The sequence below is a fragment of the Athene cunicularia genome (assembly GCF_003259725.1).
Source record: "Athene cunicularia isolate RWA chromosome 19 unlocalized genomic scaffold, athCun1 chr19_part1, whole genome shotgun sequence".
Lineage (NCBI taxonomy): Eukaryota > Metazoa > Chordata > Aves > Strigiformes > Strigidae > Athene > Athene cunicularia.
The window spans coordinates 9342672-9451219 of record NW_020799124.1 but is presented as its reverse complement, the minus strand read 5'-3'; the positions used below and the strand labels follow the sequence as shown (position 1 = coordinate 9451219).

At 45.1% G+C, this 108548-nt stretch overlaps 1 protein-coding gene across 1 annotated transcript; it reads left to right on the top strand.

Annotated features, from left to right (window-relative positions):
• The first annotated feature begins 38182 nt into the window (after positions 1-38182).
• CASTOR2 (cytosolic arginine sensor for mTORC1 subunit 2) lies at positions 38183-99115 on the top strand. Its single transcript, XM_026861869.1, has 9 exons — positions 38183-38272; positions 39215-39350; positions 85635-85828; positions 86582-86714; positions 88056-88179; positions 88757-88867; positions 90244-90326; positions 91765-91859; positions 95894-99115. The coding sequence occupies exons 1-9, from the start codon at positions 38183-38185 to the stop codon at positions 95957-95959; spliced, it is 1032 nt and encodes a 343-aa protein (XP_026717670.1). The 3' UTR covers positions 95960-99115.
• Positions 99116-108548: the final 9433 nt, after the last annotated feature.

The window sequence follows — 108548 nt, the reverse complement described above, 5'->3', positions numbered from 1 at the left end:
TATATATATATATATATATATATATTTTTTTTTTAAAATGTTTGATCTTGCATAATCACATTATTCTAGGTAGAGATTTGGAGAGAAGATACCTGCTTTCTTAACCATGTTGCAATGAGTGATGGCTCAGTATTATGCAGGAGGCTAAAAGAGGGGAGAGGTTTGCTCCAAAGCTGCAGTACCTCAGCAGTTCCCAACCTCTCTAGGTTTATGGAGATCCCATGTCTTCGCAGAAGAAGGTTCTCCCTTGTCTAGGACTGCATCCTACCCTCTTCCCCACTGCCCAGAATACCTTGATGTAAACTCTGGGTGTGAATATGTTTCTAAAGAAAACTGATATGGAGGCTTTGATACCAGAGAAGGATTGATTAATTGACTTTGAGATAGGAATAATGAACATGTGGCTCTCATGTGATAGAGTTTAAACTAAATACTCATGGCTGTATAAATAAATGATAGTGCTCGGAAGACTTATGTGACATCTGAACATGAAGAGCTTTTATTTCTTGTCTCGAGCCAAGTTTTAACAAAGCCTGGAATTTCCTGCACGGGAGACTGCAGGGATGTGGCCTCTTGGTATGGGATCAACGTGTTAAGCAGTAATTAGATTCAGTAATGAAGGGCATCTATTGGAAACTCTAGCTGGAAGAACAGTGCCAGACCCTGGTTGAAGAGCAGAAGGAAGTAAAACAAGGAAGTAAATGAAGGAAAAATTAGGCTTCTTTTTCCTTTTTTGCCTTTGAAATAGCCATCCTTGCAAGTATTGAGCCTGTGCAGTTGAAGGATAGTAACTGCTCCTGTTGTATTGTCTGGTGCTTGAAGTGGATAAATGGCTGCACACCTTTGGATTATGAAGGATCAGCAGTGCTCTCAGCAAGTCACTTCTATGAAATCCCTGCTTGAAGAGCCCCCGAGCCAAGCCTTGCAGACAAACTTTAAGCATGGTGGACAGGGCAGCCCAGTGCTGAGCTTCTCCAAGTGCCACGTGCTGGGCTGGCTCCTCTGCTTTTTTGACCAGCACCAGGATCTTGGCCAGCCAGTGGGCACATGCAGGTATGATACATGTGTGGATTTTTTTTTTTTCAGGGGGCCTTTGGAGCTGCTGGGGGAACCCATCTCCCTTCTGTAACACTTACTTTCTTCTTCCTGACCTTGATTGTCACATTTCCTTCTTCCAGGTTTCTTACTGCAGTCACAGGAGTCCTGCCTCAGTATAGGGAGACCATAATTTGCATCTCTTTGTAGCAGAGTGACTGATCTTGCCACCATGCCTTCCTCCTCCGAGCTGCCCTGCCGCTGTGTTACAGCCTTACGAAGCTTGTTTGCTAGGGGGTTGTGAGGAAATAGTGAGCAGGGGAAAAAATAGAACCAAAGAGCTGCAGGAGTCAGGGTGGTACTGAGATAAAATAAGCCATGTTATCTAACCTATTACTTGGTGGGAGGGGGGGAATGTGGGCCATCGTTGTGTGCCAGTAGTGTTTGATCATTCATGAGGCTTTACTTCATGGCCAAGTATTACTTGAACAGCCCCCCTGCAGCCAGCTAAAGCACAGAGTGTATCTCAGCATGAAGGCAGCTGATGGATGGCTGCGTGGCCAGGACAGGCAGGATGGTTGGTTGATGAAGGCATTTTGTTTTGCAGTTGTTTTCTGTGTGACAGGCATTTATTTTAAAGTAACACTCAATCCTTCTGGCAGCTTCTGCGTCACATCCCAGACTTGTTGGCCAGCCAGCACACAGGACTTGAGTCCTCTCCCTTGGACCTTGGGCTTGCTTGTTCCTGTTCCAGGTGGGAAGCTCAAGACCCTGACCCAGTATGAGTATAGGTCCCACATTTTCCTTGTGAGAAGCCTAGCTGAAACACAGTTCGGATATCAGAATGGCTCCCTGTCACAATTTCACACCCTGTAGGAGATATTTCAAATGCATTTGAATTTTTATTATGTTATTTGTGAGCATATAAAACAAGTATTTCTTTCCCACATCCTGCAGTATGCAAACTTCTTGTTGGCCTGTCTGAGGCAGCTTTGTGGTGATGCCAGGGGCTGAAAGTCCTTGTTTTCTGACATCAGGTATTTGTAGAATTCTGCATAGGTACAGAATGCAGCTCCCTTTTCTTAAAAATGGGCTGTTACGTACTTAGCAGTCAAACCCTATGGAAAGAAGCACTGGCTCAGTAGCAAAGAACTGGGCTGTTTACTGCACTGTTAGTGTTAATCAGCTTTCTATTTTGATGAATATCTAATTGGCTCATAAGATACCTTCCTTCCAGACACTTGCACTGGTGGTGTTTGTTGTACTGCCCTCAAGTGTGATAAGGAACTTCACAGACATGCGCTGGGAGAGATGGTCCTAGCCCTGAGGTGCTTACACAGATCGCCAAAGCTTGTCTTAGCATGCAGTATTGACGAGGAGATAAGTATAATTTGGAAAGCCACCTTCCAAGAAGGTTGCATTTCCCAGGAAGTGTATTTGGAATACTTTTATGACATGGGCCGATTTTGTAGAGAAGTTGTTATTCCTCAAGCTTATTCTGAGTCTTTGCTTTGTTAGCTTACAGGAACAGGCCAGTTCAGACAGAGGAATAAAATCATCAGTGTCCTTTATCTTGCTGAACTGAACTACAAAAAGGAGCTTAAAGAACTTTTTCACGTAGCTAATATTTTAGCTAAATTAAGCCCTCGGCTCCTGACACAGGCACTTTTGATTTCCTGGGTTTGCTTGAAAGGCTCCGCTTGGGGCCCGGGCAGCGCTGTGGGTGCAGGCGGGTACACGCACCCAGTGAGTCAGGGCAGCGGAGCTGCCTCCTGCTTTCCAGTGGCTTCCCAGGGGCTGTGCCCACTCCTTCAGCGGCACAAGTTTGCACTTGGAAAAAACTGCAGATAAACAGCTGTGGTTAAATCCAGCAAAACTGCAGGACATACACTGACAAGTGAGCTTAAACTTCTGTTTTGTTCTTGCTGTGAAAGGTGTACAAGACAGTTTCCTTCCAAAGCACTTCCCAGGGCGTGCTGTTTATGTAGATGCATCAAGTAAATCTCTGAAGTTCTCTGCATTTTTTAGAGTCACAGAACTCTGTTTTCAGATTTCAGCAAGTTGTCTTAGAGCTTGGGGTGCTGGCTTGGATGAGTCCTTCCCCATCCTGCGGCCCTGTGGTGATCGCTGCACTTGCAGCGTGATCCTCTGCTGCTTGGCTTCATCCCAAGTGGGGGATGTTACTCTCATGAGTTTATATTTGGGGCCCTAAGAAGTTCCTTCAAGCATCACTGCAGCAGAAGAGGTCTGGGGCTGTGGGAAAGGTGGTTGGTCGCCATCCCTGCCTCGAGTGGGTCAAGTCTCTGCTGTTAGAGATCGGGCCTGAGGCTCCATCGCTGGCTCTGGGAATCGGTGTGTTCAGCCTTTACAGTGATGTCTGTGCTGGTTTTTTGGGGGGAGATGGGGGAAAATTTGTCAATTCTTTTATTTGCTTCCACATTGTCAAATCAGAAGAGCTTTGACACCTGCAAACCTTTTGCAGAAAGAGTTTCTAATCAATAAACTTAACCATCTCTCCTCTCCAAAATAGATTTTGGTCAGGGAGTTTCCTGCCTACTGCAGTTTCATTGAAAGGGCTTTAAAAGGCCTGATGTCAGTGTGAGCCCTTACTCGTGGAGTCTGCAGTCAGGCAGCCTGTCCTTCAAAACTGCAGAACCAGGAGGGAAACTCTCCTGTTACCCAGTAGAGATAATCGATTAATTAGCAGGGGACGAAGTGCACCAAACAATCTGTTATGCCAGATGGATGCTTCGGTGTTAATTTGTGTTCTCAAAATAACTGGACAGAGATATGTTCAGCACTGTGGCCTAGATCCTGCTTTCGTTGTGAATTTCAGCGGTGAAAATTATGTTGGCTTTAGGGATCCAAGTGTATAATTCTTCAGGAAAAATGTATTTTGGCATCAAACAGTAACAGGAAAAATGAAATGAATAAAAGCTGTCCAGAGCAATGGACTTTACCTTCTTAAACAGGCATACATTACTGCAAAAACTGAGGGTTTGCTTTTATCTCCCTGGAGCATTCCTATTATTTGAATGCCAAGAAATGAGTAATTTGGTTTTTTCTTTTTCATTCTTATAAATAACTTTTGATGTATTTTCCTAAGGAAGTCTGAACTAAAGTATCATGCTGGAAAAGTTAAGATGTATGTTGCTTTCTCTTTGAAGGCACTGTGAAGGAGACTGAAAGCAAAAAGCAATTAAGTTATAAAAGTCATGGTGGTGGCTTATTCTACCACACTTAATTTTAAAAGAAGGAGACTTGCTGCAAGTTTCTTTCCATATTTTTCTTCCATTCTTTCTTTTGTATTTTTTTCCCCCTCCAGCTTTTCATAGCCAAAAGTTGCTGTGCCAGATCCATTTCTTATGAACTGCCTGTTGGAGAACCACAGAAATCACTGACAGTCTGTGGTCAGGCTTCAGGGGAAGCTGAAGGCTGTTGCTGCTCGCTGGAGGGAGAACATGGCCCACCACCTCTGGGACACTGGGGGGAGGTTGCAAGTTAGAGTTTAGAGGAGCTCTGTGTCGTATCAGTACTTCATCCACATTTTGTAAAAGGCAGTGGATTTTTCTGTCATGCTAATGCAAGGAGCCAGGTATTCACTTAGGATATTATTTGTAAAGCTGAAGAAGAGAAGGGCCCTGGAGGATGAAAAAAATTTGAATTTTTGTGGTTTTTGTTTTCTCATTGAAATTCAAAATATTGATGATGCATCATACAAGTTTTTAACACTGGAAAAAACCAGTCTTTCTATATTGACTGTTACCTGCATCCAGATGCTTTTTGATAGTTTATTTACAGGATAAATTGTGTGATAAAAAGCCAATTCAAATCACTTTTGCTCCATTAATATGCTTTAAAAATAAAGCACTATTTGGTACTCACAGACTGATCTCACAGGCTTCAGTCCTGTTTTCAGTGTTTAACCAAAACATTGAATTACTTTTGCCTTTGTGATACTGTTAGGATTATTTTAATTAAGTGAAGTGTTTTAACATGCTCTAATTTGTTTTTCAGCAAATGTGTCTAACGCTTGATAGAGAGGGGCTGGTTCTGGGAACAAGATGTGCTCTGTCTTGCCTCATTTACCTGAGAGTTGGGTAAATACTCCTTGAGGACCTAGGAAGGAGGTTATTGATGAATTACCTCCTGTTATAGCCATGTACAGATCCCAGAATACTTGTGTGTGGACTGGAGGGAGGAGACAACGTGTACAGGTTAAATGCTCAGATACTAGGTTGTGCTGTAGGAGCAGCTTATTCCCTCAGTAAACACTGCAGAAAGCAGAGGCTGAATCTGAGCAAGTCATTAGCTCAACTCATTCTTACTCCCTGATGGACACTCAGCCTACTTTTAAGGTTATAGTCAAACCTGAATATATATATTTCCCTGAAAAAAAATGCTATAAATAATAAACTATTTCATCACCCAGACAACATTGCACAAGAAGTTCTGTAGTTCTTAAAACACGATAACGGATTAATTGGGAGAGGTCAAACCCACTGCAGAAAAACCTGCACCTGGCTATTTCTGCATGGTACAGAAGACTTACAGGGGCTGCACAGTGACCAGCTACCCTGGATGGGGTGATGTTCCAATGTGAGGATGTCAGACCAGAGAAACAGTACTTGGCCCTTCCGTTACCAAGCATTTAATGAAGAATGTATGTGACTCGATAGTGCATTCATGAATCCTAACTTTTCTTAGCAAAATGCAGCTTTAGGGGACTTCAGGGGAGGATCCATGGCTCTTTACATGATCTTGGCCTGAGTGTAGAAGATGGGGTAAAACTGTCTGTGGAGAGGCTTAATCCAAGAAGGTTTGAAGATGCTGAAAAAAAAAGAGGCTATACAGCAATGGACAGAAGTGTGCCAAAATCTGGGAAACTGAAACTGAACATGTTGACCTAATCTGTGCCATTGCAATGCAATTTCCTTCCCTTTCAGAGTGAGCGTTAAGATTTACAGAGAATATGAAAGTCTGGAGCAGAACTGAGCCACAACAAGGCACTTTGTACTGAGACTTTACTCTTAGTCCCAAAAAGCACAGTTGGCTTTGGGTTAATCCTATCCCCCTATCTCCTGATTGCTACAGGGGTTTCGTTTTCTTCTGTCCTTGTTCCTGTTGGCTTTTAATCTGTCTCCAGGTCTGGTGGCAGTAAGGCATAGGGCTGAGATGTGCCTACCTTTCTTGTGTCCCGTGCATCACTACAAAGTGAGAATTGCTAAAATGGAGGGTGTATGATGATGGCATTTCTAAAATGGATGCCCTCAATTGTCTAGCTTACAAGCAACATTTCAGGAGAGGACGAGAAGAGGTAGGGAATCTGTCTGCAAACAAGAATTTGCCATGTTGTTCTACTCCTATTTTGGTTTCAAGTAGGAAGTTTACCCTTATTTAATTAAGCTGCATTCAGGTACCCCTGAATATGACTTCTCTCCCTTCATGTCAGCTCAAAGTTATTTAAGCAGCGTACACAACTAGGTGGCATCTTAATTTTATGCTTGGTAGCTTCCAAAAGCTCCAAAGGGGCTAAAGAAGGTTTGTGTTTGGTTTTTGTTTTGGAGGGCAGGGCGAAGGGTAAATGAGAGATGTTGACCTTGTAAGTAATATTTAGAGAGGTAGGGTTAGAATTCATGTTTATAGCTACTCAATGCCAACTTGCTCAATAAAAACCCTGTTAGGTTTCCAAGAGTATCAGGAAGCCCTAGGTAGTATTGGGAGAGGGAAGGGAAGCCAGCTGCTTTTTATAGATCAGGTTGCAAGAAAATTTGGGTTACTGTGCAGTTGTATTTATTACCAGGGGACAGTGGGGTGGTGTTAAATGTAAGCAGACACATGCGTTGCGGATAGCTGGAAGTCTATCCATGAATGAGTGACAGCTAGATCATTTTAAGAAATGATCATCTCCCTTTGCTATGGTGTTATGTTCTCTGTCTTCCAGCCCAAGCAGTCTATGGCAGTCAGCATGCACTTCTAGTAATGCTTAATGCCCAAACCTGCAAAACAGTGTGTAGCCGTCTGATCTGCTGCGGTGCGAGACCTGTGGGCTGTTCAGGGGGGAGAGCTGTCTCCGTCCATGGGATCACAGAATAGTTTATGGTATCCCTATCAGTGTATATTAGAGTGCAACTTTTGGAAGTGCACCAGTAAATACAAATACTGTATTTGAGCCATAATCACTGCAGTGTATCAACGCTGCTTAAATGTATAACAACACGTCTGTTGGGGGGAGTGTAGAATTACACAGTTCATTCACCACACAGGTAGGAAAAATTGTTCTCCTTGTGTCTCTCCTCTGTGGCTCAGCTGGGATTTATTGTCATAACTAAATAATTTTGTACCAACAAGTAGCCATTTTCTGCCATTTTAAATAGCGACTTGGAGGCGGAAAGGCAGCCCTGAGATCCCTGCAGCTGTGTCTTGCCTGCGTTTCCTTCCAGCCCAGCGGGCAGAGTCGCTGGTATAGTCTGGAGTGGTGCATCACCTCCGCTCCCAGGGGTGGTGGAAGCTGCCAGGGCTCATCTCCAAGACCTGCCCACCAGCAGAAAAGGATAAACTTTTAGTTTTTCCTGGGATGGGAACTTTGTCTCCTGCTATCTCCCTGTTTTCTTCATCTTTCCTTCCACAGTAGTAGATGTCCTTAGTGGAAACAAATCTGTGAGGGGTTGGAGGTGTCTCTGCAGCCTTCCTGGAGGGGACAGCCTTCTTGGCCAAAGTAGCACGTCAGGAATGAATGGAGACAGTGCTGGCAGGAGCTGGGCTTTGTCCTTGGGCTGTAAACAGGGACTGGAGGTGCTTCTGTAGGCTGTAAAGGGAAGGCTTGGGTTAGTCTTTGAGCTGGGACTTGGGCTCTTCTGTTCAGTTTCAGTGCTGCATCTGCTTCACAGCTTTCAAGAGCCACAGACCATCTTTGGGCAGCAGAAACCTTCTTGAAGCCAAGTATTGGCATTTCTGGCCCTAATTTTTCTCTTTTTCCCTATCTGCAAAGCAGGATAAATGTCTTTCTATCTTCATCTTTTCCTGCTGTGTCTGTCTAGATTAGATCGCTGTGGTATGGTCACAGCTTTGTACAGGGATATGTGGGACACATGTCCCATTTTGCCAGGTTTTCATCCTGCATCACAGCCTTAGGGCATCCAGAGCAAGCTAAGAATGCAGCTGACTTGAGGACAGGGTTTTTGCAGTGCTGCTGTTGTTGCCTGGTCGGTTAGATTTGTTTGTGTGTTTTCCCCTTCTTTCTAATTATGCTGATATTTACTACTCGACAGCTGTAGTCTGGGAAGGAAAATGGTGAGTGAGGGCTCTGCAGCTGACAACTGCCTTGTGCCTTGGCTGCTTGTCAGCACAGGACTGTTGCTGGCTGGGGTGAAGCTGTGTGGCCATTGCCTTCAGTGGACCAAAAGGTTGCTTGGTAGTCCCCCTGAAAGTACTCCAAAAAAAAGAAGGTGAAAAAAAATTAATTCCTGGTTTCTGTGGCCTGGCAGATGACTGAGAATTTCTGAGAAGGGTTTATCTGAGGAATGGGATCTCCTGGAGTGAAAATCTCCCCCAGAATGAACGCTTGGGCAGTTTTTGGGTGAATGATACTATCGTGATTCCTGGTCCCGGATTGCCTGTTGTGTGTCAGTCTGTGTGTCACTGATTTTACACATCTGCTTCTGATGATTTCTGGATGTGCTGGTTTCATAGCACCGTTCCTGCTATGTGCCCACTCTGAGGGAGCATTAGAAGAAAATGGTTCTGGAAACTTTTCTTGTCCAGATTTTTTCATCCTACACCTCCTGAAACCCAGCTTCATTGCGATGCTGGCACTAAAAGGGACCTGGATTGAGTCATGAAATGGTCTTTTGGGCCTTAAACTATAAATCTCAGAGTTTGCTTAAGGCTTTGCCACTCTTCTGATTCTGCAGTAAAGCCTGTTTTATCTTTTAAAGCAGATCCATACTCTCATGACTCTGTTTTCAGGGGTCACTGTCCTCATGCAGGAGCTCTTAAATTTGCTTGATAGCTGCTTCCAATTTCCATTTCCAGTAGTGGGAGTGCAGAGGCACAGCAGGAGCATTACACTCTCTGTGGAGCAGATATGGGAGAGAAGGGGTGGGATGTCTGAGCTGAGCTTAGACATGGCATCTAGATTAATGTTAAACTTGTCTCTGATCTGGGCCCTGGAAGTTGGTTTCACCCCTGCTTCCATGTGTGAAGATGAAGATGAAAGTGTTGAAGTTAATGACAATTTACACCTGTTTGATTCGGGGAGATGTGAAGATCTATTTGTAAAATACATTTGCAGACGATGCATGTCCTGAGTTGTTAAGTATCGGGCAGTAATGGGAAATAGGGTGTTGAAAAGCCTAGTGAGTGATGCTGGATGCTGCATCGTTCCTGTGTGGGTGTTTGAGGTGTCAGCCTTCAGAGCCCCATTCTTCCCTGGCAGCATTAGACACAAATTAGCCCCTGCTCTGGTGACTGCGGGATGTTTGCCAGCATAGAGCTTTGTACTGAAGTCTTTGGGCCGGCATACAGTGATTGGTTGCCTCTTAATTTTTTCCCCCTTTCTTTAAACAGGTCTTTAAATGCTACAGCTTTGCCATGGGGGTATAAATTACATAAGCAATGGAAATATACTTCAGTGACCAGTCAGATTACTTTGTTTTTGCCAGTAGTTTAAGCTTGCTGTTTATTAAGCTGTTGGAGGAATATAATTGAAATTCACTGGGGAATTTAATTTTATCAAGCCCTCTATAACTGTATGCTTTTGCTGTGTGTCTGTGTTCATTTGGGTTGCCTATAAATAGCTTGTTTGCTTTCATAAAGGAATTAGCACAAAAGTGCTGCTGTGTTAGGAAGCAACCTCTGATCCCTGCCCCATGCTGGTGAGGGTGCAAAGTATTGACATAAACATACAGAAGTTGTCTCTAAGTATTTCAGGTGGTAGAAGAATTTTATATATTTATTGATTTTGCTGCAGTCCTTTGCCTTATTCTATTTTTGAGCCTAAAAAGACACTGGAGATCTAATATAGTCAAGAAGGTTTTAATGGCTGCTCTGAGGATGCTCCTGCAGCACTGGGTGATGTCTGCTGCCCTGGAGCACTGTGCTACTGCCCTGTCAGGCCCTATGGTCAGCAGGAAACTCTCTTCCTCTGTCTCCCTTTAGGGTTTGTCAGCTCTGTGTTGCGCAGTTCCCGAATGGGGAGCTTGCCCGCTGGCTGTGCAGATGTCAGCTTGCTGGGGGTCTGCCACTGCTTGGTGCATGGGCCTCAGCAGGACAGTGCTCTGCACTGCAGGGAGTGCTCTGCAAACAGTGCCTGGTCCCCTGTTCTGTCCCCGTTTCCTGCACCATCCTCTGTGCTTGTCTGTGGCTGCCACAAGACCTTACACTGTGTGTCTCCAGCCAGCTCCTGTGTTCTGCTTTGTTCTTCCCACATGCAAGTTGTGAGGGCCAATGATGCTTTCTGCCACTCTGAAATTGGGAGGGAGGAGTTGTGGGACTTGCACTTCTTTAGATGTGGCAGGCCTCCTCCGCTGGGATTTCTATAACAAGCAAATCCGGGGAGGAGTTAAGGCATCACTTGTCTGATCTGAAGACATGAAATAGCAGGAACCTTCCTCCACCAGCTCCTGCTCCGTGGAAAATACTGCCTCGACATTAAAGCTTGAATGGAAATCCGCCGTTTGTCCTTTTGTGACTGTCCTGGTTTTTAGGTGTTGTGGCTGTTCTGCTGTCCAGGAAATTGGTGTGCTGGTCATGCATGCTGCCTTACCTTACTGCCGCTAAATATGTAATCACCGCTATCCCCATGGAAACGCATGAACCTTTTTTTTTTTCTGTGCATGATAGTGCCTAGTGTGGATTTTGATGCTTTGGCAGTGTTATTCCTTAAACCAGTGACTTTAGCTGTGAAAGGTGAGCATGTGGGCAAGTGCCTGGTTATGCAGATCTGGGCAGTAGCTCTGGCTTTGGGCTCAGGTACTCAGTTTTCACTCTGTTCCCTTGCAGGTGGGGAGGGAAGAAGGATGAACACTGGGGGTGGGTTCAGTACTGCTCCACAGTGTGAGTTGCAGGCTGGGGGAAGGGTTGCTGAATTACCACGCTAGGGTTTTGCTTAAATTGGACTTGAGCAATTACAAAGATTTTTCTCTGGTCTGACTGAATTGGTTCTTGCTGCTCTCCTCATTTGTCTGGCATCCTTACATTCACTTTACAAAAACGGGCTGAATAGGGGCTGTTAACGTGGGCTGAGCCCGGCAGTACATATGTGCTTCTTTGTAGTGTGGTCTCCCTGCCTTGTCTTTTAATCAAACTTCAGTGTCTTCTAATTGCTTTCTAGTGATTGTGCTCCACTCTGACTCCCATCCGTGAAAAGGGCTCAGCCTACTCAGTTTGCACCAGAGCTTCTGGACTTGTAAGGCCAGTCCTCAAATTTTTTTTCTGAGGTAGATGTGAAAGGGAAATAACAGATCAAAGAGACTGGCCTAAGATCACACAAGAAACCTAGAATGATAGTGCAGGCAGATTTGAATACTTAAATTTGATCTGTAAAACATTGGGGGTGGGGGGTGGAATTTCCTTCAGTCTTATAAGGGTAAGTGTACCGAGGACAGTTCAGAAAATAAGATACTGGAGTTCGGATGACCATATAAATACACTGTATTGCAGTCGTGGAGCTGCTACTGTAATACAAACAGAATCCCCAGACTCTTGTCACCTTAGAAGATCCAAATTTCCGTTGACTGTAGCTGCAGTTAGAGAGAGTAAGGTTGTTTTTTATGAATGTTTTGTTCAAGGATACTGCTATAAGCATACTAGCAAAGCTGTCTTCTGAGTCTGTGCAGAGAGGGAATTGGGGGGTTTATGATATACCTTGAAGTTTTCTGCTTACTTAGTAAATATAGCGTGATTTCCACATCGATATGTTGAAAAAGACTGAGTGAAATAACCCAGAGGTAATTGGGAATGGAGGGGAGGGCTTGTTTAAGGAGCATTTTTCTCTGTAAAGTAAGAGCATCACTTATGGGGTGATCTACTGCACTGTTTAGAACAGTGCTACAAGTAGATCATGCTTATAATCATCCCTTCCTTGGGAGGCCAGGAATGTGAACACAGTGAATTGTTCATCTGATCTGTGTACAGGCTTATTTGGGAACGGTGATAACCGAGGGGATCCCTGGCCACCCATGGCTGGTTTTGCAATGGCTACGTGTTGGTATGTTTAAAATCAGGAACAAAATTCCTGAACACATGGAAGTGTTCAAATGGCCACATCTGCACTGAAACACTGAGCAGGTTGTTCCCGGTAGAGGTGCTGAGCCACTGCAGCTCCAGCTGATGGCAATAGGAATTACCAGTAGCTCAGCACTTCAGAAGCTGCCGCAGGACTTGCAAGCAGATGTAGGTGCCTGCCTCTAGGCAGTGAAGTTGAAATGTTGGCCTGCATTTGTGTGGCAGAGGAGCGTGAATAAATATCAAGAAATTAAGCAGAGCAGGAAGAGGAAGATGTTCCTGATAGCTTCCTGATAGACATAAATTTGATGGGAAATTATCTCTTTCCCCATAGCTGTTCTTAGGGTAGCAAGTCAGCAGGTGTGTACTCCAGTGGCGTTAAACCAGTAATGGTGATTTGGTGCTTGAGGGTTAAGAGTGTGGCTGTCTCATAGCTGGGTATTGATCTTATTTGATAGGATTGTTCCAGCCCAGTGAATCACAAGCTTTACTTCTGATTTACCCCCACCTCCACAATAGCCTAATCCTCCTCTCATTCAAGTTGGTGACAAAATTCTTGTTTTCCATGTGCACAATAAAGTTTCTAAAGATGTACCCTTTCCTACTGTTGTGTCATCCTGCCAGAACTGTTCTGATTTGAATTCACAATAGAGGACAGGGAGAGACTCCAACTTTTGGTCCCCTGTGTCAGACAGGACTGTCCCTGTTGTATTCACCTGGAACACAATCTGTAGGAAAAAACCCTGTTGTTAACCAGGAATGGGACAATTAGAGTCTTGCAGGAGAGTGAGCCTTTCTCACTGTTGCATCAAATAAAATGCTGCATAAAAAGAAGCAGAGCTCCTTACACTGCGACTGCCTTGATATTGTCCTGCTGGGACTGTTGTGTAACAGCATGGTGTCAAATACTAGCAGGATGGGGCTACCAGGGAACCTGGAGTTTGAGAGAGCGCTGCCTGCACCTAGCGAGTCTGTCTTATCTGATAGCAGGAGGGAGCTCTGAGAGAGGAAGTGTATGGGTGAGCACTTGATAATACAATGGGTTTTGTACTGAAGCAGCAATATCCTCGGAAATGCCCTAGTATATATGCCTTAATTATTTTCCTCCTCTTTCATAAGCTAAAAGGTGAACAGCTGGATGTATTGGGAGCACAAGATGTTGATGTCTAGTGTGGAGGCTAAGTCTGGCACTACACTGAAGTACAATAGAACATTATTATTTCTATGCTAAAATATGCAGTTGTTAAATTTTAAAATCATAACTGAACGTACTTTGAAACCCTTATTCCATCTATTGCCTCTTACTCTTCTTCCCTTCTTATGTGCATAAAGGAGAGTAACCAGCAACAAATAAACAAGTGTTTAATTCTCTCTACAGGCTTTTTTGCAGCTGTGTGTCAGTCTGGACATCAGGCTTCTCTTACCTAGGGAAATACTTTGGCTCATGTAGATCTGTTGCTTTTATCAATATAGTCTGCCTCTTCAAAGATCTGCAGGTTGTTTAAAAGTACTTTTCCAAATCTCCACTGCTAACTGAATGCTTACTCAAGGAATTATTTGGTAAGTGGTAAAGCAGTGCTACGGACATGGGTGGTCAGGCACAGAGAATGGGTTCATTGTTCTGTGGGGACATGTTGGTGTGAGATGAGTTAGGACTGTTCAGCTACTGACTTGATTCTCGTCAACAAGAAGCAATTTCTGATGGAAGATGAACATTTTGGGGATACCAATGATACTGTTTCGCTGTAGTTGACCTCTACCTTCAGAGTCTAGTTTTGGATGTTACATGGATATTGGTCCAGTTATATGCCTTTTTTTTTTTTTAATCTGATATCCCAATTTCTACCTAGAAGTTTGTGAATTTATGCTAATGTCAACCTGCAGCATTCGAGGTTCATCAGATCTCCACATAGGCACATAATTTAGCATCCTGGTTTTGAGTTGTGGGTTAATGCTCCAGGACCTTTCCCCACACCTGTGAAGTCTAGCTTAGCTGCTACATTTAAAAAGGGCTTTTTTTAAAAAAAAAAAAAAAAAAAAAAAAAAGACATGCTATTACATGAAAGCTTCCTCTGTTTCTAGATACATCAGCAACAAGGCAGTTGTGAGATTTGACAAATCAAAAAAAAAACGTGCAAATTTGGTAGCATGGCTCAAGAACAGATTGCTGCAGTTTGGTAAAAGTGTGAGGAGCAGTGTTTTCCCTGATACTCCCTCACTTTTATGCCAGCATGTCAGCACTTTCTGAGTAGTTGGTACAAGATGGAGACTGTCTGGACACACAGGGACAATAAGGTCCTTCAGTCTCTGTGATTAACTGGATTTCTTTCTACTTGGTTCTCATTTAATAATACTCCAAGGCTTTGCTTCTTTTGCCTCCATGCTTGTTGAAATTGTCTGATACCTAAAATATGAGCCTTTATGTGTAGTCTTGCCTTTGGTTTTGTAACAGAGAGTTGACTTGGTGACAGTACTTGGTCCAAACTGTGGGCTTCTGACCTATGCCTCACCTTTTTATTTCTTTTTCTAGCAGCAAAAGCAGCTGATATCATTTAAGTTGGTAATAATATCTGAAGCATGCCTGGAAGTATCTGATAAGTTGCTTCATTCTTTTGATAAGGGAGCGAGGCAGCGGAAAACAGTGCTAAATGTAAAGTTTATTAAATGACAGAGCACGTTTAATCTTCTCACCCCACACGTTCAAGCCAGAATTCAGTATTTGTCATCAACAGTGTACCCGGCGGCATTACTAAAAACTGATTTGTCTTTGCCACAGCAGGTGGTTTTTTTCTTTCTGGGATGGACACAATGGGTTGTTTGTTCTTTTTCCTTGGGCAGCTGAATAATATGTGTGCAAACCCACCTACCTCTGCTTCAGAATCATGAAAATCAGCAAGTTGCACAGCTCCCCATTTTGACAGTATGGTAGCATGCTGTCAGTGCTAATATTCATTAATATGCATTGGCAACTGCTTGTGTTTTGAAATGAAGTATTCTACAAATCCCAGTAAAATGACAGATGAATGTAAAGAAGTTGCATCTTGAGTAACAGGTAAATGAATACTTAAAGCATGTACATAAGCTCTTACATGCCCACTGTTGAATACTTCTCTCCTTATCTCTTCATCATGCCTTGGCACTTCAGTGCACTTTATTTTAATGCATTTTAAGGATGATTGCAAACTTCATGAGAGCTAATTAAAGCCCTGAATAGATAGGTTGTCATAAACCCCTACCCAAGTTGTTGTAGTAGTAGCAGCAGAAGCCATAATGTGTTATTCCCAATTGCATACCTGTTATATTTTCTGACTTTTCTCCGTGATTTTAGTGTTTTACCACATCTACTGAACTGTCACATGAAAAGTAAAATAAATTGGCCCCTTTACTGATGTGGCTCAAAGACTTTTCTATGAAATACAGTGCTTCCACCATAGCTGGTAAGCTCCGAGAGATGCTGATGTGTATTTTTTTCTACTCGGATTTTCACTGGAAAAAAATATGTGGAAGAGGATTTTCAGCAGCGAGACCAAAAACTGCAGTGAATTCATGTTGAAGCCCTGAGCTGCACCTAAGAGCCCCGAGTCCCAGTGCTGCCACTTCCATTAGATTTCTTCCCTGTTACTTGCAGGTAAAGATCAAGGCTTGTTCTGGCAGTTCAAAAAACCATGTGCACTCACATACACATTTCTACTCATGTGGCCGTTTCAGTTTTCACTCTAGTTTTCTTGGACATGTTCTTTTTATCTAGGCATAAATTGAAGGTAGTAATTTGCCCGCTCCTGTGCTTGAGAGAAAAAAGCCTTTTCAATCAAAGACATAAAGCCGGGGAGGAATGCAGTAGTGAGCACTGCATTCTTATTTTGCAGGGACGTTTTCTTAGAGTAGAGGAGCTAGCCTTTTCCCAAGGGAATGAGGCTGCCCTGCGCATTTGCCTCTTGAGAACAAGAGCTCTCACACACTAAAACATCTTGAAATGGAAAAGTATATTTTTTTGGCTTTCTTTTCTTTGCTAAAACCACAGGACTTTGTTCCAGAGAACTCAGCACCTGTATGTGCAGTTGTTTTCCCACACTTGAGATTCTGCTTTATATGCAAGTTTTGGACTTGATGTCAAAATCTGTGGTATGTGCTAGGATGAAGATCAGTTAGGACAGTGTCTCCTTTTGGTCCTCAAAACTCATCTTTGGAGGGCTGGCATTCATGAAACTGCATTGTGAGACTGTTTCTGATTTTGAGATACGTAGCTTGAAAGATAAAGCCGCTCTCAGTGAAACCCAAAATAAATCTTCTTTGTCACTGCATCAGGTAGATGCTGGCCTGTGTTGACAAAGCAGATTAGTGTTGTAGCACCCGTGTGATACATGAGGTAAAGCGTGTCCCTTACTAAGCAAAAACATTTTCTGTTGTTCCTTTGAGTTGCCTTGTCTCTGAGTACTCCTTTTATTGTGGTGTTTTTCTATACAAATAGCTTTAAAAGGCATCTTTGTATGCCAAAACCAGCAGAGTAACAAGATAGCCAGATCAGCCTTGAAAGTTTGGTTTCTCATGATCAATTGAACAAGTAATTCCTACAGGCTCCAATGTGTAATACTGCCCATGAATGGGTCAGAGGAGAGTGCAATTTCTTGGGAATGGGGTTTTCTAGGTTTTACTACAGGGCTGATTGGATACAGTTTGTTAGATTAGTAAAACCCCAGAGGAAGATTATAAATAGTTTCTATATGCATTAGTATAGTATATTTATATTTACTGATGTAGATGTGAATTTATATTACAGGATGTAAATGGTGTTTAAAGACAGTCTCTTAGGAAGATGAGTGAAATTTCCCTTACCTCTCTTACCTGCTGTGGAGTGGAATTTCTCATGACGAACATGGGTGTTGAGAGAAAACTAGCTAGCAATACTAGATTCAGTCATGTCTTTAAATAAAAGACAAAAATAAAACTGTCAGTCAGCTCCATAGCTTATATTTAGCATGTCCATTTAAAGATCTGCAGCTTGAGTATATTTGAAACTGATGCAGAGGAATGAATAAGGAACCATCACACAAATTAGTGCAGGATGCCGTTCTGTTCCATGTGTAGCATGAAAGCGTTTGGCACCACGAGCTCATTTTGATCTCACTTGTTGTGTCTTCTGCCTCCTACCAGCCTGGAAGAGAGCTAGAGCTGTGCCTCAGCCAGATTAACTCAACATGAATGATCTCTGGTTTACTGAGAGTTTATCTAATTTATTTAACTTTTGTGACAGCGAGGATTGCTTCGATGGGGTTTCCCCCACCCAGATGCCAGTGCTCAGTGATTCACTGGGTCTAGCAATGATAACAGCTTGTAGTGGAGTCCCTTCTCATCTTTTTGGGAAAGAGATCCTATGGTGCAGCAGCACCTTGGGTGGGAAGCAGAAGTTCCCCACACTTACAGGGTGAGACTAGGCACCGGACATGCAAAGGGGTTTAGTTCATTTTGAGATGTGGTTTCTCATATGGGTTTTCAGAGGTATTGAAATGCCTGACTGCTTTTTCATTTTTATTGAAGGGGTGGATGCTTTGGAAACCTTATAGTCTGCGCTGTTAGCAACCCTGCCTACCTTTGAAAGTCTGGTCGTTGGGTTTTAGTTCGGAAGTTGGCTGGCTGACAAGTAACTGTGGAAAAGCGCTGCTGTCAGTGAGGCAGAAGCAGCTCTAAGTTGATTTTCCCCTTATATCAATGACTAAAACATACCTTCCCCCAGTCTAATTTCTGGGAGGTTCTCCTCAAGCCTTGTTTGTTCCGTGGCTTATAGCTAATAGGCAGTGCTGAAGCCTGAAATTACTTCAACCGTGTCAGGGTAAACAGATGGCCATTTCCAAGGAGAAGATACTAAGCACTCTCTACAGGTTTTGCAGCGTGGTGAAAATCCAGGTAATGGAAACAGCCAAAAGTGAAGGCTGAATTGTATTGGATTCCTGAGTCATCAGCTATTGATGCAGAAGATCCTGCTACCTGTGCTTTTGTGGTGATGCTGCTAAGTACCATTTCCAGCCCTCTGGGCAATGACATCAAAGGATAGTGAAGATAAAAACAGACCACTGTTGACTTTGAGGGAAATGTTGGATTTATACAGGCAGATGTTGAGGTAACTGAAAACTTTTAGACTGCTTCAGTGAAAGTTTGCGAGTCCTCAACCTTCAAAAACTCATATTCAGGCTTGCTTTCTCTCCTCCAAAATCAGAGAGCTGGCTTTGGGCGCCCCTGGCTTTTTAGCAGAGGAGAATTTCTTCCAAAATAGAAAAGGAGCTCCAGGAGGGAAGCAAGGACTGCTGTGACCTGGCAGGGCAGGAGGATTGTCTGAGCCCTGTCCTCTGCCAGAGATGCCCCTCAGTCATGACAGTCTCCCCAGAGCAAGCATGGGGACAGACCCTGTTTCTTACAGGGACACCCAGGTGCCTGTGTGTAGGCTGCTGGGTTTTGGTCAGGTCTGGTTCCCACCTGGGGTGGTGGCATTTAGTGTCTTTGTGTCCCCAACTCAGCACTGGAACAGCTGTCTCCCACCAGCACAGCAGTCCATATGCTCTTCCCTTGGCTAGAGACACTCACTACTGAGTTTTCCAGCCCCTTCAGGCAGTTGATATAAAGAAACACCACAGCTTTATGTGAGATTTCTAAAACAGCTAAGATTCTGCCTTGTAAAGCATGCCTGGGCTGCACTTCTCTGATGAAAACGAGCAGCCAAACTAGTACAGCTGGTTTCCTCTCACTTTCTCTTGCAGTGAGACTCAAGCTAGTGTGGTATGAGCTCTGAGGTTTCCTGTGGTCAGGATGGGCTCCTTATGGATTCTTTGCTGTCTGATAAGGTTTGTGCTTGCATTGTGGCCTTTCCCTGAGTGCAGCAGCAGGCAGGCTTTCTTCTGTCTAGCACCCGTTTTAATGCACCTTGCGTGAATTTAGTACCATTTAACAGATACTAGCCAACAGGTAAAAAACTTATAGAAGGGACAAGTGTGTTTGCATCTCTGAACAACTAGGCCCAACCCAGGGGATCTCTCCGTTCTTCTATCCCAAGTCTGCCCTGGCTTTGGGAAGAGAGCGATCATCTCTTCCATGTTCCACTTGTTGCTGAGCAACTGGACAGCAAGAAAAAAGCAGAACTTCTCATCTTAGTAAGATCTTAGTTCCTTCAGTAGGTCACTGTTCCTCTTCATGCCGGGCAGCTCCAGTGACTCACGGCTTTGCCCTGTCTACCTGCAGGGCACTCCCTGGCTCACAGCCAGTTCCCCGCTTTTGGCGCCTGACACGTAACTGGAAGAACATCTAGGTGTGTGACCCTGGGTCGTGCTTTATCTCCTAGAGTGCATGCACAGTTTTGCCAAACACCTCCTGGTCATCTCACCCTCTATTGAGATTAAACAGTGAAATATAGGGAAGACGGCAATTCAAAATTCGCATTCCCAAAACATTTCTGTTGCTGTGCCAGATCGGCAGGAGACAGCAGTGCATAAGACATTCCTACCAGCCGCCTTGCAGCTCCTTCATGGACTAGACTCTTGATCCCACACTCATGGTGAATAGCACCTAAATCCGTAGGTGAAATTGCTGCTTATGGGGCAAAATGCTGTTTGGATTCTTTGATGTGATAGGAATTGACTGCTTTCTGTCTCAGATCATTCTTCAATTCATGGAAGTACTCGTTTTAGTAGAGGAGCAAAAGGCAAAATGGCAAAACTTGCTAGCAAATAAATGAATGGTGACTTTCCTCTGTTGGATTTATTCAGTTCTTTGAGATATAAATGTGTTCTTGATGGCCAGAGAAATCAGTCAGTCTGCATTAGGATGCTTGATTGATGTCTTTGGCAGCCCTTTATGAAGGGCTGTGTGAGTGGATCTGGAAATAACCTACAGGAAAAAATACGTGGTGGTCTAGTTTGTGTTTAATACACGAGTACTCAATTATGTTTCTGTTAGTTTTGCTTTTGTTGCTACTTAAGGAAATTTTAATTCTACAGATACATGAAAAAAAGTTACTGCTCTAAAATGTCCCTTGTGTGACATTTATCACACCCAAACTACTGTCACTTGCACCATGTCTGAATTTTGACCATTGTCTTGTTATTGTTTCAAGTTGATATCTCTCTTACTGTGACAAGATCAGATGTGTTTAGTTACGGAACAGGATCCTGCTGAGGTTTACAGATAGTGCTTGCCCCAAGGATCTTACATCTGAAGTGTGTGGCTGCTCATCTTCCTTGGCAGTCTCCATCGTCTGTGTAGCTTCTCATCCCCACAGTGAAGGTGGTGGGGAGGGAAGGGCTGCTCGGCAGAGCTTAAGTGCTAGGAGAAAGTACTTCAAGGTGGGGCGGAATAGACCAGAATTGTGTATTGAGATATTCTGGATTGAGAATAACAGCAAATGCTCTAGATTTGGACGTAGTGGAGCCTGAGGTCTTGTCTCTGATAACGTACGTACATTAATGCAGTATCTTGAACTGGAATAACAAAGATGACTCTCAGCTTGGCGACTGGGCGCACGGTCACAGCCGTGGAGAAGGCTGTTTTGTTCCTGATGTTCCAGTGGGATTTCAGTCTTGGCACTGAGCGAAGAAAAGTTTGTGCAATAACCAGTGGGTTTCCTAGCACCTTCTCTGTTGCTCCCCCTCTTGATTTATAACAGCCTCTAAGATCAGAGGTTCATTTATGATTGTTTTCTGTTCTTTGAGCAGCTTCCACCCCCTCACTCTTTGTCTGATCAAAAACCCCATGGTGTTTACTTACTGACATAGGTCATCGACAGCAGGAAAAAAATGGTGACTAAGCCAATTAATTGCTGCCAGAACACAGCCTGCAGACTGTATCTCAAAGTGTGAGCTTGACAGTAAAGCCTTGGGCTCAGCAAAACAGAAGTTGTCTATACTGAGCGATACACACTTCCCGGCCTGTCCTGCACTCTCTGTTGCCCCCAGCAGTGATGAAGTCCTGGTTCCAGACAGTTGTTTTTTATAATTCCTCCAAGCACTATCTGGGATGGGAGCACAGGCAGCGTGTCTTCACAGAAACCTCCTGAAACTGCTGCTCAAGACATCTGGGTACTGGAGGCCAGATTCTGCTGGAGACCTGTGCACCAAATCAGGCCAAATTAAATGCAGATTCCTAGTCTCGCTTAAATAACTAAATAAATATATTCATTCATCCGCTTTACAGGACTCAGTTTTATTTTTCAGGTCTTTACTTCCTTTTCCAGCTTTTACGCCACTGCTTGGATTGATCTGTGGATGAGCATGTCAAGGTGCTTGTGGCTTGGGTCAGACCCTGCTGTCCTGTGGGACCATGCTGTTTTCTCGTCTCCTCGCTGTTTTCTCGTCTCCTCACTGGTTTCTCGCTGTGTAGAGCATGCAGACTGCAACACCTGGTGGTTTTGTTCCTGTTTCTTTCTGCTGTGAAAAAAAGTAAAGTCTTGGCTTGAAAGCAAAGTCTTGTATGTTGCCGAAGGCTGTACTCCCTTTATCCTCAGCATAGGTTAAAAATGTTCTTTAACTGTTATGAACTGTTCATTCTGCTAGACGACTGGCTGGAAGAGCACTAAACGTTCAGACCTGCCTGGGCTGTGCGAGGCCAGAGAGAATTACTACTTTTTGTGCTTTGTCCTGTGAAGCTGAGATGCAATAAAACCTGATATTGATACACACTTTCTTCAGAAGGTGCTTTGAGGTCTACTTGTGAAAAGCAACAAATAGGAGCCAGGTGGAATTTTTTTAAGACTCTTTTCTTCTTTTGTTCCTTGACAATAGTAATTTAGTGGTTCCCTATCAGGTCTACTCACAGCCTAGCAGTTCTCTAGTTCTTACTCCACCCGTGATGGTCTTAGTTCAACATTGTACTTAGTTTCGTATCTTCTTTGAGCATATTCAAGTGTTTTCTGTGGTTTAAATAGATTTTTGAGAGACCTTTCTGAGGGGGCTAATCACAGGTATTTGTTGGCTCTGGAGAAGGGAGACTTGTATTATCTGAGTCAGGCTATAAGCTTTCATCAGTATCTTTGCATCTTGCATTACTCAAAGTCCAGGGCTGCATCTCACATGAAGTTTTTGTCATTTATGCTGATTGTGGTTCCTCAGTAGAACAAACTTTTTACTGGACTCTTCAGGAAGTATTAAGCAAAATTTAGGCTATTCACCCAGATAAACCAATAAGTTTCTGTCTTATAATTGCACTTGGAAGCATTTTGAAATACTATTGGCAGGAAGGACTCATAACAGGCGATGAATGAGAATACTCATCTGTATCTCTAAAGTGTGTTTTAAATCCTGATTTGAGTGTAAACGGATCATTAATGTTCTTTCCTTTAGATCGAAAGATACTTTTGTTCTACACAGGTCTGTTATCCTGGAACCTTATATTGCTTAAGTACTTAACAACTAAGTACAGAACTTGGGTGACAGAAGAGCTTTTTATATTAAAAGCTCAATTTACTGGGGTTTTGACTTGTTTCCTTTGCAAGTTGGAAACTGTTGATGTTGCAGACTTGAGTTCTTGGGCACCAGAACTGGTTGCATTTTTCCACAGCAGGGGAACGATCCTTTTGGAGCTTTTCAGCCCAGCCGGTGTGGTATGAGCACACAGGTGTCACAGGGGCTTGGGGTGTCTCAGGACCTCTCTGGAGGGGTCTCATCTTCCCTTTTGGAGTCATCTGATGGTTTAAACTTCTCTGTTGATGAAAATTAAAAGCATTGTCCAACAGTGTATTTTCTGTTGTGTTTACCAGACTACCTACTTGTTGGAAGGAGAAATGAAGTCAGGAGTATTCCCTAGCAGCTGCCTAGGATGGAGGGGACATTGATTTTGCCCAGCGTTACTTGTTCCTTTGGTGGGCCTCAACACAACTGCACACACAGGAAGATCCAAGACTATTACTCATTAAGTTCTCATACTTTGGAGGTATCTTTTGATGATGCAGCCTTGTATTGTTCTGAGAGTATTTGTTCTTCCCCAGACCCTTGCAAGAGGAAGATGGTGTAGTTTTGTTATTTTTTTTTTTAATCCCAGCTAGTGATTTCACAATTTTAATTTTCTCTAAATCTTTGACAGCTGTTATTTTGCTGCTTTAATTTTTTCAATCTATTTTAATACATATCCTGCACAGCACTTGGTGAGGACAGGACACAAATAGATGATTACAGCCTGTTGGGTCTTCATGAGGCCTGGCCATTTTGCAATATTTGTCTGTTTCCAGAGAACATGTTTATGGACTCTTGTTGGTTACTGAAACATCTCGTCTTCCCTTTTCCTCTCCTTCTCTGTGGGGAAGCAGACAATGAACAATGCACTAAAACGTAAACTGAAATGGTGATTAGAATTTCATGCGAAGTAATATTTTAAATGGTTCTGCACTTGATTCATCTCCATTTTAAAGCAAGGAGGGTAGGGCAGGGGAAAATCTGTTACAAGTATTAAAAGCTGCCCGGGGCACAGCATTTCCTTTCACTTCCAAAATGTCTATCCAGTCCAAGACAATTGGAAATGGAAAGATGTTGTCTGTGCCCTCAGGCTCTCACTTAGAACTACCTTTTTGCTACCTCTGCTTGTGGAAAGCTTTTCCCAGCATGTTAAATGCATTGTATTTTTTCCCATAGACTTTAAATGCCTCTTTAAAACATAGACAGACCACTGCCATTTAGATGCTTTTTAATTTGACTAAGATGACAGCTAACACTGATCTCTGGTAGCTGAAACCTCTAAGGTGTTACTAAAATGCTGACTTCTTTCCTGGTGTGGTTCCATCCTAGCCCCCTTCCCCAGCACAGTTCATCTTGTCTAAAATCTTTACAAATTTAGTAACTGTGAGAGCTATCCCAGAAGAGATTATGTCTTGATAACAGGCTTTACCAGGCTTTTGGCTCACACTCCCCTTCTACCCATCCTGACATATGGGCTCGGACGTATGAATTTGAGAATCAGGGTTTGAAACATGGAATTCTCTGTGGTTGTATCTGAGGCAGTGGCCTCTGATTTACCTAAGACAGACAACCAACTCAGCTTGGTGCTGATAATTCTCTTTTCTCCACTCTGGGAAAGGACTGACAAATCTCTCCCAAGGTGGCAACTCAGCATGAAGAGTCCCTCTAGGATACAAGTCTAGAAGGACCAAGAGGGTGCAATGACACAGAGAGGGCTTTGCTCTGCGACTGCATGTGTTTGGGGCTGTTTGACCCTCAGACCAGTTACCCGAAGGGTAGTAAGTATCAGAGACTGCCAGAATTACACATGTACTTCCTAAAGAAAAAAACCCCTGCAGGTTTTTATTTCATGCTGTATCTTACTATCTTACTCTTGCTTTGAGCCTTCCTTTGGAATAGAAGGTTAGTATCTCACCCAGTGCTGCTCAGGGAGGTGAAATGGAGCCTGTGTGTGTACACTGGAGTGTCCTCCCAGAGCCAGAACTGTAGGAGGTGTCTTAAAGGGAAGATTTCATCAGGGTCACCATGTTCACCAGTGAACTATTCTTCCTTCAACCCATCTCTTCCCTGAGCATATTGGCTTTTGTGGTGTTACCAGCCCATCCCTCTCGTATATGTACACAATCTGGCAGGTTTTTAAATGGAAAACTTTATGCTGTCAGATCAATTCACTGTATGCCCCACATTCACACACTGAGTGACAGTGAATTATTCTTTTAATCACCTTGGCCATAATAACTTCTCCCACAATCCCACACTGAGCCGTTGTTTCTTGCAGTTGGACTGTTCTCGTCTGTTCAGTTTTCCACACCTTGAACCACCCTTGGCCCCTTCCTTGTGTTTCTTCGAACTGAATTCCAACCCATGTGGTAGCCTTACGATGGTTTGATCATGAAGTACTTGGCAGCTGGGTATATGCTGGGTTTGTACTTCAGGGTAATGAGATGTTCTTGCCTCCCTGCCCGGTTACTCCTGTTCTCTCAGCTTCTTTGAAAGCCTTGACCCTTTTGGAGAACAGCCCATGGTGACTCCAGAATCTCTTTCCTGAGTGGTAATAGCTCGTTTAGAGCCTGTCATTCTTCATTCAGAATTTAAATTATTTTCCCTCAGTATGCATTAATTTCCATTTATTGACTTTGTATTTCACCTGCCATCTTATTACTCAGTCACTAGGCATTATAAGATCTTTAGATATAAATTGAGTTTATGAATCCTTGGCTCTAAGCAGCTGTTTTCTCATCACCCAGCAAACTTAACAGCCTTACAGTACAGTGTTCCCAACACACACTTGTGTGTCACATGCTCTCTAGAAACGTCTGAGCCTCATTGTGCTGGGCGCTGTACAGGGAGCATGAGAGGGTTCTTGTGATGAAACTTCAGAAGGATCAGAAGCCAAATAAGAGGGCACTGCAGACACAGTGCAGCCAGTTAAAGTAGCCAGCAATCACATCCAAATAACCAGAACGCAGCGGAGTAACTCCATTAATTTCTGGAGGCTTTTGGAGCATTGATTTGAGGCCCTGATTTGAGCTGCCTTTGAGCTTGTCTGACACATCTGACACTGGTGGCCCTGCAGGGATCTGAGACAGGCCCAGCAAGGCTAAGCCCTGTGGGGTGGCTGTAATGTTCCTTCAGGTGACCAAGCAACAAGAAGTCTCTGTGGGATGGTGCTGGCCATGATGCTGTTTTTTACCCAAACAGGGACCTGCTCTGCATTATCAGTGGGCTTCACTTCTCCAGGAGCTCTGGCATTTTGGTTTGGGTGTTGATCCGGTACAGGAACAATATTCAGAAACTACAGAACTCAATCTGAGCCATGTAATGCTCACTTGCTGAATAATTTCTCATGGGTTTCCTGGGTCTGGTAGGCCTGCGAAGAAGTTTGATGATTCTGCCTTTGCTGTGGGCTCTTCCTTCACAGCCTGAACAGACTGATTTAGAAAGAGATTTTATGAAGAGCATTGTTAAAAATAATACTGGCTGGCATTTTCGAGGCTGAAAGTTCGTGGGTTGTCAGTACTAAATTATTTAAAAAAAAAAAAAAAGAAATTCTTGAAATGCATTTTCCACTTTGCTTATGTGTATAGGGAACTTTATCCAAAAAAGCGGAGAGAATTGGCATGAGAGCAGCTTCCTTTTGTTTCATTAGCAAAGGAAGCAAATGAAGCTTCCTTTCAGTCTGAGTGTGGTAGATTTGGTAAACACCTTAAATACAGGTTTATGGAAAGCTGGCTACGGGCATATCTACAACACTACTTTGCACATAATGTGAGCCAGCATATGCAGAAATACTGCTGTTGTTCATTGCTGGGCTAGTTCATACCCACGTTGGGTAGGACACAAAAGCAGAGTCTGGGAGAATGAGAGGAGTCAAAGGTAGCATTTCCTGTAAATGTGTCCTTAATTCATACAAAGAACTAAACCCACTCTCTGTGCTTAAGGAAAAGTTGATGAAACTATTATTTTTATTTTTTATTTGGACTCAACAGTGGCTCTTAAATTGTTAATGTGCGTTAAATTTGGGTTTGACGTGCAGACTCACAGACAGCGTTCCCCCTTGAATGGAGCTGTAATGTGGGGTTTTGGACCTGCTTGCAAATGGAAGCTCTTTGAAAATGAGAAGGACTGAAATGTGTTTCTTCTGCCGCTCTGTTTCGATGACTTGCTCTCTCTCCTCCTCCCCCTTCAATCCCCCTGCCACACATGTTCTCAATTACTGCCTGCATTGAAGCTGCAAACATTTCTTGTGCATCTAGCTTTCTATATTGAGCGCTGGAAATATATTTTAGTAATTTGTGGGAGAACTATTATGTCCCATGCTGGGAAAATTGTGTTTATGGTTCCTGCAGGGAAACAAGTTCATCAATTCCAGTCCACAACAGTTTTGCCGTTTCTTCCTTCTTTTGTATCTTGGAGCAATATCGTAAGAACCTCTTGCCCCCTTTGGGTCAAGCCTGGGTTTCTCCGATCTTTGAAATAAAAAGCATATGCTCTGCTTTATGTGTTTTTCAGTGCTGTCCACAAAATAATCTTTGGGTTTTGGCTGAACACAATAATAGCTACTATGTACCCCAAATATTTGGGTTTGGATGTGCAGCAGCACTGCACTTAAGAAAACTCAATTGTGTTTTATTGTTGGTAGGATTTCAAAGTCAATATTCTGCAGCAAAAGGGTATTAAAGGAGTAGCATAAGAGAGAATCAAACTTGCCAGTACTGATATATGTAGTGCCTGATTTGGAAGGGGAAAGGAAACAGGGCTTACTCTCTTTCTCAACATTTGCATTGTCCTCATAGGATAATCCTTCTGGATCCTGTTGGTAAAATGTATTCACAAGCTTTTGTTGTACTTTAAATCATGCTTTGTTTTCAACTGTAAACCTTAGGTCCCACACCCACATCTGTAATGTGTTTCTCAGCTCAGTTTCTGATTTGTAGAAGATAATTTTGTGGTTAAGGAAAATTCTGTGTTGTACTCCACCTCTCTTTCTTGTGCTGAAAGTAAATTCAGCTCAGACAGTGATCAGGGGATACTGTTACTGCTCTAAAGAAAAAAATTTTTAAAGCGCAGTTACCTTCTGTTTAAATAAATGATGGGCTATTTCAAATGGAAAAAATTACTTTTACATCTCTTGTGTGGACAGTTGGCTTGCAGCAGTGCTGGCAGGCTGGGATAGCAAAGAGAGATGAGGAAAAGGTGTGTCTGGATCAATTAGTTAATTGTTAGATAATAAATTAATCCTTTCCCAATGCACACAAACTAAGCTTCCTTTTCATCTACTCTTCAGCTTCCCCTTCAGAGATTTGATTACAGCATTCCCTCTCAAAGCAAAGAGCTATTGCCATTTTAATACAAACATTTGTTGACCCTCTATGAATATTTGAAAAATTATTTTCCTGTCATTAACAGTGATAAACTGTAAACGGTATTGTTAAAGATGCTTGGGGGGGGAATCAAACCAAAAGAAACAAACTAAAGGACTTGAATAAGAAGTGATGTGCACCTTCACCTTGGAGGAGGAAATTAGTATAGGCAGCACTGCACTATGCATCAGATGATAGTCTCATCTTTGCAAATTATTTTATGATTTTTACAAGTTTGGTGATTCAGACATTTTTGCTATTGTTCTGTTGCCTTGTTTCTGATGTATTGGTTCAAAAAAGAAAGCTGGAGGAAGAACAGCAATAAAACATGAAAAAAGTGATGCTAGAGATGCTCATTTAGTTCCCATTAGCACAATAAATGAGAACATGAGGTTTGGTTGGATTTTATGTTCCCATACTTTGGTTTTAGACCTGTATCACAAATGGAAACTGAGTCATAGGCCCCCAGGACCAGCATGGAGCAAGGTGCTACAGTCTCTGGAACTAGTGACGTAACTGGCAGTTTTGGTGTGGGTTGTTTCTTCTTGTTTTTGTTTTTTGTTTGTTTGGGGTTTTTTTAAGTGGATAAGAGTCTTGTCTCATTTTCCTATTTGTAAATCCAAAGACACTGCAATCCAAATCAGTAGACTAAAATAATTTCTGATGTAATTTGTGGGTTTTGCTTAAAGGGAAGAAAGCTTTCCTTGCTGCCATGTAGGCTTCAGTCAGTAGCAATGACCACAAGGTCCCTTGCTCACCTCCTCACCCACCTGCAGCCTTTGGGACTGGATCCTGTAATGCAGGAGGTGTGTTACCAGCTGCCTTTGCGCTGGGAAGGAGCTGCTCCCATCCCACCAGGCATGGAGGCTGGAAATGTAACCAGTCTAAGGGTGCTTTCACTCCTAAAACAGGATCTAGCTTAGTGATTCCAGCCTGTTTGGTGCCTGTACTCACATAGTTGATGGTAATGACTGGAGGAACGTGTTATCTAAGGCTACTTTATCTTTTGAATATTTCTGTTATTGGCTGCTCTCATGTGTCTTGGGTCTGAGGGCTGTGACACCATTCACGCTGCTAGGGTCTTAGTCCCTTCTCACAGTTGTCCCTAACAGAATTTTCTGGGAGGGGCAGAAGGGGGGAAAATCTGTTTAAATACAGGTTTTAGGTTAAGAGAGGAGAATCTACAGAAGGGGCAGTTTTCTCTTCTCCCTAAAGTGCTCTGGGCTGAGAGGAGGTGTCCTGGCTCTTTCTGCATGTTAATGGTGGTTATGGTTCCTGCTAATGGTTATAGCAGATCAGCACAGCATAGACAGCACCTCAGCAGTGCTTAATACATGGCTGGTCCACATTCAGGGCTCTTGATACCAGAGATGCTGGTTGTGTTGTGCTGCTTTAGTTGCCGCCTCCTCCAGACAGAGGTGTGGGTCTGGCATTTTCATTTGTGCTGTGGCTCACCTTCTCCCTTAGCTTGGCTTTCTTTCATTTCATCTAGTGCCAAGCCTCCAAGTATTTTATTTGGCATGAAGAGTGGCAAGTGATTTTTTTTGTTGTTTTTTTTCCCCTCTGGTCTCCTGGCTTTGTGGGCTGCACAACACCCTGGTAGTCCTCTGCACCTCTGCACTGCCCTCACAGGAGCTACAGAACATGCCCAGAGCCCACAGTGAAAAGCTGAGTACAGACAGTCCGAGACAATCCTAATTGGAGTCTTGTGTGATGTAGAGACACACTACTGCTGTTCTTTCAGATAATAGTGTTAAAGGCACATTTCCATGAAGAAAAATACCCTCTGCTTTTGTCCTTCGCCCATTTTGTTTTGAGTGAAGCTAGTGCTGGGATTGATGAAAATTGGAAGAGTTGGGAAGAGAGTCAATGCAAACCACTAACTGGGTTGTGTTCAGTGAATTTCATGGACTAAAACATGTTTCTATGGCTTCTTTTTAGAAAACCATGCTAATAAATCCTAGTCTCTTTTTAGTTATATTTTTGTGAACATTCTAAGTTTCTTGGTGTTTTTTTGTTCTGTTTTTCCTCCCAAATTCAAGTTTACATTAGATGGCTTTCCCTGAAAGTTCACTTTTTCAGGTTGAGTTTCTATAATATGATACAGGCCAACCAACAGTGTCAACTGGAGGAAGATTTACTCATCCATGTTTTCAGTGCTCAGAACAAAAATCTGCTTTCAAGCCATGACCTCGTGAAGACAGGATTCACTAAACCTCTTGGCTTAAATTCACTTACTTTGCTCTTATATTGCAAGTAGAACTCCTTAAGTTGCGAGCAGGGCTGTGGTCAAGCTGAGGGAGGCTCCTTCCAGTGAAAGCTCAACATCAGTCCTGACTTGTGTTAACAATTGAGGGGGAAAAAAGCAGATCCTGGAGCACTTGTGAGCTGGCAGAGTAGCCTGCTAGCTCAGGGATGGCACTGATGTGTTGTACCTGCCTCTGTTGCAAACACGCTTCAGTGCTTCTCCTGCAATGCAAACAGATTGTTGCTATCAGTGTTTACTTAGAGCTGTGTAAGACCATGTAAGTCAGTAGAAATTTATGCACCATTTGGTAAAAAGGGGCAGCGCAGGATGAATGCTGACTTGGGAAGAACTGAGTATCCGAGCTTGTCTCACACCTGGTGACTCTCTCAGTGTGTGCACGACATTGCTCCATGCCTGGCCCGTGCTGTGGGGCTCCTCAGCCCGGGGGGTTCTCTGGGCACACTGGCTCCCATGACTCTGCATGGCCTGTTTTCTTAAATACTCCTCAGAGGCTTGACAACAAGCCTTTTAAATCTGGTCAGGAAATACAGCTGTGCTCAGTTTGCCTTGAGCTCCATAGAACCAGAGCTGCAAAAAGGCTTTAACCCATACTGACCCCAGGCAGACGCCGAGTGCTCAGCACAGCTCCGGGTGCACACCAGGATGTTCTGCAGTGAACAGCAGGCGTCGCACCAAAGACCCTGCAGAGTTTGACTACTGTAGCCAGGCACACCGTTGCCACTGCCTTGTTCCGTGCACTGAGAAATCCCAAGGTGCAAGGGCAGCCGTGGCTTTACCTTTGCTTGCTGCTTGCCCTTATTGGATCAGCCTGGTGATTTTGACTGCTAGACAGATAGGCAAAATCAGCTACTATTTACTGTTCTCACAGAGCTTGAAGTTGCCAAATTTGTGTTACAAGAAAAATAGGGAATCGTTTTGAGTGAGAAGGAGCGCCTGTTACTGACTTTGTGGCTGTGTTTCCCTACAAACAAGCACGCTCATGTTTTCCATACAGTCGAGGAACAAAGATATATATAGTCCGCTCTGTTCATGTTCGCCCATATGCTGATGAATTTAGGCTCAGAATTATTGTATGATGACAGGAGAGAAACTAGTACCTCACAGGCAGTATTAAGCAACAGCTTTCAAAGTTTGTGAGAGTAACAGAAGATGAATGACCTTGAAATTCTCCTCTGTTTCCTGTCTCCAAAGGTTAGGGCATGGAGAGTTGTCTCTTTTCAAGCAGAGAAGCACCTAGTTCCATCAGCTGTCTGACACCTGATTTTTTTTTTTGCCCAGAATGAATGTGAAAAGTTCAAATAGTATTTACAAAAGTGAAACCTAACTGAATGTATCTTTTTCCTCTCATTTCTCCCCTCCTCCAGACTTCTTTCTTGCCTTAGTGTATTCCCTACTTAAGCAGATGATAAAAATTAGTTTTCCAAGATGGGAAAAGGCCAGCGCTGTGCTATGCAGCTCATCCATGGTTTCGGAAGAGGAAGGTGGGGTCTGTCATGGCTCACAGGACAGGATTGTTAAACGTGCTCCAGTGGCAGCGTTTGTAGTGCGTGTGACATGTGCAAGCCAGAGAGATAACCCTGTGGTTCCAGGTTAAGCACAAGCGAGGTGTATGTGGCAGTCATACGTGCTGTGAAACACAGTACAGTTTCAAAGCCCTGAGAAGAGAGTGTAGGAGTGGAAGCATGAGCATGCGCCTATCTAAATGTTGTTTTATTCTAATATTTTTTTACTTTTGAGATTAGTTGGAGGATCTTGTTCCTTTCTGCAGCTCTGAATCATGACTACTAGACTCATCTATCCCTCTTGTTGTTTGCTGCACCAAGATAAACATTTCCCAATCAGAAGGCATTAACCAGTGAAGATTCTTGCTGGAATTAAGATTTGAAGGGTTCAGTTATGTCAAAATGGAATAGTGCCTTCCATGAAGTGTGTGTTGCTGGCATGGAATTTTTTATTTCAATTAAAACTAAAAGGAAGTGTTTCAACTTGAAACTACAGTTTTCCGTTTACAGAAATCCTAGTTTTGATTTATCAAGGACTTGTTCTCTCAGCTTCTGCTGCCCCTTTTGGGGAAGTAAGATGGCAGAGAAGATAAAAGAAAATGATGACTGAAAAGTAGAGGTGAGGTAATTCCCTTTTATATTTTTAATTTTTTTTTTTTGTTACTTCAGGAAAATTGAAATTATTTTGCTATAACTGGTGGTTTTTTAGACCAAGAGCTGCTTCCTCTCTGAACACTAGACAGGCTTTCAGACGCGTTGTATCCACCAAATCCCTGTGGACACCAGTATCTGGTACTACTAAATATCCAGTAAGAATCCTAAAACCTGAAGAATGATTCCCTGTGGTTGTGTGAAACGAAGTGCAGCATAGGTGTAGGTCTGCTGCAGACTCCTGCCCTTGTGCTTTGCACCCTTGAGCACCCTTATCATTGAGGATGCTTACATGGTGCCTTGCAGACTGGAGTCCCAAAGTGCAAGGGAGCCATTTGGAGATAACTGAGTGGCTTTTCTCAGTGTGTGGATGGAAGGACTCCTGCCAAGCACCAGGCAGTTGCATCATCTGGGCACTGGCCAGAACAGTAAAGTTCAGATCCGGGTTTTTGGTTCAGCCCCATTCACTAATATAGGTGGTGAGTCGTGATGTTCCAAGTAAAAATTGCATAGCAGAGCTCACTTGAAATAATTTATGATCCAGGAAGAAAAATCTGTGCTAAGAATAACTTTTTAATTACGTCAGGTCAGTAAATTATTCTGCAGATTCATGCCCAGGACAAGTCTTGGGTATAGAAAATGTGTTAACTTCAGTATGTCCACATGTAAAGTCATTGGTTTATGTATTGTTCTCATCGAGTTCACAAAAAAAACCATCTCCGTATTTGGCTCCTTCAATGCACAAATTACAGATGAGCACAGTAACACTTTCATGGCCTTAAGCTTCATTTATATTTCCCACAGTACATCTCTGCTAAGCATCGCAGACTCTGCCTGTTGGTAGTTGTGCTGGGATGGGAAACCAGCATTGTTCACGTTCATTAGATAGAGTGACTTAATGAGGGAGCTGCCCTTAGGTGGACTCGGACCTTTTCATCTCCCTTATATAGTTTCCTTCGGTAAGCTGAACTTTCCGTTGCATTCCAACATGTAACATGCTTTAGTTTCTTCATGTGGTGTATTTTCTTACTACTATTCAGTGTAGTTTTGGCTTCTCTCTTCATATTTGGCAAGAATTTATTTCTACACGTAAGTGGAGATAAAACAGATTTTCTTACAGAATCGTCCTAAATATGATGGTGGAAGTCTGTTGAAGGCGGAAAAATAAACCAGCCAAGTTGCATGTTGCTTTATAATTGTTTTTTTAGGAAGTATTAAAAAAATGCTGTCATGACAAATGAAGGAAAGATTATGTTTTAGTATCCCAAGTAACAGTTTTAGAAAGCAATACTGCAAGCGCTGTGCGTTGACTAGTGAAAGCATCATGACTTGGGCTTTGCTAGTCATACAAAATAAACTCCAAGTGTGTTTAAAGAACCAAAAAAAAAAATCTCTTGTGGTTATGCTGCAGGATAACTCCTGAATGTTGTAGCTTTGTTTAATCTGCAGCTTTGGAAGTCTCACTGACCAAGTCTGTCTCCAGAAAAATTAGAAATCATATCAGAATTAGTAGTTGGTATTGTGTCAAGCTACTGCTAGTCTTTGATTTACAGCAGTAATTTGATTTGTATGGGCTCTTGTAGTTCAGACCACATGGAACTGTTTTGAGGAAGACTCGAACCACAGTTTGATACCAGTTTAATGAAGGCCAATACAGTAGGCACTCAGTTGACATTTTTTTGAATAATCCTTGTTTGTTTTTGCCATGTGTCCTGGCTCTATCAATAAGCTGTACTTAAGATCAGTATCTTCTTCAGCACATCCACATTTATTTATTTATTTATTTATTTATTTATTTTCCGTATGGCAGGTCATCCTTTTTGTGTTTTGATTTCTGTTCCTTCAGGGTGCTTATCATTTTTCTGTTATTTTGCTCCCATTGTCTCAAAGTCTAAATAAAGACTTAGATAACTTCTCCAGCTACACAAAGTAGCAAGGAGAGGGGTTGACTGACTATCCCCCCTTGTAACTTTACACAATGTAATCTGTGGTTTAAACTGTCACTCCTATTATTATGGATTAAACAAGACCATCATGTTTATCGTGTTGGAAGTTTTGGCATAGCACAGGCTGTAGGACTTCCCTGAATTTATGTCTCTTCATGAATACTTGCTTTTCTTGGCCACAAATTTGTTAGTTTTGTTCTCTGTTGTTTTTGAAAATGATTAACCTTCTGTAATGAACCAAACTCTGCTATCACAGTCACTCTTTAGGCGGTCCCTGATTGTATTTGCCAATGTCTCTGTCCCAGATCTGAGCACAAGTAATGACTGGAAGGAATGTTGCCACTGTCCTTTGACCGTTTCTAACAGTGCTGTGACATCTTTAGTGTTACCCTTGGTAGGGACGATAGTACAGTTTGTTTAAACAGCTCGCAGAAACAATAGTGCTCCTTTTAACAGGGTAGCAGCCTTCCAATATCAGGCTGCAGAATTAGGTTACTCTAAGAAAGGTGAACCCACCACTTTCTGGTCTGAGCATTGAGTAGAAAGTCAACTGACACCTATTGCAAGGGACTTCTTTTTGTCTTTGGAGTTCTGCTAAGCTGTGTTTTATCAATCTCACCAAAAAGATGGCAAAGTGTTTTGGCTAACAAACAAATACACTGTTTAGAAAACACCAACCATTTCACTGTTTGCAATTTTCAGTGCCATTTGACTGTGTAGTCTTGTAATTAGATGGTGTAAAGTACTTAACATGTTACACAAATATGTCAAAACGCATTAACAGCACAAGTGTTCTTTACTGCTTTCCTAAATGCATTTCACAATATGTCGTACTAGAATCCACCTCTTGTCATTATTTATAAACTGCAAAGAAGTTAAGATCACAAAGAATTAGATGATTAGCATGAGACTGTCTTTCTGTACTAAGAATATATATTGTCATGATAATGTACAGAGTGAAGCATACAAATCCCTTCTCATCTAAAATGAGAAGACAGCCTGGAATAAAACACAACAAATTATGTTTTTTGTATTCACTCAGATCAACTTTCTGCTGCTGCTTAATTCCCATTCAGTTCAACTCCTCCTTTGCAAACTTTTGGGTTACCTCCAGACTTTGCATTTGAATGCCTTTTAGGCATTATGTTACTTCTGAGTGGCATTTGGCCATGGTTTCTGACATGTGGGGAGGCCACCCGCCCACCTGCTTCTGGGAAGGATCCTTCCCACAGAACAAACAGCTTTGCAACACTTTACCCTGCCAAGGCAACAATTAACCAAGTAGTTCCCTTATAAATGAGAAGATAGGACTTGGTGCTTCCTTAAAGACCATCGTCTGAGCTGAACTTTGAGATGACCCCAGCAGTACTGCCACAAGCGTGCGCTTTGTGCGTGACCCAGAACCAATGGAAGTCACATTCGTTGCAGCGTTACCACCCTGGTGACCTCGGCAGGCCTGGGGACCACATGTCTTGAGGAGACCCTTCTGGTGCGGCTCCGCAAGTGAGGCCAGCCAGGACGTTGTATGCTTCCCTGCCCGGCTTTCTTCTCCCGTGGAAACTTGAGTGCTGTTTGCAAACTGAAATGATGCTGTTGCTGCATCCTACACACGCTTTCCTGCTCTGTGCAAGCTTGGGTATTACTTCCATACACAGTGTAAGCTTTGCAGTTTCAAAGATCTAATCTAATAATAGATTGGTCTACATTTGCTGCGTTGCCAGAAAAAGACATATGTTGTCAGGCAGTCGAAGTCAGCAACAGTGCTGAAGTGGAAATGTGCTGAAACATGAAGAAGGCAGAAATCCAGAAGAATCTATCTGAGGTTTGGCTATTAGGAAACTAAAAATATTGTTGTCTTACATATATGCTTTCCACACGTACTTAGAGAAATACTGTTTGCCTGATGTCTCAAAATTACTAAAGGGCAATTCTTTTCCTTTCTTGGCTTTGGTGTGATAATAGAAGATGCTGTTGGCATTCAGCTTATTGAGAACTTGTGTTAAGAGGAAAGATAAATGATTGGACTAACTTGAATGGAAAAAGCATGTATAGTGCAGGAGAGAGATATGACATTGAGTTCCTTCTGTCATTGATGATTCAAGACACAGTTTTTGAGTTGCATTTGCAGTGGAAGTAGATCTTTACATATCTAGGCTGAGGCACAGGTTTTAGGGTGAGGACTTGAATTTTGGCAGCATGTGATGGTAAGAAAATGTTCCACGCCATATTTTATCACTCAGTGTTTGCAATTCCAATTTTTCATTTTTAGATTTTTCCCTGGGAAAAATAATGCATCGTTGGCTTAAAGTGAATGTACACCACAAGAACCACTGGTCTTCTCTGGGTTGGTGAAAAGGCTTCACTTTTGAATTTAGATGGCTCTACGCTGCTGACCTTTTACAGAATTGCAGTGACGTGGGAATTGGGCTTTGAGATGGTATATGAAGATGTGAGCTTTTGATACGCACTCGGAGCCAGCAATTATGGGATTTCGTCTGTACATATCCCTTAAATATCATTGCTTTTAGATGTGTGCTAAGAGAATGGCATCTGTCACAATCACACTTTTTCTGCCGGGGTCAATGTGTGCACATAGACGTGTATTACTGTTCTGGAACAAATTCCTCCATAAATGCCATCATAGATCAGGATTTTTTTTTCTTTTTAATATTAACTTCTCCTTCTTTAAGACCATTAGCTTTTCCCTAGTCAGCATGTATGTGGCTCAGTTGGGTAGTAGTAGCAAAGAATTTTATTTCAATTACTTCTCCAGGGAATTAATCCACTAAATAATAAATACTTATACCTCCTGGGACTTACCTGAAGCACCATCCCAGAAGTCCTTTTTACCCAGCCTAGATCTCCCCTCACACAGGTAGCATCCTTGTTCAGTTAAGAAGTGAGAGTGAAAAATTTGGGTTGCTACTGTTTTCTGCTTGCTCTTGGCACTATTCCTGGAGAGAGTTGAGTTAGAAAATGTGGCTGTCACAGCAGTTATTACCAATGACATAAAATAATTAAGTTGTGGTTTCTGTTGTGGTGGGGCCACTTCTGTATTTTATAGTGATATGTCTCTGCTAGGAGGGAGAGTGTCATGCTTGATTGTTCTGACGGATGCTTCCAGGAAAACAGGACGGGTCTCTAAAGGCAGGTTGTCTAATACTTTTTATTTACATGAAATCCTGTTGGTCACATGGCAAATCACTAACAGAGCTACATGTTGTTTCTTCTAGTTTTTCTGATTCTGAGGGGGAGGGCAGCAGCCGTCTCATTTTCTCCCTGTTGTTTTTGGAAGGGATAGCTGCAATCTTTGTTCTTTTCAGCTGGACAAAAGAAAGCTCAAGCCAGTTTTTAGTCTGATTCTGTAATCAAGTGAATGCTTCAATTTTCTGATGCTTGAGCTGGTAGCATGGGGTTCCTGACTTTCAGAAGTCCTGAAGACTTTGCGACATCGGTGCTCAGCAGTGCTGAGAAGCCCTGGTAGTCCATGGTTGCTGGGTCCTGCTGAACTCTGCTCCATGCAGGAATTATACTGTGAACATGCTGCAAAATTCAGGGGCCTTAAGAACAATCTTTCTTTTTCCATCTATCATATTTTCTGTAGGTTGCCCCAGATAAATCTGATAGTATTACAGTGTAACTGCAAAATTCTGCTCTTTGGTCCTTACAGACACAGGCTCTTCCTGTTGCACCCGATTTGACTTCCTAGAGGGAAAAATTTCTCTTGTGGCTTGGGTGGCAAATACAGTCGGTGCAGTCTGGCATGCTCCTGGAGGGGCCAGGAGCCCTGCGTGGGTCGAGGAAGCTGGCCAAACACTGTGCTTATGCTCCACAAGTGCACGCTCTGCTGAAGGTGAACACGAGCTTGCAAAATTGTGCAAACCTCCCTGCTGTTGCTGGGGGTCAGCCGGACAGAAGCTGGAGAAAGGTTGTTTTAGGTTGGTTTTTTTTTTAGTAGATGTTGCTGTATGTATATACGTTGGTGTGGTGGAGGAAAACTTTTCAACTATATGTGGTGTTAAACCTTAAGGCTGAGGCTTTTTTTGTTTGCATGTCTATGGTGGAAGAATCCCATGTCACATTTGTTTTGTATCTCACGTTCGAGGTGACATTGTGCTCGGTGCTGAACGAGATGGAGAGGCTGTGCTGCACATGGCCTGCAGTGTGAAAAGATGAGCACGAAGCAGAACAGAGGCAACGAGAGATGGGGGCGGGCAGGGAAGTTCAACCTTGTGTTCATGTGTTCGATGGCTTCTAACACTTGTCTCTTCACCCGGAGCTCCCCAGGGAAGGGAGGCGTTTGCTGAGGGAAGGGGCAAGCACCAGCAAAGGGAACTGGGATGCTGTCTGCTGGGGGGAGCAGGAAGAGGCACTGGGGCTTGCTGAAGAGATCAGATGTCAAACCTTGACAAGGCAAGAAACTTCAGTGGGTAAATAGGGAAGACGGGTGCATGTATGAACCATGAGAAGGATTTTGGAGTCGTTGGAGTGATCATTTGGTGAGCAAAGCCTTTTGCTCTGTGTTAGTGCAGTACAGCAGGTCCTGGACTGTGACGGGAAGCCTTAAGGGATATAGTAATTAAGAAAAGTAACTAAGAACTAAGTCATAAAAATAATAAGTGTTTTACCAGCTCTTTTGTGCATAGGCAGGCAGCAGGGAATGTGGGTCATGCAGTGTGAGTGGCTGAGCCAGGAATAAAATCCAGGTCTGTTAATGCCTCGGGTTTCTCCATAAACACCAGACCATGACTCTTCCCTCCGGCACAGCTTGGGTGGGAAGGGACCTCCGATATAGGTGGAAGACCAGACTCCACTCAGTGCAGCAGCTAATCATGTTCTCTTGCTGTTTGCTTTTGCCAGGTGCAAGTTCTTCAGCCTCACGGAAACCCCAGAGGACTACACCATCATTGTGGATGAAGAGGGCTTCCTAGGTAAGTGTCGGCGTGTGCCAATTCGGCATCCAACCTGGGGCTGGAGGAGGAAAACATGTCATCTCTTGCTGAGATTATAAACCAGAGCGTTTGTAAAACAGGTCTGTTTGTCAGTGCTAGTAGTACAGCTATGAAAGGTGCTTTGATCACTTAAGCACGCTGTCTCTGCTACTGTGCTGTACAAGGTGTTTCACACATGGAATATGGATAGATTTTGATGCTGGGAGAAGAGCACATGCAAGTCTTAAAAAACAGCTTAAGCATATTTGAAAAAGCAAAACCATTTGCATTTCCTGATATTAAAATGAGCTGGCCTTTGTCCCTAAACCTCCACAAGCACACCACATCTTGTGTCTCTAGCTTGTTCATCCAACCTCTCTCTTAAAAAGGAGCACTTGAAGATCAGTAGTTCAAATCATCCCCACAACCATCACAATGCTGTAGTTATGAATTGGCTCCTTTGGCTCATCCACTGAAAGCTGTGATTTATCCCCCTTTCTTACACCCAGCTCTCTCCATACTGAATGTGCAGTCTGCCTCTGGTGTCTGAAGGTCTCTCTCAGCCTGTGTCAAAGGTGGAGTCGGCTGTGTGTCAAAAAAGGTAGTTGGCATGTGCTTGGGAGCTGCAGACACTTGGCGTTGGACGAGTGCTGATGGAGAGAATGGTTTGGCTTTGTGGATGGAAATAGTTAGTAATAACATTTATCATGTGGGGAGGTTTTGTTTGTAGCAGTGTTACTGAGGTGGTGGAATGAGGAAGTATTATGCAGCTATTATTATTTTTGTTCAGTCGCTGCTTTCTGTGGTTGGAATAAAAAGTCTACATGTTTTACCAGTTTGGAGAAAATTCATTAAAATATGAAAAAGAGGATTTTGTTCCTAAATAGGAATTAACTGTTGAGTAGCTACTTTGTGATGCTGTAATATTCAATGGGTTTGTAATATCCAAACCCTAAGGAGAAAATTAGGAATGATACCATCTTTATTTAGTACAGAGTCAAAAGTTTTATAAAATCAGTAGCATTACTGAATTATTCCCCTTTCTGTTTCAGGACTACTCATAATAGAATAAATTGTTATATTTTAGAACACTCGTGGCTAAACATTTTCATAAAATAATCACTAGATTGAGAAGAAGTGAATGGATCTTTACAGCTATTGCTGTTTGTCATTTGGGAGTTGCGGGGTTTGATTGAAAGTGTATGTCACGTGTTCTGCTTTTTACTCCCAAAAGAGGAGGTGATGTATGATTCTGCTGGCAGAATGTCCCTTGTTGCATTTGTTCATGGGGCATGTGTACAAAAATTTTATTCCTGTTATTATAGGTAGTACTAGCTTTTTTATTATCAGTGGCAGCTGGAGGAAATAGTCAAATTTGGTTTTGTCATAATAGTAGTATGCCAAGCCTCCCTACAAGAGCTTTATTTTAAGAGAGAAGTCACCAAAGGAGGAGAAGGGGTTTTTTTCCAAGGGCCACAGCACGTGGCAGAGCAAGAAACCTGGAGATTCCCATTCTCGGGGGGAGTCTGCGTCACTGAACCGTGCTGTCTCTGCAGATTTGGCATGCTCGTCTCCAGCATCACATCTGTGTCTGTGATGGCCACGGCACTCGTTTCTCTGCCCAGTTGGCACAAGGCAGATTCCTCAATTAAATCACTGGTGGCAAGTTTGGACTGCAACCACTCCTGTACAGCCTCTAGCAGCCACGCTGCTATTTATCTCCTTGGAAGTTATTCTGGCTTGAAACAAGGTTATTTCAAGCAGTGGTTTTGCCCGTCAGTAGTTGGGGACTGTGTTGCACTGTGTGTGCCACCAGTTGTATGTGGAACAAATCCCAGGTCTAGCCAGACCAGTGTCCTGGAGGAGCTGCATGTCCCACTGGTGCCCCAGGTAATCTCTGTGAACCAGACAGTGCTGCTGCACTTCGAAGCAGCAGTCCTCTCTGCTTGGACCCTTTCAACTGCGTTACCTTGGCTCTTGTAGGCATGTGAATTTACTGCTGTTGGTTACAGTACCCACGTAGCTTCTGTTGGGCTATGGTTTTGGCAGCCTATAACATCCCCTTTTTCAAATACACTGTGTGGAGTTGGGCTGTTAAAGCAGGATTTTTCAGGAGAAAAGATCACCTTCCAGGCCACACAGGGGAAGGAAGGAGCATGCTAAGCTGGATCCTCTACTGTGACGTGGAGTGGAAACCAGGTGCAAAACCCAGCATGGGTGGTAGCTGGCAGCTTCATCACCTTTTCTTTGCTTTTTGCTAGTAAGTGATGATCTGCTAGCAAGACCTGTATGCTCTGTGTCCTGCTAACTCTTCTAACACAACCCCCATCCCTTTAGGTTTGTATCCAGCCCATGTTCTTCTTTCTGAATTGGCACCACCACATCCAAAGCTTCCTCTCAGGGTTAGCCCTGACTGCAGTCTCCACTGTTGCTCCATTCCTGTTTCTCATTTCAATGTGCTGTAAGTTTTTCATAGTCTGGAGGAATTTAGGATCTACCATCTAGGATGCCTTGTAACAGTTTAAGGTCTCTGCTTCACTCCCTGCTTCCCCTTGCAGTCTGCTATAAATATCTTAGGAGGAGGAATCTCACTTGGCCTTTGTATAGTGTGTAATCAGCCCATAGGCTTGAACAGGATCAAAATCTGTAAGAACTGCCGCATCCCACCTTCTTGCAAAACAGCACCAATCATGTCTGCCTCAAGTGTATCAGCTGCTTCTTGACCTGACTAGCAAAGTGCCAGGTTCTGCTCCAGAATTACAGAGTAAGTTTTCACCTTTGAGCAGTTCAGGTAGCAAGTCCAGCAGCAATTGACTATTTTTTTCCTCTCTAGGTAACTTCTGTTCTTGCAGTGCTTGACAAACTCAATGTAAGTCTCTGAAGGGCAGGCTTTCCTGTGTGGAGAATTAGGACCTTTCTTTCGGAGGCACCTGTATTTTTTGCTGCAGCAGCAGTGAGAAGATTGTCCTGTGAGCTGGCATCTTTCACGTTAGCGAGGCCCCTTCTGCATATCACAAAGAGCACTGAAGGGAAAAGGCTGGAGAAATACTGGCACTTTCAGCAATCCTTGAAGCTAACACTTCAAACATACTGACATACAGTAATCATTCTTAACTGTTTTGTCAGAAAATAATCCTCAAGCTTGTTTCCCTGAGAGTAGCTAGTGAGTTGGGCTGGTAAAGAAGTCATTATTTCTTCTCCCCAGAAAACGTCTGCAGTGCAAAGCCATAACCTGCTTAAGCATTCATCGTGCTGGAAGGGAACAGCTACAGCCTAATTCTTTGCTTTAATTCCCCAGCGGTGAGGTGGGGATTATAGCTGCACAGAACCTTGTTTGTTCCAGTGGCTGTTTCTTGGGCTTTGGCCTCTTAATGAGGAAGAATTTTATTCAGCAAATAACGCAGGGGGGACAGTGCACAGAAAGCTCTTTTCCTGGCTGATACTGAGGTGAATAAGCAGAAGGAGTTTGGCCATGGGCCCTCCTGTGTTGAAGACAAGTGTCTCAGCTACTGGGGTGCTTGGACAGCCATGTAAAATCCTTCCATTTATCACCTGCTGTGCAGCCAGCGCGTGGCAGAGAAGTCTAGCAGCTGCTGCTCCCTGAAATATGGGAATATTTGTTTGAGTTTGGTTTCCTTTTTTCCCAAGGTTTGGCTGAAAGCAGGAGCTGCCTGTGCCTGGTGCAGATATGCCATAGCCCCTGTGCTGGCTGTGTAGTCTGTCCCTTTTTCAAAGGGCAACAAGGACTGGACTCCCTCCGTCTCTGGGCAGCTGCACCAGCAGAGCTTTTAGCCTGTGATCTCACTGGTCCCAGTAGCTCTGTTCACCAAAAGAGATGAAAGGAGACTTTCCATGAAAGGAAAGCACATGCCAACACACCTGGAGATAAGCCATGCTCTCAGAAACCCTGTTAATGTGCACTAGGAAGCAGTTGCTGACATTGCAATCCTGTTCTGCAGATGCCATCTGAATAAAACAATGGGCTTTGGGGGTAGCAGCGTTCCTCCACTGGCACTCCCAATAACTGGCACGTGGCAATTTCTGTACCATATATTCAGAGAGCCTTTTATTGGAGGTAGAGGGGTAGTTCGAGTGTTTGGTTTGTTGTGATTGTCCCTTTTCTGTTCCTCAGTTCTCTAGCTTGTTTGCCTGCAGTCCTGTTCATTCCTTTTTCTCTTGGAAAGTCCACGACTAGGTTTAGCAATAGCTTGAGTAGCTTTCAGTGAAATGCCATCCATCTAGCCTCCCCTTTTACAGCACTTCCTTTATTGCACAGCACAGTGTGAAATGAAGAACTAACACTCTCCCTCAAACACCTTTATTCTCTACAAGCCTAATGAAGGAAGAGCCCATCCAGTGTCATTTATATAAGTCAGTCCAGTTGCATGGAGGTGAGAGATGACTACAGTTTACCTGTAGGTATTTCTTAGTTTCAGATCTCTTGCACCCACTTGAAACCAAGCCAAACTGTTTGATAACGACCTTCCCAGAATCACAACTGCTAGGACCTGGCTATGTCCTAAGGGAAAAGGAGCTCCTCTGTACTGTCATTCCTATGGCAAGATAGTCTTTTTCACCTAGAAGGCAACAAGGTCTAGTTTTTGAGTTTCTGTCCTATTTATGATGGGAAGAGGAGTCTCCCTTTTTGGGGGAACAGCAGCCTCTAGCCTGTTGCTGCCCTGACCTAGCCTCCTCTATGACCGCAGCAGCTGCTGAGTAGCTCCATAAATATCTGCGTAAATGGGCTCTGTGACAGTCTGTCATCCAGGTGAAGCTGTCCTGAAGGTGGACAATTGTAAGGCGACATGTTGCTACCATTTTCAGGATGAGATCACTGCCTTCCCAGCCTTGGCACTTGGTTGGTGTCCCTTGCGTGCAATCTTTCTCTGTAGGCAGTGAACTTAAAAGGTGTCAGAGAAGAAGAAAAGATCAAATGCTGGGGTCAAGGGAGGAGTGAATGCTTGTGATTTCCAAGTTGGTAAACATGCGTATTCTAGTCTTGGGGAAATGTGGTGGTAAGGGGAGCACATGAGCTTCGTGTACTCTGATATTTCTCCTAGAACTGGCAAGTCCATTTCATGTAGGTCACTGCAGTCAGCAGACCTTAGGTTCTGAGTGACCTCTTCCCAGAAAGGAAAAGCAATTTGATTTCAGTACTGAAGCAGCAGTAAGAAACATCTTCTCTCATGCAGATTCCTTGTATGAACATAAAGCAAGACTCTCAGTCTCCCTACGCTGAGGCTCATCTGCAAGATGGAGGTCACAATTCTTCCTTTAACCTTCTTTGGCTGCCTAGTATGGTTAGTAACTTCTCTAAGACCAGAAATCTGAGCCTTTACACAGTTTGCAGAATGAGAAGGTCCCTAATCTCAGTTCATACCTCACAATAAATTGTTGAGTACACTAAGAATAATGGAACCGTTTGAAAAATCTCAAGTTAAGAGTGGCAAAGAGATTTTGTCAGAACTCATAAAATGTTGACCTCATTCTAACAAAAAGGGTTAAAAAAAAAGTTCTCTTGCCAGCAGTGTGTTGTTTTGATAACCATCATCCTCAGACAACCTGTTCCCTATCTGACCTTGGATTCAGGACCATTGTATGCTTTAGTACCACACTGAGTCCCTTTTTCAATAACATCAAAATGGTAAATTGCTTTCAGTATCCTCTCTCTCATCCTGTATATAAAATGGGCAAGATATTGGCTTATAAATAAGTGCAAGCACAGAACCCATCTAGCTGGGAGCAATCTGTAACTTTATTTAGATACAGAGGGAAGCAAGCTAATAGATGCATCTGTTTTTTTTGACTATTTCTTACTATAAGTATTTCTCCTTTAATTTTTTATTGCCCAGTGACTAGGCCTTTGTATCTCAGGCACAGTGGCTTAATTTGCTTGCTGACATTTATAGCGCTGAATTCCTTCCCCTGGACCGCCAGGAGAGCCTGCTGGTTGCTAGGCAGAAGATGTTTTTCTCTATTAAACACGTGCACTATCACTCTCTTTTGGATCCCTGTATTGGCCAGACTACACTGTGTCTGTGGTTTTTAGTTTTTTTAGGTAATGTGGTATTAATGACCTAAATTCAAATTAAAAACATGGGGATTTGATTACTGGCTAATTAGAAATAAGTGCTTGGTTGGGAAGGTTCTTCCTGCAATACATAGATGCTGATACAGATCAATAAATGTGTTGGGGGGCTGTGATTACATGGGATTTCTGCCTTCTGAGAGGTGGTAGGGGTTGGTAATTAAAGATTTTGGGGGAAGGGTGACAAATACCTGATATTCCAAGGTCTGGTTTGTATCACCTGGGGAAAGGAGCCTTAAAGCTCATATGTTGGTGAGTTTGCAAATCTTGATAGCACATGTTATTCCTTATGTTTATAACCATAAAGTCTTTTGGTCAGTTTTCTCTGCTTGCTCCTATTTAAAGAAATACTGCATAAATAATACATATTTTTCACCGTTTCCTCCAGCAGATGGGTGTGTATCGATACCTATTTTTGTTTTGCAGCCTGTGATGAGAAAGCCCAGACATCTTTTCCTGAACCACTTGACTGGCCATGATTTCCTCCTTTAAATTTATTACGTCTTGGCTGCTTCCTAGCACTTTCCAAAGTCTGAGATAGATGAGCAGATAGATACCATGCCTTACTCTTATCAAGCTTCTCTCATAAATGCAGGACCTAAAATAGCTTTTCTGGCTGAAATGATGGAACGATTCACTGAAATTTTAGGTTGGTCTCTAAAAGCAAGATGCAGCTCAGCAGAGAAGTAGCAGCCTTGTTTATTTGTTTCACTAGAGAGCATTTGACCATCTGCTTGCTGTTCCACTGGTGTGTTTCTGTTGGTTTTTTTCTTTCTTTCTTAAGGCAGGGCTTAAGGGGAGTTGGTGACTTTGATTGTCTGGAGGTAACCACAGGCTGCCAGCTTGGTGGAGACACGCCAGGGTAGCTAACTGTGCACCCGATGGCAAGGATGGGACAAAGCTGAACACACTCTGTAAGACCTTTTGAAGGATTTGTATATTGTAAGTGCTGGTAGGACTGTAATTTGTAATCTTTCCCTGCTCTTTAAGTGAATTTTGTATGGAGCACCATCTGAGAGATGGGGAAGTGGGGTTACCATCCATCACAGGGTGAGAACTGAAGCACAGAGAGCACTTGAGGGATCAGTGATACAGCAGAGAATTAAGCCCTTTTCCCAAGGCTGAAAGCATTCAACCCTCAGTTCTCAAACTTTGCTAGTTGTGAACCTACTTTAAGTTTCAAGCCATACTTTTCTCAAGTTCATGACCTGACAAGGAAGTGGTTTTCCTTCACCTTGGCATCTCATAAATCCTGTGACCTTAGTCTAGAAATGGTGAGACTGTTTCCAAAAAAACAGTCTGTCATCACCTGCAAACAGAGAAAACATTTTTCTCTTGTGGTAGTTCCTTGCAAAATGACAGTACGTGGCACTTCTGAGGGTTGATCTCTGAGCAGATTTGCTAGAAAATTCTCTTCGGTGCAGGAGATGGAGGCCTCCATGCCTCAGGTTTCCCAAGGATCAGCAGACATTTATCAAGGTGAGAAAATTCCTGTCCTTGGCAGGCTTGGAGTATCCTCCTGGTCAAGAGGAGGGAAAGCCAAATAAACTTAAAACCTGTCTGTACCTAGACAGAGGTTGTCAGGCAGAGGTAGCAAGTTTTGTGCCTGAAAACTTCACCAACTTTATTTTCTCCTGGTGCAGTGATCACTCTTTTCCATCTTTCTGCTAGCCTTGGTACGAAGTCTTCAGAGCTAGTGATGGATCAAGGGTAGCTCTCCTAATCCCAGTGCAGTGTGTCTACTTGTTTGGTTTTCACTAGAATCAGTTGAACTCCTTGTATCTAACTCTGGAAATGCAGAGTGATTGATATGTTTGACTCCAGACTAGCAGCTTTCTTTTGAGAGGAATGAGGGAAGGCTAGATGCTTTGAGCTAATTCATCTGCAGTTAAAATGAGGAGGGGATATTCTTTCCATGCAGTATTGAGCTTATGGTGATGCATTGGCCAGCCTTCATCTTCAGGCTTTTGGCCTGACAGTCACAGAAGGTCTCTTCTGGGTTTGTGGAAGGACTGGACTGCCTGTTGTGCAAATGAGCCTTTCTCAAGTAAGCAGCTTTGCTGCTGCAATAGCAAGGTGAAGGGACAGGGGGCCAGAGCAGCATGATGAAGTACCCAGGTCTGCTACAGGCTTTTCTGTTTGACCTTGGACAAGTCTCTCATTGTGTCTCAGTTTCCTCATCTGAAAAATAGGGATAATCCTATTAAATCACCTCATAACAGGCATTATAGAGATTAATTCGGAAACATGTGGAAATGCTTTGATAATGTAACAGGCAAGGGGCATGATAAATAATAATTGAGGTAGCTTCTGTCCCACAGGATTCACTTTTACAAAGAGTACACTTGCAGACCTACTGAATAAATCACCTCTACAGCAGAACAGATTGTAGATTATGGTGGAAAAAAAATACCCTTTTATGAGAAAAGTTGCATAATCTTTTTAAAATCTCCTATCTTAGTATTAATCTTGCACAGGATTAAGTCTCACAACCTCAGGGTTACAGTCATACAACAGTTAGGAGTTTAGTGGCTCCATCTTCAAGTCTCATTTGAAATGTAATTATTTGCTCTGCTCTGTCAGTCCGGTGAAATATTGTCTGAAATGTGATTTAAAAAATAAAAAATAAAAAACCAAAGAAGAAAAAAATTATTCCTTGTGCTATTTTGTTTGAAAATACAGAAAGAATTGGAAATGTCAGTCCAGCTAAATCAGATTGGGGTTGTTTAATCATCTTTTATTTCTGTGGTTTTCGTTTTTCAGTGAAACAGGCTGTTTGTGTCCCTTTGCAGGCAGTAACCTGAGCCATCAGCATTGCCTTCAGCTGTCTGGGCTAGGTCCTCCCCACCCGTCAGCTTGCAGATTCTGCAAGCAAAACCTTTGCCAAGAGTTTTTAAAACACAGGGAAAGTTTTGTCAGGAAGTGGGAAATCTGCCGATTTCTGCAATTCCTGTCCCTGATTACCAGAGACAAAATCCTGACTTCTGTGGGACTGGGGAGCCCATTCACTCGTGAAGCAGCAAGTGGGTGAGGAGCGCCCAGCTGTGAGCCGTGCTTTCCTGGCGGGAGCAAAAAGACGTGGTTGACAGGTTGGGAAGGACCCAGCTCTTGATCATGGCACAGGGAGGGCGTCAAAGTGAGAGCACTCAAGAGGGAATCCTGTGCGGAAGGACAGATAAACCTATATCCATGCTTTGAACACATCTTGAGCCAAACTTGTAATCTTTATTGCTTATCACTAAAGAAAAAAGCCGTTTTCTGCTCCCTTCTTCCTTCTCATGAGCAAACAGCAGCTTTTGGAGTTTGGATCTGGTTTTGATTTTCCAGGTTTGCTCATTATTAGTGGTGAGTTATCCCATGAAGAGGAAGGAAGAAAGAGAGCAGCCTGATTTCCTGAGAGCAGACTGGAGCCTAACCTGAATTTGTCTTCCTAACCCAGTTCTTCAGTGAGAGTGGACATAATGATTATTTTTGGAATCTACCTTAACTGTGTTCCACATTTTTAGCCAAACACAATAATGATGCTTTGTTTTTGGAGTGTATTCATACTTCCTGTCTTATGATACCCCTGTGAGGTAAGAATTTTTTTTCTCCCAGCATGAGGAATCTTGATAAAAAGGAGACCAAATGACTTGTTACAGGTCCCACACACGCTCTGTGGGATGGATCACCTCTTGCCTTAACTACAAGCCCAAACTGCCATCTACTTGTCTGCACTTCAAAATCGGACTTTATTTACCCCCATATTCCAGAGGTTTGAGTATTTTGTTCTAAGACATTTCTGTAAACCCACAGTTTTCTAGTGATCCTCCCGGTAGTCTGTAGTGAGTCACTTATCCCTCATGCTCATCGCCAGGTCGGAAGTCTGCTATTACATTATAACAACTTTACATTACAACTTCACTTTCTTGTGCAATGCTCTTTATTGCTAAATCACTGTCTGGCCTGGCAAGACCTCGCCTCCTTGCTCTTACATCAGTGCTGTTAGTCTGAGTTTTTTGTTTCTCACAGCAGAAATCACAAGTAGAAAGCTAAGAAAGCAGGGCACCATAAACATATTTTCTAACCGGACCTTTTGGTGCATTTCACATGACTGCACCAATCTCATTGGAAATGCACTCCTTTTTGTCTAATTTTTAAAAAGCTACTGTAAAAGCATAACCAGCTTGGTTTTTAGATTGCTGTCAAAGTTTAACATTAACAAGGATTGCAAGAGGAGCAATTGGTTGAAAATGAGACAAAAGCAGAGGGTTCTGTACAAGCGTTTCCTTTTATCAGTCCTTGATTGCTCATTAGTGGATGCTTATACTGAAGGTCTTTCCTCAGGAGGTGCTGATTATTTAAGTGGAGATTATTTAAGTGCCCTGCATGTATGGATTTGCAGGTTCCTGGTCTCTAAAGGACTATCCCATCAGCCCCTCAAGAAGGACCGGTATTGTGTTATCCTATGGCTTGAGAGAAAAGGATAGTTGCACGCCCAAGTTGGATGTTCAGTCCTTTGGAAAGCAGACGAGCTGCTTGTCAAAGTCAGGATTTCAGAGCTGGGCTGTGTGTTTGTACAGCTTCATTTAATTCCAAGTTACCCTTGGGTTATTTAATTTCCTGACAGCTGCAAAAACAGTGTTCTCAGATAACAATGGCCTCTAATTAGGCAATGTGCCTAAAATGGTAGAATGTTTTATTTGACCATGGCACTAATACTTTGTATGCAGCTTACAGATGAGAAAGTTGAGCGAGTTGCGTTTCCAGCTTCCCTTGGAAGAGATGTGTCTATCTTGTGATACTCGGTGCATAATGCTAAAGGCATGCCCGCTCTTCTGTCCCTGGGGTTAAAACGCTTCTCATCTTTTTTGGACAGTGTCATCAGTAAATCTGTCTTTTAGCTGTAACCACCTTCCAGAAATATGTTTTATCAGCACAGCAAGACTGACAGGATTTGCACAGCGTTTGAGACACGCAGGCAACAAAAAAGCGTATGAGATTTACCTGTAGTCGAGGGTTGTAGCTTCTTGGGGGTTATATTACACTGTGGAGTTGCCCATATGTTGCTTTTATGGCTCATGCACTTAGTACACAATCAGGCAGTGATAGAAATTAAACATACAAGTCAACTATTCTTCCAAATAATTTATTCAATTTGGAAAGGGTGTTAGCATCAGGTTATGCTAATTAGCGCCTGACTCATGATTTGTGCTTGTGGAAGCTTTATGCATTGGGCTGTACAGATTGATGATTTCTGAATTCCCTCCTGTGACAGCAGGAAGTGGTTGTTCAGAAGTCCTTCCCCTCCCTTTAATTCATAGACTTCCCTTGAAATATTGAATCTAAAGGAAAATAGATTTTTTTTTTTCTTTTTTCATTTTCATTGTTTTGGCCCCTATTTTAATTCCTTTCCAGAGCTCACAATTCTGACAATTGCCATACCAAGTCCTCATCATTGCAGAGCTTTAATCTCGTTCCTTAATGTCCTGTTTATGTAACCAGGATGCAAAATTGCAGTTCTGATGTATCGGATGCCTACTTAAAAGTCTTGCCACCTGAATTAGGTGTTTGCTAATCTGCAGTCAGTTTACCACTGCCTGTCAGTTGAGCAGTCTTTACAGGCACGTCCTGTACCACCGACCAGAGGGCTCTCTTGAAGGTTGCTGGTGTGGATTCTGTATATCCATTTGCTTTTAGGTGACTGATACTCTGCTCAGACATGGTAATACAATGAAAGAGAGATGACTGCATCAATTGCAATGTATAATAACAGTGAAAACCTATTGTCCGCATTAATCTGGATTTATCCAGTACTGTTGCAACACTGATCTGTTTGAAAAAAATGGGGATGTCAGCTCAGATGGGCTTGTGGCTACATGAGCAATGCCCATGGGTTGTCCTCTGTGTAAGATCTGCAAGGATGGGAGATGAGGGGAAGGTTTGCATTCTTCCTTCCCCACTACAGTTCCTTACCAGTCAAAAACCGAGGGATTCCTAAATTACAGGTTGAATCCACATTACCATATTTAATAGCTGTCAGTATTACCCATCCACTGCAAAGTTGCCTAAACCCCTTTGGAGGCTTTTTCATTCTTTCATTCTCCATGACACCCTCTGTCAGCACATGCAGTGGTGTGTGTGCACTGTGGATTTGTACTTCAGATCCTCTAAACCTGTTCCTGGATAATTTAATCAGGTTTCAGGTACTGTGTGTTTGTATTGTAGCATAATGATACCTGTTGTCTTATTCACAGTTCTCTTCCCAACAGTTCTTAGAAGATCTTTGAACATCGACTTGATGTTTCTTAAAGAACTATCCAGTGTCTCAAAGACTCTTGGCAAAGGGAATGAACAGACCCTTAATAAAAATGTAAAATAACAGGTCCTGTCAGAAGCCTCTGTTGGTTTATCCTGCACAAGTCCCTCCACTGAGAATTTACAGTTTACTGCTGTTTTTCTTAAAGGTCCATCAGAGGATCTTTGCTTTCATTCCATTCTACTAGGGAGGTAGTGAGACAGCTTGTAAGACAAATTCTGCCTTTTGATAAGCTGTTTCATAATACGTCTTTCTTAAAAATCCCATCTCTGAGAACTATATTATAGCTACAGCACCTTTTTTAAACTGAAAAATCCAGTTGATTTTCTCATGATAGAGAAGAATAAAATTCTAAAATAGGAACACTTCATCCTCAGAAGACAAATGGAGACAATCACAATGTATTTGGGTTCATACCTGCCTCTCTCTTTCCTGCCATTCCCCTCTCTGAATATACATATCTCTTTGAATCACATAAATTTTTAATCCTAAATCCTGACTGTAGGAACATAGTTTAGGTGTAAGACACAATTTACAGTGGTTAACTTTCTTCAGAGTAGCATAAAAACTGAAGTTTATTTTCTTTCTTAATCCCTCTCCAAGCTTTCTGCATACCATCTAGGCAAAAAGTGGTAAACATGTCCCCAGTTCTGCTTTGCATGAGTTTTGTCCATTTTCTTTTGGGTTTGCTCTTTCTGGGATTTACATTGTCATGTTCTACTGAAACATTCCTGTGTTTATTTTACAAGATTTACCAACCCCTCTTCAGTTCCAACTTCCCTACTTCCACATTTATTCAATTTTTGAAATTGGAATGAGCCATATCTCTGCAGTCAGTTTACATTTATTATTTGAGTTGGTTTTGGGAGTACATGAAATTCAGGAGCCTCATGAGAGGCAAGTTCTCGAGGGATGGAGGTGTCAGCAGCACTGGGCTTGTGGCTGACATGTCCTTGGAGGGACCCCAACAACCTGATTTCTTTATCTTTGTATCTTGCACATTGCTGAGCAGATTGTAAGCACTAAATAAATGGTAATCTCTGGAGTCCTGCTGAAGCAACTGTGTCTGCGAGGTATTTATTTCACAGTTGTTTTTCTCTTCTGCTTCTTTGGGCTTGGGTAAGTTGTTTATTTACCGAAACACTTTGAGATGAACTTGTGTAATTAAGAGTTGCCAATTTTATAGTGATATATATATAATGCCTGTGTGTACATATGTGTATATACCTATATTTGTATATGTATATATTTATTCAGGGATATAGAGAGGGATTAAGTGAAAGCGTTTTTAGCTGTTCTTTTTCAGAAACTTGCCCTTAAACTCTAGCTTAAAACTGGAAAGTATATTGGGTTTTCAAGCTGTGGTATATCTAGTGAGAGCATTTGCCAGGATTCAGTGGTCCAGGACCAAACTAAGGTTTTCTTTAGTTGTTGAATTAAATAGGCAGCTCACACACAGACGTGAATATCCATAACTGAGGGCAGTCCAACAGAGGAGGGTAGCCTCAGGAGCTCGATGGCAGGTTGTGTCCTGATCTCTGAGTACTGCTGTCACACAGCTGAAATCCTCAGAGATACCAGGTTTTAGGTTTGGTGACTTAGTTGTTGTGGTTTTTGTTGTTTTTTTTTTTTAAATAAATTTAATTGAGCCTTCGGAGATGTGGGGTGAGAATTCATGAGGGTCACCGTGTGGATAACCCTCTGGTGAATGTCTTGGCATTTCAACCAGTGAAGAAAAAAATAAAACAGCCTCTTGAACAAGCTCTGTGCTGTTTGCAGCAGACAGGAGTGCCTGCTCTGATGGATGTTTACCATGTCTCTTCATGCTCTAAACAGAGAAGAGATCATTTTCCCCCCAGACAAATTCATTTTTAGAATTTGTATAAACAAATTCTTGACCTAGATGAATACTCCAACATGCCACAATGTGCCTGGTTTTAGTGGCTTGTATGTACCTTTACAAGGAAATGTATTTATGTGTCCAAGAATCAAGGACAATCCATGCCAGCTTCTCAGATTGCCTCCCAGTTGGATGAAAGAAAACCACAAACTGAAACCAGTTTGCTTTCAAAAGTACAACCTGTGTCTCATAAACATGAATTTCAAAGGAACTGCAGAGTACACTTCACCAGCCCCAAAGAAAAACACTCTGGCGAACAGGAGGTTTAATAGCCATGCTCTTTGTGGAGCAGTGGCAGCACCTTTAAGGCATATGCACCTGCTTCATTTTAAGCATGTTGAGGTGGGGCTTAGAGAGCCACTCATGTGCTGAACATGGCTGAAATACCCCAAAATTCAGGACCCCTTCAGGGACCAGGGAGGGGGCGAAAGCAAGGTGGTTGGAGGGAGCCCGGCTCTTTACAGTGGGAAGGAGGGAGGGCACCAGCAGAGGTTTTACTCGTGTAAAAGCCTTGTTATGTGGATGTATCTGACTTGGGCTATGTGACATTGGGAGTTGATGGTCTGTTGGCAGCACAAAACAGCAGAGAAGGCGTGTGCTGAAGTGCTTGCTGCAGGGCAGCTCTGATGGGCACCGCAGTATTTCAGATGATGTTTGTCACCAATTCTTAGTCCTTCCCCAGCTGCTTTAAAAATTCTCTCCAGTTGAAAAGTTTCATGAGGGAAATTTAGTATGAAAAAAAAAAAAAGCGCCTGTTTGATAGAGATTCCTGTGGTTGAGTTTGGTATGTTTTTGATGGGTTGTTCTAGGTGGGGACACTTCTGTTGTTGTGGGTTTTGATTAGTTAAGGTACAGACGTAGGGTGTAGCCTGCTGCCTTGTTTGAAAATGAAAAGATGATGCTTAAAAAGCACTTGGTGGAAAATTGGGAAAAGGAAAAGAATTAGATGCTGCTTTTCATCTGCTGCTTTTCATGCTTTTGAATTTTTCTGGTGGTTTTTTTTTTGGTTTTTGGTGAGTTTTTTGGTTTGGTTTTTTTCCCCTCCAGTGAGCTCAAGGCTGCTGGGCTCTGGTCCATGACCAGGTTTCCTAGCCTCTGCTATGGCATAAATAATAATAGTAATGTGGTCCAGGAAGCAAAAAACTGCAAGACTCTTGTGTGTTTGGGAAATACTTTTTTCCAAGCAGCCATTGCAACTAAAAGGTTCTAGGTGGCAAGAAAGGTTTTAAATAAAGCGCAGAAGGTACTTGTTTCTAAAGTGAGCAGAAGGCAGAGAGGCTCAATGTGAACAATTTCCCATACACAAAAGGGCTGCTGTAATGAACTGTATGTTAGTAAGTGGACAGAGTCTCTGTTTCTGGACAGTGACAATACATATAATTTCTACAGTGCATAGATGTACAATAATCTATTGTTGTTTTTCTCCCAGCTTCTTTCTTCAGTTCTTTAACAATTTGGCTACCGAGACAGACTCGTGGATTAGACACTGAGATTGATGTGGCCTTTTTCCATTGAGGCAAGTTAAACAAGGCAGCCCCTTGTCAATATAAGTCTAATTTGACCTGATCTTCTCTGGTTTGGTGAAGTAGTGGAATATGAGCTGATTGCACGTTGGGTGGGTGGCTGGCGTGACTACCGAAAACACATAGTGCTTAGCGGGGTGGGGAGCACTTAATAAAGAGAAGGCCCTTGTATTCAGAAATGCCAGGGAGAAATTGTGTGGAAAATTCTTTCAACTAATGGTCTGAAAAATATTCTGCAAAGGCTATTTTCTACCCTTACTTCTAATTACATCTTAAACGTTAATAGCCTGAGCAACTGGAGAATCACACACACTAATGTCACAGTTCACTTGGAGCAATTTGTTTTGTAAGATAATGAACTGTGTCAGCAAAAGTTTAAAACTTGTTATAGGTGGGGCTGATAGTACAGCCTTCTGTTAACTTTGCCCAGTGTTTCCCAGTAAAATGCCCTAGGCCTTTGCCTGATTCTCTGGTAGGTTTGGTAACCTGGGGTGAGATTCTTTGTGCCAGGGGACCTGACTTACTCTTCTTTTTTTTTTTTTTAAATTTATTTATTTATTTATTTTATTTAAGCCATTCTCAGGAGACGCTTGGAAGGAAATACTGCAAAATACTGACAGCTTTTTATTTGAAGAGCTCTAGTTCTCTCATGCTTTGGCAGGAGAGGTGTCTTTGTAAGAGAAGTTACCCTTGTCTTATTAAAACCATTCAGCCCAGGTGTAGGTTTGTTGCACCCTGGAGTTTTTCAGCCAGTGTGTCAGAAGTGATCCCAAGTCTTGTGGTTTTTCAGAGTCCATAGCACAGCTCATGCTGACAGAGCATGCTGTACCCCCAGGTTTGTAGCTGCTTCAGTGCTGTAGTGGGGAGCAGGGACTTGGGGGTGTTCAGGAGCAAGGGAGGTTTCTGGCCCTGCTGGTTGCCAACAGAGTGCAGAGGAGGAAATAGAATAAAGGTATAAATAGTGAGTCTGAGATTGGGGAGATCTAGGAGTGAGAGCAGCAGTTATGGAGATGAGGACAGGCTGAGGGGGCAGGTGAGAGCTGGACCTAGTGTCAGGGGAAAGATGGGACACAGGACCAGTGGGGAGGTCAAGAGAAGACCAAAAAGAGTAAAGCTGGATGTATGAATAAGGAGAATGGGAGGAGGCAATGAGGATCCAGTGCTGTTGGTGAGGGCGGCTGAGGTGGGGAGGTGGGAGGAGGGAAGACAAAGAGGAATAGGCTGGTGGGTTTTGGGTTTTTGAATGAGCAGCAGTTGGCCACCCAGAGCGTTCTCTTCTCCCATGAGGACACCCATGGCAGCAGGTACCTGTCCCACCCACCAGCAATGGGTGTCTTTTATTCCACAGCAGCTCTGGGCAGTGTGAAAGGCCAGCTATAGTTGCGGAGAATACAGCAGCTGAATGGGCTGGCTCTAAAACAGGAGCATGTGCAGAACACAATGAAGCTATGATGCAGTTGCAGTTTTTCAGCAATTTTCAGTGCCCAGGCTGATGGTTTTGTTTCTGAGCATTTCATTTTAACTATTACTAAAAGTACCTGGGGTTATTAGAAAGGCTGATGCCAAAACTCAGTTTGTCTGTGATAATTTACCTCCTCTTGTGTCTGCTTCAAGGCATTCAGTTGCATCATTACAGGCTACTGCTTTGAGATCCATTACCTGAGTGCCCAAAGCTCTGCACTGGGGTGGCATCTGGCTTGGGTGGTAAATGCAGCTGGGGGCTGCAGACAGTTGCTGGAAGCTGGAGGATTAAAGGAAGCAAATGGCAGGAAAAGAAAGGTTGGTTTCATAATAATAGGATTGTGTCCCTTGTCTGTGATAACCTAAGTTTGGCAGCTTCCTACCTTCAGAGCACGCAATACTGCACCACTTCAAACAACATTTTTATGTGTAAGATAAACTCTCAGTAACTGCTGGAGTGGTTGGTGTAAAGCAGGCTCCAGGGTGATGGTTTGTGAGAAGTTGTCTGCAAAGAACCACTGTTGCCAGCTCCAGGTGCTAAAATGTCTGTTTAACCTCCACTGAGATCAGCGGGACTTGGGCACATGCATTCGTGCTTGATTTGATTTGCGGCATCATTGCAGGATGATCTGTCCTGCTCGGGACTGACCCGGACTGTGGGGCATGACCCCTGGCCATTGGTGAATGTATTGCTTACCAAGCACAGGAATTGCCAAATTCCAGTCCATCAACGGATCTGGAGTAAATTGTCCCTGTGAAGGAACTCTGCAAATAATGTCCAGCTATATTGAGAAGGATCACCCTTTCCATTAAGGGCACATGTACAGGGAAGTTACCAAAGCTTAATAAATGATAACCGAGTAGTTAATCAATGCTTAACTTGAGTCCAGCAGGTCAAGAGATTGCTTCCTGTTTGAAGGGCTGTCCATGCCACACCTGGGAGAGATGGGGCTGCAACTACCCAGTGTTTAGAGTTTTCTTGCCCTCTTTCATCTTCAGGATCAGTTGGGAGTCCAGCGAGTGGAGAGTCATCTCTGACTGTGTCTGGTTCAGAAGTAGTCCAGATTTGTTTACCCTAAGGAAGGGGTCATGCGAGTCCAGCATAGACACAACAGCTTTGTTCTGCAGGATGGTTCACTTCTATGCTTTCTTTCATACCATGCTGTCCCATGGCATTTCACAACAACAACAGGGCACAGTAGAGCTGAAAAAGTTAGCTGTCCTTTTATTTATGTTTTTAGGACCCAAGACTGGTAGGTCCCGTTCTAATTCTTACAAATTAGAGTTTAGCTGTGTCAGAGTGGCACTTTGGAAATAGAGTTGGGGAGGATAGCCTGAGGGCAGGAGTCTAAGCCCAAGAGCATGCTGAGAGTGAGGATGCTGTAGGGCTGTGTGTCCGTCTGCCCAAAGATTGACCAGCTCAGGAGGAGAGAGTAAAGCAGTGGAGCAGTGTTTTAGGCTGCATCACTTTGTAAGCCTCCTTCTCTGGGACATCCATCATCTCTCAATCAGTTCTCTCTGAACTTGTGTTTATATGAAGATGCATGTTTCATTTCTTTGCTCAAGAGCTTGTGCTAGGCTTCTGCTAAGCCCTGTCATGGGACTTCCTTTTGCTTTTGATTCCCTGCAACGCAGAGACTTCTACTTTGTGCTACTCAGATTATGTCTGCAGAAATGAATTTAAACTATTCTTGACTATACTTATCCTCTTTACTCTCCTAACATTTCTCCTGCTGTGAAAGCAGCCAGAATGCATTTTTGCTTATGTCCATTGTCTCTTTGTATTAGGTTGAAATGTAAACTCATAGGGGCAAGAAACATCTTTTTGAAACAAGTGTGGGGCCCTTCTGAGTACTGTTGTCTCTGATCCATTTGTTGCAAGTAAAGTGATCAATAAAAACTTATATTAAAAACTTGGGTGATAGAAGCATTTACAACAAAACTGCATGTTAAATCACTCCCAGCTGGTGAGGCACGTGGAAGATACTGATGTCTGCTTTTCTGCTTGCTCTGTTCTTTTTTTATTTAATCAGCACCTCACCTTCCTACACAGGGTTTCCCTTTCCCCCAGCTGTTGTATCCTGCAGGGTTAGCAGGTAGAAGCCAAGCTGCAGTGGTGCCGCCTGCTCAGGAATCTGCCCTCGTAGCTGCCCCGTACCGTGTTTTGCTTGAGGATCTCCAGAAGCTACGAAAGTGACTGAGTTTGAACCCCTGCTGTCTGCTCTCTGAAAGCAGAGAGGGAAGTCGTGGCTCTGAGGGAACAGAAGAGTGGCCTTGCTGCCTGCTTCCAGCCGAGCAGTGGTTCGCTGTGCTGCAGCGGGGTTCAGATACTACAGTGGGACTAATGCACAGCCTGCAGTGGGGTTCAGATACTACAGTGGGACTAACGGGCAGCCTGCAGTGGGGTTCAGATACTACAGTGGGACTAACGGGCAGCCTGCTCGCCCAGGGCCTCTCTGCTGACCAGTGCTCTGCAGGTCTTTTGCACCCTTTAAAGGCTTACTGCTTTGGCAGAATTCGGATGAGCACTATTTGCCCATTTTCTTTCATACACACCAATCTGAAAACCTTTTAACTGGCATTATTTTGCAAACTTTGACGTTCTTCTCCCTCTTTTTTAAAACATTTGCTTTTCTGTTGATGAGTATTTGCAGTAATGCAAACACCTCTTTGCTGCATCCCAGGAGAGAGTAAACACTCTGGGGGAGAAGTTCTTTTTTTATAAGTACTTCCCCCCCCTCTAATTTGAATGGAAAGCAGCACTTTACTAATCTTTTTAAAACTGTCAGCTTAATTCTGTATTTGTAACCAGTGTAACCTCTTGTCTCTGCAGCATTCTGGGTGATTTGCAAACTGAGAGAAGCTAATAGATATTTTGCTCAGCACAAGTGGGCAGGGGCCACTAGCTTGACAAAACGTCAGCTCTCCTGACCCAGCCCAGGCAGGTTTCAGCATACCTGGAGTTACAGGGGATGTTAATGCAGTCTGAGAGATGCTTCTAGTAGTTTGTGTCACAGGCTGTGGCAATACATTTAATCAATAGGCTATTAAAGAGGCAGCAGGCTCTCTGTTGCTGGGTGGTTTCAAATAATGCATCAAATAGAATTGGGAATGATCTAGGGCTGACTGGCCCTGCCATAGACTGACGGTGTTATGCCTGAAGATCTTTCAACCCTGTTGTTTGTTTTTTTTTATTGTCTCCATTGTGTGTATTAGAGATGTATACAGCTCTCAGCACCAAACAGGGATGGAGTTGCATACTACATAAATGTTGGAAGAGGTGATCTATGCTGTGTAGCTTTAGTTGTGAAAGCTAGACAGGAATTAGGAGCAGGGTTTATTATCCCAGTCTGAGAGGTGGAGAACTGAGGTACAGAGAGATGCTTTGCAGAATAATCTGTGGTGGGGACTGGTCCCAGCCCCCAAAGCTGTTATTCTGTGCCCCACATGGCCTCCTCTTTGCTGGAGCTAGTTTAAAAATACATGTCAGTGAAACAGAGCTTGCAGGCCTCTTTGGCTGACTGCCCACAGCTAATCACTAGAGATTTCACAGTGAAGTCTTTCAGAGTGCCTATTTGATTAATGGTTCCTATTTTGCAGATTGGAGGCTTTTTATTTTATTCTTAAATTTATTACATATCACTTATACAAGTCAAACATTTTTTAATTCCATCTTAAATGCAATGGAACAACCTTTACAGTGAAGTTGGCTTTTTTTACCCAGCAGCAGCCTGTTTGCAGAGGCTCGTGCTTGGTTAGGATTCTCTGCAGTTCTGTTGCATGCACTTCCCCCGAAGTCTCCTAAAAGTCAGAAACCAACAAGCTCTGAAACACCATCGAACTGAGCCTCAGTGCATTATGCCTCAAGGTTATGAGGGATAACTGCTGCTTTCACAGGAGAGAGCTTTGATACATGCAAAGGCATGCTCAGAGAGGCTGGGTGGGAGGGGGTTTGGGTCCACTGAGAGATGGAGAATCAAGGCAAGGGGAGGAGTGAGCTGGTTGCCTGTGTGACCTCCTGGACACTGGTCTGGTAGGGTCGGTGCTTTGGGCCCTGTGAGCACACACGTGTGGCAGAGCAGGGGGAGAATCCAGGAGTCCCTTCTGCAGCGTTTGCTGCTCTCCCTCCTGCCAGCAGTGTCCCAAGCACCCCACAGTAGTGCTACCTGGGGCTTTGCCCCAGTCAGGTCCTTGAGCAGAGGAGGTGCCTGTGGAGCCCGTTTTTAGCAGCGCTTCCCTCTCCCGGCTGGTTGGGACTATCAGGGAGCTGGACAAAGGAAGCTCCTGATGGAGAAGGGCTGTGCTGTTCTGTCCTCATAGAGTTTAGCTGGTTTTCTTTGGCAAAACTTCGAGTGTGTCAGAGCGAAACCTGGTTTTTACAAGTTCACACAGGCTGTACGCTGCTCCCTTCCTTTTAAATTAAACATCCTTTTCTTTCCCCCGGCGAGTCCCCAGGGCAGGAAGACCCCCAGGCGCGCTCCCATTGTGGCCAGGCTGTTTGTGGCCAGGCTGTTTGCTGCCGACTCAAACAGAAGCGCTGCAACAGCAACTGCAATCGTCTCTTTGATAAACAGTGCCCGACCCCGTGTTCAGCTGTTGATTCCTGAGGACATCTCCCCCCGTCCCGCCTCCATTTGCATACATGCATGAACGAGCTGCCGGTATAGATGTACAGCCACGTAGAAGGTTCCATTAACGTGGGATGTAGCAGTTGGGCTGTGTTTGCCTGCAGAGCTTTGATCCTGAGAAGGGCACTCACCAGCAGAAACAACACTGTGTCCGAACCCGTATCCAATGCCTTTATCCTGAGCACCTGGGGCTGGAGGCTCAGCAGGGCAGAGTAGCTTTGAAATGAATTAGGAGCATTTCTCCTGAGAACCATGAACGTTTGTCTCAGTTAAGCTTGTTTTTGCTATTTCCCAGTGCTGCAAGTGATCAGTTATTGTAAAATCCCTTAATGACTTGTATAGAGGAGAAAACCATGACAAATGTGAGTAAACTTACTGCTTTTGCTTGTTTTGACGCTTGTTTCTCTGATATTTTCAGCCCTGAATGACAAATGGCTGTATTCTTTGTGGTTAGCAGGGACCACTTGGAGAACGCTCTGGCGCAGGAGTCTCATGCGTTCGTACCTTTACAGCTCAACCAACTTCTCAAGCCAGCTTTTCCAGCAAATTACTTTTTTCTCAAGTTAATTATTGAAGATCATCATAGTTAGGTATCAGAAGCCCACAAAGCAGAGCAAGGCAGTATTCCCCATGTAATAATATACCTTAGTACATTTAAGTTTTTGTATGCTATTCCTTCTGCCCCCAACCACACTGCTCTAGCCCAAACCTAGCGCTGTCATGCCAGCTAACTCATTTTTATCCATTCTGCTCCCTCTTTGTCCTGTTTTCTTGGATTTTTTGCTCATGTTCACATGACCAGCCCTGCCAGGTTGTCCTTCTACACTAGGCTGCAGTCGCTGTCTTCAGAGCTGCTGTCAGTAGTGGGGTCTGCTGTGTGCTGTGATAGCTTTCAAAGCCAAAAAAAGGTCTGTGAATTGACTTAGTGTTCTCCAAGAAGCTACATTTGTATTTTTTCCTTCTCCACTCTCTCAGGGTTGTTTTTGTTCCTGTGTGTGACACCCAGCGATGCGCTCAGCATGATGCCTTCCCATCTAGGTAGCCCAGGGTTTGGTTTATTTATAAACCTAGCACGAGTCAGGACAGCATCAGTGGCATTACCAGGTTTGGGGAGGTGGGAGAGTGAAACAGCAGAAAGGAGCAGCTTGCTAGCAAAGTAGTGATTATTTGTCAGATGATGTCTTTTGCTCTTTCTGGAATCAGCCCATTTGTTTTAAAGGACTAGCCCGAAAAAGCAGAATTACTGAGTGCTCTGTTTGTCAGAGAGGCTCTGTGCTGGGCTAACAAAAGCAAAGTGAGCCTTTGCCTAAGCCCGTAGGGATGTGGGAGCTCATGGTGTGCCACTGAACTGATTCTTATTTTTGCATTCAGAGGCAGAGTGCCTGCTTTGGCTCTCTTTAGGTTCAGCGATATGAAATAAAGGAAAGGAAATATTTCTAGCTTTTGGAAACTTTTTTTCATGTGGCACCTAGTTTGGAAGCAAAAGTCTCTGTTGCTCTGCCAGTATGGCTGTTAGGAAGAAAAGATAAAAAACACGCCAGGGGAAGATTTTAAAGGAGCACCAACACACAGTGATCTTGCCAGCAGATAAAGAAAATCTCCTTTTTTTTCCTCAACATCTCTTACATAGTGCTCCTCGCCCCTTTATTTTTGTCTTCTGAGCTATCATCACTACGAGATAAAAAACCCTCCAGTATTGAGAAATTTAGTGTCTTCACAGAATCACAGCCTGTCCCTTTAAACTACAGATAAGCCTTAGTGGAATTTCTATTCTGGGAATAGTTAATTCTGTTTGAGGTTGGGCAAGAGAGAAGCGCTCACAGGCTTAGTAACAATATTTTTACTCCATTTGATTTTTCTCCTAAGGATTTGCCTCCCTCATTTGATGGAAAGTGCAATTATTGATCAATCCCTCACTAAGGAGAAAATTTTTGGGGGGGAAAAAAGAGAAAGAAAAAACAAACAAAAAGCCCAAAAGAGTATTTGTAGCTGTAGTGCTGTTACATAATAGCCATTATGTAATGCCTGTTGGTGCCAACTAAAAATATACTGGAAGATAACTTCCAATTCATTGAAGCATTTAACTAGCGTTGTCCCAGGGTTTCTGGTTCTGGATTCATACCCTTCTACAGATGTTGAGAAGAGCTTACAAGTCACCTAGAATACACAGCAACCTATTCTGTCTCTTATCCCTCTTTTTCTCCAGTCTTGTTTTTCTCTTCTGCCTGGAGTTTTAGAAATGTTAAATGCCTCTTCAGGTCTCCTCTTTGCACACCCCACTGACCGTGCCATCAGTCCATGCAGCCCCTTTTCTAATGCTTTGTTCAGCTGAGCTTAAATGTCTGTGGTACACACTGGGTTTTCAGGAGGAGCTGAGCGTAAAGCATAGCAGGGAATAGATTTTGCAATTGCTCATGCAGCAGCCATCGAAAACTCGACAGCTTCATAGGTAGTGTTTTATAGGGGGCACTTCTGCAGCTTGAGCTGCAGTGAAAAGTATGTTGCCTTTTCCATCCTTAGGCCCTCTCTTGAACTGCCAGCAGGACCTTGACATCCATGCTCAAATAATCAGCCCAGCTCTGATTGCAGAAATGGAATAAACCTCCAAGGTGCTCTTACCTAGCTCTGGAGAGGTGTGATATGGACCGTTTTTTTCCCCCCTTATTTTCTGTAGTAAAATATTGCTGTGGCTGTGGTGGGCCTGGAGCACCATTCCCAGAGGCGGGGCGGGCAGCCCAGGCTGAGCAGTGCTGTGAGATGGAGGTGCCATGGCTGGGGCATGAGGGCAGTGGCAGCCTCTCAGGGACAGGGGAGTCCCCTGGACAGGGTTAGGGGGACACAGGGATGTGACCAGGCTGCTTGGAGGTAACCCAAAGAGGAGCTGCAGGGAGATCACACAGGCAGCAGCGGTGAGCTGCACCACTGATAGGAACCCTGCAAGGTTTGGTATTTTGGCAAGAGAAGCTTAAGTAGTCCTGAGTGAAAAAGCCATGAGCAAAAAAACCCTCTTTGTATTCCCATATCCAGGATTTCAGTCTGCACAGAGATGTACAAAACTAAGTAACACTATGTATTGCAAAACTCTATGAGTGCTTTAATTAAAGCCTCACAGTAGTACTGGGAGAGGGTAACTAGACCTTTTATCACCAGTGGTGAAACTGAGCCATGGTTAAAACACTTAACTTGGATCATATATTCACACATAGGGATTCAGAAAGCTGGATTTGGACTCCCATCTTCTGCTGTAATTGGTGTATAGCATTGCCGTTTCTGTTCCTCATTGTAAACAGGCATTGTGCTGTTCTATACCCATGCGTTAAGACCAGAATGTAGGTATCAATGGCATAACTCTGTGTTCAGGTTTCGTACTGTAGTGGAGGCATCCTGTTATCGAGCTATGGCATCTCTGTGGTCAGGGAGACTAATAATACTTCCATCGCAGGGGTCACAGGTGCTATTTTAGGTGACCAGAGTGTCTAACTGTTCAAGTCCTTCAGGATCACTGTTTCAGTCCTCAGTGGGATAAGCAAAGGGTTTTGTTTTTCAAAAGAGCAAAGGTTGAATCTGCCTTCAAGAGTTACAGAGTCTTGGTTTTGCATGAATTTACCCAAGAGGCGTCTTGACTGCATCCAAGCAAGCATTACATACGTTGTGTGGTGCATTTTGCTCTTGAAGGTGCAGTAGAAGTCATTAGTACCCATAGTAATTATTGTTGTTGCTATTGCTTTATTACAGCAGTATAATGAAGTATGAGTGCAGATAACTCCTGGTTAAACTCAATTTCCTCTGCAGGAACAGAAACGTTGACAAGCTAATGAAGGGAACCAGCGGTGCTTTGCGCTTGAGCTGGCTCCGTGTCAGCCACAATGGCAGGTGCAGTTTTTGCATCCAATTTTAAAGAGGGGGGAAATCCTGATATTTTTGTCTGCTTGCTTTGAACTAAAGCTTTTTACTTCCTGCCACGTGAACATCCTTCATGTCCCAGCTCCTGGTCAGGTGAAAGAAGTCTTTCTCCTGGAAGATACCTGTGTAGGAAGGGCAGTGGATCATCAGGACATGGAAATCATATCACTGTGTGATCAAACCACTTAACCCGGTTGTGTGTTGATGCTTGTCTCTGGTAGCTGCTGAGTGATGTGAATGCTTACTCAAAACCACAACAAATTAGGTGAGTGATAATTGTTTAGCGCTATAGGATGAAGATTTAGGACTCTACAGCCTCAGGCCAGTGTGATTTCCTTTCTGTGGGGTAAGATATTGTCTACAGTGCTTACTGATTTATATAAAAAGGGAGAGTGAGCCTATGCAAAGGGGTTTCTGCAGATGTGTGTGTTAGCAGAAGCCACTCTGTTTCCTTGTGCCTGTGTGTGCTAAATGCCAGGTGGCAGACAGTTGGAGAGGAGAAACGCAAAAGCTGTGGAAAAAAGAGCCAATGGCTTTGACGTTGCCTGGTCGGTCCAGCCGAGCACAGTTCTAGCAATATCCTCACTTTGGCGCTCTTCCCTCGGTGACGTCACCAGCATATTAACTGAAGATGTGGCCATGAATTTTTTAGTGCCAGCAAAGAGCCGAAAGTCTGAAACGTTGAACAGGTAACAAGAGACGCTGTCCTGCACACGCTCCCCCGTGGCAGCTGCACGGGAGAAAGCGGCATGGGGCAGGTGCTCGGCCCATCGGCCGTCTGGTGAAGCTGGAAACCACTGCACTGGGAGGTCCTCAGTCTGCGTCCTCTTGTGCCTTTAATGGGGCCAGTTTGGGGAATTGGCTGTGCTGCACCATGGGTTTGCATGCTCATGGGCAAGATGTGTTGAGAAGAGCATTCATTACATTCTGAATAGGCACAAATAAACCAGGCAGTACTGTATCAGCGATATTGTTGTGTGGGATTGTTATTTAAAACAGCATTTCATCTGGAAGCTTTGACCAGCTCTTTGACTGGAAATCAGCTGGGTTTGTTATTGTGCCTATGTTTAAATTGTGCTTTCCTTTTAATCTCTTTAGTCTACATCTTGCATTAAAAATCCACTTAATTTTATGACCAGAAGATGCTCTGGCTGCTCCTCCTGTAACAACTGCTTCACCACCAGATATGCCATAGCCATTAAATCGACCCCTGCGGTGACCTGCATATCTTTAAGCATTTAAATGAGTTCTACAAATTAGGCTTTTAGGATTAGTCATCATAGATTTGCAGCATCATTGGTGTGTTGCCAAGGACCCCAGTTTTGTCACCATGACTACTACCGCAGGGTTACTGAGAAACACAAACTGCAGGAAAGTTTATTAAACAGAAAACTCACGTGCCAGAACGTGAGTGGGTGGACGGTGACGATGCACCCGCTGCAGCCAGGAGAGCGCCTGGTTGCCGATACCTGACGCAGCCCGGAGGTGGGCTTCCAGAGGAGAGAAGATGCTGCTATCCACCCAGGGAATATCACCATCGTATGTATTTCTTGTATCGTCACTTGTGCCTGTTCAGTAACTGGTGTGTTTTGAGAAGGTGGGGAGGCAGTGGGAGCGTGTGCTTCATCCACAAAATGCTCTCATCCTGTGGGGATTGTCCCTTCCCAGGAAAGGCTGGCTGTCCCCACCGTGCCATGTGAAGGTGCAGGAGGGGTGATCCTGTGATGAAGCATTTGTAATGATAAAATCCCCTGGTACTGTCCTGTGAGATCAATGGGCATGAACTGTCGAGTTTAGGGGATTTTTTTAAACCGAAGCACTGAAAACCAGAATGCTGTGGTTTGTTTCCAGCAGGAAATATACCAACCAACTCTGCTCTGCTCTTGCTTCTTTAAACACATGTCTGCCTTGTGCAAGGGGAAGCTCCTGGCCCCTGTATTCACCTTGTTCTCTAGACTTTCTTCAGTGTGGGAATTAGAGCTTTAGAAAAGGGCTGCTGGAAACTCCTAGGTGCTATCCCTTTGTGCTCTTCTGTGATTTGAAAACCCAGCTCTGTAACTCCTGATGTCTTCTCCTAGGGCATCTAATACGTGATTTGAATAATCCAGCTCAGTAACTCCCCTCTTGACGTTTTCTCCTAAGGCATCTAACATGTATACACATGAGTTTGCTTGGGAACTCATGAAGAGAATGTGTGTATTTGGTGGCCTCACCCTGGCGTGTTTTTCCCCATACTGTTGATATACATGGTTCTTTCTCAAGCTGTCATCTCCTGTTCCTCACCCTCTCCTGACTGTTTCACAGGGGCTCAGAACCAAAGCTGTCCTTCTGGGTGGACCTACTGTCCTCTGTGGTACATGTCCTGGACTCTCTCATCAAATCCTTCAACAAGACAGTGCCAGAAATCATCAGGGAATGTTCACTGGCACCTAATGGAAGTAGGTTCTAAGTTACAAAATGTCTTTTGTAGTCCTTGGAGTGAGAAGGAAATCCAGGGAGTAGTTCTTAACTCCTCAGCTCTGCAGGCACCTTCTCCTGCCCTAGTCAATGCTGAGACACTGCTGCCCAACAGCATGCTTAATGCCAGTTCTCAGAGGGCATTTCTCATGAATGTGCCTTTCCTATCTCACCCCATCCCTTCCCTCTCCCCAGGACTTTCTCGCAGGTCTCGTGACCGAGTATCTCTGTAAGGTTGGCTGCCCCATCTGAACGTTGGGTGCTATTCCACCAGCTCTGGGCTGCCAGCTTACCATTTTGGTGTGGAGGCCTGAGTGGGTTTTTTGTTTTTGAAAGAGATTCTTTGAATTCAAAACACAGCAAATTCCTGGCGGAGGCAGCTGACGCATCATGCTCTGCAAGGGCTCCGTGCCTGGGACTTGCTCTTCTCTGGTCCTTCCCTGACCTTCCAGCAACAGTGCCAAAAACCTCTGTCGTGGGTTACAGATCAGAAATACATAAATAGAATCAAGCAACACACTGGGGTCAAAAAGAGAACAAATGCTCCTGATGCCAGCTCACATGTGTGGCCTGAAGACAAACTGCCTGTCCTGCAAGCCTGCTACTCCCTGAAAATGGTGCTGGTCATGAGGGGAGAGCATTGCTGTGTGTGCAGAAGCTGCCGTTCTTCTGTGTTATGTATAGCAGCATGTATATAGATGCACACAAGCACATTACATGTTTATGTGCTAGCAGGCCACCACAGCTCAACTGCTTCCTCAGTTTGGAGGTTTCCCACTTAAACCATTCTGGTTTCCCTTGTATGTTTTGTTTTTACCTCTAATTTCCCACAAATGAGCGGTCAGGGAGCTCTCCTACCACTCTCCTAAAGGTTTCCTTCCCCTGAACTAAACTGCTTTTGCAGGGGATTTTCACTTATGTAGTAAAGTGCTCGTTAGAGGCCTGTGTGGGTGACTAAATGCTATTTGCTTTGCAGTGTCAGTCCTGTTCCATATTTGTATTTGTCTTGAATGTTCTGGAGAAATAGAGGAAAAATACATTTTCATTTCAGACCCATCTCAGCATAAGTGAATTTTGTGCCTCTTTCTTCCAAGGCTGGCTGCATTGATCTCATGGTTAAGGGAGTGGAAATAAAGTAGTAAAATCCTGAGCTATTGTAATCCTGTTTGGGTGAACTGTCTGCCTCCAAAGTATACAGTCTGGTGTAGAAAGCATCTCATTTTTAATTACTACTAATGCTGCTGTTTTGGTGACACTTAGCATGGGATTACCCGAAAGCCTGACTGTCTCAGGAACACCAGTGTTCTTCATAGGAAAGTGAGATTTGCACATATGCAGGGAATGAGTCTCTGCTTGGCTGGTTTCAACCAAATTTGCTGGAGGCAGAGGAAAAGCTCTCAAGGATCACAGATTCCTGCAATTAATTATGCAAATAGGTGGGTGGGAAATGGGAGAGGTATTGTGTCCCTGTTCACCCTTTGCTGTTCCAGGGAAAGGTCCTGTGCTACACATGGAGGGGACCAAGCTTCCTCATGTGCATTGCTCCCATTGCACCGTGCTCCAGACAGCAGATGCCAAGGAGAGGAGAGCCAGCAGTGGGAGAGCAGCTATTCCTGCCTCATCCCATCAGTGTGAGCCCCTCCTGGAGCTTGTCTTACCCTTCTCCTCACCCCATTAATCTCTTTTTTCCCATTGGCAATTACCATAATAATAATAATAGAATCAAATGCTGAAGAAGAGATTAAAATCCCAGCGTATAGCGTTGGACCTGGTCCCTCAAACAGGAATCGTCGGGGAGATTTTGGGTGCTCACTTGTAGTATGATGTTGTAATCTATCAGTTGTGTACTCTTGAACTGTCTTGTTCTTTGTTGCTCAGGGTAATAATTACCCAGACCGTTTTACCTTCCAAATGCTTTGCAGCTATTAATCACTCAGCAGCATTCCTGAAACGACAGGGTTCATATCCCTATTATATAAATAAGGAAAGTGAGATGAAGAAGGTGGCAACAAAACTTCATAGGAAGTGTCTGCTGCTCTAGGGTGAGTCTGTTGTGGGGCTTCGAGTTGCAGCCTGATATTTCTGAGTTGCTGAGTCCACAACAGTGCCAGCGCCACTGGGCTGAGAGCAGCGCTTGTGCAGAGTCAGGCTCTGTGTGTCCCAGGGTGGGGAGAGGCTTTTGAAAAATTGCCTCTAAATTAGAAAGCTGATTGAAGGGTTAGGACTTAGATCAGCTTTCCTCCAGCTGTGAGGCTTGTTTTCTGGAGGACTCTGCAGGGAGACAGGAGGTGAGTTCCCAGCATGGCAGGAGGACAGGCAGCAATTTGCAGCCTTCCCACATCATTTTCACAAAGCACGAAGATAAAGTGTTACCGGCAACCTGGAATGCAGAGAGGACTCAGGTTTTGCCAAACACTGACCAACCATGCAGAGGCAAGAAAAAAACCCTGTCTCCCATTTGCTTTGTTTGAAGTTAACCCTTACGTCCTGGCCGTTTTTATTCATGGTTTCTAGTCTGTCTTCCTCCTGCATCGCTGTATCCTGGTGAAGGAAGTGCTATGATCAAATGTTAATGCTCAGGAAAATCTAGCTGTGAGCAGCAGTGTTCACATCCTACTGTTGAATCTCTTGTCTTGGGCTTCAGTGATCAGTGGTTGGGGCAGGCTGACTTTTCTCCCTGTGCTGGCCACTACACGCGGCACGGGGCTGGGGAGCTGTGCTAGCCACTGCTGCCTCCCTCCCTCCCACCGCTAAATCTGTGGTGTGCCCTATCTCTAATACTCCTTATCAGGGACCGGCTTTGTTTACTTGTATAATTCCCTCAGTGCCTTATCAGATTAGCATGATTTCAAAGTGTTAAGAGCATCAGTGCCTGAAAGAGTTTTGTACTCGGCTTGCCTTGGCCTCCCTGTGTTCAGATTAGATGCAAACACATTCACGATAATAAAAAACTGTTTGGACAGAGGTGGTTTTCTTTTCATCTTAGATTAATAATAGAAGCGTGGAGACCTGTTAGAAAGGAGCAAGGCTTTCTCATGTAGTTGCTTTAATCCTTGTTATGTCTTTGGTATCTGGCTTTTTTGCGTGTTGGTGATCAGTAATGGTGGAGAAAGCCCCCACCTCTACCCCACAGGCCACGTGTGCTTCCCCCAGTCACAGGAAGAGGGAGGGATTCTTGTTGGTCCCAGTGGGTTGGGGAACAGGGCCCTGCTGAGCAAATGTCTCATTTCTCCTGGGTGAGCTTGGAGATTTGTTTAAAGAAGGGCCATATAAAAGAGGTTACACTGGAGCTAGCCAGTCATCCCTTCTTCCCCCCTCCTTCTCTGATGGCAACAGTAAAGCATGTTACACATGTTACATATATGTGAACATTATATAGCACACAGGAAATAATGAGATTTTCTTGTTCCTAACAGTGGCAGGAATAATCAGACCAATATCCTCCTAACATCCAGAATGATGAAGGATTTTGGGGTGTGTACTGCCAAGGAGCATGGCTGGAGAGGGGCCACCCAGCCCCTGCCAGGCTGCCTGCTCCTGCGCCTCGTCGCAGCCCTGGGCAGAGCCCTGGCGAGCTGAGACTGCCCACCTCAAGGGTTTGCTTTGCAGCCAGCTTCCACCTCATGCCTGTCTACATATCTAACACAGCTAGGATCTGTTTACAGAGCAGTTTTGCCTTGCTTGGAGTGCTGGATATAGCAGAAAACAGGCTTGTGGTCTATCTGGGCAGATATCTTTAGTCTCAGACAGAAAAAATTTGTTCTGCTTTCCCTGTTCATACCGTACACCCATTCCTGGGATGCAGTGTCAGCAGCCCCTCCAGCTCCCTCCTGTCCCCCTTTTGCTTGGTTGCAAAAGCATCCAGCAGCTCCGTTCATACCGTAGCTTGGGCTCAGCCAGAGCCAAGCATTAACTTTCATATCCGGAAAGATCTATTGTTATTCCTTCTTGCTGTCACCCTTCCCTTGCCACCCTCCCCTAAAATTCCCACCCCTGGCTTGCTGAATAATTTCAAGGTGCTAATTGCCCCGTGCTGCAGCTGATCCATTGATCTGGAACACAAACAGTCTCGAGGTAATTTTCTGTCTGAGCCAGTCTGGGGCTTACGCAAGTGCTGGTGTTTGTTTCCTTGTTTTTAATTTCCTGCAAAGAAAGGCTTTTGTGTTGCTCTCGACAAGATGCCTGTGCCTCTGTCTCAGTCGGCGGCTGCTCCGTCAGGCCACGTGGGTCTCGAGGAAAGCTGACACTAACAGTCCCCGTTCCTGTGGGATTGAAGTCTGGGTGGGATTTGAAAGTCCTGCTCAGTCATGTCCCTCTATCCAAACTGTTAGTTGGTTCCTTGAGGTATCAGGTGGCTTCTCTTGCCCATCCCTAGTCCTGCGTTTTGGGACAGACTGGGAGCAACTCAAACACCTTGTCATGTTAGAAAAATACACGCTCTGTTAGGTAAATACTTGGAGGCGGAGGTTGCTGGGGTTGCTCATATTTGGGGATTCAGCCATGCCTTTCTGTAACAGCGAACCAGAGAAAACCAGTGCTGGGTAACTGCCGGCCACTGGGGAGTGCGGCGTGCGTCCTGCACAGCAAAGAGTTAATTCTCCTATGGCCACTGCTTCCAGCAGCCGTCAGCAGAAGCGTTGTGCCTTTGCAGGGTTTGATCCGTCGAGGGGGCGGGGGTGTGCAGATGATGTAATGTTAGCAACTCCCGGTGCTCTGGTAGTAGGAGGCTGTGCAAAAATAAACTCATCTGCATTCGTTCTTCTCGCCAGCTTGCGTGTGCAGGTTCGGTTTACCTGGCGGACTTGCTCTTGTACCTTCTAAATAAAATTGGTGGATGTTTTGCTAACCAGGAGAGAGGGCAAGGTTGATGGGGCAAGTCTGGGCAGGGAGCAGGGCAGGGGGGCAAAGGGGAGCACGACAGCACATCCTGCACCCCTCCGGGACAGCCCCGATGGTGGAGAAAGTGCAGAATGACCTTTGCATCCCGTTTCTGGGAGCAGTCTTGTCTCCAGGTGGTATATGTGTATAAGAAGAAAAGAATAGCAGTTGTCTACCCCTGAATCACAAGCAGATTTTGAAAAGTGAAATATAACCTAACTCTTATCTCCTTCCAGAAGAGTAGCCTCTTCTTTTCAGGGTCAGAGAAGGTGCCCGTGGCTCGGACCCTCTTGATGAATTGCTGCAGCCTGGCTGGCTTAAAGGTGGGGGGCAGCTCTGAGGTGTGTATGTAACCGGGTAGCTGGGGGGAGATGTTTGTCCCACTTGCAGTCCCGGCCTCTTTCCCTGCTGGCTGGTAAATGCTGTCCCTCTGGCAGGGCTGTTGCTTTGGCAGGAGGGGATGGTTCGCTCCCCGCCTCTGGGGGGTGCTGGCTCGTGTGTACAAAGCCAGAGCTTTAAGGATTTATCTATAGAAAAGGTAGTGCTGCTGCTGCCGTTTCAGAAGGCTCTGCTCGAGTGAGTGTGTGCAGCCCTCGCACCTGCATACTTGGCTTTGAAGAAATGGCAAAGATTGATGACATCTCTGGAATAATTTGCCACCTCCCAGCCAAGGGAAGTTTTTCCCCATTGAAAGTACTGAAATATCCCCTCTGTCTGTCCATAAGTTCACAAATAGAGTAGGAAAGGGGAGGTAGAGAGAAAGAAACATCTCACAAACTGCAAACTGCAGTGAATCCTTCTCCCAGCACTACCCTGTGTCACCTGTGTGCCTGGCACTGGCAGGAGATGGGGATGGTTGGTCTGTGTCCCTGGCTGCCGGGAAGGGTCCTGGGTTTTTATGATGATGGGCTCAGATGACATGTGACAAACAGGTATCATCCACACAATGATGGATTAGCTAGCCAGCACTCCCAGGTTTCTCTGGTTTGCCCTCAGACATGTGGATATGGCTGCACTGTCCTGGAAGTCCCTTTTAAACTGGCGGAATTGTTTGGCTGGTGCTTTGGAGTCTCAAGAGTGAGATGGGAACACCTTGAAAATGGACCTGTGTGATTTTTCTGACTGGATATTATTGAAACTGCCTCAGGTCTGACTTGGTGTGTGTCCAGAGCATCTCCGAGAGAGATGTTTTCTCCTCCACATATTTTAACTGGAACAAGGAGAGCGGGGTGTTTAGAAAAACAATTTCAAAAGTAGAGAAGCTTGACATTTTCATGCCTTTCAGAGCCCTGTACATCAGAGATCCACTCAAATGTTAAAAATGGCCTTTGTCATTTATTTCCTTGCCTTTGCTATGCCTGTGGCTCTGGACATGACCTAGGATGCACACAAGACCCTCACTGTGGCAGAACACGGGACCGCAGCAGCACTGCCAGGAACAGCGATCTTGTGTACCCACGGGGGCACAGCTTCACCAGGCTTTTCTTCTTGCCACAACCTTCATCTGAGCCTCAGGTCAGGACCACAGTCAGTCTGGGGGCTTCCACTAGACCAGGGAAAAATGATCAGAGCAGAAAAATCCCCACACAGCCCAGTACATACACTCATCAGATACTAAATACTGAGCCTGGGAAGGGAGGGGGATGGACTCAAGTTCATGTGGGTCTTCTGGGTACCTCTGGGAAGCAGCTTGGGCTGCAGCAGGTCTGGTAGAACATGTCACTGCTGGGGTTTGTGGTTGGGGGGGGACGAGCAGAGACTCCAGGTAGCGTTGCTGGCCTCTGCCTGCAGTGCCTGGCAGGCTGCAGTGCAGCTCGTAGCAGTTGTCGAGTTCATTTCTCTGTTGGGTTGATGCAAGGATGCTTTGCTTGAAGATGGGGGAGCTGAGATTGGGAAGAATATGTGCTGATTTTAAAGGAAATATATTGTGCTTTATATGGCTGAAGTTCTCTCTCCCCTGCAAAGGGAACTTGCATTGCAAACACATTCTTTTCCCCTTGGGAAATCCTGGCCTTTAATGCAAGGGGATCCAGCTGCTCTCCAGATGCAGACCAAAGGAGCCACTTGTTTTGGTTGTAGGTTGGAGCCTAACGGAGGGAGAAAAAAGCAACTGCTTGGATTTCTGCAGCTGTTGCTGGTTTTCCTACTTCAGAGGGGAAGAGGAGGCATGGAGACCTGTCCCTGTAGTGGCACAGGCACTGCTGGGATGGGTCCGAGTGCCACGGTGTTGCGGACACAGGTGGCTTTGGGAAAACTGCGTGAAATGAAAATACTAGGGGACACACAAAGGGTGACTGCTTCCTTTAAGCGCAGCAGGATGGATGGCCAAGTCACATCTCCTCAGCTTATTTTTGGTGCTATTACTGTAACACCCTGGAACCACAATGCTCTGTGGTCCAATATTTCATGTGTATTGCAAGAGAGAAGGACTTTAGCAACCAAATACTTAATGTGAAGGGTTTGGTAAGGTAAGGGAGAGGACGTGGTGTGCTCAAGGTCACCTCATAAGCTAGTGGCAGGGTAAGGCAGGTAAGCCATGTCGTCTGGGGCCAGACCACTGTGATGGACTCACGGCATCCATCTGCAAGGTTGCAACCCTTGTCACAGCCCCAGCATCTCTGCATGTGGTCTGGCTCTTCTGCCAGGGACGGGGTGCCTGTAAAACAGCCTGTAGCTCTACGGACCTGCAGCCAGAAGAGTATTCGTCTTGAGAACTAGCTGCTCCAGGAAACACCAGTGCTAAAATGCTGTGGGAGATCAGCAAACAGTTTCATGTTTTCTGACATGTAATTGATATGTACTCTGATACCCCCATATTCAAAAGAGAAATGAACAGTGGGAATAAGAAGGAACGTATTTCAGTTATTTTTCTGAATATTGATGAAAGTTAGCATTATGTGGGCTCCCTGGCACATATTTCAATTACAAAAATCTTCCTACCTGCAGCATACTGTATTTGTCTTTTAAATATCATAGCTCCTTTCTTCCATAAAAAGCTTCTGTGACCTTGTGTAAATATTTACTTGCTGTTCAGTGGCAATTTGGATAGTCACCAAATCCAGGAGTGCGATTGTACAAGTGAGCTGTGTTCTGCTGGAGGGATCTCTGCCGTAGGCAGCTCCAGAGCTGTAACCAAGTGCAGACACCTCGTCCACAGGCCTGGAGTGCCACAGGGAGGAAGATATCCACGTCTCCAGCTTGGAAGGGCATCTGTCAACATCTAGATCTTTCAGGTCAAAACCAGCAAGGCAGAGTGCAGTGGGAGAGCTTCGTGCCCTATGCTTCTCACCACCTCGGAGGTCAGCAGCTCTTTAATTCCGGCTCTGCTTTCTAGATCTGCATGCTGAGCACGTGGCAGAAGTGTGGCCTGTGCCGACAGAGGCCTGGGGTGTAGGACACAGCCCCATCCCTACGAGAAGAGAGAAAAATTCATTCTTGCAGCCACTGATGTTTCAGAGACCAGGACCTGCTGAGGAGCCAGCAAAAGCCCCAAAGTGCTGATAGCACAGGCACAGCTAGATTCTTGCTTTTACCTATCTGCAGTGCCGTGATTAACTTTGAATTCAATCATTCACAAGCTCTCAGCTGTGCCTTCTCTTTTAACAGGTACTGGAGCCATCTTCACAAATACAATTATACATTATGGTGGGGGGACATGGGCTGGCAGCTGGCTGGAGCTGTGCAAAGCTGGGGAGCGTTGCTGGGCTGTGTCCTGGCCAAGCCTGAATGGAGCAGCAGTGTTGGGTTGGACCTGACGCGTGCTCGGGTGCAAGTGTGTCGTGGGCTTCCAGGAACATGTAACGTGCCCAGGCCAGAGACCCGGAGGCTGCACAGGAGCCGGTGTGTTTCTGAATGCAGCACACTTTTTGTCTCCGCTTCTTAAAGTCAGAAAAAGCAGCAGACAGTTTTAACCTGGCTTTTGCTGACTTTTTACATTCACAACAGATTCCAGCAACAATATTCACTTTATTTTAGCTCTTCCCTGGGATTGGGCTTTTCAGGTTCCTCTGCTTGCCTGTTTTCAGGCAGCAGAGAAATCCTGAACAGCTTATGTTGGGTAAAAGTCACTGGTTTGTCTCTTCAGTCCTGGTGGTGTGCCAGGCATATTTGATTGCTGGAACTAGCCCAAATTCCTGTCTGCACCCTTAATTGGGAAACAGGGATGGGGATGAGCAGGGGACTCCAGAGGGGTAAATAGATCAGTCAGCCACATGGCGTCATCTCTGCTCTGTACAAATGCAGTTGAGGACGTGCTGAGCAGAAAGAATTATTTTAATTAGCACGTACTGCTTCCCAAGCTCTGGAACTAGTGTAAATACATTGCCACTTCTGCTGCTTTGAACACACTAGCTACTGAACTTTCCAGGGAGGTGTCACCCCTCAGCATCTACCTCATCCCACTCCTCAAAAGGCACATAGGCTCTGTCCATGTCAGCAGAGGTGAGGATCCCTTTGGCATCTGCTGAGAAAAGGATGCACATGTTCCCAGACAGGCAAAGAGAAGCAGCAATAAACTGTCCTCCTCCATCATCCTGGTGCATGGACATTGTACCCAGGATGCTTTAGTGTAACTGTACCGTAAATGGTAAAAATACACTGACTTTTCCGTCTTTGAGTACAACATCTCCAGCACTGACAGGAAGACTTTCTACTTCGTGCAGATACGTGAGTAGATACGTAACAGTGGAGAAGCTGCAGAGCAGTGTACCCTCCCTTTCCTACAAACTTTATAAAGGTCTTGCTGAAGAGCTGCTTGATTGTAATGCCTGTAGAAATGTTTGTGTTGTATGGGATAGTGGATGGGGCTGGTTAGGAAAAGTAGGTGTGTAAAAAGTTCCTAGCTGTTTTGAAAATTCAAAAATACATGCCCCTGCAAATTGTTTATGGGGCCAGTGAAGCTTCAGTGGAGATAGCTGAGCTGACACAGTATCTCCAGTATTTCCCAAGGTGGCTGTAAATATTCAGTATTATATCAGTTGATGTCTCTGGTTAGGAGCGATTTCTCTCTCAGAACAGGCTTTGGAGAAATACCCTGGGTAACCTCAGTGCTCTTGGAAACAGGCTTTTGAGTCTCCCAATTTTTATTTTATAAAAGTGGAATGAATGCATTTATAATTTCCTTCCACTAAAGGACTTGGAGAACTCCCTTGCTTATGAGTTACAATCCATCCGATGAACATGGGACCTGGGGCCACCCTGTGTAATTCCCTGTGTATGTTAATTTGTCCTATTCACCTGAAGAGTTTAAAATTCAAACTGATTACTAGACTGGGTAGAGTTTGGATTGAATTGTCAGGAAAACATGAGAATATTGCACTGGGTATGTTTGCCCATTCTAATGTAAACCCATAAATAGCCTTTAGATTTAGTTAATCTGTAATTGAAAGAAAATCTGTAACAGCAGATAAGGACTAGTATAAGATAAATTTGGTGTGAGACATGAAGGAAAGATGGCTGCATCGCTCAGTGTTACTTTGGGAGCACTCCTAGAAGGTGTGGATTTGGGGAGAGCTGGTCCATCTGGGTGCTGTATGAGCGCTGACTGCTCTGAGCTCAGGGAGTGAGACTTAGGCTCTGGGTGTTTGTTCTTCCCAAGAGTGCTTTCTTGTTTGCTTCCTTTCTGTTTTTCTTTCTTTCCCTCTGTCTGTGCATTTGTCTGTCATTTATAGTCCTGACAGTGGAAAGTGAGAGACCTTTGCCTTTCAAACCTACCTTAACACCCTTAGAATAGCACTAGTAGTACCAACAGCTTTCTCCCTCAGTGTTGAAGGTAGGATGCTTAAAGAGGCCAGAGGAAAACTTCCCAGTTCCTTTCATTCTCACCTTGTTTTCAGACACTTAAATCTTTGCTGTGCTCCCTCTTTAGGCAGATTTTTTTTCATGCTGCTTGTCTGCCTAGTGCTGATTTTTGCATTAGCTGTAAAATGTCTCAGTTGTGAGATGTATATAAACATCAGCTAAACAGGTCAGCTGTTTCTTAAGAGCAAGATTTAGAAGAAATAGCTTCTTTTGTACCCACTTTATAGATAGGAAACTGAGGCACAGAAACACTGAGGTTAAATATATAAAATGCCAAGCTGTCATTTCCTCACTGCAGTGTTTGAGTTTATGAACCTAACAATGTTCTTTTGACAGTTTTGTGAGTGGGATAATACCTAAATAGGAAAATGAGATGACAGGTTTCACAGCTTCCCTGTTGAGGGAGTTTAGAATAAAAAAACCTCAGTTTTGCATGCTCTGTTAGGAGAAAATGTCAAAAATGCAGAAGCATGCAGTTGGAGATGACAAGGTTCCCGGCTGTGGATCCAGCCCTGCAGAGGTGCCCAGGTGTCCCACCGGGAACAAATTTGGAGTGCACAGAGAAGAGCAATAAAAAAGAGGCAAAACTTGAAGTTTTGTGGTCTGCTGTGATCCTGGAGAAACCTGCTGTCCTGTTTGCTAGTAGCGCTTGGTATCTAATAAATATTTGGACCTACCAGTGCTTTAAAAATTCCTGATGAGCCATTGGATGAGATGTCTCGCTGCCGGCTCATGCCTCTGATATTGGGCCCTGAACGCATGCTGCAGGGCAGAAATGCGATGCTGGAGGCATTGTGCTCCTCATGTCCTGACTCGTGTTTGCAGGGTTGTCTTCTGTGACTGCCTCTGGCGCCCACCACTGGAACAGGTCGCCCAGAGAGGTAGTCGATGCCCCCTCCCTGGGAACATTCAAGGTCAGGCTGGATGGGGCTCTGAACAACCTGATCTAGCTGAAGATGTCCCTGCTCACTGCAGGGGGTTGAACTAGGTGACCTTTAAAGGCCCCTTCCAACCCAAACCATTTTATGATTCTGTGATCACCCCCTGTGTTGTCCTCTGAAGAGGGTGGCAGCTGACCAAACCGTTAGCATAAATGAAAAAAAAAATTAGAAAAGCTGCTTGGTTGTGAGTACACTGACCTCTTCCCAGGATGAGCTTGAGCTTGTTGGCACGTGAGATGATTTCAGCTGAATCAGAGCTGTGGGATTTTCTTCCTTCTCCTGTGCACAAAAGCATTAACTTTTTGGACCTAATCATTGTGTTTCCCAACGCGAAGCCAAGCGGTGTGCTTTCATCTCGCCTGGCTATTGTGTTTAGTTAAGTCCCTTGGTGTGGGAGTGCTCTGTGGCACTTGAAACAAACTGACTCCAAGGACTGTGCCTGGCAGCCATCGCACACCGTGCTGCGAACTGCCTGTGGGGCTTGTTTAGAATTTGTGTGGCAGCAGAAGTCTTTGCTCCCGCTTACTAAGCGCGAAGCTGGCAGTGTACTTGTTTTGAGGCAAAAAGAAAGGGTATTTGCATCCTCTGAAAGGTTATGATTTACATCGTAACATCCCCAAGATGTTTTTGCTGCCCTGGTCGGGTCCCCGTGGGGGAAGCACTGCGTTGGATCACTTTGGCTTGTCCTTGTGATGGAAGCGAGAAACGGGGCATCCTGCAGGAATAACCCTTGTGCTTCCAGAGGAGTGAGAACTGGGACATGTGGAGTTGGGCATTGGACCAGCTTCAGAGCTCTTTCTGGATTTTAGCACACTATAGAAACTGGTAAGTGACATCTTTACCCTGCTTTATCCCCTTTTGCATGGCTTTCTGGAAGGGAGAGAAACAGAGTACTCAACTTGCTAACACAGGAATGTTTACATAGCCTGATTTCTCAAAAGAAACGAGGCTCAGGTGGTTATCTTCCTCCCACTCTCCCCTCAAGATTTTGAGCTTGCGTGGCCAGTTTTCACAGGGCCTTTAAGGATAAAAAGTTCCTAAAACGTTTTCTGAGTAGAGACAGACAGTTAAAACACTTTATTAGATGTTGGGGAAATCACACCAGTGGGTGCTGGAAAAACCTGCCTTGGGCACCCCAGCTCCCCACGGGCCAGCTGATGCTTGGGCTGTCACACCCTCCTCTCGGCAGCACCCTGTGGCCTCTCCAGCCCTGCCTCAGCGGCTGCAGCATAAAGCTGACAGAAGTCAGAAAGATGCTGGGGCTTTGGATCAGGCTTTACGACCTGAGATAAGTCCTTGCTTCATTATAAGATGGGATTTTAAAACTGCAGAGTAATGAAAAGCTTCCACTGGGCAGTTGGAGGCGAACCCTTTAATAAACATAAAAATCCTATTAAAAAAATATATATACATAAACTGTGCTTCCACACGGAGGCATTGGTGACAGCTCTCCCAATTTATCATGAATTTTGCAGTTGGCAGCGCTTTTATTTTTAATGCCTGACCATTGGAGTCCTGCTATTGCAGGAACCTTTTTCTCTATCTTCTTAATACAAGCAAGAGTCTAGCTGTCATTTTTGCAGAGAGGCTATAAAAGGTGAAATAAGTACAGTGTAAGGGATCTAAAACCAGAAGGCTAATCAAAAAATCCACAGTATTTTCTAATTTAATTATTTTTTAACGTTTGGAGTTAGCAGTGGTTACGAACATAAGTCCTGTAATGATAAATAGAATGAGCAGTTGGTTCATTCAGAGTACCAGAACAAATCAAGGAGTAGCACATCACCCAGAGTACTCTGCTATAATGCAAAAATTTGTGTACTGAGTGAAGATAAATGCTTAGATGACCCAACATACCACACCAAAGAAACAAACCAGCTGAGTGCCTTCATTTCTCTCAAGCACTAAAATATATCCATCATGAATCTGCAGTTTCACTTGAAAGCTACTAGTTGTGTCCTCAAGTGGATATCTCATTGCCATTAAGTTGGGATCATGTCCACAGAAAATAGCTCACAGGGTATCCTTTCGGAGGAAAGGAGTAAGTCCGTGGTTGGCAGTGCACAGCACTGATCCAGATGTCAGTGTGGGTAGGTGAGATGCATTTCTGCTATGGAAGTGTGCATTTTCCAGTTTCTCTCCCCTTAACTGTAACCCCTTCATGAGAAATTTGAACCTCTTTAAGTAGGTACAGGAAGGGGGGGGGAAACGTTCTGGTGGTGTTGCACTTTCTTAGAGCACTTCGCACGTTTTCCAGTGCTCTTGCAGAGGGGGAAGACTCTCTGCCAGTGCTTTGCCTCTTGCTGTACAGGGTGTGCGAGACTGAGGGGTCCCCAGGGTGAAAAATGGAGGCAGAAGAATGTTCTATTTTCCTGCTGTTGTGCAGACCCACACCATCGGGCTGACTCTTTGGCCAGGGCTCTGAACCAGGAGGTTTTCCTTCCCTGTTTTCTGTGACCACCTTGGCTGCTTGCAGAGACCCATGAGCTGGAACCTTATCATCTGGCCAGCATCCTCCCAAAGATATTTTAAGGCTGGCACGTGGAGCACCAGCTCACTGTGCTTACAACATTTTGTAGCACTCTGGTGGCAGCAATTCAATCCTTATTTGGGTTTCAGCCAACATTTGTTGTCCTCACTGGAAATAGTATTGATTATTTGAGCTCGGGAGCCAGTTATGGCCGATACGATACTCAGCACCTCGCATCCCAGGATGACGCATGCCATGGAGGCTGCTTTGCTTCAGCTGTACCTGCCAAATGGGCCACTAAGGCTTCAGACAGACCTCCGACCTTTGAAATCACCCATGGTGTGAATAAGCAGTATAACTCATGCCCTGCACCTTATTTGACATGTAGTTTTTTGAGCAGGGATTGGCATTTGTTTAATATTTCTCTTGGGGGGTGCTGTGTCCCACACAGCATCTGTCTGCTTGGTGGCACGGCAGATTTCATGCAGTGGGGAGAATTTTGGATGAGAAAAAACTGCTGTGCCAATGGAGAGTGGTTCCATGGGCTACTGGAGCCCACCAGCAATTGGTACGTAGTGTTGCACTGCCCAGCAAAGTCACGTGTGAGATGAGTGCTGTGCTTGGGCTGTCAGGATGGTCACATCGTGCGTGGGTTGGTGGGGTCCCCTGTTAGCTGCTGTGGATGAAGTGGCAGCTGGGGTCTGTGAGTCTCCTCTGCTCGACCACGATGGCCGTGTGGATGGGCAGAAAATGATGGTTACAAGTCTGAGGGCAGCTGAGCTGCTCTGGGGTGCCTGCTCCTGGCAGCAGGACTGCAAAGTGTTACACAGCAAAACCACAAAAATCTAAAGGCTTCACCCCAATGCAAATTTAAAACAAAGACCCTGATTATAAAAATAAGCCCAAGTCTCTGAACTCTTAGAGGTCAGAGGTCTCAGCCAGAGGTGAGATATCCCCTGCAATTGGAAACAGGAGCGACCTGCAGTCTGATAAACCAGTCACAGGAGGATCTCGAGAGCCCAACAGAGAGATTTCTGTGCCGACCTCATAGTGCAACGACGGGGGATGCTGCGGTGCTGATGCTGTGGGGTGTCAGGTGCTCTGCTCTCCTGGGGGCGAACTGGTGCAGATGTGGTGGGTTTGCTGGGTTGGTGCTGAAACATGGGCGATTCCTCATTTTGCTCTTTATTTATTACCTTATTCTGCCTCGCTGAGTCTGCGTTAATGTTACGTCTGGTGTTTTCAGCTCTCCTTGGGTTTACTGCATTTAACAGCTTCCTGGGCAAAGCACCTTCCCACGTGGCTTATTTGATGCTATTTAGAAGAATTTGTTGAGACTCCAGCCTGGGTTTGTTTCATTAAAATTTGGGCTGTACTTTTCCATCTGGCTGCCTGGTGGAAACAGTGTCCAAAATTGATATTTCAGTCACTTTCTATATATTTTTGGCAGAGTTAACTGCATTATGAGAAGCAGGTTACTTAAGCAAATGCAGTGGCCCCTGTCACACTTCACAGGGCCTGTTAAACACAAAACTCATATCTGATCAACACTTGGCAGTAATTACAAATGCAACGGGCAAATCAGCCTTCCTGCTCCCCGAGGAAGAGGTTGATGAGGTCTTCCAGGGGCAGCTCCTCCAACACTGCTGCTGCCTGAGTGAAATGTGATAATACCTCTGTCCACCGCGAATTACTGCATCTTCCATCACATCCCTGACCCAAAATAGTATTTAAACTGGTATTTAATGAACTGCAGCCAGGCCCACATCACCCGTACAAAGCAGAGGTATCATCTACGCTGTTTACAGAGAGGGAAATGAGTTCTTGTGCTGGCACCGAGTCGTTCCTGGAGTTGGGTGCGTTGGGAGATGCTCGCTGGGGGTGGGACGGGTTGGTGGGCGCAGGGCCCCGGCGCACACGGAGCTGCCCCTGCACCCTGCGCAGCTGGCGCGGTTACTGGGGCAGCCGCGCTGCCAGAGGCTTTTGGGGATGAGTTTGCAGGGAGGAAAGGTGTCACTTGACCTTTCTGTGATTTAGTTGCCTGGCTGCTTTAATGGCTTTGGGATGCGGGAAATGGAAGTGTAAATACCGATGACGTGCAGGTGGCCTCGCCTGTGCCTGCCTGCTCCTGGCTGCCAAGGAGCAAATACATGTCCAAAGAAAGAACACGTTATATTTTTTCCCTTCTTCTTCTTATTTATTTCACAGGCAAGGAGCAGAAGTGGGAATAAAGGAAAAAAAGACGTCAGCTGCTTATTAGATCAGCAGCAGTTGTTTTGAGCCCTAGCTTCTCCATGCCAGTTGATGCAGTAAGCTTTGTTTTGGGGGTGCTTTTCTGATGCAGAGGGCTAATCAGAAAATGGTATTTTGCTGCAATAATTTTCTGCAAGCAACTTGCACTGGCCTCTCTGAGGTAACATGCTGTTGATTAATGCACAAACTTACCCACTCTCCCTAGTGTCTAGTTTTCATTCCATGTAAGCTCTGATTATTCAGTAAAAAAGAAACATTGGCCTATGAAGCTAAACATCAAAATGCAGCAGCAGAACCCTCAGTGTCCCCACTGTTTGCAGTGTGTTTGCTCAGGGTTATTTTTATGCCATACACAATTGAGGTTATTGAGGAGAGCAAAATGAACAGTATTTGTTATTCAGTTCATTTTGGGTTTTCAGCACTGTTGTCGTCTCACAGCAGTGGTGCCTGGGGATTCGGGGGGTGTGAGGTTATGGATTTATTACATGGTGTCTGGAGCTGTACAGAAACAGCTCCCAGAGGTCTTGCTGAAGGAGAAGGAAAGGGTACTGAGTGGAGATGCCAGGAGTGGGTGGACAGAGTAGAAAACGTGGGTATGGAGACATTGAAGTGACTTGCCTACAGTGCCGGGGCACTGACTGCAAGAGCAGCCGTACTGGGATTTAGGCTTTTGGACTGATGGGCGGTGTCTAGCCTCTGAGCAAAGTGTGTAGGTTTCTGCTGGCACCTCCACTGTGCCCTTGCTGGCTGGATCTGAATCTGAGGTCAGGTGTTTTATGGCAGGTAGGTTTAACTGGGATTATGCGTATGTAAATCTGGATCTGAACTGTTTGTTTCTATAATTTGCTAAACAAAAATCCAAAGTGCGGAGAATCCTAAGAGAAGTGTATGCCTTCATTCCACAGTCTGTGTCTCGTTTTACAGGCTGTTAATACATTAAGGTTTCTTTAAAACAGTTAATAATTTGTATTAAATGGTTTAGCTACAGATTTTTAACTACTTAACAGCAACAGGCTTGAAGCAAATGGAATGAATCTGGGGTTATTCTTAAAAATATTTCCATTATCATAGTGTGTGATCACGTTGTAATCCCTGGTGTGTATGTTACACCATCCATCCCTTACAGAGCTGTGTGGCTCTTGTCTTCTGCCTTAGAGATGAAGGCAGCAGCCCACAGATGCACAGGGTACCTGCTCTGCCACTCCAGAGTCTGGGGCTAGTGCTCAGGCTGCTCTGTCAACCTCCATCTCAAGTCCAGGAGAAAAAATTGGGGTTTAGAGCAGAAAAAACAAAAGAGACTAGAAAAGCTCAAGTAAAGTATTTGGAGAAATTGTGTCATAGGAGAGATTCGAGTTAAGTCAAAGACCTCAGGCTGTTTCCATGTGGGGAAGTGAGCAGTGCTTGGTCACTGGCATTCGAGTGAATCGCTGAGGCTCATGTAGTTCCCTGTGTTGTCCTTGAAAATCTGTATGAATCTTGCTGTGGAAGTTGGGGCAATTGGTGTATCTACAAAGCAGCACAGTGCCAACCTGTGGAGCAGCATGGGAAGCCCCAGAGGTTGGCTGGATAAGTGGGTATATCTCATTCCTTGCACTGAGGTCTGTGCTAGCCACATACGGACCAGATGGTGGACCTGGCTCATTCTGCCTCTGAAACCTCTGTCCTCCCCCTCTGTCTCTCTGCAGAGCTCCCTTCCTCGGAACACTTGAGTGTGGCTGATGCAACATGGCTTGCCCTCAATGTGGTGTCTGGTGGAGGTGGCTTCTCCGGCTCCCAGCCCATCGGAGTGACCAAAATTGCAAAATCAGTAATAGCACCACTAGCTGACCAAAACATCTCAGTGTTCATGCTTTCCACCTATCAGACGGACTTCATCCTGGTAAGAGGATGTGGGAGGACCAGGCACCAGATAAAAATTCAGTTGGGCAGTTTGAATGACATTTCGGGCAACAAATTGTTCAAGGAGCAGCAGAAGTACCGAAGTCCACTTTTCCCAGAGCTCTGTGCCTTGTAGTTAGTCTCTCTTAGAAGCTTTTTCCATGGGATGAGGCATTTGTTGGTATGGGTTATCTGGTGTCTAATGAAATCACTGAGCCCACACTGCAGTCTCTCCCTTAATGGAGGCACAGGCAGCATTTCCCACCATCACTCAAACACTGGTTTTCTTAGAGTTACACAGTATCTGATCTCTGGTTGTCTGAGGGCGGCCAAAGAGGCTCCAAAGTTGTTTTTGGGGACAGACAGACTATGTTTCTGTCTCACACACGTGTGTGCATGCACATAGGGCACGGCCACATAAGCTTTATTTCCTTAGGAAACAAGGCTGAAGAACAGGCAGTGCTGAGTACTTGAAGTGCTGGAGAAGAGGTGAAACCTCCCTCTTAGAAGTCTCCACACTCTTCCCACAGTCTTACAAGCACTTTGGTGCTTAATCCTATTGATATTTGCAGTAATACCTTCAAATATGCTTCTCTGGATGCAGATCCAAATGGTGATTACTCTCACACACCTGCTGGCTCAAGCAGGAGTGATGTGTCCACTTTTCTGTGCCCTGAGAGTATGTAACCTCCGCTGCAGTGTATTCTCACTTCTGGTTCATGCCATCACGAGCTAATCCTGTTGTCAACTTCAGGTACGTGAGCGAGACCTGCCCTTTGTGATGCACACGCTGGCTGCTGAGTTCACCATCCTCAGAGTAGTGAATGGGGAGACAGTGGCTGCCGATGACCTTGGGATAACGAATGGATTTGTCAAACCAAAACTAGGTAAGGACAAGCGTGGGCTCAGCTTGCTAGGGTGTTGGTCTCCATGACACATGGGGGTGAAATTCTGCCTCCTACCTTCTTTCAGCGTTTTGATGAATGTTTATCCTCTTGTAAGATAATAATCTTAACACGTGCCTGAGTCTATCCCAGTTCAACCAAGGATTTGAGCAGGTGCTTAACTTTCTGAGTGGCGCTGATGAGCTTTGCTGAATTTGAGCCTTTTAATGCTGGTTTCACATCTCCAGAGGAGACATGCCTTTTGTAGGACAGAAGGTTAAAGTACAATTCATTTTGGTTGCAAAAATAACATTGTCTGTAGCCCATATTTCCATGTTTAAACATTTCAAAGGAAAATGGCTTATATAAAATAAAATGGCTTATATAAAAGCTTGTTTAAGTATTGCCGTGATTGATGCACAGAGAATATTTTTGTTCAGCTTTCACACTTCAGTACCAGTCAGGATCAAGGCCACAATGAGTCCAGGGTTGTACAGAACCTCAGGATGTTTCCAGTCTAGAGGAACAAGCAAAGGGCATAATCAGGAAAAGGAACTACTTAAATGTATGTGTTTGCCCACACACCTGTGAGCAATTTTGTGCCCATAACCAAACAAAGCAGGGATCCTTGTTATGAAGTGCCACTCAGCCTTGTCTCTTGATAGCTGTAAGTCACCTTGTTTAAGAAAATGAGCCTTATACAAAAAGCGTGAAGGAAGGGCACAGTGAAACATGTTGGTTATGCACAGGTATGCAGTTTGCTGTGTTGCTCTGTTTAATAGTTGCATGCCTAAATACTGACTGCTGCTCAGCCACTGGCTGCAACGTGTTTGCCAAGCTATGGCATGGCCGCTGGTTTTTAATTTTTGTAGCTATTATAGCAAAATAGCCCCCAGAACAGAGGGAAAAGAGTCTGTACTGCCAGCAATCACAGCTGGAGAAATGCCTCCCGTAGCCCTGCCTTTTAAATAGTGGAAGCCTGAATTTATTTTGACTTTTCTGTTTGTGTTGGCACCTCCTTTAGCTTGCCCCTTGTCTCATGTGGATGCACCCGATGGCCTGAAAGCCCCTGCGAGCAGAGAGCTGACCTGTGCCCCGTGCAGGGCAGGGGACTCAGGATAATCTCACCCTGTCCCTCGGGGAGAACACCGCAGGGGCAGGTATCCCCAGGCTCCTGAGTCCCTGTCCTGAGAGCCAGAGGGCTTCAGCAGTGAGGAACTTCTTACAAACACTGTCAGTTTTCTCTGCAGCCACTGCTGGTGCGTGGATAACACGTCTCGTGGGACATGAACCTGCTGCAGACGTGGCTTTATAGTTTTGTGTGTCTGTGTGTGTCTCTTTCAGTTCAGAGGCCTGTCATTCATCCCCTTTCCAGTCCGAGTAATATGTTCTGCGTCACCAGCCTGGATCCAGATACCCTTCCCACTGTTGCTACACTCCTAATGGATGTCATGTTTTACTCCAATGGGTAGGTCCCGGCAGGGAGACAGGCTCCCGGGGGAGGTGTGGCCGCCTGACAAATTCACATTGCTCCTCTGGGATGCCCAGGGATCTGCTGTGGCCTTATGCTGCTGCGGTGCTCTGTGCTTAGGGAGGGAGGTGTCACAGGCTCAAGAGAGTTCTCCTGACAGGGGGAAACCAAGTGAGGAGATTAAGGGTGCCCAAAGACATCCACTGGCTTTGGAAAGCTGAGCCTTCTCAGATTTAAGCTAAGAGTAGCAATGTGATTGATGGAGTGCACATCCACCTGTGACTGGAGGATGTACAGCTGGCTGTGCTGCTCCCTGTTCGTGCCTGTGGCTCCTGGCCCACAGCCTCCTGCGAGAGAACCTTGGGGCAGGGATGGAAGAGTTCTGTCAAATGTAGGGACTGGCATTTTTTCCCCTGCAAAATTAAAAATAAAAGCAGTGCAGTGTGACAGGACTCAATGTCACTTCCCTAAGTCAGTGTATGAACATTTCTGGTTTCACTAACTATTTTCTGCTTTAAAAGCCTGCCTTTGCTCTTCTAGCCACAGTTGATGCTGTTCTTTTCTGTTTCTTCAGAGTAAAAGACTCGGTGGTGGGCAACGAAGACTCGGGACATATTCGCTTTTTCTCCTTTTCTCTCATTGAGGGTTACATCTCCTTGGTCATGGATGTCCAGACACAGCAGAGGTGAGCTTTGATCTTAGGGTCACCTGGATCCCCAAAAAGCACCTGGGATGTTTTCAAAGGAGCAAGAAGCCACTTAAGCTCCTCCAAGTTAATTCTTGGGAGCCTCATTGCCTGGGTGTCATGTGCCTATGCCTTATCACTTCTCTCTGAGAGAAGTCTGGCATGTTAGTTCCAGCTGCTGAATCTTGGACTTGTCTGTCCAAGCCCTCAGTGAAAACACAAGCTGATGCAATGTAGGGTTATCTCACTTCTGCAAGAGGAACACTGGGGCAAAGTGATTTTGACATTTTTATTTCATTGTTCATTAGTTGTGCTGTTAAGAGCAAACCCCAAAAAACCTGGTGTACGTGGCTGAAGTTTTACTGCTCAATACCAAAAGCAGGGTGGGGATGTCAGTGATGCTGTCCTCCCGCTTTGCTTTTACACATGGCTGGGCTCAGTGCAGAGTCTCATTGTGATGATAATGTACTGAGTCATCCCTGTGCAGCAGGAGCCCATGACTCGTTTGTCTGGCAAGGAGAAAGTCAGATAGGGAGCAAATATCAACCTGTTTGTGTGTGTGTGTATGTACTTCTGCAGCTTCATGTCACAGAAGCCTCTGAGGTGTTGAGGCTAGGCAGGATGCTGCACTGAGGTGCAATGCATAGATTTGCTTTTGACACATAGTGCAGTGTTTGGTTTTGGTTCTTGCCTGCCCTAAGGTCTTGTTTTGCAAACTATTAATTCTCCTCTTTAAAGTTTTTTCGACTTTAATTGGAGTAAACCTCTGTCTGCCTTCAAGAGAGGCTGGAGGGTTGGAGCAGCAGCATGGCGCTTGGGGAACAGCAGCAGCCAATTCCTCCTCTGTCACAGACTGCCTGCTTGACCTTGGGCATGTCTCTTAGGCACTGGTTTTCTTTCCCCTGCTAAGAAATGGGGATCTCTGCAGCGATCCCAGGGGCCTCCGGGGATGGTATGGAAAAAAGCACTGATGATGCTCAGACCAGTGGTCACTGTTCAGATTCCTAAGAGAGTAGGCATGGAAAAATATTCTGTCCCTAGGTGTTTCTAAATGCAGCTTGAATCAAGCCTTCAGATATACAGTCTCGGCATTTGTAAAGCTGGGCCATGGCCTGTTTCTTAGAAGTCTTGTTCCATGTCTCTCTGGATGCCTGTGCACTTCCAGCATCAGATGCTGATTCACTACAGGACATCTGGAGGGGCAGGCAGGTGCATCTGTCCTGCTTGCCTTGGGTTTTCTCTGTTTCACCAAGCTGGTGCCGCTATTGTTGGCTTCAAGCAGCACAGGGATACAGGAACAGCAGCATCCCTGCAGGCAGAATCTGACACACTGCTGTGTTTTAATTGCCACGTTTGGTGTTCCTTTTCTTTTACAGATTTCCTAATAATTTGTTGTTTACAAGTGCATCTGGCGAACTCTGGAAGATGGTGCGGATTGGTGGGCAGCCTCTTGGCTTCGGTAAATAAACATTTGGGGGATCAGTTGGTGCACAGGTAGTCAGTCGCCTCAGGGACTTCAAGGACAATGGAAAAATCCATCTGAAGCTGAGGCTTTTTAAGAGAGAGCAGCTTAACATGACTTTGGAAGCTGAGATTTTCAAACAGGAGGAGTGACTGCTTCCTAATAAGTCAGACTTCTAAATATACTTTTGAAAGTGCTACGTGCTTGACAGCTCCATCTAAATTGCATTAATTTTCTGGACTTTGGAGGTAGCTACAGCTGGGTCCCTGTTTAAAGAGACAAAGTGGACAAAAAGATGGCATGGGAATGCACTGGAGATTACTGAAATCAGTGGTCAGAAGGCGCTGTCATACTGCAGTGCAGTCCTTGGGCACTCTGTGGCTCTAATAGATTTAGTATAGATTTATAGCAGTCCCAGTGAGAGTCCTGTTCATAGACCTGTTTCACATCCAGTGCTGCAAACGTTTTCTCTATGCAAAAGAATATTGGACCTAAGTAGCACTGAGCAAATGCTTCACATCTGCAGAGGCATTCTTGTTATTTTTATGTCCCCTGTAATTTTAAGGGGTCCAGTCTGAATACTGCATCAAAGGCCAAATCTTCAGAAAACACTGGGGCTCCTTCCCATGGTCTCTGAAATAGTTACAAGATAAAGGCTTCAAACAACATTTCTGAAAAATGTTTGGCTGATTTTTATATTTAATTGCAACTTCTACACCAGACAACCAAAAGTAGCAAGAAGGAAATTTTCATGCACCTTCTCTTTATGCATATAACAGGCATGGGATATGTCATTGATGGGACATCAGGACACTAACCAGTCCCCTAAATATGCAGTGTTTAAATATGTTAGCTTACATTCAATTTGAAATGTTCAGTTCGGATCAGTGAAACTCAGATTTCATCTGGAAACAACACACCATTGATCTGCAATGAACAGGACAGGTGAGCCATTTAAATTGGTGTGAAATCCTGTCTCAGGGGCTGTGGTGGCCTGTGGTCTGGGGACCAGATGGCCAGGCCAGCTAGCAGGTCAGCATCTCCTCTCCCAGAGATGCAGGGCACAGTGTTTAATAGCAACACCTAAAGAGAAAAATAGAGGTTAAGGGCATATGAGATTGGTTTTGGTGCTTCTTTCCTGAACGTCATCAATTGCCTTTCTTTGGACCTCTGAAAGTTAGTTCAGTTTAACATTTTCTGCCTTTCGGGGTTTTACATTTTTCTATAACAAAAGGCAATAAAATTGAATGTGCAGTGTATCAGGGTGGCCCAAAGAGTCTAATTCTGTGAGAAGGAACACATTTTACTGCAGAGATCTCTTCTGGTTGGAATTTGTGAAGGTATAGGTGCAGAGCTGTTGTGACCCAAGAGTTCTGTGAGATTGACAGATGCTGTTCAGACAGTGATTGATTTTTTTTTTTTATCTCCCCCACAGATGAATGTGGAATTGTTGCTCAGATTTCTGAGCCTTTGGCCGCAGCTGACATCCCAGCCTACTACATCAGTACTTTTAAGTTTGATCACGCATTGGTGAGTATCAAGACAGCTGATTTAGAATAGGAGAGATCTTTTCCCTGGGAGAAGACTCACGATCAGAACATCATTTCCCATCTGGAGAGATCGTAGGAGTGCCTTTGCTCTGACAGCCCAGCAGATACCTCTCTCCAGGCTCCTGGCTGTCACTGCCCTGGGCCAGAGGCTCCTGAACCAAGCCCAGCCCTACCCCAAGGCAAAGCTCTGTTAGAGAGTGTCATTCTTGCAAAAGGCTGGTGTCAGTCCTTAAAGATCTACAGCGATGGCAACGTCACGACCTCCCCGAACAGTCTCTTCCACTGCATCACTATCTTCTATTAGAAACAGCCACAAACCCTCTGTGTTTTCCTGCAAACTTAGTTGGAGGCTCCAGACTCTCAGGAAGGTGCCTCTGTGTGTGGGAAATGTTTTGGAGAGTCTCCCAATAGCAGACCCCTGCCGTCTTTCCTTGGTACCTGTATGGCCCTAATGTTTGCGTTTCGAGACCCATCTTTGATTCCTGATTAGCTCTGCTGTCCCTGCATCACCCTCCTCATGGTGTAGGCCTTTGATAAAATAGCAATAACTGGCAGGACAACAAGGGAAGGTGACTTTGAAGCAGAGAAGGGTGTTGCCATGTTTGTTCTCAGGAGTGCCATAAGCACTTGCAGCACAATTGTCAAGTGTGAGGGTCTTGCCACTCGTTCAGGGTTGTCTTTTTTTATACTGGTGGATATTTTATTTTCTAGGCCTACCTCTGCTCTTCCTTTGGCTGTATAGGACACCCTTAAAATGAGGAATTGCCCTGGAAAGGGAAAACTGCTATGCCTGTAGCCCCAAACAGGATGGCATTTGATTTGGAGCCCATTCACCAAGTCCTGAGGGAGGGAGTCATTAACCCATGTGCTAACAAAGCTCAGCTGCTTTGTGCTTTTTGGGGGTTTTTTCTTAACTATTGTCCTTTATTGCATTATACTTCTCCTTCCATTGATGCAAATTCACTGCTCAGGCCCTACTTTTGACCTGTAAAAGCTGCAGTGAGTTCAAGTTGGGATTTTTTCAGCTAATGACTTTGGTTTTTCACAGTTGGTGTGAACCATTTGCAGCCTATAGGTCATGTGTGTAAAAAGTAAATATTATTCCAGATAGCAAAGGTCAAAGTGTTATATGTGTTTGTTTTATTTTCTTGAATATTAACTGTGCTGATAAGATAAGCTAATAAAACACCATTTTAAAATCAATGCTGTTAGCTTTGCCTCACATTCCTACCTGTTGTTGGGGCCCCAGGTGCTTGCTTTTTGTGCAGAGCACAAGGTGCAGAGTGCTTCTAGTTGTCAAGTAATATCTGGAGAGCTAAGCCTTGTCCGTTAAAATAGATATTTCACTTAAAACTTGTGCCATACAATTGTTGACGCTGCGGGCAGCTCCGCCTTTCAAAAGTGTCTCATCCTGCTGCATCTGAGCCCAGCAGATCCCTGCCTGCCTCCGAGCAGCTGGCAGGGTAGTATTTGGGCCATGCACTAAGGTCTGCAGATCTTCCTTACTCAAATCAGAATTTTAGCATTTTCCTTGCTTTTTGCTGTTTTCTTTTTGTACAGTTTAAAAAGCCTGGACAGTGCTATTCTAGCTATGGAATCCTTCCACCATGAGGAAGGTGCATTTCAAGCTCTCCTTTGCATGACTTTGCTCCGGGTGTGGTGGTTGGGCTGTGTGCTTGCTGGCTCTAAGTTGGTTTTGTTGGCCAAGACCCTGACTTAGATTTTGTCATGTTTTCCCTAACTTTGCTACCCAGACACCTTGACTTATAGTGACATTTGTCAAGGTCTAAGTGCGTCTTGAATTCTTTCTCTGCATCCTCCATTTCTTGATTTAATGTTGTTCAGTACTTGTTTTCAACAATGTAAAGAGCATTATAAAACCTTGTTGCTCCCTTTGACCTGATTATTTTTCTCCTGTGCATCTTAAGGTAGTTTATTATTGCTTCATTTTTTATTTGACCTGAGTGTTGATACTCAGGTGTTCGGCAGTGCTGTTGATGTAGAGGTTTGTCCTGGAAATCAGGAGCTCTGCTTGGGAAGAAATCCCTTTGGGAGACAACGCTGATAGGAACCTCCAGCTCTCTGGTGTGTCACCTGGGGGACATAAGGTCAGGCTGGAGAGAGCTCCTGTTGCCAGCTCCCTCTAGAGAGAGCAAGTGAGAGGAGTCCCTTTTCCAGGTGCTCTGCTCTTGCTGCCTTAATGCTCAGAGGTGTCTTGTTCTTCTTCACCAGCACTTTGCATCTCATGAGGCTGAAGCTATGTCTGGGACATACTTTGGAGCTTCCCTTTTCCCTTCATGGTAGATGCTTTGCCCTCTAGCTGACAAGTGAACATCTTGCTCCAGCTGCCCTGGGATGTGGATCTTTTTGAAGGGGCGGAGGGGGGTAGGACTTCTCCACTGGTGGCAAACTAGTATGTGTCCTACAAATCAAAACTGTTTGCACATCCATCCTGGAGAAAATCCAGCCCAAACGTTTGTGGTATGATTAATACCATTTCCTTGACGTTAAGGGGGTCAAGCATTTTGCAGTGCCCATTGTGTTGAAGTGGGGAGGTGGGTCCATGCAGGTCAAAGTCAGTTGGCCAGAACTGGCCCGTTCTGCTTCCTCCTGCTTCTGTACTGCACGGAAGGAGCATATGGAGAGACGTGCTGATCATCCGCTGCGGCTGCCTGAGGAAATGTGTTTTGCAGAGTTGATTCCTATGTCTTTTCTCATTATCTTCTGGAGAGGCAGAGTCATATGGCTTCTTCCATGGCAGTGCTCAATATACTGGGAAAATGATGAGGCAGTGGAGAGTCCTGTCCACTCCTATGGTGGAGCTTTGCTGGGGTTTTCTTCCTAACCCAGAAGAATTTTCTGTATGGTTGTTTTAAGGTGATTTTCTTCCTTTTGCAGCTGACTTTTGTTCACACATCGTCAGAGTTAGCTGCGCCTATTCCATCTTCCCACTGGAAAATTGAACATTTTGCTTGTTATTTCTCATGAGGTTTTTTCCTCAGTTTTGTTAAAAGCCTTGCAGAAAATCACAGTCCAGTTGTATTTCCACTGTCTGAGCTCTGGAGGGTGTCCAGTGAATCCAGGTATTGTACTCCTGGCCAAGGACTCAAATACCTGGCAGAAGAGACAGTCCCTTCTTCAACTTACTTAATGCGAATTATTTTGGCTTCTTGCAGCAGCTCGCAGATAATTTATTTTTCCCTCAGTCTCTTTTCCATTTTCCAAGAGCTGTTAGCTGCCTCTCCCCTGAGTGTCATCTTTGAGTTTATGTAATGGTCAGATGCCTCTTTTCTGTCTGATGTAACTTCACTTGTGATATTCTTTTCTACCAATGACAGTTGCTCTGAGATCTTTTGTGTCTTCTATTACAAGGGTTTTTTTCTTGAAATAAGTGTGAAAAGACACCCAGTAATAATTTGGTATATGAACTTCTGTGGTTAAGTCTCATCACAAGACTGGATAAGAAAGCTCAGGTACTGCACCATCTGGGACCCCTACCAGAAGCAGACTGGCAGTTCTTCTGATGGACATTTTCCCCTGTCACCCAACGTGGTCTCCCCACCCACACACCTACAGTTCCCAAACCTGTAGGATGCTCCAGAGAGCCTCATGGAGGGAGCCCTTACGCAGGCACATAAATCCATCAGCACAGGCACTGTGTGAGAGAGCTCCTGGTGTACAAAGGCTTTACCAACAAAAGGAAGGGAAAGGAGGGGAGAGGAAGCGGAGAAGGAAAGGAAAACCTCACCTTGTTGCTTCCCCACCAGCACCCACCATACAGACAGCAAACCAGCCAGATCTCACAATATTTGCTCCTAGGAGTACCGTGGGTTAACACTTTTGATCAGAGGGTGTCTCTTGTAGATGGAGTGCTTTCTCAGTGGAGTTCAGGTGGCCAACAGCAAAGTACCTGGCTCCTTGGAACTGTTCTGGCTTCGTCTCCTGCCTCTCCTCTCCTTGTCATCCCTGCCAGGCTTCTGCTAGAGCATGACCTTTGTTTTTCTTTTCTTGCAGGTACCTGAAGAAAATATAAATGGTGTGGTCAATGCACTCCAAGTCAGTCAAGCTGAAAAGCATTAGAAATCTTCTGAGCTGGTTCCAGATGCTTTTTATTATTATAATTATTATTATTATTATTATAATTATTATTATTATTATTATTCTTTTTTTCTCACAGTATTTCTTGAAAAATCTGATTCCAGAGAGTGACATGAAAAGAGACTGTGGAAAGTTGAGCAAAAACAGCTCCAATAAGCCTTTGTTTTAATTATAATTATTATTGTTATTTTATTAAATTTATGAATGAGGGGCAGGAGGAAGGAGAGTTCAGACAGTTTCCTGATGTTCAGCTCCAAGGCGAAGTGTAACCTGCCCATGTTTTCGTGTGGAAGGAGCTGCCGGGGACACCCACCTCTCCCCGACGCACGGCGGGACGGCCGCACGCACGGGCGCTCTGCCCGCAGCTGCGCGGCACGGCTGGGCTGGGTGGGCCGCTGGCTCAGAGAGAGCCCTGAAAACCATAAACAAAATGAAATGTGGAATTAAAACAGAAAAGACGTCACGTAGTACTGGCTTGTCTCCTCGCATCAGACTTTCTGAGGACTGTCTGTCATTGCCTGTGTTAAGACAGGATGGGAATTGGCTTCTGTTTCCCCTGACAAAACTGTTTGGTGTTGGAAAAGAGGAAAATACCCAGTTGCTTGAATTTTTCCCTTTTCCCTTTCTCCCTGCAGTCAAAGCCTGACTGCTCTGAGGAAGCCTGGGCAAGGGGCGCGTTGCTCTGGCCCACCTCCCGGGAGGTGGTGTCACCAAGACTTCTGTCTGCATTGAAACTTGGCCATTTTAGCTCAGTTTTCTCATCACCCTCCACTGCCCCCTGTGTCCTCCTGCTGCGTCCCCTGCTCCAGGGTGACTGCTGTCCCCTTGCCCGCACATCAGAGCCATCCCCAAGCCCTTGTCCCCCAGGGTCAGCAAGAGATAAGAGGCATCTTTTCTCCTGTCTTCCTCAGGCTTTTTTTCATCCACTTTGTACACAACATTCATGGGGACACAAAGGATTGTCCAGAGTCCTTGGGTAGCTGCTGCTCTGCCAAGAGCCACAGCAGGTTGTTCCCACCAGGGCCAGGAGGATGCCCAAGCCCTTCTGGGACCCTCCTGCAGTTTTTCATCAGCTCCTTTATCACCAGGGTGGAAATCGCTGATAGCTGGGGTCTTGACTCCCAGGGGTTTTCCACTGGGTTCAATGGGCAGCATTTTGAAAGCAGAATGATGCTGAAAATGCATAAAACCTGAGACGTGTCTTTCTGGTTCTGTCACGGGAAAGCGATGTGGGCTTTTCCTGTGGGGCAGCAGGAGTGTGGTTGCTCCAGACTTGCACCAAAGCTGTGGGCCAGTGGGAGCCAGGCACTGGGGGCCGGTGCTGGCAGAGCGGGCACCACCCAAGACATAGGTACCAGTGATCTGCACCGTGCTGTGAGGGGTGGTGAAGAGGAGAAGCTGCCTGCAGAGGACTCTGCTTTTACAGTTAGGAGCCCAAGGATCTCTTGCATTTCTAAACTTCTTCCCATTTCATTTTTGATATGAAGAAGTTGCAGGTCTGGCAGTTTTAACGTGGGCTTTCCAGCTTTGCTTCCAAGACAAGCCGCTAGCATGGTTTTCCTGAGGCTGTGTCTTTATTAAAGAGCTTTGAGCCAGGGTTTTGCGTTAATCTGGAGGCAGTAAGCAAGCACCTGAGATCATGCTATGGGCATGGTTTATACTGGTGTGTAGGACATGCAAACAGGTTCATACTGGTGTGTGGGACATGCAAACACATACACTGGCTTAAGCTCACTGTTCTCCATTCAAGGTGCTGGAGGGTTGAGCTTAACATTTGTGATTTCTGGTGCTGCTGGACCCAGATACTGAGTTTCAGATTTTCTGATTTTTCATAAGCAGGATGTTGTGTGGCAGCTAGAGCAGGAATCCAAGCATCCGCAGGAAAAAGTGGGGGTAACATTCCTTTGTAGGCCCCGAGTTAAAGCATCCCTGCTGAGAAACACTTCAGCATGTGTTTAGTACCTTACTGAATAGTGTGTTCTGCTGTTCCTTCTTTTCACAGTTGCCCCATGATGTGTTACAGTCACTCCAGATTTCTGGAGTAAAGGTTTATTCCAGGTGTGGCACCGTGCGTCTCTGGATGTTTGCTTGGAAAGATGCTTTGGTCTCCTGCTGCATGCTGTCAGGATGCAAGTGCAGGCTGTGCGCTGCAATATTTGAAAGCACCCGGAGAAGTTTTCTGTGAGTCTGCACAGTGTCCTTGGCAGAATGTGGCAGGGCAGGCGGTAGCTTTTCACCGTGTGAATTATTGAATGGTTTCTCCTTGGGATGGCACATTGGGATGTTTGTAGGACCATGCAGGATTTTTTTGGAGAGGATACCAGCACATTAGTTGGTGTGCAGCTACTGAGTTGCCAGCCAGGCTTTCTGCTTGGCTGAGTTGAGCCTGAGCTTTCCCTGTGCGCATGGACAGTTTGACCAGGATAGGGTCTTCGTTGTGCTCCTGGGTTTTGTCAACCATTAAAAAATGATTTATTTAGCTACTTTCCCCATCCCCATGTGCTAGTGCTGCTTTCTAAGGACCGCGACATGTACGGTAAGGAATTACTTGAATCAAGCAACAACTTTACTGAGCCTTAAAAGAAAGCAAAAAAATAGGTTTTAATTTTTTTTTTTAAACTTTGCACTCAGGCTATTTTACAGGCTGACTTTTTAATTTAAATTTTTCACTTTTTTTTCCGAGGAAGTTGGCCTTAAATTCGTAAAAACTGCAGAAGTCTTTGGTGTGTTTCAGAACTTTACAAAAGCAGGTTGCTGTCCTGGCACGAGAAAGTTAACCTAAAAAATTCACAAGGTGTAAAATGCCATCGAGGGAGACTCTGTCTCTTCTGTCATCCTCGGTTTCACCTTTTTATTTCCTCTCTCATTTTGTCCTGAGAACCACGAAGATTGTTTCAGACAACTTGGGGTAGTTTGATGCTTTCAGCATCCACACGTCGCTTTGCTAGTGGGAACTGAGATACTCTAAATTTAGCCAGAATTGGTTAAACCTTGAACCAGAGCCCTGGGGAAGGGCAGTCCAGCATGCAGTCAGGATCATCACAGACTTGCTGCACAGCAGTGTTGCTTGTGAGACCTTCACTGGATAAGGCAGAAAGAGGTCTGTAGGGGCCTTGTTAAAAAAAAAAAAAAAAAAAAAGTAGCCCTTAAAGCTGCTCAGCAGCTCCCGCTCTCCTGGCTCCTGGCCTTTGAGGTGGGGAAAAATTGAAGGTCTTGGTTTTTTTAAATGCCTTATGATAATAATGTCTCTGAGCATCCCTGGCATTGTGCTGTTTAACACTGTGTGGATAAAAGGAGGAACGTGTCCCTTCAGCTGGGCGCCTGCACGGCTGAGGGCAGGTTCCCTGTCAGCCACCTGCACTGCCCCGAGCGTCCCTGCTCGGCTCTGGAGTTTCACCCGGCCATGGCTGCTGCTCATCAGGGATCACCTTAATGTGGTGGGACCCTTCCCGTGCCCTCTCGGTTCCTCCCGTTGCACAAAAATTCACCAAACAGCAAAATGCAAAAAGCGTTTCCAGCCCTGCAAGGAGGGGTGGGCAGGGAAGGAGAACATAGCCCTCCCGTATCCTCCTTGTTTCTCTGAGGCCTTGGTTTTTTAGAAAATTCAACCTTTCTCATGTTGTGTGTGTTACAACACAGGTTTTTGTCTTTTTTCCCCCACCCCAATTAGATTTTGACTGCAAATTCCTTTCTACTGTGCAAGTGTGTGCAAATGTCCATATAACTGTATAGTGTTTACGTAGAAATACTTAGTATGTCTCTGTTGTACACATATAGAAATACCTGTGTTTTATGTTTGTATGGCTATATACTGTACATAGCATATATACTTGAGCAATATAGGTTAATATATGCTGTGTGAGTACATGTGTGTATACTCTAGGCACACGTTCTCTGTGTGTGTATATATATGTGGTAAGTGCTGTATACACACATTGATTCACCATATATTTTTAATTCAAGTATATAGGCAATATGAATACTTAGTTATGCTCTCGGGATTTCTCTACACGTTTTTAGCAAAGAGCAGCAGTGAAGCTGACCTGGAGCAAAGCTGTGGCTCCTGTGTGTGCTGTGTGTAGGCAGACCCAGGCTGATTTGCAGCACCAGGTTTCGGAAACACCCCGTTCCTCTTCAGCTTGGTGCCTCAAGCACGGAGACTGTAGGAAAGTTGCTCCTTTTTCTTTATATATGTTTCAGTTGCTGCCCTGAATTGCTTCAGCCTGTACATAGTGCTGGTTCGGTTGCAAAGTGCCTGCCCAGCCCCTGGCTGGGGGATTTGCAATGGGGCGTCCAGTTCCTGCAAGCACCGAGCCCGTGGTGCTGCCGCCCGCCTTCCCCCAGCCCCGGGGGGGTCCGGGTGGTGGGGAGCAGGGGGCACCTGCCCGCGAGGTCTTCAGGTTGCCTGGTCTTGGTGGCTTCCCCAGCGTCTGCATGCGGCTGCGGGCGGTGGTTTACTGGTGGATACGTCAGCTGATGGCTCAGTGGCCAGAAGGCAACCCATGGCTAATGCCGGGCTCTGGTGTTTATTGGGAAACTCACATCTTGTAGACCTGTGAGGAGCTTGAGTCAACAGGTTATTTGTAAATAGCTGGAAGTGTTGAAGGGTCTTCTCCTGTTAAAAGGAGGAGAGGTGGTTTGAACGCAGGCGCTGGCAGCGTGAGGTCTTTGCATCTCACCGTGGGAGTTTCCTGCTGACCAGGAGGGCTTTTCGGGTCCAGGTGGGGAAAGGTTTTTACCCAAAACATCCCTTCTTTTGATCTTTCGGTTAACGCTTCACCAAGTGCAGTGGGGGTGCTGCTTTGCCGCTGACCTTTCAGCGCTTGCAGGTGGCTGATTTTCAGCCTGCTACGTTGGTTTGTGCAGCTTTCCTGTTTCTTTTCAGGCATTGAAGTCAGTTTGATTTGCAGTTGGTAGAGTTTGTGAAATACTGTGATTTAAGTGGCATCTATTAATCTTACTTGCATAGGGAGGCCTTAATGGAAGTACTTGGGTTTGCTGGAGCACAGAGATTGTGGCACCTGCAGCGGGCGACGTTAGTATTAAGACTTACTTAATGGCAATGCCATTTATAAACACCATTCATCATATAAACATCATACTGCTGCTTCCAAATGTATTTTTAACTCCAAGCTCAGTGTTACCATTCCCAGGAGACACGGGTAGGGAATGCTGTTGGCCAGAGATGAATCAACCCTCATCTGTAACAAAAAGCTTGTTGGTGCCGGACCCTGCTTCTTGGGTCACAGATGGCATCAAGCAGTGATTTACTCTTTTAAGACGTGCCATGCAGAGCAGGCGTGGGGATTTTCAGGACTGACACTTGAAGGAAAATGTTATTGGAAGGTCAGGATTGCTTTAGCCAAGAAAAGCATCCAACAGAAGTTTATCAGGTTTCATTTTTCTGAAAGAATGACATTTTGTCCTGCAGACACTGGGAGGGAAACAAGGCAGCACAACGCAGGGGGCATGTAGCAGAGGAGGTCTGAAAGCAGCCATTTTTTGTCTTTTCTTAGCTTTGCTGTACAGTGCTTGAATTTTCTTCTGTTACAAAGGGGGCAACCTCACCACTGTAAGCTAATATGGTTGTTACTGCCTCGGCGGTTTCCCCCACGTCTCTGTGGAGGTCCCTGAAAGACCAGGGGAAAGGCAAGAATGCAAAAGATTGGGTTTTTTTTAGTCGTGCAAATATGAATGTACGCAGTTTTGCTCATTGTTTTTGTGAACACAAAAGCATTTCCATTATTCTTTTTTTCTTCTTTGAATCAAACAGACGTCCTCTCCCTGCCCAGTGACCCCCCTGGGGATGCATTTGTCCCAGTAGCACCCTCCCAGCAAGGGCAGCACGAGCGCTCCCAAACCCCTGGTATTCAGAAAATCTTCCAATGCTCAACCACAGCCTGGGGAGAAGCCTCCAAGTGTCACTGAGTGTTTTGAGGTAATGGTGGTGTCAGTGGCCGCGGGGGTTAGTCACATCGTTGTGTTTCTCCCCGTCCATGCACCCACACCGTTGGAGAGCACCAGGGCATTCAGACTCCCTACTTGAGAGGTCAGCAGCTGGAGTGCCAGGGCCTGTATTGGTGCAATCAGTGCTCAGTGAGAGCAAAAGTTCCTGTCTTGGCAACAGATAAGTGGCATTTTCTGGTAATGACAAGGGAGGAATTCTTTGTTCAGCCCAAGCCTGAGCAGCAGCTGCTGGTTCCTGAGTGAAGGTGTCTCACTGCAGCATTTGGTGGCGGACAAGAAATCATTTTCTGATGAGGATTTCTTTTCTCTCTGTTACTGTGTTACATGGCTATTGTGGACATCTCCAGTAAGCAGCTTAAGGCGTCTCACTTACCTGTTCCAGTCCTGCCTGCAAACCTTGGATTGGATTAAACTTTTATTACCTGCTAGAGAGTAAAACCCCGTAATCCTTTGCCAAATACTATTTACATTTCATAGCATGTGCTGGGGTGTGTTTACGTTGGCCAAGCTGTGCAGATCTGCCTCCAGGTTTAGATTCCTTCTCCCTGTGAGCACCTCTGTCTGCCCGTACCCTGCGTGGGCTGTGTGTGTCAGGGGCCAGCAATATCCCTTGGGCATCCTGGCAGCGCTGAGCTGGTACAGAAATGCCCTGTGCACATCCCCAGCGAGGGTTGTGGGACCTGCCCTGGGAGGAAGACGCTCAACTGTGAATCTTGAGTTACTCTGCTGTCTTCAGTCCCTTCTTTTCCATCCCACGGCCTCTTCTTTATTTAATCTTTGTGAAGCACAGCTTGGTTGAAATACCAGCACTAGTTAGGACAGGTGAAGAAAAGGACTGGGTTCTGCAACACGGGACGTGCACTGGAGGCTGCTCAGCAAGTCCTGGCTGTAGCAGCAATAGCCCCTGCAGAAGCTCTGGTGAGCGTGGAGCAATGCACAGACCCTGTTTGAAGCAGGGGAAATAAATGAAGTATGTATCAGACGAAGTATATTCTAATTTTAGGGTATGAATGTACAGAGAAACATACCTCTTTGGAACATGTATAGCCAAGATGTTCCTTTCTTGGTCTTTCTAGACAGCACCAGCCATTTCTCCTCCAGGTTGGGAAGATAATTTGTACTCCGAAGCCTAGGACTGAGTAATTGCAGATCAGGTGTAATAGCTTCTCCCAGCTCTGGGATTCCCTTGCGGAGATGACCTGTGCCGCTGCCTGCACGGGTTTGGCGCGTGGGGAGCTGTGGGGAGTGCAGACCCCGGGCAGCTCATCCCAGCTGAACCCCGGCCGCTGCTCACCTCCTGCCCTGGCTGCCGGCTCAAGCGTGGCCACAGCCAGCCCAGCTCGGGCTGCACAAGTGGTCGTGTGGTCGCAATCAAGCTGCTTAATTCCCTGGTTTTGTTGTTGTTTTCAGCCTTTTTTACATTTCTGCAGAATTTTGTAAATGAAGGGTGGTTGCATTTTGGATCGGAGACAGATGGAGTTGCCCAGCAGGAATCTGGCAAGATGGAAATTTTGAAATATCTCTAGGAGCAGAGCGAGAGCACTTTGCTCCCCTCTGTCTTAGCTCTGTCCTCTGCCTGTACCGTAGGGAGAGCTGATCCGCTGCTCAGTGTCCCTCTCTAGGCAGACCCAGTCATTTTACTGCTGTCCTCCCAACCCTAAAAAATTAATGCCAAAAAAAGGGCTCCTTTCATCCTTCATTTTGGGGGGCTGGTTGCTTTTTTTCCTCCCTGTGTGGATGTGGCAGAGGCAATCTCTCGCACAGTGCTTTTGGGAGGCTGGTTGTAGTTTGGGGTCCCCCTGCTCCACTCAGCTTTCTGCTGCTGTCTCAGCATCTTTAGGATTTGAAACCAGCTTTCTGCAATTACAGTAATAAGCTTTTTCTTTTTCGCAAAGGATTCCTACCAGCTGTTTTGTAACTTGAAGAACAGTTTTCCAGGTACCTGATTCCCTGGCCCTTGTGGAAATGCTGCTGGAAGCACCCCACTTGCCAGGATCGCTGCTGTGAGCTTTGATGCTCCTTTGGGCCCCAAAACAGGAGCTCGGCCCCATTTGCTTCTGAAACACGCTGCGGCAGCCACCGGGCTCAGGCTGGAGGGAGGCAGCTCCAGGGAGCAGGTTGCACGGGGGATGCAGCCCTGGCACGCGGAGCCACCTCGCCCTCCCCGTCCTCGCCGCCTGCTCAGAGCCATTCCCATCAGCTGGAAGAGGATGTGGAGGGAATTTCCCTTTTGCTGAAGAAAACCAGCAGTCTCCTGTTTGGGTTTCTGGTCAGCAGGAAGAGCAAAAAGAGCATTTGCCATGTGGGATGCTAAAGGAAGGGGTGAGGGGGTTGTATGCAAAAGGCAAGGGAGACAAAATCCACAGCCTTTTGTTGTAGTTGTTCCGTTTAATATTTTAAGGCCAGCCTTGTGATTTTTTTATTTTTTTTTTTAAATTTCTGAGGTCATTGAAATTACCTAAAGAGCTGGCTCTGCTGCTACAACTGTGGGAACTGCAAACCTTCCGAGGGTGGCGTTGCCTCTGAGCAGGACAGGCCTGCGCAGGGTGCTGGGACCTTTGCACTGTGGCTCAGCCCCCAGGCACGAGCTGGCCGGGGCTCTCCAGTCCAGCCACGCTGTTCATCTGCAGCAATACACATAGACACCCTGTTTAATTAGTCCTGTTCCTGAAGAAATCGCTGAATTTTGAATGTCTCCATTCTGGGAGCAAACCCCTGTGTTTTCCCTCATGGTTTGTGGGTCAGTCCCCTGTGCTGGTGCGTGCGGGACTGTGCTGGGGTGGGAGGTTCAGTGTACAAAAAGGATGGCTCTGCACCAGGAGCACCCAGTTTTCCCTTTGACCATTGGGTACAGACACTGTCTGCTCCAGCTCCATGACCTTGGCCTTGTTTTAGTTTTATCATAGAATTTAAAAATGAATTGTACCCTCGCTCTCCTCCAGACCCTGCCCACCAGGGTCCTCATTCCCAGTCCCATGGGCCCTGAGCCACACCATCTCAGTCCTTCCTTCCTCCAGGTATTTATTTGCTCTGCATTTGTGAGCTGTTCCAATAGTGCCGGGGAGCAGAGGAGCACATCAGGGCCTGGGGCAGGGGGCTGGGGTCCTTTGCAGCTCCCCGAAGCACTGGAAGAGTCTTTTCCCCGGTGTTTCTGGTTGTGTGGGAGCTGGAGCTGCTCTCGCTTCTCACCTGAAAACCTTGTTGCTACTGCTGCTAAAAACAGTTGTGCTAATCTGATGGCTGCTGATCGTAGGGGTGTGAGAACTGTGTTTGAGTGCTGTTAGTGCCCATGTTAGGGGCCTGGTGATGGAGAGGGTGGTGGCACCCAGCCCGGGGCTGTGTTCAGTGTCACGGCCAGCGTGGTCCCATCCCCTGTTCCCACTCCCTGTAGCTGGGTCACTCCTCCCATCATCCCTCCCCTGTGCATGGGCAGCAGGCTTGGATTTAGGGTTCATGAGACACAAAGTTGAGGAGTGGGCTGTTCGTTTTAGCACCATGGCAGCTGTGTTTTCTGCCAGCATGCCCTTCTCCTCCTCTTCCTCCTCCTCCTCCTCTGTGCTGCCTCTGCAGCAGCTGAGGATGGCAGTGACAGCAAGGGGACACTTGTCCTGCCAACCCGAGCGGTTGGACAGCCGTGGCTCTGGGATGGGCAGGGGAGCAGGAGGCTGCCGGGCAGTGACTCATGGCAGGAGCTGTCTTTGGATGCTCTGATTGAGCCTGTGGAAGAGCCTGTCTCCCTCCCTCTCCGTTAACTCCCTGGGTAGCCTGCTCTCCCCTTGTTTTCACTAAAATTAGCAGGGTGTGATGACCTCACTCACCTGCTCCTACCACCGAGCTGTGCCAGCAAGTCCTGGCGATGCTGGGATGGACGGGGTCTCCTTGGTGCCTCAGTGCCCGGGGAACATGCTCTGGATCTGCAGCCCCATCTTGGAAATGTCTCTGGCTGCGGCCCCGCAGCACGGCGCTGGCACCCGTCGGTTGTATTCTGCTCCTTGGGCGCTGTAAGGTACCCAGGAGGGTTAATTTGGGGGGAGCGTTGCATGAAGGGAGCCTCATTGTTCTTATCAGTGTTTAGGGACAGATGTTTAGTTTGGTTTCTCTGGGCTAAAATGCAGTGAGCTGTTGCCCTGCGGGGTCACGGTGCAGATTTACGCAGTAACTCCACTGCATCGGGCACGTTTGGAGCTGGGTGGGTGGGGGTCAGTCCTTCCACGGCTCTACTGCATCATCACTTTATTGGTGTCTCAACTGGCTTGAATAAGACTAAGCATTTCTCTTTCTCCCCTTTTTTTGGACTTAAGAAGGAGCCCACATTTTCCCCAGGTGCCCAGGGTGGCCGTAGCATTAACCCAGATTTCTAGAATTGCCAATAGAGCAGAGAGGCTCCTGGTGCAGCGGCTGCCCAGCTTGGACCAGGGTCTGCCCCTCTGCTCCCCAGCTGCTTGGAACGGCTGTGCTGGGCAGTCTGGGGAGGAAACATCTTGAGGACCTTCTTAAAAAAAAATAGTTATGTATCCTTGTGAAATAACCACTTCTGGCCTCAGACACCTGCCAAACTGACTAAAGTCAGGCTGGGGATATGGGCAGCCCTGGGCACCCTGACTTCTTGCAGCTTTTCCTCCCTGCTCACCTCTCAGAAACCCCAAGGGAGCCTTTCCTGTGGCACGGGGAGTAAAAAAATGTGTATTTTTTTCCCTTTAATTACCGGACTAATGCAACCTGACTGGGAGGGTGCTCCCTTTGCAGGGGCCCGTGCTGTAGCCCCTGCTCAGAGCTGTGGCCGTGGGAGGGCTGCTCACACTGGCCGTGCGGGCAGTGCCGGCTGCTCGGGGCCGCGTGTGCGGGCGGCAGCTGCTGAGAGCTCGGGGTCACAAGGCACAGGGGACACCGAAAGCGTCGGTGGCCTCGTGCCGGCCTCTGTGCGAGGGGAGATGTTACGTCGCAGGGCAGCTGAGGATTGTGCTCTGGGCACGACGTGTGGAGCTGAGAAGTGGATGCTTTGCTTTCCCAGCGAGTGCACACGCTGCTTTTCTTTGCTGGTCTTATGCTGAAAAGCTGAGATTTATGTACTGTATGGAAAAAAAAAAAAAGCAACAAAACAGAAAAAAAGAAAAAAATCCTAATGTTCCAAAATAAATGACAGTATATTTTGTACTTTGTAAAGTGTTAATTAAAATGAAAAAGAATAAAAAGTGAAACATACGCTGTCTGCTTTTGTACTGATCAAACTGATGAAAATAAAGCAGAGCTTGGCATTGTCTATAAGATGTAGTGCTCTTTATTTTTTTGACCTGCAGCCATGCTGGGCCTTACTCCTGACAGTGCCCTTTGCCTACACACACCCGTTTAGGAAGGCCAGCAGATGGCCCCGAGGCTCTCTGGTGTCCTGGACCTGTCCCCAGGTGTATTTTACCCCCTAGGGATGGTACCGGCCGCTGTCTTCTCCATCCTGTAGCTGTTCTCTGGGAGCCATAAACCTGCCCCCATCCTGTTCCCTTGAAATAAGAGGTTGGTGGGATAGCGCTGGTGTTGTCGCAAGATCTAATCTTCACCTGGTCACAGAAGCACGTGAGACACAGGGGAGTCTGGTGAGCCCCTGCAGAGACCCCGGCGGGGCATCGCCCAAGCCCTGCACCCCAACGGGCAGGGGACAAATGTCATCCCCTCAGGGGGTGTTTCAGGGCAGTCGCTGCTGAGTGCTGTCATGTCTTGGTAAGCAACAGGGCTGGACGGTGCCATCGCCACACGCTGCTTCAGCAAGGAGGAGCTGAAGAACCTGAGTGAAGTGTGCAAGAAAAAAAACAGTGACATTGGATGGATCATCACCCTTGTCACAGTTTAACTGCAGCTGGCAACTGAGCGCCTCACTCCTCCCAGCTCCTAGTGAGAGGAGGAGAATCAAAAAAAAAAAGTAAAACTCAGTTCAGATAAGAACAGTTAAATAGCTAGAATATAACAATAATAATAAAATATAATTGCAATGAAAAGGAATCTAACATAAAGAGAGGGAAATAAAACCCCAGAAAAGACAAGAGGTGCACAATGCAGTTGCTCCCCACCCCCTGACCGATGCCCGAGCAGCAATCCACTCCTCCCAGCCAGCTCCCCCCAGTTTATACACTGGGCATGAAGTTCTAAGGTATGAAAGAGCTCTCTGGCTAGTTGGGGTCAGCTGTCCTGGCCATGCTCCTTCCCAGCCTCTTGTGCCCCTCCTTGCTGGCAGAGCATGGGAAACTGAAAAAATCCTTAACTTCGGATAAGCGCCACTGAGTGACAACTCAAAGAGCCGCGTGTTATCAACATTATTCTTACACCAAATCCAAAACACAGCACTGTACCAGCTACTAGGAAGAAAACTAACTCCATCCCAGCCAAAACCAGGACATGGGTGCAACAATTTATACTGGCTGTTTAAAGGGCAGCAGCTTATCTATGTGGTCAAGAACAGTATCTTATTTTTAACATAGTGTAACCCATTTTCGAGTCTTCTGGTCAAGAGTATTCAAATAAAATTTTGTGGGAGATGCAGCCTTAATGCAGAGCACTGCCTTGAGGATTTCAGCTATTTAAAAAAAAAAAAAAAAAAAAAAAAAAAAAAAAAAAA

Bases quoted from the DNA above. Each gene is read 5' to 3' on its own strand.
- CASTOR2 (XM_026861869.1), top strand. From the start codon at position 38,183: ATGCTCCTGGAGGGGCCAGGAGCCCTGCGTGGGTCGAGGAAGCTGGCC. The intron at 85,829-86,581 runs GTAAGAGGATGT...TGTCAACTTCAG, and splicing joins ATCAGACGGACTTCATCCTG to GTACGTGAGCGAGACCTGCC. The intron at 91,860-95,893 runs GTGAGTATCAAG...CTTTTCTTGCAG, and splicing joins TTAAGTTTGATCACGCATTG to GTACCTGAAGAAAATATAAA.